This window comes from Gopherus evgoodei, chromosome 19 (assembly GCF_007399415.2).
Source record: "Gopherus evgoodei ecotype Sinaloan lineage chromosome 19, rGopEvg1_v1.p, whole genome shotgun sequence".
Lineage (NCBI taxonomy): Eukaryota > Metazoa > Chordata > Testudines > Testudinidae > Gopherus > Gopherus evgoodei.
In genome coordinates, this window is record NC_044340.1 from 13,458,204 (window position 1) to 13,602,382 (window position 144,179).

Consider the following 144,179-nt stretch of genomic DNA (forward strand, 5'->3'; position numbering starts at 1 on the left):
GCTGGACGAATGTGTATAGCGGGGGTGCTGAGAAACTATAAAACCTGTATATGATGGAAACCACTTAAAGACAGGGGGTGCACTTGTGGAGGAAGGATAGTCTGGAGATGAGGGCTCAGGAGAGCTGGTTTCAATTCCCTATTCTGCCTCAGGCTCCCTGTGTGATGTTGGGATTTAGGTCCAGATTTTGAATTCTATGTAGGTGCCGGAAGGGGAAGGTGGGTGCCTAGTGGGATTTTCAAAAGCTCTCCAATTCAAAGCTTTTTCAAAATGGTGAGCTTCTGAAAATACCAGCAGGCACCTTTCTGAATCTTCAGGTGCCTAAATAGCTTCAAAAAATCTGCCCCTTAGTGTATCTGAGTCTCAGGTCCCTATGTGTCCAATGGGGATAATAGCACTGCCCTGCCTCACAGGGCCATAGTGAGGCTAGACATATTAAAAACTATGAGGTGCCCCCAAAATGCTCCGTGAGGGTCTGATGTATTTGTCAAGTCTCAGGTGTAGCAGGGTGGCCCAAGGAAAACTTTGAGGAGCCAGAACCTAATCCTGCATATTGCTCTACATCTCTTGGGTGCTTTGGAAGCTGAGGTGCATTCTGTCCCCAGGTCAGCTACTCCTGTGGAAGGAGCCGTGTGTGAGTACCAAGTGGGGTTTGCTTTTATTGTTGGTGAATTCAACCAACAAGCTATGTCTGTTATCCAGGGAGATAGGAGCCCAAGTAAATGTCTCTGGGTGGGTTTTTCAGTTGAAAAGGGCATTGTTAATGAGGCAGCCAGTTGGATTAGAATAGAGTGCACACATTCGTAGGGAACACATTTGGATATGCAGGATGAACCAATTAATCGTAAATATGTTATGCATTTTTATCGCTCAAACTTCTGGACCAGCTAATTAAAGTTACGGCTAAGCATTCCATTTTCTGGTAAAGCAGCTTCTTTTATTAATGCAATTGATCAACCAAGGGTGTGACTGGATGTGGGTGATAAAATTAACATGGGAGGGGGGGAAATCATAGAAAGAAAGGAGATGCAGCCTGTGAAGTAAGGGATCTCCTGAGTTTAGAACTGGTAATTCCAATCCTGCACACTCAGATCTCCTCCTGAAGTAACTGTGGGTGCAAAGGGGATCCAAATCCCACTGAAATCAATGGAAGCTGGACTGCGCCCCAAATGATGGAGCCCTCCATACTGATGCAAAGCTCCCACAAAGGGTGAGATTAATTTATGTGCAGTGGGCCATCAAAACTGAACTTAAGTAAACTTTGTGCCCGTTCTCTGCACAGGGGTGAATTTCACCCCTACAGAACCCTAGCAATCAATTCCCCGTCCTCCCTGAAGTAAGCATGTAACTGTCATACTCATTGTTTCATCAATGAGTGGCAAGGCAACCAAAGAAAGAAAGGTCAAGATGAGATCACAAAAGGCATTCAGATGAGGCATGAGGGGTTGAAAAATTTATTACAATCTAAAGCAAATCAAGCCCTTTCCGTTCAAAGTTCTCTCAGTCCTTTGAAAACAAACTGGGAGTATGTGTCATTGATTTAGGCGTATCACTGTTATCACTGATACATTTTTTACTCTCCCTTTTATAGTAAATGTAAGGGGCTCAGGAATGCTTGTCTTAGAAAAAGAGATTGCCAACCTGAAAAGTCAGAGAAATGCTGATCTAAATTATTCATGCAGGGTGAAGTTGACCTATGGCAGAGGAACAGCAAATCCCACCAAAGCCCTCTGCTCTCCCCACAGGGGAATACACTTCACCCATATGCTTTACCTGAATACTTGCTTTCAGACTCACTCCTTGCTGGGTGGACTACGTATGTATTTGAGAGGAAAACTGTAAATAGGAAGGAATTGCTCTGGATGCATTTCATCCTTATTAAATCATCTGTGAGTCGCTTGGTTTAACTTTTGAGAAATCCATTTAATGTAACAAGCAAATTAAAATGGCATGGTTGTTTCAACAGTTGTTAACACTTGAAATAGAAGATTAAAAAAATAAAATAAAACAAATACAAATGTCACAGGTAATTACAGCGATTTTTTTTGGCAATACAATTTTTTTAAAACGTCAAACTTTTTCTCAAATAAATACAATCTGATCACACTGAAAACATAGTAAATGTAACAATACCACAACTTAAAAATGAAAAAAAAATGCACTCATTGATAACATCAAGTTTTTAAAACTGTCCACAGAGAGAAACTTCAGAAAGTACTTTCTTAGTGGCAACAAAACAAGTTAATAAAAGGATCTGGTCATATATTTTTTATTCTCTTACGTGTATATTTCATAAATATTCAATCAATAAACGTGTTCAGGTATTTGAGGCAGCAGTGACAACTAAGTGGCATATTAGAGTCTATGCAGTCAATTGCATTTACAGTTTGATTATTCACTTTAAATGTGCCTGCTCTTCGCATAATTTCCTATGTATTTAAGAATGAAATGATTTCCTCTACATTTAGGCTCAATTTTTGTTACCACTAGACTTTCCATTATAATCAGTAATTTTCCTACTGACTTATATGTTTTAAATATTGAAGTACTGCAAATCAATTTTCAGTCCTGTGTTTAAATGTGAAAATTATTTGGCAACTGCCTGACTCAAATATCCTACATCTCTCTTGTTAAAATGAATGTTAACTTAAGCAGATGTTAAGTTTTCCCCATACCCCACACATGAGCTACTGAGATTTTCCTCCTATCTTCTTCATCTACAGGACTGCAATTTAAATGCAAATTCTGGGTGCTATCAAAGTTCACAGTAGTGTGTATAGAGTTTGCCACTGCTCTACAGGATGCTGAAATGACCTGCAGTTCATCTATGTTTATGTTCATTATTTAGTGTAAATTCAAAGGAGCAATTCATCACTGTTTTTAAATGATATACGCATGTAGTAATGCAGGTAGGTCTCACAGCAAATGCCTCAATTCACTGCACAAGAGGTTTTCTTTTTCACAATAAAACAGACCTGAACTACTCTGACTTCATCTTCATTTGGTCCCCAATTCAGGGGTGCATCCCTGTTCAGGAATGTTCTTAAGTACCTGCTTAATGTCCATTGAAGTCAATAGGATTTAAACACATGCTTAAATGTTTTCCTGAATCAGGGCCAGAGGGCCAATCCAGATGTGTAAAGTGTCCTCAGCTTCCACTGAACTCAATGGCAGTTGAGAGCACACAGCACTTAGCAGGGGCATGTCTTGTGTCACCTGATCCCAAGCCCTGAAGTCATTAGACGTCTTTCCAGTGGCTTCAGTGAGTTTTGCATCAGGCCCTTAGCTCCTAACAGTTCTATGCAATTAAAATGAAAAATATCATTATAGTATGCTAACAGCTAGTTTAGTGGAAAGGCTGTTAATAATAATGCTATGCCCAGCTAGATCCCCAAAGCTTCTTTAAAAATAGATGCACGCAGTACACAGATTTCAACATCTAAGTCCTTCTGTTATTAAAACCTGTAGGAGCCAGGTCTGTTGATAAAAATGATATACTAGGATACTACCACTGTGGAATCATTTCTCCTTTTTTTTGTTTGTTTGTTTTGGTTTTGTTTTGCAAAGTGGTGTGGTTTTTTTTCTTCTCAGAGCTATTTTAAAATAACTCACTCTTTGGTTATAATAGATTATCAGTTTACTATTATTATTATTATTTATTTATTATTTATTATAATATAATTATATATATTATAATATAATAATAATAAAGAAAGAAAGTAACTCCACAGGAAAAAAGAAAGAAATGCTTTCTAGCCATCAGTTGGCCATTTATTCTAGATTGGCTCAGATTCCATGTAATGGAAAACATCATATTCCAGAAATAATGGGCCACATCTTTCACTGATGTAAATGGACATAGCTCCATTGATTTCAATGGAGTTAAATCCATTTACACTGGATGAGGACCCAGCCCAATAACTACTTGCAGAACTTAAGCAATCGACTGTAGCTACCAGTGCATTGATAGTGAGGGAAACTCATGAAAATGTGGCACCTGATGTCTACATCAACACATCCGATGCACAATGGACAAAGTGCTGAAATCACTGGGAACTGTGCACATCCTGTCTGGCAGAGACTAAAGTGTTCTATGCAAGGTTTAATATACTTCAGTGGGCTCTGTATAGGGCAAGGGGCATGCCTGCATGTGTGAGCTCGCAGTAGGGTGATCAGCTAGCAAGTGGGATGTTTTTTTCTGAGGGTGGGGAGGTGGTATAGTTGCATATATAAGACAAAGCTAATATCGGGACATCTGGTCACCTTAGCTTGCAAGATCAGGGTCTACGACTGTTGCAACCCAAACAGTTCCACTTAAGGGAGGAACTATAGGCAAAACATTTAGGTAAAGGCAAAGATATACTGGAGTCAGGGTCCAAGAAATCAGGGAGGCATCCATTGAGCCCTACTGAAACACTTGATCAAATCAAATAGAAAATGAAAAATGATGTAAAAATAGACTACCATTAAACACACATTAATGAGCAGAAACGTAGCAAAATATAGGCAGTGATGCTTTTTTTTTTAACATTCTAATTAAAAACATTAAAAAATATCTAGGGTTTTCCCAGTGTGATGCATTTAAATAAAATACCTAGGGTTTTCCCAGTGCAATGCATTTAAATAATGTAAGATGCATTTTTAACAAAGAACCTTATCAGCACCAGTTTCCTTAATGCAAAACCCTTATTAGACAATGAAATACTGGAAGAAAATAAGATTTTTTTTCTGCGATTCCTGACACCTGAAACTCAAATGTGAGATCAGATAACAATTGCCAAAATACTTTCCCAAACATCCAAAAATATACTTTATTAAGAAGAGAATGTTTTAACCCTTTTTTCCCTTCTCAAACAGAACACTTTTTGTTAAAATACTAACTCTATGCAAAGATCAATTACTACAATATTCAACAGTCTATGCATACAGGTTTTGTTCCATACCTATTACCAGCTACTGTCTAAACAAATTCCTGAAACGCTGCTTAACAATGGTCAAATCTGGATAGCTTCTCATCATATTGCATATGTTACCCAACCTCTTGAAAGCATGCAGCACAAAACAGTAAGTTATCAATGGAATTTAAATATACAGTGAAACCCAAATTATTTTTGGTTTGATTGTCTGTTTATTCATTCAATTAAATAAATTCCTTTGCAGGTTTGTGGTAAGTAAGCATGGAGGAAAACAAGCAAAAAACACTCTTCAGAATGTCTGTACACGCTAAAAATAGTTTAAATTATAATTAAAATAAAAAAGTGACAGCAATATAACTGCACAGATACTGATGCAGTTTAGATACTGAGGCAGTTTCTTTCTGTCATCGCATAAGTTATCTCCCTGACTTTTCAGTATACATCCCTGGTATAATAATGCATTTATTGATGTCCTACTATGTATTACATATATTGTAAATGTACAAATAATAGACTACGGTTATGGTCATATTGCACAAGTTGAGCTGTTTGTTGATTTAAATTCTGTACGGAATCTGCTGTATATTCATTGGCAAGGTCCACATCATAAACTAGTTAAAATTGTTCTAGACCATGCTGAACTTAAAACCCTTAAATTTTACTCCTGCCGTTGCCACATGGGTGAAATTCCCATTGAATTTGGTGGGCCTTTTACCTGCATCACATATGAAAGATTAGGTTCTTATTTTAGGTCACTGTGATATACTGATTGTGTGGTCAAATCCCAATCCCACGGAAGTCAATGGGAATTCTGCTGTTGACAGGCCTAACATTTAACAGGATTATTCCTCCCATACCCCGCCCAAATCTGCACGTTTATATGGATCACAAGAATATTTTGTATTATGGCCAGAAAAACAACTCTATTCAGGACAGTGCTTAACTCCCATTTTCTTCAAGATGAGCATGTGCTTTAGTGTTTTCCTGAATTGGGGCCTAAAATAGTAAATATTTTTACAAAATAGTTTTGGAACCTTCATGCTTCAGGGCGTATGCCAACATCCTTCTGTTGTGGGTCAGGAAGGCACTTTCCTGGAGGCAGGTTATCCTATAACTGCTCATTGCAGGCTTTCTTGCATCTTTCTCTGAAGCAGCTGATACTGGCCACTGTCAAAGAGAGTATGCTGGACTAAAAGGACCATTGGGTCTGATCTACTACAGCAATTCCTCATGACTTTAATGGGATTGAGATTTTAGCTCAATATGAAACAAATCACCTCATAACTAACAGCTCCTTGGGTTCACTGTGTTGCTTTTTTCATCACAGTGTATTCTTTCTCAGCTCTGGTTTCTGTATGTGATAGATGGCACTTTAAAATGTAAAAAAAAACCACAAAAAACAAAGGGGAAAAACAAACAAAAACCAAAATCCCCCACAAAAACAACACCTCCACCTTAAATCTAAATGATTAGCATATCCTTTCAACCTTGTCATTATCCTCGATGAAGGCTGATTACTGTAGAACATCACTGGGGCTGTGAGAAATATTCACAAAGGGTGAAATTCACCTCTGTGTAGAGAAATCAGCAAAAGGCCTATGTATCATATAAAACTATGTTGAAAGGTCTTAAATAGTATTTGAGTGATACACAGGGTTTTAAGCTGGTCCTCTGCATAGCTGTGAATTTCAGCCAAGAAAACCAGAAAACCTTCAAATTTGGAGTACTCTTTTCATTTCCATTTAGCAAAACTGCTCCAGTTCTTCACTGAAAAATAATCCTACTTTTCATGTGAGAACTTCACCTCTGACAGCTTTGAAGTTCAAAATCATGTTCTGATGCAGATCAATGTCATGTGCTTCAGTCTACCTTAGGCATCTGCAACGTACCCACCTGTGTAATATGTACGTATCTAATATGGTAATGAAAAGGAATAGTTTGATGCTAGTCTATAATTGGAATAGAGAACTCCCTTCCTCCTGGAGATGAGACAGGATATCATATGGAACACATTAAATGTTTCTATTTCAGGGGACCACGAAAGTGATATTTAGCAGAATTTGGGAGTAATGGGGAAGATGTCGACATAGTCCAGAACAAAATAGCAAATATTTGTTCTGCAAAAGTTTGCAAATGAAAAAGACCCAAAATTCACAATTTTCACACAGTCCTAGTTGTCACTAACATGGTGCAGAAGGCGATATTGTCTGAGTTCAGTTCAAGATGAAAAATATATCCAGGCTATGTAACCTTAGATAACATAGACATTTCCTGCAGTGCAGAAGCCTGGATGTATAGTTATATTCTTCCATCAATTAAGCCCTTTCTTATATTCGCCTAGTTTTACATATAAGAACTTTTTGCACAAATGTGACTCTATTGGTGATATGGTAGAATGTTTTTGTGAATGATTCACCTAAAATGTTATGAATATTTTTTCCACTGTCATTAAACACAAGAAATGAGACACATTCTCCAATGCTTAGAAAGGCCATTTTTTGTTTGTTTGTAAGTTTAGCTTTGCCTATTCTTGTAGTAAGGTCTCTCGCCAGTTAAAGCCTCCAGTTGGTCCATGTGTGAGCGGGAGGATGGGGGGGTCTGTTAGTTGCCAAATACCTGTCTCTCCCAATTCTTCACAGGAACAGAACCCCAAGTATGGAATCTGTCAGGAAATATTAAAATACGGAAAGGCAATGAAAAGGAATAGATCTGGAGCAAGGGTGAAGTTTTCAAAAGAGCCAAGTCAATGGGACTTGTGTTCCTAAATTATTTGAGCTCTTTTGAACTTTTCACATCAAATTCAGAAGATACTTTTAATCTGAGACACAGCAGGATTCAGGAGTAACACTCAGACTAGAGCTGGGTAAATGTTTTCAGAGGTAATAATTTATTATCTCAAAAATGCAGCAGTGGATCGCCCTAAAAATGCATGGATTTGGGTAAAATGCAGCAAATAGTCAACAAAAAAGGGTAAAAAAAAAATTCTCAAAACAAAAACAAAAAGGTATTTTGTTTCAGGCTGAACTAAATATTTTGCTTAATGTGAAAAGAAATAAAAATAAAAATTTTTGGTGTTTCATTTTAGCAACAAAAACTGATACATTTCCATGTCAAATTGATCTGACCCACCAGACTGAAAAATCAGTTATTTGTTCATCTCTAATTCAGATATGCTTTTTAAAGCATTTCACTGTGAATATAAAATATTTGAGGGCCAGACTCCAACTTTACTATCTCTGCTAAATAACATACAGCACCTAGCTCTGTATGTGTTTATGTCCAGGTCTTGTTGGCTGGCTTAACACTATAAAGAGTCAGTACCACTATGGGAGAATGATCTGAATTCTATTCTGGCTCACTTATCAACACAAGGGTCAGCTTGTGTAATAAAAGGTGATGATACGAGAAAAAGAAAGAGAGCAGATGGATTTCCAGCTGCCTGGTTGTGTTTGCAGGCTTGGCACATAGACAACACTATCTTCTGACATGAAGTCAAGGAAAGGGAATAAATCTGGATGCCGACAGTGACATTTTTCAAATCACTTTCCTGACTATAACAAGGTGCATAAGAAGGGGGACCATAAGGTGCCACCACCCCAAAAGCATAAAAGTGCAGTTGAAAAATGCAGCTCTTTTGTATGCTCACTCCCCTGTTATCTGTTGCGAAAGGGACTTGTAAGATAAGCCTCTTAAACCAATCTTCTCTACTCACATGATTTCTGAAGCTTGCAAAGCTCAAACAATGGACTGAATTATCAGACACTAGGAACAAAGTCTCCTCTGGCTTGTAAGAAGATTTTAATTTTTTTTTTTAATCTGAAGAGCTTTACCCAGAGGTAATTACCTTTCTGACCATCTGTACAAAGTCCTTGGAATTCTGAGGCGAGAGGCCCTGGAGCTGACAAGTACAGGCCTCCAGAGAAGAGGCATGAGCCACTATCAAAATGTTATTTCCTGCAATAAAATGAATAAATACTGATTGTTTAGGATTTAGGGAAAAAAGCTCTATACAGTGACAACTGTCCAAGGCAAAACCTATCAGTTTGAGCCTTTTAAAGATGGGGTTAATTTTATACAAAACAACACAGTTGATATATGTGAGAAAATATTGCTTATGAATAATACTTCTAGCACTCTTTAATCTTCAAAGTGCTTATGGCTAGAACTAGTTGAAAATTCTTTGTGCCATTTGTTGGTTTTTGGGCAACCAATAGGCAATCTGAGTTTGAAAATGTTGGCCAGAAGTAGGGCCAACATTTGAAAAATTTCAAATGAAATGAAACATTTTATTTTAATTGAAAAAAACTTTTGCTGACATTTTTTTCCCCCCACAAAGCAAATTGAAACAAATATATTTGTATCATTTGAAAAATCAAAAATTTCAAAGCAGGCAAAATCTTTTCACCAAAATTCTTGTGTTCTTCACAAAGCTTAAAGTTTATTCAATGACCTAAATAAAATCTCCCTGATTAACAGAGGTGCCAACACCCTCATTGATTTCAGTGTGAGCACTTCTGAAAACCACGCCACTTTTATTTACATGGATAGGTATGGATTTGGGAGCTAATGTTAGGCACCCAGGTTTGAATATAATGCCTGTATTCCTAATTCCAACTGGAAATAAGGCACAGGGTTTTTTTTGTAAATGAGGATAATTAATCATTGGAACAGTTTACTAAGGGATATGGTTGATTCTCTGTGACTTGAAGTTTTGAAGGTCTGGTCTATATTAGGTTGGCATAACTAAGTTGTGTGAAAAATCCATACCCTTGAGAAGCGTAATTGAATCAACCTAAGTCCCCAGATAGCCAGCGCAAGATAGATGGAAGAATTCTTCCGTTGACCTAGCTACTGCCTCTTGGGGAGGTGGATAACCTATGCCAATGGGAGAATCCCTCCCATTGGCATAGGTAGTGTGTACACTGAACTGCTACAGTGGCACAGCTGTGCCAATGTAGCATTTTAAGTGTAGACAAGCCCTCAGATGCAACTGGCTGGCTTTCTAAAAGATATGTGCCAGTTTAATCACAAGTTATTAGACTTGATGCAGGAATCAGTGAGTGAAATTCTCTCGTTTGTGTTATGTAGGAGGTCAGATGGGATGATCACAATAATGGTCCCTTACGGCTTTAAAATCTACAAATCTGAATATAATCTGGGGCTCAAATCTGCAAATCCTTATCCTGAGCATAGTGCTTGCTACACCAAGTAATAAGATTATTTTAACAGTACTGTGTTTGACTGAAAGCACCTCTAGGACCAGGCCTTTAGCATTAAGTGGGGTTTTATTGTTTCTCCTCCCTAAATTCAAATTTGGCCATGTCAGTGCTGACCATTGGTTTTTCAGTTCTTAAGTGTTAGACAGAGTGTATTTTATTTTAGAGTGATTTTTTTTAACTCAACATATGGCTAGTTGTAAAATTCTCAAAGAAATTCATGAGAATGACTGAAAAACAACAGAAATTGTTTTGTGTTCACGCATCTTTTCAGGAATTCTATTCAGTAGTAGAGCTGGTAGAAACATTTTCATGCTGCTGTTTTTCCTCACAAAATTCCAGATTTTCAAAAATGCTCAACCAGCTCTATTTGATAGAATAACTTTGCTGAATCAAACAAGGTGAAAGTAAACAATGCTATAGTAATCCAAGAATCACACTCAATTCTTTCCATCTTCTAAAAATACTTTATAAACCTTAACTCATTATGCTTCAAATATCCATGTGAGATGTGTATTACCCTCATAATGCAAGAACTAAGGGTTACCAAATGAAATTAATAGGCAGTAGGTTTAAAATAAAAGGAAGTATTTTTTCACACAATGCACAGTCAGCCTGTGAAACTGCTTGCCAGAGGATGTTGTGAAGGCCAAGACTATAACAGGGTTCAGAAAAGAACTAGATAAGTTCATAGAGTAGAGGATAGGTCCATCAATGGCTATTAGCTGGGATGGGCAGGGATGGTATCCCTAGCCTCTGTTTGCCAGAAGCTGGGAATGGGTGACGGGATGGATCACTTGATGATTACCTGTTGTATTCATTCCCTCCGAAGCGCTTGGAATTGACCATTGTTGGAAGACAGGATACTGGGCTAGATGGACCTTTGGTCTGACCCAGTATGGCCGTTCTTATATTCTTATTTAACAGATGGAGAAACAGGCAGATAGGTTAAGGACAAGATTTTCAAACGTGATTAGTGATTCTGAGTGTCTCAGTTTGTGAGTGTCCAACCTGAGGTATCTTAAAGGATCTTGATTTTCAGAAAGATCTTCAATACCTACCCTCTGAAAATCAGGTCCCTTTTAAGGAGACTCAAGTTGGGCATGCACAAATTGTCAGCTTTTTTGGAGGCCAGTGTTTTCACCCTGGGTTCTTCTACCTGCTTTTTTGGGGAAATTATTTCTAAAAAAAACTTGCGGAAGTATCCGTAAAAACAAACAAGTAAAACAGCTGGGGTTCTAGAAATATCCCATCTCAACGCTTTTAATGTTCAGTTTCTATTCACCGTAATTGATTTGAACATTTTATCTGAAAATATTTTTTTTGGTTTTGTTCAGGTGCAAAACAAGCCTGTGCAGTAGCGATGACCAGCCTAAGGCATCCATACTAAGCCAAACAAAGACTCTCCTTCTGGTCCTGGTGGTGGGGATGGGAGGGAGGAAATGGCCTGGAGTGGAGTTGTTCTGTAGCCAGAGAAGACAGGGGAAATGTGCAAAGCTTGCATAGGTTGTAGGGCCCCTAAAAGAATAGAGTCTCATGACCACTGGTTCTGGTTATGGACAAACCTGGTAATAATAGACGACAGAATATTTTACCTAGAAACGAGCCTGAACTACAGTTTCACCCAGGTCTTGAATCCCCAATGTCTGTGGGCTGAGAGGATTCAGACATGGGGTTTTGACAGAGACAGTGACAGCGACTAGCCATTGTTATTCAGTTCTAGAGTGCCTATCTGTGGTTTTGGATCACTATTGAGGCATTAGATCCCTTTGTATCATGGTGCAGAACCACTTACCTTTGCCTTTGCATTCACTTATGATTTCTTTTGTTACTTGATAGCTTCTACTTATGTATGTGTCGTAAGACTCTGAAACCACTAACTTGCTGACTGGTATATGAGGTCTACGGACAGAAAAACGAACACAATAAGTTTTCAAGAGGAGAGATTTTAAATGCAAGTTACTTAGACCCTGTACACACTGGTTGAAAACATGCACGCCAGTGCCCGTGTGTTAAACAAGAAATCTCTGTTGTTTATCTAATCCTTCTAAATAACTCAACCCCCTAGACCTTGTTGTTTGTGTAAGAAGCACTTCCATAGGTTATCAGTGGGCTTTGAACCTCGGACTTTAGGCACCCAAATACAGATCTCCATCTCTTGAGCTATAGGAGTAATTCCATTAGCTGGTACCAGTAGTAAACGATTTCCTTCTATGTACACCAGTCACTAGAGATGGAAAGCAGCATACTTATACAAGCATGTTACACTTTCAGTCACGTGTAATAGTAATAATAACAACACTTCGCACTTCGATAGGTCCTTTGATCAGAGAATCTCAAAGCAATTAATTAAACTCCCCAGCACCCACGTGAAGTTTGTGAGTGATATTGCCCCTGTTTTAGAGGTGGGTAAAATGAAACAGACTATGTTTTCACTGAGTTATTTCTTCAAATTTCCCACCAGTACAGCTCTGCTAGTGGTAGCAATGGTGGGAACTCTAGTATAGATGAGGCACTGGTGTTATTAATCACAGTGTTGTCTAGACCTGCTCAGAGCAGGATCAGATGACGTGGTGGTAAAAACACCAGGGGCTGCTGCTGCCTTAGAAAAGTACGGTACTGCACTGGTGGGAAATGTTTAAGACCAGCTCAGTGCAACAAGGCCAGAGTGGTTAAGTGACTTGCCCAGCGTGATTTTGGCCAATGAATTCAGTGGGAGTGGTATTGGAGGCAAGCCATTGGGGGAGCTTGGGGGGAGGGTAGGGGAACAGATGGCCCTATTCCTGTCCCTGGGACACAAGGAAAAGCCCTGTCTCCTAATTCCATCCCAGGATATGAGGAAACTCCCATTGGTGTCAGAGGGAATTAGTCATCTCCGACAGCAAGAGGCTAGGGCTCCAGGCATTCACCCAGTCCTCTAGTTTAACCATCAGACCACACAAGAGCAGGTTTCCTTTTTGGCTAGGAGAACATACTTTATAGTCTTCCCAGAAACTTTGTGGTTCCTGAACTGGCTATTTTCCTGTGGTCCCGCTGCTTTGCTTAGTGCTAACAATGTGATGATACCCTTTCTGGAATAAGTGCAGTGTAAGTATCTCTGTTTAGATGCAATATGCACAATGACTGTATATTTCCACAGACCTGAAAAGGTAATTTGTAGGCAGGGAGGACAAAATATAAGCAACTATATGGTATAATTAGGCATGAAAGGATTGAAAGGCTGTTTTGTTTGTTTGTTTGTTTTTCTTTGGTTGCTTATTTCTACTAGGTCATCCTAAAATAGAGTAACTCTGGTGTAATAAATGGATTCAGAGTTTCTGATGATATCACAAACCACAAAAAGCAGCTGCAAAATAAGTTGTCACCAAACCCCCATGTGTTAGAATTTCCTGTGTTACATTATTTATAAGGTGGGAATGATTTTATCTGAGACCTTTTAGTTTGTGTTTAAGATCCTTCCTTTCTCTCTAAAACAGATGGTTTACTGTTGATGAGAATTCACAATAATTCTGACATTTCACCAATGTGACTGAGAGCTGACCAGATGACCTTTCCCTAGAATCTATTGCTGTATGGAATTTTTCAGAAGTTGTTTAGGCTTCACTGGGGTTGGGAGGGGGGTCGATCTAAATTACATAACTTAGCTACGTGAATAACGTAGCTGAAGTAGACGTACTTAGATCGACTTACCATGGTGTCTTCACTGTGGTGAATTGACTGTTGCCACTCACCCATCAACTCTGCCTGCGCCTCTCATGGTGGTGGAGTACAGGAGTTCACGGGAGAGCGCTCGAGGGTCGATTTATCGCTTCTACACTAGACGCGATAAATTGATCCCTGCTGGATTGATCGCTACCTGCCGATCTGCGGGTAGTGTAGACATACCCATAGCATAAATGAATCATAGATTTGGAAGCAGGGAAAACCCAGGAGGTCATCTTGTCTATTCCTTAATTCCGTGTGCGATATGTGGGACTATTCCTACCAAGCTGTTTTATTTAGCCTCTCTGTATGCCTTCCAGCTGTTTACAACAGAGACAGGCACTGTGTATCAGTCAGCATCCTTACATTTCAAGCAGCAACTCCCTTGGTGTGAGATGGAGCTGTGGTTAGCAATTGCTGAGAACTTGATGCTAAATGCAATAGTATTTGACAGCAGAAGCTGTTGGCACCAAAGGGGTTTTAAAAGAGCTGGTTGAGGAGCTCACTGGACCGTCAATTTTTGATTTTTCAATAAGTCTTGGAGCACTGGGGAAGTTCCAGAAGACTGAAAGAAAAACTCATGTTGTGCCAATTTTTAAAAAGGGTGTGTCAGTTTCCTCTGATTAGAAATGATCAGAAACTTTCCATCAAAATGTTTATTTGAGGGGGAAATGGTTTTTCAATTAAATGAAAATTTTAATGAAAACATTTCTGGTTTCATCAGTAATTTCTGAGTTTTTGCTGAAAACTCCAATACTAAAATATTTTCAGTCTGGCAACTGAAAAATTTGAAACTGAAAATGTTCAGCTTTTGGTTGCTGAAAAGTAGAAATGATGTTGGTTTTCAGGATTTTAGATGAAAACCTCAAAAATTCTGATGAAAACAATTATTTTTAAAAAAACTTGCTGAAATGTTTTCACTGGGTGGGGAGACAAAACCCCTCATTCCACCTCTCATGGAGAATACTTCACTCAGAGGAGCATTTGCGAGGGTTCAGCAGTCAATGTCTGAGATCCTCTGATGGAAGGCGCAACGATCAGTGCTTACTATTAAGCAGTATTACCACTCAGCGATATTGTGTACACATACAGTTAAAAAAAGGAAACTGGAGTTGGCTTTAAAGCTTTGTCTCCTGCTACTTACAGGAGAGGGTCATGAGAGACAGGAGCCTTCTCCAATAAGAGTTTCATTTGCAATAATATTGAAAGTTTAAAAAAAAAAGTGTGTTCTGCATTTGTTCTAGTGACATTTAATGCTCACTTTAGGGAACATGAGCTTTTCGGAAGGGAAACTGAAGACTTATATGGGCACTTTGTACCTGGCAATGTCAAATGTGAGAATGAATAAAAAGGAGGGGGGCCACAGCAGGAGCTTCTCGTGTTGATTAACCATTAACTTACAATTCTTGTGGACTTTGGCTGTCTTCCCAGCCACAATGAAATAGTAGTCCAGGAAGGAAGGACAAATACCAGAGGAAAATTGAACATTAAGGGCCAGACCTTCGGCTAGTGTAAATTGGTTTAGCTCCTGGAGGAGCCTGGCCCTAAAATGGAGGCATCATAGGGGTGGACAAAGGCAGGAGTCTTGAGACCAGAGTCCCGTGGAGAGATGGCTAGGATGAAAGAGTGAGTGATTGGTGCTAGCTGGCTAGATAGGGCTGGGCTATCTGAGTCGGGAAAATGATGACAACACTAGAAGTGGAAAGAGGACAAGGATGCCTTGAAATTACTGGTGGATGCTAACATGTTCCTCAGCATGTTGCCAAGTGTATAATTAAGGGCCCCAACCATGCAATCAGAAACCCAAATCCATATCCAAAATATGCATCAGTAGGGTAGCTGGGTGTGACTGAGGTCACGAGTTAGCCCAGGCTATAAATGTCCACCGCAGAGAACTGACTCAGCTCAACTAGCTCTTTTATTACCTTTTGAAGCAGAGATAAGCCTGGACTGCAGAGTTCAGATCCAGAGTCCAGATCCCAAAACTTTGAAACATGGTTAAAAAAAAATGCAAGGTTACACCCTGGCCCATGAAATCCCCCATTTTGCATTGCTCAGCTGCACTAATGGGGCATATGAGGATTCCATGGGAATGGGGGAACCTTAGCTCAGGGGGCACAGTTTATCAAGAACATACCTAGAGTGCAGCAATTCTCTGGTGAGCCGTGGCTTCTAGGGCACCATTACTAGCTAATGCAAATTAGAGCAGACCTGAGCCTGCTCTAATTTAGGCTGGGAACTCAATAAGCTCCCAGCAGCCCCAGGGACAGTACAAAGGAAGCCAACAGCTCAGCCAGAGCTTAGGTTTGGGTCCCTGGTGTTTCGTTCCTTTCTCTCATATGCATTAAATTCAAATTATTCATTGCTAAGGAAACTCTGTGAGAGTGACATGCTAAGTTCTGCTACCTGTAGGTTGTATCAACACACAGATTGGCTGCAGCTAAATCCACTGCAGGTATCCAGGCAGGTAATGTGGTACCAGAGACCCATTTTGTCCACTCAAATAAGCCCGGCTCTACTCGAATCTTTAGGTTATTTTCTTGTTGCAAACCTGAAAGAGAAAAAAAAAGATGTGTGTGTGGAGGGGTGGGGGGATCCCTGGAAGCAAGGGATGGGACTGGGGACAAGGGATTTAGGATTGGGGGTTTTTCTTTTTTTATTGGTGGTATTTTGATTAGAAATCAACAAGTTCTTCTACGGGTTGAGGCTCAGGGCCAGATGTGCACAACTCCAGTATTTGCTTGTGCATGTAGCTAGTTTACCATATATATGAATGGCAGGTATGTGCATGTGTCACGTAAGTGAACAGAAGTAAAGAAGTGTCCCTCTTCTAGACATAACTCTGTATTTTGTATGGAGCCCTCTTCAGATTGTACATTCCAAATGGTCGAAGGGTGCAGAGCTGATAAGCATGCTGATGATTCTGAAGAGAAGATGATGGCAGCTCCATGCACACCTTACGCTACCATTGGCCAAGGGAGCTAACATGTTAGCCTTTGCTTCCCAGCGCAGTCTGTGCAGCAGCATCTTTCTTGATGGCATCAGCATGTTTTCCAGTGAAAGACATTAGCATTAGTTAATAGCTGCAGAACCAACAGCAGGAGCTCACATTTCCCTGCATCACAGAGTGTTTGCATTGGGATGGTGAAGTTAAAAAGGATGTACTGAACACTGAACTTATACATATAGCACACCATACAAAAGATTTAAAAATCATACGTTTTGGCACCTGGAAATGGGTAATAGCCCCTCCACTCCCAGCTCACATATAAACTACAAAGGCAGTGTTAATATTATGTAGCACCTAGAGACCAGGGCCCTGGCGTGGTAGGCATCTGTTCAAACATGTAACAAAGAGACAGAACCTGCCCTGAGGAGTTCACACTCCAAGCAATATGCCCCCAATCTCAGACTTACCCAGAGCACTCATGCACAATCTACGCCTACTAGGAGTATAATCAAGGGAAGGCAATTATTTGCTCAGGACTTTGTTTAGTTGAAAAGCATATACCCATGAATGTTGCCCATAACCCCTGTCCCTCAGGAATATGCCCTGTAATACTCTATACACTGCTATGTACTCAATAGCTCACACATGATCTAGGGCAGTGGCTCTCAACCTTTCTCGACTACTGTACCCCCTTTCAGGCGTCTGATTTGTCTTGCATACGCCCAAATTTCACCTCACTTAAAAACTACTTGCTTACAAAATCAGAGCTAAAATACAAAAGCGTCACATTGCAGTGTTACTGAAAATTTGCTGACTTTCTCATTTTTACCATATCATTATAAAATAAATCAATTTGAATATAAATATTGTACTTACATTTCAGCGTTCAGTATATAGAACTGTAAAACCAAGTACTGACTTTGCTAGTGCTTTTTATGTAGCCTGTTGTAAAACTAGGCAAATATCTAGATGAGTTGATGTATCCCCGGGAAGGTCTCTGTGTACCCCCAGGGTACATGTACCTCTGGTTGAGAACCACTGCTCTAGGGCATTGGACTCTGTTAGACTGAGAATGTAATGTAAATCAGGGAGAGGGGTGGCTCCAGGCCCCAGCACGCCAAGCGCATGCTTGGGGCGGCAAGCCGCAGGGGGTGCTCTGCCAGCACTGTGGGGGCGGCAGGCAGGCTGCCTTCGGCGGCTTGCCTATGGAGGGTCTGCTGGTCCCGCGGTTTCGGCGGACCTCTTGCAGGTTTGCCTTTGGAGAGTCCGCTGGTCCCGTGGCTTCGGCGGACCTCCCGCAGGTGTGCCTGTGGAGAGTCCGCTGATCCTGCGGCTTCCCGAAGGCAGCCTACCTGTCGTGCTTGGGGCGGCAAAATGCCTAGAGCTGCCGCTGATCAGGGTGCATGGACAGAGGAACTGCCATATGAAAACAGGCCACTGATCAATCTAGCTGGTATACTGACTTCAGCAGAAGCCTCATATTGTGCCTGACTATTGTGCAATGCTATACAATGGAGGAGAGGAAAGAAAACCCATTTCCTGCCTCAGCTGGCAGTGGCTTCATACGCCAAAGCATGACGATCCGTGTTCCTTGTAACTTAACTTGGATAGTGCAGGGAAGAGGATTGCTATTTTTGAGGCCTTCCATTAAACAAATGGGTTTTTCATTGCTGGCTTCCCCGGAAAACAGGAAAAATCCAGACTCTCCCCCTTGTCTGCTTCTTACCTTTGAGAATATTGTGTGCTGTCTGTATGCAGCGCAGCGACGGGGAACAGTAGACATGTTCAATAACAGTGTTACTTTCCAGCAAGGCTTCACCTGCAAGCAAAAGTTCAGCATCACTGATACAAACATTATAGTAGACATCACAGTAATTGCAGCATGCATGCTTCAAGGTAGTTGTAACATAGCAGGAAGCTAATGAAGTTCTCCGATTGGATTGGTTATTTTTTTGTAGACCTATTTATCCATCAGATTTTATTTCAGTAGTATACTATGCTTTGTGGCACAGACAACTGTGAAACTGTGGTACCTTTTTCTGTGCACTGTCTTTTTCAGTTTCTAAGAACTCAGTCAGTGTACAGAGAGACGGCAGCCATTTTGTGCTCAGAATGGCTGTAGCCTGTTTCAGGACAGACACACCAATACTGTGCTCTCTCCTGGAGACTTGATTCTTATTTGTTCTAGTAGATTTCTCTATTTTAGATTGCCATCTTACACTGAAAACATAGATTTTCTCTTTGTGCATGGGAAAAATATAACAGGCTTGAGTCTCATTTCATTTATACTCAACTAAATCAGGAATAACTCTACTTAACTCAGTAGCTGAGAGCCTCATCTGGTGTAAATTACCATGACTCCATGGTCTACTTTAGTTAAGCTGGTGTAAAACCAGTGGAAGTAAGAGAATCAGGCCCAACATTATGATTACCTCAGGGACCCAAATGAGATTGGGAATGCATTGTGCAAGGTGCTGTATATGTACATTCACATAGTAAGAGGTGGTCCCTGCCCTATAAAAAGCTTATAATTTAAATAGGGCAGACAAAGGGAGGGAGAATACAAGGGTTATTAATCTTGTTAAATGTTTAATTATAACTGTACATATGTTTAACTGGTTTTTGAACCTGTGAGGAAAGTGGAGTGCACAGCTGAAGGCGATGCATTTGTGAAAATCTTTCGCCTCTTGATTGAGAGCTGCTGTTTTACTAAGCAGGTCAGAGGACTGTTTGAAATGATAGCTCTGGGATTCTTTAAGGTCATGTTAGCATTTGTGCAGAACAGAGCTTTTGCCTATAGATGGCAGGCATGCTGTAACAGTGCTAACGAGCTCTTTTATGTAGGTTACTGTTGGTCATGTATACATTTCACACATACTGACCCCAGTGAACGATGCCAGTGAAGTGTTCTCATTGCTTCCGAATTAGCCATTCTGTTGTGTGTATTATGAGCCCAGGTTTTACTGACCTTCCTTGAGAACTGCCCCTGCAGTTTGACCATGCTGCTATTACATCCTGACCCGGTTTTATTTAAAAGGCCTACTTTTTTCAAAGTGTGCAGTAATCTTAAGGTTCCCAACATGAGACACTTTAAAGAGGCCTGATGTTCAGAAAATGCTCTGAAAATCAGATCCTTAAAGGTGTCTCCAGTTGGATGAACCAAAATCTGTAACGTTTTCAGGGGTTGTTTCTGAACTCAGCAAATAACTTACTCTCACTCTATAAAGTAGAGTGGTAGAAGGCTACATATTCCCCTTATGAAACAAGTCAAGAACAGAATGAGGGAGATGCCTGATTTGACTTGAACTATACTTGATAGTGTAAATATGAAACCCCACTGGGGAGATAAAACCATGTTTGTGCTGCAAACTACAGATAAAAAATTAAGCTTGTCAAAATCAAGTCAGGAACATATTTTGCATACAGCAACTGTCATGTTAACTGTAATACTTTTACTACCATCATTATCAACAATCTTCCACAGTGTGGCAAATTTACAGGGCACTTTTATGTGCAACACAGCTGCACGCCTAATTGCTTTGATTTTGTGCATTGTTCTTCCTGCCGCAGTGGCAGCTGAATGGGGCCAGGCTGACTTTAAAGGAAGTTCTTTTCTAATTAAATTGAAGAAACTTTCTGAAGGCTCTCGACGTGTCTAAATTCTTTTAGCTTCTGGCACCTGATTGAATTTTTCCATACTGCACTTGCTCTTTCTTTTCTGGTGCGTGTGGGAGGAGATATAAATGCTTCTTGCGTAAACTATTGTCTCAGCCAACGAGAGCTTACCAACAAGTCTTGCTTGTGTGCAACCAAACACGGTGATTGGTGCATCTTTTTCATAATCCCTGAAACCACCACTTCTTTGAGGTAAGCTGTGAGGCATATTCAGGTTTGTTCGCATATACCTTCCTGTTAGGGGAAAGTTTAGAAGCAGGTACTGGAATTAGTGGATGACTGAGAAAAGCATTCAGTATCATGCCCATTACAACCCTTCATCAGGGGCGACTCTATGTATTTTGCTGCCCCAAGCACGGCAGTCAGGCAGCTTTTGGCAGCATGCCTGTGGGAGGTCTGCTGGTAACATGGAATCGGCGGCATGTCTGCGGGAGATCTGCTGGTCCCGCGCCTTCAGCGTGCCTGCCGCCGAAACCACGGGACCGGCAGATCTCCTGCAGGCATGCCATCAAAGGCAGCCTGACTCACGGCGACCGGCAGGCCGCCCCAGGCACGCGCTTGGTGTGCTGGTGCCTGGAGCCATCCCTGTTCTTCATTCACAACAACTTGCACACAACAGATGTTAACCAGAACTGAGCAGGAAAGGATTTTCACATTGTGGGAAATCTTTTCAGAATTCAAAATTTTTCTTGTTCCGAATCAGGAGAACTATTTCATGAACATTTTCAGGATTTCCGTGGCAATCTGAGAACAATTTCAGTTTGGGCCAAAATGTTGGATTTTATTTTGGACCTTTTTAAATTTTAATATTTTTAACTATATTTTGTTAAATTTTCTACATGAAAAGTAATTTGAAACCAAAAAATGGAGATGATTTTTTTGTTGTTTCAAAAATGTCAGGAACGGGAGGTTTTGACATTTTCAAGTTTTTTTCCAAACTTTTTTCAAAAGGTAGAGCTGACCCTTTCCCGCAAACAGGATTGGTTTCAATGAATCGACATGTTCTGATGGAAAGAAAAAATTAATTGGAAAAAATCCCAACCACCTCAAGTACTAACTATTCCTGGAATTACTGTGGATAACTAATTACCATCAGGAATACTAAGGCTTTGTCTATATTGAGGAGTTGCCTCAATTTTAGCCATCACTCACCACCTAATGGCATTGCTGCAAATCCTAGCGTAGACAAGGCAAACCGTTCTAAGCCGTGATGTGCTCTCATGCCATTTACCCTGGTTTCAGTTAGGATTAAGAGCTACCAGTGCAAAGAGTGGCTTTGTCTATCTGCACTTAGGCCTGGTCTACACTGGTTGTGGCTGGGTGGAGCTAAATCAGTCTAAGTTACACAACTTCAGCTATGAAAATAGCATAACTGAAGTCAACATACTTAGAGCTACTTACCGCGGTGTCTCCACTGTGGTAGATCGACTGCTGACGCTCCCCTGTCGACTCGCCTATGCTTCTTGCTCCGGTGGAGTACCAGAGTTGATGGGAGAGCGCTCAGCGGTCGATTTATCGCGCATTCACTAGATGTGATAAATTGACCCCTGCTAGATTGATCGCTCCAGAGGTAAGTGTAGACATGCCCTAAGAGTTTGCACTGGGCCCCCACGGGTGGATTGCCAATGGCTAGAATCAGGGCAAATCCCTGGTGTAGGAATGGCTTTAGCTTACAAATAAGAATGATTATGGAGAGGTTTTATTGTTTCAATGAGGTCTTTTATTCAGATGATTTCCCACCCCACCTGCAGGGCAGATCAATGTGGTCAAGCATGGTATTCATCCACCACATCTCCACCCCAGCTTGGTAGTTTGCAGTGGCTGCAGCCACAGATTAATATGGATGTGGATGGGTTAGCTCTACTGTGTGCCTAACCCCACTATGATACAATGCTACTTAATCAAAGGCCTAATTCAAGACTGCAGAAAAGAAACAGATCTGTTAGTATTTCACACGGTCCCTAACCACTTCAGAGTGCTGTTAAAATAGTATCTCAGTCAGCCTTCCACTATGAGTTACGTTCCAGCGGAGTTTGCCCAGGAGACAATTCACTTAAACTTTTCTTGTGCGGTTACCCCCACTCTACCCCAAAAGCTAGGGATTAATCGATCCTGCAGCAACTGACTCACCTTTGGCATCAAAACACTGGGACAACCAGTACTTTCCAAACACAACATCCATTCTCTCCCCATGCCGGCAGACAAAAAGACATCGTTTTTGAAGCCCTGGCTGGCTGGTTACTCTCAGGGGCTGAAAGCAAAGTGACAGGAAGTTTGGCCATGGTCAGAATCCAAGTGCCTTTTTCTTAGTTCCAATTTATTTAAGAGTAAGGACCTGACTCTTGAATTAATCCTAGTATGAACAAGGGGCATTGGTCACTTCACTGAAGTAAATCATTTATATCAGTTTTCAGAGTAGCAGCCACATTAGTCTTCGTAGCCGCAAAAAGAACAGAAGTACTTGTGGCACCTTTAGAGACTAACACATTTATTTCCACATAAGCTTTTGTGGGCTACAGCCCACTTCATCAGATGCATGTAGTGGAAAATACAGTAAGAAGATATATACACAGAGAACATGAAACAATGGGTGTTACCATACACACTTTAATGAGAGTGATCAGTTGAGGTGAGCTATATTAGTGTAAATGTGGTGTACGTGAAAGAAGAAGGCCTTATGTATCCTTGTTCCATAGGTATTCTGGGGACAGATGTTATCTTCAGAGCTTGGGATCTGTAATGTCCCCTTAAAGCCAGCAGAGAATTGTAACCTGAGCTCCCCAGCACAGCACAGTCAAATCAGATGTAGAGAATGAGCTGTTGGTGTGAAACTAGCTGCTGGAGATTTGCCATTAAAACCATGCAGAACCTGTTCACCTGGGTTTACTTTAACAGTGCCTGATGTACCTAAGTGAGACTAGATTCCAGTGCCAAGTATGGGGAGTGCGTTTCACTAGCACAGTGAAAGCTTCTTAAGTTTCATTACTCTGGCAAAAAAAGAGCAGACAGGCAGAATGGGAAGATGATACAATGTTGTGTGCGGATACTACAAACCAATTGCAAAGCTGGTCAATCTAACGTTTAGGCCCCCCTGGTCTTGACAGGGTGACCCTTTAGCTACTGGGAGGGGTGAGGGATGCTTCTGAATATTTTAAAATAAACATGCTGCTTCATTGACATCTTTGGAGAGAGAGAGACATTTCATTCACAGAACACGTATAGCACAGGCAGTGGTAGTGCAAGATTCCCCCCACATTACCCCATGTGTCTCCTTCCTGACCATCTCCACAGTTCAGTTTCTGCCTCCCTCTTCCCTGCATTCAGTTCTTTGCATTTCTGTCAACACTGGTGGCAGCTTTGTGCCATGGAAAGCTGTCCACTGGGAGCAGGGCCGAAAGCAACTCATTCAATATATACCAGCAAACAGCCATCTAATTCTAAGGGCTTGTCTTGGAAGCCAGCAAGCTGGGACATATATTTATAGTGCTGCAGCATGCTGCACACTGTCTGTGGGGACCCTTCTGCTGAGCACTAAGGGTATGTCTACACTGCTGTTAGACACTGGCAGCTGGTCTGGGCCAGCTGTCTCGGGCTCAGGTAAGGGGTTGTTTAATTGTGGTGTAGACATTCAGGATTGGGCTTCAGCCTGAACTCTGGGACCCTCCCATCTCAGAGGGTCTGAGAGCCCGGGCTCCAGCCCAGGCCTGAATGTCTACACCAAAGTTAAACAGTCCCTCAGCCTGAGCCCAATATCAGCTGGCACAGGCCAGCCTTGGTTTTTAAATGCAGTGTAGACATACCCGTGTGCTAACGGCTTTCCAGCGCTAGGCTGGATTCCAACAGACAGCTTAGTAGCAAATGACTTCCTAGTCTGTTACCAGTCCTTAGGTCACAGAGTCCTTGTGGGCAAGCCCACCTATATTTTGAAATAGGCTGTGACTCCTGCCTTGCCATGTTTTCTATACAATTCACCTCCAGGACCACCCTGCTTTTATTTGATTTCCCAATCTCGGGGTGGCAAAGAAGTCTGAGGGACGTGACCACATTCCTGGTGTGTGGCTAGATCAGGGGGAGGGCACCCAGATCTGGCCTGTCAGGGCTTTCAATCCGGCTTGCGGGATTGCTAGCCCCGTGGCACAGCAGGCCCTGCACTGCTCCCAGAAATGGTCAGCACCATGTCCTTGCAGAAGACTCCGTGCGCTGCCCTCGCCAGCTGGCACCACCCCCTGCAGCTCGCATTGGTTGGGAATGGGGAACCGCGGCCAATGGAAGCTTCGAGGGTGGTACCTGCAGGTGAGGGCAGTGTGCGGCGGAGCCACCTGCCCCACTCCACCTCCAGGAGCTGCTGCCGGACATGCTGGCCACTTCTGGGAGTGGTGAAGGGCCAGGGCAGGCAAGGAGCCTGCCTTAGCCCCGCTGCACACTGCTGCCACCCTGGAGCCACTTGAAGTAAGCGGCGCCGGGCCAGAGCCCAAACCTCTCCTGCACCCCAACCCCTGCCCTGAGCCTGCTAGCCCCCTGCCTTGAGCCCCATGCTGCACCCCTTCTGAACCCCAATCCCCTGCCCTGAGACCCCTGCAGCACTCTGTACCCCAACCTCCTGCTCTGTGCCCCCTCCTGAACCCTACACTCTTCCTGCACCCCAACCCCTTGCCCTGAGACCCTTTCTGCACATTGCACCCCCTCCTACACCCCCCACTCCCTCCCGCACCCCAACCCCCTGCCCCAGCCCTACATTCATGGCCCTGCATACAATTTACCCACCCAGATGTGGCCATTGGGCCAAAAAGTTTGCCCACCCCTGGGCTACATGGAAAGTGGAAAGTCCTGAAACTATTTGCTGCTGTTAAATGGGATCACAGTATAAAACAGGTTGAGAGAACCACTGCCTTAGTCCTTAATATGCATTGAACCAGCAATTGCTCAGTTGCAAGGGATGTAAAGCTGGTATGATGGGGACATTCCCTATTTATGAATGTTAATGTAAATTTAAATAATATAAAGAGGTCTACCCAAGGCTCTAGGTGCCCTAATTAAAAATCACTAATTAATGTAACTAATTACTAATTAACTAGTAATATTAACTAGTATACTGATTGTATTACTAGTTAATATTACAACAATTTGGTTGTATTTAGCTGTGTTATTCACAGTGTCATGAATCCTTACGTGCATTGTCTGGCAGATGATCGTGAGTGGCCCTGTGTCCCCAGGGCCTTGATCTTCTTGCTGTCTTCTTTCCAGAGCTCCGTCATTGAAGGTTAGAGGGGATGGGGAAGAACTGGTACTCAGAATCGAGTAAGATCTGCCACAAATAAAGAGACGCGTGCTTAGAAAATGTTCCTATGACTTCTTGTCCTCAGAGTTGTGCAGGATGTTCCCAGAGCCTGAGACAGGGCAATAAGTGGTTTTATTATTATTTGTATTCCAGTATGTGCTTGGTGCTGTACATGTGCAGAGTAAGGACAGCCCCAAAGAAATCTACAGTTCATTAGAGACGGGGTTTCTTAACCCATAGGTCGCCGCCCCAAACTGGGTCAACAGAATGTTCCCAAGGGCTGCATGGGAGGTCCAGTGAGGAAATTGGTTTCTGTCAAAGGGTGGCTGGAGGCCCTGTGGGGGAGCTATTGCAGAGCCCATGTCACACTCCCCTAACAGCAGCATCTCCTGTGGCTCCGGTCCCGTGGATCTGGCTGGGCTCAGCTCCCTGCTCTGGGCGTTGAGACCTGGTGCATGGGATTGCGGCTCCACTCAGGTTTGACCCAGCCGACCCTCTCTCATAAAAGGGGGCTGGCCAGGCCAAACTTGAGCGAGTGGCACTGCAACCCTAGACACCACAATGTCCAGAGTGGGGAGCTATATCGAGCCACCCCATGGGACAGGAGCTGTAGCCACCACCACATGATCGGCATGCTGTACTTATTTAATGCTTGTGGCATTAATGTGGGTAACATATATCGTGGGTAAGAAATAATTAGTAACTCACATTTTTTTGTACTAAAGCTGTTTACCAGGTCGCAACAGGTCTTTCAAATGGGTCCTAAGCCCCAAACTTTGGGGCATGAGCTGTCGTTTACTATATGATTACAGAATCCCTAGCACAATGGGGCCCAACCTGGTCATGACCCTTAGGTGCTACTGCAGTGTATCATGTTAACCCATGTGGTCACATGGGTGTGGCAGTTGGGCCAAGTAATCTACCATGTGTGCAGTCTTCCTTATACAACCAATGAAATTGTTGCATGCAAATTAGCTGTAGATTAAGAGTGGTAATTGGTTGAGTTACTTCTGATATCACAATGATCTAGGCCGTGACATGGCATGGATATGTGTCTTACTGTAGCTGCACGGGTATAATTCGTAAAGTCAAAGTGGCTGAGAACTTTAACTTTGGATGGTAACAGATCACGACTCCTGGTCATGATTAAACATGGTGATATTCTAAGCAGAAAGATCTCCCAGCCACGTTTGTAGCTGTTTCCATCGCTTCACACTGACTCAATGTTCTAGGCTTCAGTGTGGCACGCAGGCAGAGTGACAATCCTGAAATCATATGATATAGACACTAATTGGCCAGTGCATCAGGCTGCTTTTAAGGGGCCATTACAGATGGATATAATGAATATCACTGGAATATCCAATTTTGATACTTGCAAGCAAAAGGATAACATGTAAACAATAACAGTAGCCGAGATCTTAGACATGATTCTCATCTGAATTATACCAGCGTAAATTGTCAGTGACTGCATTTAAGTCAATAGAGTTTACATCAGTTTTACAACTGGCATGAGAGAAAAGGGATGAATTCTGCACTCTCCTTAAGAGAGTCTATCTCCCTACTTACAAGATATGGTGCAAACTTAGATACTAGATCACTTCCTTTTTCTTTTTCATTAAATATGCTAATCAAATGAGGCACACTCAGAATAAAGCCATTGAAGCGAGATGTTCAAGGGCTTAGGCCAACATCCTCGGGAGTAAACTAAAACAGGCAATTACAAAAATTCAACCAACCCTCTATTGATTGCAGTGAATCTTGCTGCGTTGTGCATTTTCTTAGTCGTTAAGAATAACTCGTAGGCTAATGTGTGCCGTCATTTGCTTTGACACGGAAATAGCCACCTTCTCTTTGCACTTGGATTAATTGCTTTAAATATGTCAGGAGAAGACTCTTGACTTGCTCCGAGGGGTTTTTCACTAGTTTCTATCAGTGAAAGAAAATAGGCTGCCTGTGTTTGCCAGTAGGCGATCTGCCAGCGGATCATATCATTGCGGCCAACAAGCAATAAAAAGTATCATGTCCTTGGTGCTAATGCGCCCTTACCTTATGAGAAAAATAAATGGGGCAATGTATAGGGTTACAGGCAGGACACTACACTTGGGTGCCCCCAAGAAACCCCTTAACAAGAGGAGCGTGGGCTGCAATGTGGGACTGGAAGGAGCCCAGATATTAAGATGGTGAGCGTGGTGAATGATTCTATTGTCTATAGATTCTTTCTCTGTCCAGAATCACAGCATCCTCATAGCCCACCGAAAGGCCCCTCTGCACACCCTGAGCAACTGAAGCCAGGGAGCTGTTCTGGGGTGGAGTCTTGAGACTGTCATGAGACTGCCTTCTCCTTCACACACTCTTCATACTTGAAGTAAGAATAGGAGTACTTGTGGCACCTTGGAGACAAGTACTCCTATTCTTTTTGCGGATACAGACTAACACAGCTACTTCTCTGATACTTGAAGTAGAAATCCCAGCTCAGAACACTCTGGAACTTGCCAGGAGGAAGGCAGGGATTATTATTATTATTACTATAATTTACAGTAGCTCCCACCAAGTGTTGGGTACTTTCCAAATACACAAGGAATTGTCCCTGCTCTCAGGAGCTCACAGTTGAAGAGTGGAGAGATAATGAGACAGAGATTAGGGAAGATGGAAGAATAATATTCAATTTCTAAGCAGCATGGCAGAAGGGCTTTTTTTTTTTTTTTTTTTTTTTTTTTTTTTTTTTTAGAGACTTACAGATATGCAAGGCAGTGGCATACAGATAAGCTCAGGAAGGTCACACCATGCATGGGGTTGAAAGCCAGATCCAATTTTGCAACTGGCCCCTATCTTAATGATGATAATCTGAACCAAAAGTTTGGCTCTGAATTGTGACAGATAAGGCAATAATCTTGCAATATCCGTGAGAGACCTTATGAATTAAGTTTAAGTATCTTCAGGGTCAATTGTATTAAATGCAAAGTTTCTGTATTATGGTGGGCTGGGATTGTATGTAACCTCTCTGGACAGGAGAGGGGGATGTGATGTGAGTCTTGGGAGAGTTCAAAGGACTATATTGAAAATGTGCCAGACAAGAATGGACCTTGGGGACAATAAGTATGAATTGGATTTCCTCAGAAATACCTAGGGAAAGGTTAACAAAAGTTCCTTATCTCCAGTTGTGCAAAAACGCAGACTTTTGAAGCTATGCCCTGCGGAGCTGAGTCATTGTCCGCTAATGAGCTGTTTCTGGAGGTTGGAGATCAAAGGCCCCCATCACATAAAGAAATGGCTGAACTGCCCAGTCGAGGTCCTCAGAATCTGAGACCGTTATCAACTAGTAAAGAGGGGAAAAATCTAGTTGTGGGTTTTGAAAGACTGACACCTACCAGAGCCCAAGGCTCAGGAAGGCATGACCCCTGGAAAACTTTTTAGCATGTGTGTAGATTCTTATACTGGTTTTCTAAAAGTTTTCTTTGTGATGCTTTCATCTTAAAAATTAATCTGCTTGCCTAGAAAGAATTGTATTGTGACTTATAATTGCTGGCAATTATGCTGTTCATAACTTTGAGAGAGAAAGCAAAGCACAGACACTGGCCTGTTTAAGCAGTCTGGCTTGCTGGGAATATCACAATATAGGTAAGGAACTGTGCAGCCTTAACATCCTAGTCAGGAGGGAGAGAGACGCAGGTCTCTGCCTAAGAGAGGTGAAGCCTCGGTGGCATGTGTTGAGTGGACCACAGAGTGGGAATACAAGTGCAGTTGCCCTGAAACTGACATGAATATCCCTATCCCTATCCCTCCTTAAAGTTCATGCAACATAGTTGCATCCATTCATGGATGCTAGGAAAGGGGCAGAATTGCGATGAGGCAGAAGCGAACCTCTCTGCAACCTCCAATATCTTGTAGCTGGAGAAGTGCCATAAATCTGACTTTGCCACTGTCTCCCTTGCTCTGCTGGTGACTCGAAAATAGAAACCACTCAAGGCCATTCACGTTAGTTATCTTCCACATATAGCTCATTATTTGGAAGATCCTAGATAAAAATATCCATTGTGTTCTGGGTGAGGCAATTATTCTCCTTGCCTTCCCCACAACGTTGCTGCCAGCAGTGTTGAGTCTTCCATGGAGGCAAAGTGTGCCCTTTCCTATATAGCCATGGAAGGACGGTGCAGGATCTGAGGAAAGGCTGGCCAAAGGGGTGTCTACCAGTTTTGCTGAAAGTAAATCCCCTACAGGCTTTTGGAGGAGGTGGGAGGGGAAAGGGAGTGTTCCTTGAATGTCCCCACTCACTGGAGTTTAGAGGAGATCGGAGCAACAACGAGTTTATCCACCAGCCATTGCAAGCTGTAGAATGGGACTGCAGGAGTGCAAGGGGCTACTGAAGCCCAAGTGGTGACTGAGTGTGGCTTGGGAATTGAGGATTTCTTCTCTATCCTCCTGGACCTTGTGCCAAATCTGGCTTGTTGAAGGAAGTCAGGAGTGGCTTTGGCCCTATAAGCGAGAGCAGAAATAGGCAGCCGTGTATTATCTAATGCAGCAATTTGCAAGAGCTTCTGGTATGAGGCTGGGGGAGGAGAGTACTTCTGCCTCTGCAAACAAGATAAACCTCTCCAGCCAAGCAGCTCAAGCACCTACCAAAGCCTCCAGCTTCAGCAGCCTCCCCTTGAGCTGGTCTGAGTCCACAGAACGACAATGGGCGGGTTTCTACAGTCCTGTCCCTTTAAGTTCACATATGAAAGAGACCCACAGTGCTGAGTGTCTGGTTTTGTGGCTCCTGTGGGGAAGCTGCCTATAACTAGCTCTGCTGGGTTTCCCACTTCCCTTCCAGTCTCCAGACGCTGCTGCGGGCAGGGACTGCCTCTGAGTTGGCAGTGCAGTAATTCACAGAGACGGACTGGTGCTTAGGGAATAGCCTGCAGACAGCTCTCCTCCAGAAAGGATTTGGGACCAGTTATTCTTTTGGGGTGTGGCTTAAATTGGTTCCAAGTTGTTACAGCACAATAGCACTGTTAGAAGGAAAGGACCTAAGTCTTTAAATAAGTCAGGATGGGAAGCACTTTGTTATGGCAGTACTTATGGCCAGACCCTGAGCTGGTGTAAATCAGGGTAGCTTCACTGAGGTCTGTTGAGCTAGACCAATTCACAGCACATGTGGTCCTTATTTCCTATGTTGTCCTCCTCTGTGTGATTCAGACATGCTGTGGTGTCGGTAACAGAACAGCCATTAAGTTACATTTATTGCAAACTCCAAGCTTTCTTCTACATTCCTTACTCTGGGGGGCACACCAGCAAAACATGTTAAAGCAAAACCAAAGGAGCCCGATTCTGTTATTTCTTCGGTTCTTATATGGCTCCTGTTGTATCTGAGCATTGCCACCGCCTAAGTTTGAATGCATTTGCCTCCTGTAAGGTGCGGAAGTGCTATTATCTTCATTGTACAGATAAGGGAAGTGAGACACATAAAGACTAAGTGGTTTGCCCAGGGTCACACGGGATGTCGGCGGAACAAGGCATTGAGCCTGGGTTTTTTGAATCCTGGGTGAGCATCCTCATTACTTCACCATCTCCTTTATGCTAGTGTAAAATTGGCCGTCACTCCCAAAGTCGCTGGTGTGACCTTGGTGTAAAACTCGTGTGGGAGCATCGGCCCTGCCCCAAGTTCCAGGCCACCAGCTGGAGCTCAGCCCCCGTCGGCTTCAGGAGAGAGAGGGAGTGAGGGCGGGGCTCCAGGGAACAACGTGGGTCGGGCCGCAGCCTGGGTTTAAGGAGGCTTAGCCTCCCCTGACCTTCGATACCCACTGCCCGTGGACATGCCACAATTTTACAGGGCTGTGGGGGGAGAAGGGGTCCCCAACCATGGGGGAGAGAGGTCCTCAGGAATTGCTGCCCTGGCAGCTGAGAAGTGATCCCACTGTCATTCTGCAGCCTTTGGGCATGGAGAAGCTTCCATCCATGGAGCCTCCCATTACACAGCCCAGCTGGCCTGCTGTAAGCACATCCTATTGCACTTTGTTAGGCAAACTAGCCAGGCCTGCTGTCCTTAGGCAGAAGGGATGGCCTAGTGTTCTACGGAACTCTGCAGTGGACTCTATAGAAGATTGTGAGCTCTTTGGGGCAGGGGACCACCTTTTTGTTCTGTGCTTGTACAGCACCTAGGACAATGGGGTCCTGGTCTGTGACAAGGGCTCCGATGCACTACCATGATATAAATACATTAATTAATAATAATTAATAAAATGCAAGTCCTGCAGAGCTGCATCAGTCTCTTCTAGCTTTTGTCATTGACTATATTGGCAGAGTAAGGGAGGGGAGGAAAAGAGGGAAGGGTCTTTCAGAGGAGACCTTCAAAAGTCAGGTTATGCCTGGACACTAAAGATCCTATTTGCTTGCTTCGATGTCCTAGGTTAAAATTTGTCCTCTCCTGATTGCTGTGTGGTGCAGCTGGCTATCTACCAGGATGTTGGCCAACACCTTAGCAATGGCTACTTTTCACCGATGGTGTGTACAAGGAATTTGTTGAAGGTGCTTCGGCATCCATATGGGATAGTACAGGCTATATGACCACGAAGTATGTTTATTGTGATCAGCAGGAAAATATTCACTGCCATTATCACTTTTATCCAGCTCCAGGACTGCCCAGTATTCTTGGCGTGAGCCCCAATTCCATCAACATGCCACCTGTTTCAAACCCCTTGGAACCTGAGCGCCTCTGAATGCCTGACGCATGGATCATAACTCAATGAACTGGGTTGCCATTTTTTCCCAAGTATTGCCGTGAGTATTTCTATCTATGTTCACTTTCATTGGCAATGCTGAAACCCAGGGCCTGTGTGCCTGAAAAGATAGTCTGAATGCTTAGAGCCTTTCCAATTGTTATGAAAATCCAGTCTGCTGTACATTGCATTAGGCTGCAGTTTGGGAGTTGAGCTTAACTTGTCCTAAGTTTGCTTTCTTCTAAATGGCACTTTATTACCTAATATGCACTGTGGGAATCTGTTATGTAAAATCGGTCTGTTTCTGAGTAAGTAAGAATGTTTTTGATAAATGCTCCATATTGCCTGCTTTGATTCATTATTTATATTCTTTAATGGTAATCAGGGAAAGGGGCATTTCCTTTCTTCTCTTTTCTGGAGACAAAGAACTGCTGGAATTGCCAATTGTTTGCTTCCCTTTTAGTTACTGTAATATAATAATATTTTTTTTTAATGTATGGTGCCCAGGCTCAAAACTCCTCCAGGAACCTTGAGGAAAAATGTAGATTTCAGAATAAAATAGGCCAGCTTGCTATAGAATAGTGTCAGTGTGCAAACGCAGATGATAAACCCATTGCAGTCATTAGTGGAGAAAGGATGGTCTTGTTAGGGCACTAGACTGTGTGCGACATTCTCACCTCGGACACCGACTTTCTGATTAACCTTGGTCAAATCACCTCACTGCTCTGTGGCTTGATTACCAGAGATGTTTCCTCCACTCATGGGGGTGTTGTGAAGATGACTTCATAACTACTTGGGAGGTATGGTGATATTAGAGGGATGGGGGGATACCATGTAAATACCTGCACAGAGATCTAGAAAGGTTTGCCCCATCTTACTGAAATGCGGAAACCATGTGTCAGCAGCCCTTGTCTCATGGGGAGAACTTGGTAAAGTACGGATTAGAGCAACATGACAGACACTTGCAAAATATGAACCCTTCTGTTTTGCAGTTGTATGTTGGTGCCCATCTGAGAGAATGTGGCCTTTGGGTTTGGGGGAATTCAGGTCCTGTGTGCAAGGTGTAGTAGTCATTTGCATTGATATGTCAGTTCAAAGCTGCAAAATGAAACTAGCCATTGGGCATATACCTGTTTCTAACTGTACCGTATGTGACTAAAACTGAAAGGGTGAAAAAACAAACAAAAAGCATCAGGAACCTTGCTGTTGTTTTGATTCTTGCATTTCAATCAACTTGGAGATTTCTTTGGTCAGTTTCCTCTTTTGTTCCTAGTCAGTTTCTTGTTACTGGCTCTCTTGTGCTAACACCCTGGCCAGCACTGGCTTGTTAACTCTCCCACCCTACTCGTCTTTCCCCAAAAGACTTGTGTGTCCATTGAAGTTTTAAATAAGGCATGCCTACACTTGGTTTGCAACTTCCTCCCAAAAATGTTGCAACTTCCCCCATCAAAAATTTAAAGGTTGGAGGCCAGATTGTGGCTTGGATTCTGCAGGTGCAATGCCCTGCCAGGGGGATAGTGGCAGGAAGATGCTTTCCTTTTCTCCCCTCCCTCATCTTGTGTTGCCATGCAAGGACTCATCACAAAGGGCCAGATTTTCCAATGTATTTAGGCGCCTAAAGATGCAGACAGGCATTGGTTTCAATGGGAGTTAATCCCACTAGGCAGCTATCTGCCTAAATACCTTGGGAAATCTAACCCAACTCTTGGTCCTCGTACTCAGGCATCACACACGATGGTGCTAACCTTCCAAGAGAGATGGAATGCGCGCTCTGTATCATTCCATTACAAAGGGAGCTACAAGGAACACTATGGCTCATTCTCCTGGTCTTGCCACTGAGAACTTCTTTATGGGACAGCACACTTGATAATTCCCCACCCCTCTAATTGCAAGGATGTGCCTTTACGGCTGCCATCTACCTCTGGCCCTGTAATAGTTGGTGGTAACCCTTTGAATAACGTTGCTGGAACACCCTGAGTAGTTATGTTGAGTTGCTGGTCCCATGAAGAGGGAATAGAGCCTGCCTTTCCTTTTGTTCAGGTGAGTGTTTCTGTGGCTGTATGTTCCTTCCAACATCAGTGACAAAGAGAGACCTTGTCTACTGTACTATTTGCACTAGCTGAATTCCACTGTCGCTTCCTGCGGCCAGAAACCGACCTGAGCATTGCTTACCCATGAAACACCCAGGTCCCACACTCGTCTGCCTTCGTGATGTAATTCTCAGGCAACAGCCCAGAACAGCCGGTCGCTAGGGAAGTGCCATAAATCCACCCCTCGCTGGTGCTGGTTTGCTCCACCGGGGACATAAAAATGAAATCCCCTGGAACCAGCTCAAGCTCATCGTCATTCTGTGGGATGTAGGGATAGATCACTTGCAGTGTCTGGGGAGATGGAGGAGAAAGAGAAAGCATGTGAGAAGGGCATTAGAGAATCCTGGGCCATGCGAGAAGGCTGAGGGAATGAACTCGCATATGCCTCTCCCCTGCTGCCTACTACCTTTTCCCAACTAGATAATTAACCCTTCTTACACCAGTAAAAGAGAGAGCAAAGGAGAATATAGAAATAAACGATAGGCATTAAAGAGGGAAGAGCCTTGTGAGATCACCCAGTCCCACATTCCAACTGCTGCAGTCTCAGCTTTCTGCATTGTATTACCTAGTCCTAGTGCCTTATCCAGTCTAGTTTTTAACAGGAGGTCAGAAGATTACAATGGTCCCTTCTGGCCTTATAAATCTACAGAAAACATCTTTAGAATCTGCTGTCTGCCACATCCCATCGGAAAGTATTCAATCCTCATTGTTGTGAAGTTTTCAGTATTCGGTTTCCATTTGCCCCTTTCATCCCCTTGCTCCTAGTCATGGTGCTTCTTGTGCCATCCTAAATAATCCCTCCCCTTCCTTGTTCTCCAATTCAGTAAAAAATTTAAGCACGTGCTTAACTTGAAGCATCCTGTTGACTTGGGCCTGCTGAAGTGCTTAAAAGTTAAACACGTGCTTTGGTCTACAGTTGAACTGGGGACTTGGTATTTACACACACAAGGTTTCCAAGGATCTTCTTCTATGTGTTTACTTTCTGGTTAAAAAAGCATTTTTCTTCCTCACTCTTTAATGGCTTTGAAAGTGAGGCAATGACCCTTTGTCGCTGGGCTAATACATTTGAACTCATGGTATTCTGCTCTTTATGAGGACATTAAGAAAACAAAATGTAAAGACAATGAGGAGTGTACTGCCTAAACGATCTCATTTTACAATTATTTCTTAAGATGAATGGGCTCGGGTTTCAAAGTAGGCAGAGAAGTAGCGAGTAATTAGAATTCTGCTTCTGTCTGTTGCACTGTGACGTGATGAAAATATATATCCCATTTTGTGTGTTCATGCTTGTTTGTGTATTAGATGTGCACACAGGTGCATGTATTGGGGGGTGAGTGTACAAATATAACCTGTAATGTTCAAGAGAGCATGGACGGGATTTAAATGATTTTTCTTTTGTTTTGTTACATGTTTACAGAAGGGCAAAAAGCCCTGTAAAACTGAACAAAAAATGTTTTTATGGGGGGAAAAACATTACTTTGAATGCGATTGTGCTGTTCCCTTCTGCTAGCTGGGAGCTAGAATGTATTGTAGGTCATGAGATAGAATGGCAAGTAACCTTCTTCGCTAACTGAAGTGGAGTCAAATGTTGATCAGTAACTTTCCTTGTAAATTCCCACCGCCATCCTCCACTTGAACAAAAGGCTTGTTATCTGACTTTTGCACTAGCAACTTTCATCGCAGAGCAAACGTCTAATGAGCAACTCTGTCCTTTTTATGTACCTTGTTCTCTGTAAGGAAATGTGACTTGTCATGCCCAGAGCTGACTGTTGATTCTAGTATCCTGTTTCTGGCAGTGGCCAGCATCTTCAGAGGAAGATGGAAACTAGTCGCCGTCCCTTAATATCCCAAAGCCAAAACTTCCATGCTTGGGATGCCTAAAGCTGCACACCTAAAAAAAGTACCTGATGTTCAGAGTTGCTGAGCGTTTGCTACTCTTACTGCAATCGCTGTGAGTGCTGGGCATATACTTTGTTCTCTCCCTGTGGCACACAGTAATCTAGTTTTCTGTGGGTTGTGATACTTTGGTCTAATTTCAGCTGTGGGAATTAGTGTGCAGGTACTGGGTGGTGCTGGTGGTCTGTGATGTACAATAGGTCAGACTGGACAATTTGGTCCTCCCTTTTGGCCTTAAATTCCAAGAGTATATCTGGATTCTGGCTCTGCCACAGATGCCTTGGGGAACAGGCTGAATCTCTGTAAACACCTTGGGACAGGGCCGAGGATGTGCCTTTGTAGCCAAGCAGGGCCCGATCTCAGTTTGGAGCTTTGCAACAATGCTGAGATACAAATCAACAGCAGCCAACTTCAATTATATTTGATTGCTTTTTTTAAAATTATGATGAACTCCAAAAATTACCTCGTGGTTAGCAAATCTTATATCTCGAGAGAAGATCGCAGCGACCCAGTCGCATCCTAGCTTGACGTCGATATTCTGTGCTAATTTCTCCAGCGTGGGCAAGTGGCTGGTTTGGAAGTGGTAGGCCAATGTCACGTGCAGCTGTTTCTTATGGGGTTCTACATGTACATCTGAAATGAGAAAGATGTGATCAACAGCAAGCAACTGTCACACCGAACAGCAGACTTTTGCTCCATTTTCAAAGGCATTCACCCCATTAGTGCAGAAAAATTGAGCAAAACCTTTCAGTTAGCAAAGCAAAGATAAATGGCAGTCTGATCTTTGAAATCAAACCTATAGCGCCGCACACTGGTAATGCACCATTGACCTGAATCTGACCCTTAGGAACTAGATTAAAGGAGCATTTGGTACTAGGGAGGATGGGGTGCTTCATGAAATCTTGTATAACCCACTGCCTGTTGAGTCTGCGTTACGCTTCCCCAGTCTGTGTGCCTGATGTACAGAGATGACGAATCTGTGACTGCCTGTAGCTCCAGGGTTTAGCAGTCCTTTGGCTCAAACTACAGAGGCTCATGCTTTTAGCTGGGGAGGTCCCAGGTTCACACTTGAAATACTTGCCAAACTTTTAAATCTCAATTTTGAGTTCAGAAAACTAATATTTTTGATTGAGAGAGAGGAATTCCTGACATTTTAAAACCGTTTGGGTTTGCAAGGCTGTTTTGATTAGCTAGAAAATGACGTTTTTCAAAGGGCAGCCTTTCCCCCTACCTAAGGGGTTGACGATCTCTCCAAAAATAGGCTGGTCAGAGAGAGCTCCTGCATATGGTGCAGGTCTGATGCTCAAAGGTGATGAGCACTCTCAAACTCCTATTTGGCTGCCTCTGACATGGGTGCTCAATACTTCTGAAAAACAGTCAGTGGTTTGTTTTTTCTTTTTAATTTCCCCACACTAGATATCTTTCTTTCCTGGTCTCTCCACTCTGTATTTTCTGTCTGTTCTGTCTTTCATCTTATGCATCCATTACATTTCCACCCCCCACAACCACCTGCTCTGTACCTTTTTTCCTCTCACAAGTGGAGAACACAAACCTGGGGGAATGTTAGTTCACACTGAAGTTGAAATATTCAGATTAACACAGCTTGACGTCCTGGCTTCACTGAAGTCAATAGGAATTTTTGCCATAGACTTCAGTGAGGTCAGGGCTTCACCCACAGTGCTGAAGTATTTTAAAATGAGTCAAACAGAGTTTGAGGTGAGTCGACGGGTACTCCCAGGATAAGAGGTGAAGCTACTGAGAGAACCTACATAATGAAGGGATTAAAAGAGGTGAACACACAGGTGAAGAAATGAGGAAATGCCAGAAACTGGGATTGAGCGACAGAGGATGGATCACTTGATGATTACCTGGTGGTTCATTCTCTCTGGGGCACCTGGCATTGGCAACTTTTGGCAGATAGGATACTAGGCTAGATGGACCTTTGGTCTGACCCAGTCTGGCCATTCTTATGTTTTATATAAATCATAATAAACAGAACTGTTCAAACTGGAATAAATTGTAAAAATAACTTATTTTTCCTGATTAAACCACATCTAAAAAATAGGGACAGACAAAACGACAGACATTTGGAGACTTGGTTCCAAACCCAAAATATCAGGTGCTTGCCCAACCCATTTGAATCTCTCTTATTCAGCAAAAAAGGACACATTATAGGTGTGATCTCTGAAAAGGGCCTGGGACATCGAATGTGGGTATGCGACATAGCAGTGTGCTAGCAATGCACCCTTAAGAATTAGCTCAGAGGAATATTTGGTCTAAAGGGAACAAATCTTATGGGAACAGGCTGCCTTGAGATTGTTGTTGCTTGTTCCTTTTTCTAATTGGACTAGAAGCAGTGAGGGCAGCCATTCTTGTTGCGTTAGCATGCTCAAAAAAAAAAAAAAAAGCAGGTGTTTAACGCTTACAGCCATTTCCTCCATCTCCTGAAAGTGAGTGTGTCTCTAGGTCACTGTCAGGTGAAACTCCTGGGGACTCAGGACAGCCTGCATTCTACAAGGCAACTCAGAACAGCCTGCATTCTAGAAGGCCAAGAATATCTACTTTGTTGTTGTTGTTTTAATTACAGGGCTGCCCAGAAGATTCAGGGGGCCTGAGGCAGGGCCGGGTCTTCGGCAGCAATTCAGTGGCAGGTCCCTCTCGGAGGGAAGGACCTGCCGCCGAACTGCCGCCGAAGAATGAAGCGGAAGCGGCAGTGGCAAAGCAGCCTAAGTGCTGCTGATCACGTTTTGTTTTTTTTTAATCTTTCTGCCACTTGCGGCACTTGTACTCATCGGGCGGCACTCCAAGGCTTCGGCAGCACTTCAGCGTCGGGCCCTTTACTCGCTCCAAGTCTTCCGCTGCACTGAAGGACCCGCCGCCGAAGACCCAGAGTGAGTGAAGGGCCCGTGGCTGAAGTGCTGCCAAAAACCCGGAGTGGCTCGTGTGGCCCCGGGGCAAATTGCCCCACTTGCCCACTCCCCCCGGGTGACCCGGTTTAACTGTAGCACCTAAATGGCGGCTGTTCTGATTTCTGGATGGGGGCTTGCAGCTCTACTACCTGCCACTATGGGGTGCTGGACCAGCGGCAACATACTCCTGAGAGTGAGAAGTTCTAATCCCTCCCCCTACCCCATATGTACGGAACTGCTGTTCTGATATATTTTAACCCAGGTGATGTAAGCCTATGAAAATCTAGGAGCATCTTTTGCTGTGTCCAGTTTATGCTGGGTGCAGCAGGGGTGGGAGGGTGGGATGGTGGGGTGCTGGTTACAGCTCTCTAATGCTCTGCTTCAACCTTGTGGCTGTTCCCTCAGGGGCTGTATAGTGGCCTGGGATTGCCAGAGCACATTGAGCTGTGGCCACTCCCACTCTATTCCCCTGTCATGCTCCCTGCACCAGGGCAAGAAGGTCCCAGAGTCTGTTTTGCTGGTTCTGTGCCTGCTGGCCACTCCCATATGCCATGGGACACTCCAGCAGAGGATTAGGGCAGGTTTCCTCTGCCTTTGCATTAGCTAAGTGATGGTAAGCAGGCCAGAGAATCTGGTCCCCAACACGATGTGGTGAATTTCCTCTGGATGTACAAAGGCTGAAAGGGGTTTCCCTTTGGTTGTTGAGGTATTTTACACATCTTCACATACAGCTGGGCTTACTTCCGGGAAGCGGAAATGCTGTAAGAAAACTAAATGCACTTTCTGTCCTTGGTGGGGAAAAAGCTTGTGCCAGCGCAGCTTGAGGTAGTGAGCTGAGCAGGAAATTCTAGCCTCAGAGACAAAATATCTGTTTGAAAAGTTAAAGAACTGTCAAATGTCAACTTCCCTTCCAGGAGATAACACTTCAGAGCAAATGTGATGTGCTCTTTGAATTGAAAACAATAGGTTCTGTGAGGAGGCACTGAAACCCCAGAACACCTGGTGAGGTATTCCTCTCTTGTCCTCCTAGCCCTGGAGCCTTGCTTAAAAATCCAACATTACTTCCCTGAGCTTGAAAGCCCTATTTCTGAATGGCATCAAAACTTTTGCATCTGAAATGCTCTCTGGGGCACCTAAGAACATAGGAATCACTAAAGCAAAGCAGAACAATGGGCCATCTAGTGTCCTATCTCTGACAGTGACCAAGGCTGAATACTTCAAAGAAGGCAACATTCCCACCTTCCCAGACCATGCACCAAACTGGGCAATACAATTGCACAGAAGGTGCCAGGAGGGTAGATAACACAGACACTAACTAGGCTCCTGATTCAGCAAGACACTTGGGCGCCTGACTAACTTTAAGCACAAGTAGTCTTACTGATGTCACTGGACTAATTACCTTCCTGTTTTGGGGAGGGTATTCCTTACATCTCTCCCCTCAGAGTCGAGAATAGAATTCAGGAGTCCTTACTCCCAACTCATGCTCTAGCTACTAGATGTCACTGCTTTTCTATGGACAGCATTAAAAAAAACATCTTTCTCAGTGTGCCTTCTGTTAGCCTAGTGTTTTGTCATTGGCTAGTCATTATAAAATGTCAAGCCTACCAAAGACGACGGTTAGTGTGCTGCTATGAAAACGATGCCCTTTGAAACAGCCATTACAGGATAAGTGATAGGCTAAATAAAGCATATATCCTAGTCTCTGGCATCTTGGATTACACTACAGTTATTCACTGGAAAAAATCAGCTATTCGTTTTAATGATCACTTACTTAAAAGGGCATCCTTTATTATCCTGAATGAATGAAATTTCTTGACAGAAGGGGAATGCAATTGTAAGAAGAGCATGTTTTGGGGAGGGTACATTTAGTGTGAGGACCAGTCTTGGGAATCAAATGAATTTATTTAGTGTCAGATCCTCAGCTGGTGACTTGGGTGGAGTTTTACCAGTTTACACCAGCTGAGACTCTGGCCCTTTCTATTTACCACAGAAGGGATACTGTGCAGGGAGTGACACTGCCCCACTAAAAGTGCCTCAACCCTGATTTGGAAAAGACTACTTCTGAGGGAAAACAGTCCAGTCTCTCTTCTCCACTCAGTCTAGACTGCTAACAAGGAGGCCAGTTGTGGTGTGGGTATTTCTCCCTCAAGGATTGGACTCTGATTCCCAAACAGCCCATCTGAAGTTTCTATCAGAACCTTCTGGCAAGACTTTGGTAGCACAGTGGGTGCATTTTACTACGACATACCAGGAATATTTGGCACTAGTCAAGCTACAACACTTGGAGCCCCTATAGCTGCCTTTGACATTTCTTTCCTGGTACTCACCCACTTTAGATGCAGCTTCTGTAGCAAAGTCCGCCGCAAACTTCTTGAGGACCTCAGCGCTGTCCTCCTTGACGAAAAGCCCAATGAAGTTCGAAGACGTGTAGAGTTCTAAAGGCAGGGGAGCAGGGAATTTGCATTTCCATCGCATCACTGTTGCCTGCAGGGCTTCATTGAGGGCATCAATCTTGCTGTCTTCACACTGCCAATGGAAGCAGGACAAATGTTCCTTAGGGGTCAGGAATTCATTCAGCAGGACCATGTATACCCTTGGAGTGTACTCAGAGAAGAAAGGAATGGTTCAGGGTGATGGACCTGAATGGTTTTACACCTTGGACTTTCATCAAAGTAGAAGAATGTAAAGAACTAGCATACACCTCCAACAAAATGAAAGAAGCAAGAGTTGGGTGAAAACAACAAAAACTCTTCCATGGATTTGCATTCAAATGTTTTGGCTAACCAACTTCAGAGATATTCAGTCTCCTGTTGCATTTGTTGCGTGGCCTAGTTATTGGGGTTCCCCTGAGACCTTTTCCATTTGGTTCCCCAAGAACTCAGCTCATCTCTCATCTTGTCACTCAGGCTCCTTTATTTGGCATACAGCAAAGCTATGTTGAGTTGATTAGATTCAAAAATAGGGGGTTGGCGTAGGCTTACCAAACATCTAAAATTACAGGGAAAACCTCTTCCTTTACATATGTTTACCATTACATTGCATTTACTATACATTACATTACACGTTTTGGGATTGGCTTGGTCACTTTATAGGAACCAATCCCAGGACGGCATGCACTGTCCATACACAGCTTACTCTTTACCTCAGCTTAGGTTCCAGGCTTATCTTATCCATTGTTACCTTGTCCATTGTAAATGGTTCCCTGGGTGTTCCCCTTTATTTTAGACATTCTGTTTCCAGACTGCTGATCCATTTACCTCTCTAATCTTGTCTCCTAAGAAATAAAGCCTCATCCATATCTAATTACTCAGGTCAAGCCAGGCCTGCACCAGTGATTATCTTGTTTCCAACATGCCCATCAACTTAGTAGCCTTTCAAAGTTAGCGACTCTCTAGGAGGAAGACCTAATCCCCGATCTCTTTCTTATGATTTCTAGAAGAGATATGTCAGGTGTCTTGCTCTTCTATTTTATTTTTCAGAACTTTTACCATAGCCATTCTTATCTAGTCAAACACAATGACAAAGAAAACACAGCAGGAGTACAGCTTTAACATTAACACAGTATGAAATATTCATAGATAAATACTCCTGAGTGTTTATAAGATAAATAATTCCCTAACATTCCCTGCACCCTTCCCCCAAAAAAGAACCACCAGAAGCCCAATCTAGCTGGAGTCTCTCTGTAAAGCTCTGAAGAGCTCCATTCATTGTTGGCGCTTGTGCCTCTATGGGTTAGTGTTTAGGGTTTTTTTAGGTTAGCTCAGTCAGCCAGTCAAAGAATGCGTGGGTGGGGCAGGAGATAGCAGATTTCCCTTTCCATCAAATGACTCTTTTAGCCACTAAGTGCTGCAGCAATCCATTTCCTGGCATTACTCAAACAAGGTGGATCTCCAAGAATACTCAAAACACAGAGGCTTGAGATGGGGGAAACCTCTACCCTGGTTGCCTTAGAGCACCAAACACTTTTTTCCAAAACATGGCCATATTTTGACATTCAAAGACTATCCAAGACAAGTTTGCATTGAAACTGTCACAACTCCAATATTTGCTATGTGGGGCGAGTCCAGCTTTAAGCAATCACCCAGGTGTCCAACAATATCTCTTTAGAATTTTGTTCTGAACGAAATGCAAAAACAGAACTGGATGTTCTGCACATAAGATGCCAGATATTGTCCCACCTGTCAGAGCAAAAAGAAATGTTTAGCATCTTCTCCCTTTTTTCTTGCATGGTATAGTCAGTAGGATAAATCAAGGAATTCACCATTTGTATGTGTTAGCCACAAAATGTTTTTGGCTAACATATTTTTTAAGGTGCACTTCATGTGGATTGTTTGTTGTCAGCCAACAATTCTCCAACTCCTTTATAATTCTGAGTCCATGCTTATTGTAGAAAGGACCTTGCTCTATTGGGTAGCTGGTGTTTATCATGAAGATACATGAAGCAGGCTAAAGATGTTTGTTCGGTAATCTCTTTTATGGTTAATATGTCCATGGTTAGCCAGAAGGATTTGAGTTTTGAGCTATTAGCACATTTAAATAGGGGTTATTCCACACTGGTACCGAAGGAGAGCTGGGGAGATTAGAAGTGGTTATGGTTTTGATTTTCTTTGGGGAAAGACCAGCCAAGCAAAGAATAAGATTGTGATATGGCTGCCCTAAGAATCAAACACTGGACTCCAGGAGGAGCATCTGTGTATATTTTACCTAGTGATGCTGTGGTGATGAGAATGTTAGCGACGCATGTGACAATCATGAAGACCATACTGGCGCTGGTCTGTGACTGATACTGATTTAGTACAAGGGACTCATGAATTCTTTCCTGAGCTCTGCCATTCATTCACTGTGTGACCATGGGAAAGTCACGTCACCCCTCTGTGATTGTTTCCCCAGCTGTAAAATGTGTAGAGTGACACTTCTTTGCTTCAACAGGGGGAACTGCGAAGCTTAATTATGCTTAAAAAGATATCTGGATAAAACACCGTATAGAAGTGCAATGCATCATTGGTTTCCAGCAGGACACTATCTCCTAAAACCCTAATGAAAAATGAGCAAACATATTTTTCAGAGGATTTCAGTGGCCCAGTCTCCAGTGATATTATTCTTTTAAGATAGTGGTGGCTTGGAATGGACTTGTTTAACAACCATTTTGCCTCCCCGCCTGGTGTGCGTTAAGCAAACCCAGTAATAATATTCCCTGAATTCCCTCGAGCACACAGCATTTTACGATGACAGGAGAAATATATAACTCAACCTGCCTGAACCTGGTAATGGTTGCTGCCAAACAAGATGCCCAGGACAATTGAATAAGAAGCACTGGCTCACCATGAAGAACTGGCAAAGAGTAATGTGTGGGAAGATGTTGTGAGCCTTGTTCTTCCCACAGATCTGCTTTGACTGCTGCCAGAAATCAGAAAGCTTCTGAGCCAAGGGACCGGTGGGGCGCAGATAGAGAACATATTCCCGAGGCAGGGGGTCATCAAGGAATGGGTCCCCCACATGAGAGAACAACCTGAGAGAGAGGAGGGAAGAGGTGGCTATTTAAGAAACAGAAGAAACCTTGAGTAAGAGATTAAATAAAAAGACTCATATTTTTGTAGCAGAAAGAAGCAAAATTTGAGTTCTTCCCCACTCCCCATATGTTACTAGCCTGGGGGCCACTGATCTCCCAGGGACCAGGCATGGAAAGGTACAATTCTGCTGTCTATATGTCCAGTGTGGCCCAGTTATTATTACTAAGTAGGGAGGAAATGTGTTCTTTCAGTTAAGACCCTGGACTGGGACTCAATAGACTTGGGTTCACTCTTTGGTTCTGCCATAGGCTCTTTGGGTGACCTTGTGTTAAGTGCTTCATAATTAAAGGGGCCTGATTTCCAGAAGGCAGAAGTTGCAGTACTCTCTGAAAATCATAGCCTTTAACTTGTTCTCAGTGTGGACACTCAAAACCGAGGCACCCAAAAACCTTTGTTACTTTTGAAAATTAAGAGCTCAAACTTGCTCTGTTTCACAACTGTGAAGTGGGGGCGATAAAATTTCCTTTCTCTCACCTAAGTTGACCTTGCCTATTGAGATGGTCAACATTTTGGGGCGCAGACTGTCTCTGACCATGTGTCTTACGGTGCCTAGCACAATGAGACATTGATCTTGCTAGTGTCCCCTACTGCCGTGATATCAACAAACAATAACATGGAGCCTCCATAAATAACATTTCACATTACAATCTGTAAAATATGGTAAATAAATCTTATCCCCTTTTAAAAATTATTTATTACTTCATACCAACCAGTCACATGCTGCTTGGACACTTCTTCCGCCAGTGGATGCCAGTGCTTTTTGTCTGAGGAGGGGAGGAAAAGAATATTCCATTGTTAGTATTAACTGGTAGACAGAAAGTAGATAGTAACATCTGCTGCTTGAACTGGACTCTGCAGCCATCAGAAACCCTGGTAATTGTGGTTCTGGATTTGCAGACAGAGGCAATAACTAAGGGCTGGAGTCTGATGTCCTAACTCCCATTGAATAATACCTTCCTCTATGAATGCTCCAATTTAACTCAATGAGACTATTTATGGAGTAAAGCACGGGTAGATTAAGGCAGTCCAGAGCCATAGACATCTGCCCTGAACTGATGCCCCACCCACTGCACCATGCCCCTATTCAAGGTGGTAGTGGCAAGGACCATCCAAACATGGGCATCTGCTCAGCTGATGCAGGTCCAGCCAACGCTTCCAGGCTGAACTTTTGCTCCTTCCTACCCACTACTTCCTCTCGTCAGGTGAACTGGATTCCTACAAGAGAGGACTCCATTCCTCCGAGCAGTGGCACCATTGTTCGGCTTGAATGAGGGCTTGAGTGAGACTCTGGCCTTTAGTTAACCTGAGCGGTGCAGTTAATGTCAGCTGTGGCACCAAGAACAGTCAGTGGGGCAAAGAGCAGTGGAGTAGCTTTTTCTGCAAGTCAACAAGGTTAGAGCATGGGCAGAGATATGCCCTGCTGAGACCATCTAAAGCCAGTCACAGTGCTGACTGCCAGATCTTCCAATTTTATCATCAGCTTTGTGATATTTAATGTCGTACTTGAAGCCCTGGCTTCTGGAGATGCATGATTATGTGAGAATCTTAGTTTTCATTTTAAGAAACCTGTTTCTAGTGCTCATGGTTGCACAGAAAAGTTTGAAAAAGTGACCCGAGCACACCCCAAAGGCTTAAAAACTAGGAGTCACACAAAGAACTCCAAACTTGAAAAAAAAAAAACCTCATCATTGTTTTTAACCAATCTTGTGACTTTCTAGGACTGGCCCATGATTTTGGAAGGTGAACGGTTGGCAACATGGCATTCACATATTGCCTCATTGCAGGCATACCCTACTTAGAAGGTATATTCTCTCTTCAGGCTTTCATTGTGAAAGGGCTGCAGTATTTTATTTACAAACACAGGGAATATGGTTTCTCACTGCTTACAAAAATGTCTTCCTGCTCCCTGCTCAACCTCTTAGCTGGCCCATGGCACTTTACATGTCATATCAGCACCATTTGTAAGCTGAACTTATCTAAATGTGAACGTACATGGAATCTGGGTCTATTCTAAATGCACCTTATTACAGACTAAATAAAATAAAATGTTGCTTGATCAGTTTACACAAGACAGCGTGCAGTGTCTGTTTTCTTTCTCTTTCACTTGGTGTGCTTCATGATAGATAAGCCCCTTTGTTTCAGATCTATTGCTAACAAGATTTTAAAATGACCTACTTATTGGCCTTTTGATCAGCATGAAAATCAAAGTGGATGCATATGAAAATACAGCCATCTCATTCATCTTAAAGAGGAGCAGAGAAAAGCAACCACCACCAGGGGGCACAAAGCAAATATTTTCAGCCTGGAATAACCTACTGAAAAACTGCTAAATGTGTGCAGCCCCTGTTAAATTGATCACGTTTCTGTCCTGATTTTTCCCTTTTAAGTATATAAATATTCCCTGTTATTCTAAGAAAGAATAAATAAAAATGTACCGAAGTGTTCTGTTGCTGAGCAGTGAGGAAAATACAGGAGGAAATCAACACACTGCAATTTAATGCTGGGTAGCACCTGTTTATCCAAAAAATGTTTCCCCAGATATCGATATAGTGCACTGAAAAGCAGCTATACCTGGGGTGGTCAATTAGTCTACAGAATTCATTGCTACAGTACGTTGATGAGGTCAAGAACTCATTAGGATTCAAAAAAGGATTAGCTGTTTATATAGATATAATTATGTATATTAAAACATGAAGAACAACTTTGGAAAGGGTAGAAACCTCATGTTTTAGGGCATAATATGACCTTTCATAATTGGTGGTCAGGAGGAAACTTCCCTGGGGAGTAGGTTATCCCATAACTCCTACTTCAGGGTGTCTTTCTCTGAAGTAACTGGTTCCACCACACAGTTGGAGACAGGATACTAGACCTAGATACGCCATTCGTCTGATCCAGTCTGGCATGTGTTGCACAGCACACTGCCTGCTTTACAACATCATGGAGAAGGAGAAAGTTTGATGCAGGGCACTGGGACAAAACCACGGCTCTTACTAAAAGTGCCGTGTGCAGCAGAGACTGCCTCAATTTCTAAGGGCGCCTCCAAAATGCCATATCATAGGACCCTATGTAACTGTCTTATCAGGACAAAGGGGACTGAGACGTGAACCCCAGTGGTTCCAGCAGAGAGTCTACATACTTGAAATTCAGGGCTTTGAAGCCTTGAACAATCAATCATATATATACAGTGGCATCTTTCCCAGGATCAAGCAGCAGAAGCATTCAGCTACATGTACAGCTTCTGTGAAGGTAACAATTCTGCTTGCTGCCCTCACCTTTTCAACAGGTCCAGGAACAGGGGGCTGGGACCAACACAGGAAGTGGCTGGTTTATTTGCCAGCTGTTAAACTGGTCTAACGAGCTGCCTTTGTACTCTTCTATGACGGGTATAATCTGTCTCAGAACTCTACGCAGTAAAATTTTTTTGACAGGAAAAGCTCTATTCAGCTGCTAGCTGGTGGCCTCAAACTTGTTAAATATTATGTTATGGCTTATTGTAAAGTGAAGACTTCCTGACATCTTTAAGCTGACCGCTGACAGTACATGTAGGCTGAGCTGATAGAATCAATAAGATTATCCCGCATTATTATCTTCTGAGAGAATGTACAGTTGGGTTGGAGGACATACTGGTTTGAAATGAGAGCAAAGGGCCTGGAGTCAGCACTTCTGGGTTCACGGCTCTGGGAGGGAATTAGTCTAGTGTTTAGAGCAGGGAAGTGGAGTCCGTGCTCTCCAGCATTGTACTCTTAGTTCTGCCAATAGCTCCCTGTGAAGATTTGCTATGCCTCAGTTTCCCTATCTATCCTTAGTTAAAATTTTTGAAAGCACTCTGATATCTCTGCAGGAATAGCGCTGCACAAGTGCCAAGTCTTCCTAATACACTAGCATGGACGTGCCTGAATGAGAGAGACTCAAACCACTGGGTCGGCTACATTCCATCTATTCAGTTGCTTCTCCCCACAAATACGTGCCTCATTTTGAGAAATTAAGAGGAAGGCAAAAGACACTGACGCAGAAAGGGCAGTGTTGCAAATGTGTGATTATGAAAACACTTCCTACTCAATGTTTGTGCTGCCCTTATCTGCCAGCATTCCATTGCAATCAGTGGAACACTGGGACATTCCCAGCTCACGCCTCCTATTAGGACATAACGTTGCACAGCATCATCATGTCCTTGGTGTGTTCTACCTAGATGCACTTTGTCTAGCGTAGCTCTAAATGACTCAGTGAAGCTTCCATTGCTTTCTTTGGAAGACTATTCCACAGTTCTCTAAGCCCTGGGGATGCAGAGCCTGGGGGGTGCCAGTCCTCCGCTGGTGTAAACGCTATATTCCCATTAACTTCAATGACGCTTTGCCCATTTATACCACCTAAATTTCTGGCCCTAGAGTTTCCTTAGCTCTGTTTCTTCCACTCACTTCCAGTCAAACTGCCCCAGACCAACCAAACTCCTCTCCCCTTTCTCCTTGCTTGTTTACATTAGTGGTTCTCAACTAGGAGTACAAGTACCCCTGGGGGGACACAGACGTCTTCAGGGGTACATCAACTCATCTAGATATTGGCCTAGTTTTACAACAGGCTACATTAAAAGCTCTAGCGAAGTCAGTACAGACTAAAATTTCATACAGACAATGACTTGTTTGTACTGCTCTCTATACCACACACTGAAATGAAAGTACAATATGTATATTCCAGTTGATTTATTTTATAATTCTGTGGTATGAATGAGAAGGTCAGCCATTGTACAGTAACACTGTGGTGTGATGCTTTTGTATTTTTGTTTGATTTTGTAAGCAAGTCATTTTTAAGTGAGGTGAAACTTGGGGTACGCAAGACAAATCAGACTCCTGAGAGGGGTACAGTTGTCTGAAAAGGTTAACCACTGGTTTACACCCTTTAAAATGCTGTTGAAACTTCACTTTCCACACCATAGACCTGGTGCATCTAAGGCATTTAAGTTCTGTTACATCCATAGCAGCAAATCTCCATTTACATTAAAAATTTACTTCCTGCAAAGCCCCACTTGCTTTGAAATGAGAAATTTCTCCAGTGCATAGTGTGGGCTGACAAGCTGGCTCACATCTCTGATCTACTCTCTCCAGACCCCAGAGCAGATAGTTCCAGGCATCACGCATTTTGTAGCAGGACATAGGGTGCTGCCACCCACCCCCCTTGCCTCATTCTCTTCATGAACCTATGAATGTTTTCTTGGAACGAGTGGTACAATAAAGCTCTGTTAGAATAGACAGCAGCTCTCTCTCTCTCTGCTGCCTTTTGTACTCAAGAGACCCAGAAGGACGTTAGAAAAATGTTAGTCTGGGCTAAATGCGCCCTTGTGGATGAGCAACTTCAGAAGGTAAATGCCTTTTCTCCCTCCCACCTCTCCAGTTCTGTCAGGGAGCATCCCTCTGCCCCCACTTTCACCCCCACAGACCAGTTTAATTTTCAGTACAAGGAAGGAAATAATGCGTAAGGTAAATTTTTGTCATGGCATTTGAGACAGAGAAACTGTTTCTTTTCAAGTTATTTAGTGCAAGGGAAAGGTAACTGTGATTCAGACTGATGCCCTCTGTGTCACCACAAAACAGGGACAGTAAAGAATTCCCCCCAAATGCCCTGTTCGTTAGCCATCAACTCAGACATGGAAAGAACATTCCTCAGGGTGCTTAGTCTCCGCAGATCCGTTAGCACTCAGGCCGACATCTTCAAAGCTGAGTGCTGACAGTTAGATATGTACATTTATATGCAGTCACCTAAATAAATCACCTGATTTTTACATCTGCTGACCACCTGCTGTGGGAGCCGGTGGACTGTGTTCATCCCCTCTGAAAATCACTGAACTCCATAGTCAAGTCACCTTATTAGGGGCTGAAATTTCTTGTCTGATGTGGAGGCCGGTTTCAATTGAGTGGTTTTGTGAAATGGCTACTTCAGGATAGGACCTTGACTGAGCCCACCTCAATTCTGACAGGTCACCAAGCAGCCATCAGATGATAATTTCAGATCGTTACTAACTGGAGCTGGACTCAGCCTGGAGATCTACATGTGAAAAGGCTTCACAGAGCATTACCAATCCTTTGAGCCTTGTGGCTTTTAACAGACTTAACACCAGGAGTCACTTCATCCACCACCACATGCAGCCACCTCTGAGGTGAGATAGGAGCACGTGTTTAATAAGGACACAGTACAACTGTTCGGAGCAGGACGTGAGGAGGATACTGCATCCAAAGGAAATTACAGAGGGGACTAAAAGTGGGAAAGCTGGAATTTGTTAACCTCTAACATCTCGTCTGAGAGTGCCATAAGATCATCAACCATCATAAATCTTTGGACTCTCCAATCATCTGCATGCCCATTAAAACCTTGCTAAGGCAGCGATTTGGTATCAAATCAAAAGGAAGAGCACCCACTTCTAAATCACCAGTAAAACAGCACCCAAATCTTCCTAGGAAGTCTCCCAGCCAAACTCTCCACCCTGAGCTTGTGAGATGTGGCAGGGCTACAGCATAAATGGTATTGCTGCACAGGGACAGCTGAATAACACCTTCACAGTTAATAATAAACAGCACAGAATACCCATTTCAGCCAACAGCTGTTTAATGGAGAAGCATATAGCCCTGTGTACTATGCAACTTAACTCATTACTGTAAAAGGATTTTGGCTTCCTGTAATTTTCATGGTGGAGAAAACAGTAACGGGGGGATGTCAATTCAGCTTGGAGATACATGTCAATAAATATAAAGCATAATGGCCAAAACCCATTTACTTCAAGGGAAATGACTTTAAGGGAATGATGCATTAACCATAAAGAGAAACTTCAGTCTCAGTAACAGTATATTGAAATCTTTTCTCCTCTCGCTAATTGCTCTGCTTTCTTACTGGAGCCCTGTTTAAAAGAGAGCATGCATTTGCTATCAATGGGGCGGTAACTTGCAGGGTAACAAATTAGGAGCTAACGTGTACTTGTGGAAATGGCCTTTTCATCTGCAGAATGAAACTGCACAATGGAAAAGGAAAAAGGAGAAACTGCTATTTTTGGAACAGCAATGTGTCTTTCTCGATGGAGAACAAATTCTGCCTGCTTTGCGTTTTATAGAACAATAAAAGTGACTGTATTTCCTGAGCCAGAAAAGGACAAATATCCAAAACTGGGGGTGGGGACGGGATGTTCAAATCCAGAGGAAGGACGGTGTTGTGGTAAGGCACTAAACTGGAGTGCAGATCTGTGCTCAATTTCTTGCTCTGCCACAGATTCCCTCTTGTGACGTTGGCATAGTCACTTTAATTTCTGTGTCTCAGTTCCCCATCTGTGAAATGGGGATAGTAATCATCCCTATCTCCCATCTTTTGTCTCTCTTGTCTATTTAGGGGTCAGTCCTGCAAGGTGCCAGCCCTGCTCCAGCAAAGGACTTAAACACATGCTCAAACCTATTGACTTGGTTATCATTTCTCAGTTCACTTATTTAAATAAACACCCCTGTCTCCTCCACTCCACTCTAGCCCTTTAGGTACTGCAGAACAGTGAAGACTTCCTGTCTTAACCTCTCCTCCTGAACACCGCCCCTCACCCCCTATTAAAATACACAGAGCTCAGAAAGATGAAGGGCTGGGTAAACCCCAGTGGGATTTGAACCTACAGTTCCAGAGAGTTTATTGCTTATCCAAAATTGATGTTTAGGATATAATTAAACTGTCCCCACTGGATGCTATATAGAGCTTCATGAATTTCCCCATAACTATCCACTTCTAAAATTGTGAGAAGAGGGTCACATTTTGCCCTCGGTGATACTGCGAGCTGCATGTTTGTCAAAAAGAGCTTGGTTCACTGTGTATGCCTGTGGACACAAGCACAAATATGCTACCAATATTCTCTACTTCTGAGCCAGCTACAATGAAGCCATCAGCCCACGCAAGCACTGAGGGATTTGTGAATGAGCATAAGCATCAGTACAGGGGAAAAACTAAATCTCCTATTTTATGATGGTGTCTCATGCCTGCACAAACTTCTTATCTGTGAACAAAGCTCCTCAGGGGGAAGAATTAATCATTTTAAGTAGCCCCTAAATCTGTGGTCCATAAAATATTTAGCTGCCTAAATTTGTTGGAAACTGCATTAAATATGATGGAAAAATCTGGCTCTTTTCAACATGAGATTTGGTTTGAAGCTGCCTGACATGGCAGGGTAAGAATTATGGAGTCATAATTTATGCCAAATGGGGCTGTTTAAAAGAAGAGTGCTATGAAGTGGAGTGTTTTTGTTGTGATTATAAAATATTTTTCTTTTTTCTTTTAAATATATATCCATATTAAAAGTTTAACTTTCCAGCCTGCTGTGGTTTATGGTCAAAGAATAGAAAATACAACGCTGCTGGCTCAGGGGACTTATAACAGGATACAGACCTTTTCAAGATTAAGCTCAGCAGTAGAACAGATTGGAACGTGCTTGTAAACTGTATGCTGTGTCCTCCCTAGTGGTTTCTCCACCTACAGCCATAACCACCTACTACTGCTGACAGATAATAGCAGTATTCCTTTACTTTAAGTGGCAGAGGTCTTAGTTTGGTTCAGAAGTCCCTGAGTTCAAACCTGGTGATGACCAGTGAGTAAAGGAGAATCATTGTGTATCCTTTGCAAACAATTAATTTGCTGGATTTGGGCCTTTTCTTCTGTTTCAAATTGTCCTTCAAGGTTTTTTTGTTTGTTTGTTTTTTAATTAATATTCATTTTTTAGAATTGTTCACCAAATAGTTTTTACTAGCAAAGGTGGGAAAATGGACACATTTGTCTGACTAAATGGTGCATTCAGTAAATAGTTGTGCATTCAAGAGTAAGTCTGAAAGTGAAATATCTGTCCCTGATTCTTTCAGGCAGTCTAATTTCTTAATTATTTGATGGGGGAAAATGCTAAAATTCCTGAATAATTTTTCAAACACCTCCTAGTTTTTCCCCAGACATATATGGGCATGATGGGTTTTTGCAAACAGTTTGAAGAGATTGATCCTTTGACTAGTCAATATTCAGAATTCGCTGTGTGTGATTGGTCACCTAAATCACATGATGTTGTTTCTGTTGCCTGTTTGGATGATCTAACCACTGTAAATAGGCTGAGTGCACACAGAAATCACTAAGGATTCAGTTCCTATTCGGTGCTAGGGGTAGGAGAGGAACAAGTTCCTGCTAGATTTTCCTCTTCTGCATGCATTTTAAGAACTAAACTACATAGGTGTTACTGCAGGCAAGTAACTGCCATGCCGTAACATACTGTTTTGATCAGACAAGTAAATTTCACTCCCTTCAGTGGGCTTTGTGTCAGTCACTTAAATATTATCCTAGCTTATTTTGCTGCTACTTTTAACACAAAATGTGGGACCCACACTCCTCCCTGGTGTTTGGCAAAATGACTCTAGTTGCCGCTACAGCAGTCACAAGGCTGGGGTATATTTTCTGCTGCTAAATCATGAGACCCATTAAAAATACACACACAATTTGGGAAAATCTCCCAAATTTAGGTCAGCAAATACCATAAACAGGCCACAGCTCTGCAGAGATCCCCCTCTGTCTGAAATACAGGAACTTTCAAATGAACATTATTGCAGAGTGGCTGCACAGGCTGCAGATAGACTGGAAGATTTTATCCCCTAGGTCAAATAAATATTTATAGAACGTACATGACAACACAGTAAGATTGCGTTTTTTTCTCTTCCTTTTCCCTGAGCAGTGGCTGCCATATCTCAGTACTCATTAATACCAAAGGCAATTAATAGAAAAGAGAGGAAAGTGGGAAACCCAACCAGACACAGGATTGGTAAGCATGCTGTTCACGTTGTGAATTTATAGTTGCCATAACTGATGTTTTCTTGAGGGGGTGATCCAGCTGCCCGAAATGCAATCCTGCCATGTGACTATTTTTGTTTTAAGTGCAGAAGAGTTGGGGACTCTGTGTGTGTGTGTGTGTGTGCACGCGCGCGCATGCGCTCTATTTTTTTATTAGTATTTAAAAAAAAATTTTTTTAGTTACATAACATCTTGAAGGCAGAAGACATATGTGCTACAGGATGTTTTTCTTCTTTAACACATGTGCACCAAGACATCCCCTTAATTCTTTGCTTTGCCAGCTTGTTAAATCAAACCCCAAAGAGGGAAGTACAGCTTAAAAAAAAAAAGCATTCTGCAAAATTAGAGTAATCTAGCAGCCATTTTATGTTTGTAAAGAGATAGACGTTCATTAAAAAAATTATCTTGTTTAAAACAAAACGACAGTGTGGGCCTCTGGATGAGTAGAGGCCTGGACCTTAGAAGATCTGGATTCAGTTCCCAGCTCTACCACACACTCCTTGTGTGCTCTTGGACAAGTTATTTAGAGAAAATTTCTCAACTGTTGTACAATGGCATAGCTCCATCAAAATCTCCATGTACCCCTGTTCCTCTTAATGCCTCTAAAATGGAGGAAACAACCCTTCCATTCTCCCAGTCTATCTAGATTGTGCAGCAGCTAGCACACCAGGGTTCTGAGCTAGGCTAGGGCTGTGAAGGACACTGTAATGCTAACACCACAACAAGGGGCCTTTACAATGCAGCATTGTTGACTTCAAGTGTTTTGTTTTATTAAATAAGTTTTGGATTCTTTTTGTTTTCTGGGTTTTTGGTTTTTTGAGTTGACATTTTTTCCCAAGCTTTTCTTTGCAATCATGAGGCCAGCAGTAACTACCACTATTTTTTTAATGAAAGTTGAAATTCTCTGGAAATAATGTGACTTTAGGTGTTGGGCTTTAAGAAACACCTTACATATCAAGACTCATGAAAAAATCGTGCAAGTTGACAATACTTAGGCTAGTTGTGGCTGAACTGCCAAAGGTTCTCAGGCAGGCACCGAGAAAAGGAATGCTAGATATATCAATAGTTTAACATTCATAAGTGACATTAAATGTGTACTATAAGAGAAATTTGGTAATGCCTACCTCTGTTAACTCATTTACAGGAATCTGAATTTTAGTAAGACTCATCATGCGGTTATATTTGATGGTACAAGTGCTTTCAGATGTACAGGTTGTAATAATGGAGTGAATCCAATGTTATTCCTCTCTGGGCAGGGGGGTAGTCAGTAGAACTAGAACTCTTACTATACATATCGTATTTGATGGAATAGTGGCTTTAAACACCATCTAGTATTTAGCACTGCAGCTGAGACTTTAGCAAACTTTTGCTATTCAATTTTTTTCTCCACAGTGTGAGAGATCGATTTTTTTCCCCACAAATACTAATACAGTTTTAGCTAACCAGGAAGACAATGTCTTTACAAGGAGACAAATTAGAGGTTTAAATGTGCTCAAATGTACCATCTGTAGTGACAGCGATAGCCAGAAAAGGAAGTGGTTGTCATATTGATTGGAAATAAAGTTCCTTCACAGGGTTTGAAGACAAATGTGATGCTTTCTCTCTTACTCCTGTATTCCCCGTACAGAAATGAGCTGGAATGGAACAGAGATTTGCACCATCTCTGTCCCTTATAGCAAGGGCCTTTTGTTGCTAGAGCAGGATCCCATCATAGGTAGCTTTCTGACAGATCATGGATCTATTATGAAGCTTCTCAGAGTGAGGAGATGGGTGGGCTTGCTGGTTATGGCAGCTGCTACTGAACGTGCTAACCATAATTGCGTCTCTGTTACTTTGTGCTCTTGTCTCTCTTTCTCTGCGTTCATCTGCAGTTTCCCATCTGATACGCGGACTGTAGGCTCGTTGGGCCAGAGACTGACTTTTTGTTAGAGGTGTGTATCATGCCTAGTGAAATAGGGCCCCACTCTCTGATCGGGGTCATGAGATACTACAAGAACACAAATAGAACTATGATGCAGCATGCCCCACTTGTATTGCCTGAGGCAGTTATCTCCATTTTATAGATGGGGGGAGTAAGACTCAGAGAGGTAGTGACTTGTCCAGAATCGCACAGTGAGTCCTGGAAGAGTGAAAGAGAGAGATCTCCTGACCTCTGGTCCTAGGCTCAACCTAAAACCTAGAGAGAAGCAGATTTTGCTAAATACAGTGACTGAGACTGCAATCTTGCCCAGAGAGTTCCGGGAGAAAGAGACACTCTCCCCGCCCCCCCTCCGCCCCCCCAGCACCATCACCCCCATGGCCACTTCCTAGTGTAGCCCCAAGTTTCTCTTTCTGAATGGAGTTTTTGTATATCAGAGGTCTTGAAGAGAAAAAAATAAATGCAACAAGTAGCATTTTCAAGTGTTGCTGTTAACATTTTCCAGCATCTCAGGGTTTCAAAACAGGAAACTTGGGGGCGGTACAGTTGCTCAATTTGTCAGACAGATGCTGTTCTATGAAGTCGGTTGCACAGAGTTACACCAGGAACTGCAAGTTTAAAAGCTGCTGCTTTAGTAACTTCCTGGGGTGAATTCTCGATGTGATGCATCGAGGTTTTGGTGTGTTACTTCCACCAGCAGCAGTGGGAGACACTGTGGGCTAATTCCTCCTAACCTCACCCCACCATGTGTCATGCTGAGAGTTCACCTTCATTCCACAGAGACTAACAAACCAGTTATGGGGAGGGTCTTCCCAGCTCAGCTAAGAAGAAATCAATGGAGAGAAGAGATCAACAATGTGAATAGTTAGAGGCTGAAAACAACAGGGTAGTCTGAAGTTAGAAATGAGCCCAGTGACACAAAATTCTGATCCAGATCCAAACTTCCCCACAGATTGGAGTCATGGGGTTTGAATCGAGGACTTTGGCTCAAGCCATCTCAAGTGAAAACGTTTCAACGTTCGCCCTGTCTTTGCAGAAACAAAACAAAGACCAAACTTTGCCAGGAAGTTTACAAAATGTACGAGCACCAAAATATAATATTAAAGTTCCCCACTCTTTGGGATGGGCATGTTTGTCTATAATGTAGATTGAACCCAACGAGATACAAAGTAACTGGAGACTAGGGATCCCATTTACAAACAGGCCATCCTAATGTATTTGTAGATGTTTAGATGTTGTATGTGCTGTTAGACAGAAATAATGTAATGGGTGAAACATAATAGACAGATTAGTACCTTGAAAGGGAGCATAACTGAGGATCTAAATGCAGGACATTGGTAAATTAAGATGCGTACGTTTGGCCTGATCGTAAGAACACAAGCGCCGCCTTACTGGGTCAGACCATGGTCCAGCTTGCCCAGTTTTCTGTCTCCAACAGTGGCCCATACCAGAGCTCCAGGGGGAATGTACAGAACAGGGTAATTATGGATTGATCAACCCCTGTCTTCTGGCAGTCAGACATTTAGGGTTGCCCTGAACCTGGAGTTGCGTTCCTGACTATCTTGGCTAGTAGCTATAGATGGATCTAACCTCCATGAACTAATCTAGTTCTTTTTTGAACCTACTTATACTGTACTCCTTGTGCATGTGAGACTCTCCTCTCTCTTCCCCACAGACTTGTGTAAGAATGCAAAGAACCTAGGTACATGCAGATCAAGTCCTTATTTTCGTCCAAAGGGTTCCATCCCACTTCTTGTGGAAGCATCTGTTTATTATGAGGGATATGTAGGAAAGCACTTGCAACTTTGCTGAAAAGGCAAACCCACAAGATGGAAATAGGGAAGTAGATGCCCCAAAAGGAGGCTAACCACAATCTCACAGCTAAAATGACACACACAATGCAACGGGAAGGAAGTCTGAGAAATTAAGGAAGGTGGAAGGAAGAACAATGGGATGCTAATACAGTTGTTTTAGATGCCAAAGCAGAAACTCTGCTCTGGAGAACTTTGTACAGGAGCTTTTTTACTTCGTTTTTTAAGAAATACCTCCTGGGGCTGTGATCTTGTTGGGATCCTGCAAACTAAGGAGGTTCAGACCAGCCCAATACTTGAAAGGGAGACCTCTGAGAAAACCCACCGTGCTTTAGTGACTCAAAGTGTGAGGCACACTTCCCTCTGAGTCAGTACTGAATCAATGCCATGGCATAATGCTGGGGGCTGGGAGCATTTTCGTGTTAGAATGCGCATCCTTTGGCTGAGACATCAAATTGCAGTGTTGGCCTCTCGTTTTTTTTATATATGCACTTCAATAAAAAAAAGTTAAAGATCACATGGAAATTTCCATAAGAGTACGGCAGTTTGCTAGCAGGATTTGGGCCAAAGTTCATGTTAGGTAACTATATCCTGTCTCCCTAAATTCCATCTGCAGATTTAAATGGATATGGTATTGATGCTCTCCTGTCTTCAGATGTTATTACCTTTGCTTGACCCAAGATGTTAAGGAGGCACCAGTAAAACACAGATGTACCAAAACTTTGGCTGGTGCTCCCCATTGACTTAACTCCATTCCCTTTGAATACCAGCAGAAGTAGATTTATGCAATGCTGAATCCTTTTTAAAAACTTACCCTTTGACTTTGATAATGTAGAAGACCCAGTTTTGAGCAAAACATTACTATAGCAATGTTTGTCTCTTTTTTCTACCACGCCACAAGCCTTACAGTCATTTGATGGTAATGTCTATAGAACAGTCAAATAATTTGAATTCAATTGTATATGTCTGCAAACTGGAAGTTTTAAATTGTGGGCCAGATTCTAATTTCAGTTTCATCAGTGTAAATCTGGAGGGCATCTGCTGAGTTCAATGATGTTATTTCAGATTTACATCTTTGAAGACATATCTTGGTTCTAAGTTTCCTAAATGTCTGAGAGTTAACTGTGGGAGGGATTCAGACAAGGCCAATGGGGGAGGGGAGATGTATAATACATATGAAGTCTAAAAGGGAACAGGAAATAAGGAATGGTGATAAGGAGCAATACTGAGAAACACTGAGATAAAGAAGAATCCCAAAACATAGTGAGAAACTCTTGACAAATGCAGGGAACGTTTTTCTCCAAATACTTTTCTGGTTTTATCAATGCCAGAGATGAAGTAGGATGAGATCTTGATAAGTCTTATTGGTAGCGTGAGTTGTCTTTAGTCATTGATGTGATCTCATTGACCTGAACGGGATGATTCAGAAGAGGAGAGACTACATATGGAAGCAAGGGTTTGTAGGATGGAGCCCATAAATGGCAAACTAGGAGGAATAAACAGGCCTCATTTTGAAAGCCCTTAATCAGGCCTGGATTCAGAAAGCACTTTTGTTCAAGGAGAGTGCATACGTGTGCCTTTTGGGCATGAGCTTAAATCCCATTGATTTTGCTGAAATTTAAGCATGATCTCAAAATTAAGCACATGCTTAAGTGCTTTTTTTGAAAAGAGAGCCATAAGAACATGTTTCAGTGTTTTCTCAGATTCTGGCTTGAGGCCTTATTCATTCTTCACTCAGGCAAAACTTCTAGGGATTTTAAAATGAACACTTGCCAGGGTAAAAGCCATGTATAAACTGGATAAAGTACCATATCAATGTGTATTTGCTAGATTGGAATTCTCCCATTTCTTTACTGTTAATTTAAAAATTGTAGTATTACTTTTAAATAACCAACACAAGCTCTTTACTACCCCCTTCTCCTCATAAACAGTATACAGGGGCATCTTGGATGCAGTTTTTTCCTGTATGCATCTATTTCCCCATGACCCACTTCCCACCCCTAGACAAGGGCTTTACTGTGAAAGGCTGTGTGGTCCAGTCACTGGGGGGTGGACTGGTCACATGGATGCTAATCCCAGTTCTGCCACTGACCTTCTGTGTGACCTTGAGTGGGTCACTTCACCTTTCCATATTTCTATTTCTCCCTCCTTTGTTTAGACTGTAAACTCCTGAGGATAGAGGCTGTTTCTTGTATGTCTGTATAGCACAGTGAGATTCTGATCTCCGTTGGGTGTTACCATCATACTACGAATTACCAGACCATCTCACTCTCTCTTGTGAACCCTTTCAGTCTCTTCTCCATTTTTCTATGAATAAACCCAACCAAGGCCAGATTTTAACGGACTCATCTTCAACATAGCGTAAATTCAAACTGTAAGGCGAGTTTTGCCCCAAGCCAAATTCCTGTCAACACACAGCAATCTCTAAACTCTAGTGAAGTGATGCTGTAAGCTCGAGCTAGCTGTCCTGTCTGGGAGTGGATGGAAGCTGACGTGCTCCTGATGCCCAGGTAAGCAATGCAGTGGGCATGCATTAGCCTGAGCTACAATAACTCCTCAGATGCTAATCCAGTCACTGAGCTAATCCAGCCACTCTGTGCTGCTCTCAGGCTGCTGTGCGTGTCAGGTGCCATTCAGCAGCGTGGTGGCTCTCCCTACAGCAAGGCTAGCTCGAGGGCAATAATTTGAGGTAACTGTAGCAGGTTAGAGAGGCCCTGTAAATGCTCAATACCCAGCACCTCTGACTTAGAGCGATAGGAGCTACTGAGCACTACTGAAAATCTGGTCACTTCACCGAGGTGCCTAAAAGGGAGCAGAGCTCTTGTGAAAATCTGGCTATGAAGGCGCTCGGACATCGGCAGTCACATGTTACATTGGGGATTGTCCTTCAAAGTGGGAACCCGCTTGAGCTCAGATGGTGAAAGTCTCAGAAGCCAGCTCTGTTCTTTATTCTTCCAATCCCCCGGCTAATATCACTAGTGTACCCTGAACTTCTGGGAGGCCACAAGGCTGATCGAGCAAAGGATGAAGAGTCAGGAGATTTGCATTCGATTTCCAGCTCAGACTCCCTGTCCAAGTCACTCATGCTCAAACTGACCTATTCATAAAAGTATAACAACATCTATGGGCCACATCCTGCTGTCTTGATAGAAGCTGCTTGGTTGATGTCTTCGCCAGCAAGTAAAGATTGTGAGATTGAGGCCTCACTTTTGTAAAGATCTTTGCCTATAGAGAGGCTCAGATGACAGGTGTTATCTAAGTGTGAAGCATTATTATCATTTTATTCTGTACAACTGACCAAGATGGACAGAAAGCACCCCACTTTAGCATCTCTCTGGAAGAATATCACCTTCCAGACTGCTTAGCACCTCACCCCACTACCAGGGTTGGCTCTGACGCCAAGTTTGGGGTGCGAGGGTCAGAGGCCTTGCCAACTTAATCTCTTCAGTCACTCTAGCATAATCTGGTTGCCATAGCATAGTTCTCCCCCACTCTAGAGTAGAAGTAACAGATGTGGGAGAGTATTTCTAAAATTATTCATCACACAGAAGTTTCACAACTGATCCAGATCTTGCTATTTTGCATGAGTGTTCAATAGCCCGACAGCTTTCTAAGAAGTGCAAATTATTCCTTGCATGAAAATGAAATGCTAACAGTGTAACTGCATCACAGTTCAGCCTGGTGGCACAGCTGACTAGGCAATCTAGGATTTGCAATGCCCATTCCTTGCAGGCCAGCTTGCTATCTATCGTGGTTGCACTTAAACGGCTTTCTATCCAGATGGTGGCTGATGGCATGTAAGCCAGTTCAGAGTGTGTCACTAACTGCAGCATTCGCAAGTTCTGCACATCAGCCGTGCTACTCCAGAAAAGCACAATGCAGCATCACAAAACACCACCTGTGCTGCATCTAGGCCCTACCACTTTCTACCCTGATGGCTCTTGCATATAACAGGGAGCCTAAAACTCCCCTGGTTTTGGGAGACTGCTTTACTATGCATGCTGCTATGGCTACTGTACAGTGTCTAGACTGATGCTGACTTTCTTTGCAATAAATATCCAGGAGGTGTTTTTAAAAGGCATAGGGAAGAGGAGAGAATATCAATTAAAAATAAAAGCCATTGCCATAGCATTCTAAGGAGTAGATGTTAAAGAAATTTGCAGTACATCTTGAATACCAAATGTGCCTATAAAGGAAGGACAGTCCCATGCGATTTTTTTTTTTAAGCAAAATCTCTGTCAACCCCATATGTCCGAGAAGCTCTATCCAATGCATTTCTTTGGAATTGAAAGTTGCATGCCTACCCCTGAACAGCCCTATTTATTGAGTTCAGACACTGGCATGGTGTGCACTGCATGCTGAAGCTGCTGTTGACAGTCTGGAGACCAGCATAGCTGCACTATTGCCAATCCTAAGCATTCAAAAATCATGAGTCAGCCTCCACCAAAATCACCAGATTGGCTTTTAAAGAGTGTGAGATTTAAAAAATAAAATCAAATGAAGGTTGGTAATTTTTATTCGTTGTCTGGTTTTTCAGCTGGTAGGGTCACTTCTGTCCCATTTTCAAGCTTTTTCCGCAATAAGGAGAGCTAGAAATCTACTTCTATGTTTTCATGGTCTATTCTTAAAAGTTTTACTCACTACAGGTATGTCAATTAGGGATCTGATTTTTTGCAGACATATTTATACCGCTAAAAGCTGTAGTTAGTGTAATCGCAGGTGTATCAGTATAGAAGTGCATAAGCTACACTGAAGCACTTCACATCAGCAATAGTAGCAGATTCCCAGGCAGTCTCATGACTCCAGGATCTAGGGTTTTAAGAAAATCACCAAATATTGTAAGAGTTGTGATAAATCACGTGTGTTGGCAACACTGCACTTGATGGCCTCCCCAGATCTGCAGACATCAATGCACCCCAGTACAGGAAAATGAGATCATGTCACCTCAGCCTTAATCCTCCCTATTCTCTTAGAAATTCAAGTCACATCCATGGATTTCCTACTGCCTCTGTGCTTCTCTCTCTCTGAGAGCCTCAGATGACAGTGCTATATAATAAGTTAAATCATTATAAACTAACAAGAACCTTCAACTCTGCAGCTCCTGCCATCTAAAAGAGTTGTCATGTATCCCTCGGCATCCTTAGCATGCTCTCATTTCAAATCACAGCTGAAAACAACCCCCTTTTCCCTCTTTCCTAAGCCACTTTGTTTCTTCCTCTGTCACTGTTTAGAATTTAACTCTCTCATTGCATCATTTAACTCTGCAAAGCTCGGGGCGGGGGGAGGGACGGGACAGATGGACCTGGTTTCAATGCCAGATGCAATTAAAATGGTGTGAAGTGATGCTGACATGCATGGCGTAAGCAGGACGCATGCTGTTTGCAAGAGACACAACAGAATGCTGCAATAGCTCTCCCTTCTTATGCCAGGTTTTGGGGTATTTGTAAACAATGGGCCTGATCCTGTACTGACTTCTGTGCAGACAGATTGAGGTGCACACACGTAGCCACACCCCACAAGAAAAATTAGGAAATATAGCAAGATTGTTCACACAGGTAGGATGGGATTTTCAGAATGGCTCCACATGAGCCTGACTTTGCACCCATTGGCTTTGATGTGGGCAGACTGAGGCTACCGCTGAGTGTTGGAAAATCCCATGCTGTAGTCCTCTTGCTGCATTCACGTAAAAATACAAAAGTGCAATTAAATCAAGTGACAGTGTCTGGGACGTGTATCATTAATTAGTGACTCAAAGGCTGCCTTATATCTTGGATCAACATTTAGCAATCCTGCCACTGACTCTCATTGTTATCAATGAGTATTGTGTATCCCGTGATGCAATCTGATCTGATCTGGATGAGCAGACCCCTTCAATGTAAGGGTTAGGGTTCATCCACATGGATAAGATTGCAGGATGAAAGCCTTAACTTCCAAACACACCTAGCCAGGCAAGAGGTTAAAGCTTGAGAGCAAATAGCTTAGGGGTCCAAGGCTATCTACAGCAGGAGGGTGGGGGAAGCATGTTAGCCGAGTCATTGCTTTCCAGCAGGAGCCCTAGCACCAGAAGAAGCAATGTTCCTGGCCCAACCTATCAAATGTGTTTAAGGTATTTAGGTCACTGAGTAGGGGTAGAAACAAGCACACGGTGGTATCTTACTTTGTCACCTATTAGGGTTTTATTTTTTTTTCCAGTTAAAGTGACATTAAAACAGCACAGTGTGCAGAGCAGCTGGAGAAGAAGGGCCAGATTCTGCTTTCGGTTACACCACTGTAAATCCCCAGTAACTCCATCTGTGTCATGGGAAATAGAATCTGTCCCAGAGGCCAAATATTTTCTGTACTTGCAATTAGCATGAAGCAGCAGGACAACAGGGAAGGAGAAAAGGCAAACCAATTCTGGATGGCTCTTTATTGCTTTATGACAGGCTTTCCTCCTTCCCACTGTCAGATATTTCAATAACATTTCAAGCAGAGTTGGTTCCTTAGTAGCAGTCAACCTGGATGCAGTTAAGAATTGCGCATGTATCGTGCAGGCTAGACTAGTTAATGCTTTATGCCCCAAGGGGAGATAGAGGGAACTTTATTCAGTTCATATCGCATAAACAGACACTACTGGGCAGTGTCAGTGATTGGGCCAGAGAGGTGCTTTCTTGAGGTGCTTGACAGGTGGTATGAGGCAATTTTGCCCAGGCAGTTCCTATTCTGGAGATGAACTGAGAGCTTCCATCTCAAGAGCTGCAATGCCACACCTTTCACCAGCACTAAATTATCGCAGAAAGGTTTATATATATATTTTTAAAATGCCTAAAATTATCTGTCCGTTTTAGGTACTTGCATAGTTCCCATTACTGTCATATCTGAGCACATCACAGTCTTTATTGTATTTATCCTCGCAGAGTCCCTGAATGGTAGGGAAGTGTTGTTATTGCCATTTTACAGAGGGGGAACTGAGGGCACAGAGAGACTAAGTGACACAGAGTAAATCTGTGCTGGAACAGGGAACAGAACCTAGGTCTCCCAAGTAGTCAGGGCTTAGGGAGAAGGAAGAATGGTGTTATGGCTAAGGAACTGGGTTGGGACTCAGAGATCAGTATTTATGGCCTGCTTCTGCTCCCATGGGAGTCTTTGCACTGGCTTCAAAGGCAGCTGGATCAGGCCCGTAATGCGTAGCTCTGCCACAGGCTTCATATGTGACCATGGATAAGTCACTTAATGTCTCTGTGACTCAGTTCCCAATCTTTGGTGGTATGTTCTCTCCCTTTCTCCCATCCTTTGTCCTGTATGTTTAGAGGATAAAATCTTCATGGCAGAGCTGCTTTTACAGTGTGTTTGTACAGTGCTTGGCACATGAGGGCCTTTTGGCATGGCTGTAATTATGATGATGATAATAATACTTGTGCATTAATAAATACAGAAAGGAAAAAAGCAATCAGAGAGAGGTGAGTTGTACACGATGTGCTCTCCAAACTATCTACTGAGCTAAAGAGGCCAAAGTTCTGCTAGTTCAAGCCATGCAACCATCTTTTACATCTGACTCCATGATTTCTTTATACTCTGCTAAAATGTCCCCAGTAGAAAAGCTTTGTTTCTTTTCTGTTTTGAAATATGACCTGCATTTCTAGATCATTAACTTGCCAAGTCCCCTTAGATACACAATCCAATATCAATGAAAGGCACAATGTTGTAAAGCTAGCTGACCTGTGGGCAATAATCATTCCTTCTATGGTGTGCTGGAGCATTTTTTTTGAAGAATGACACCCTCAGATAGCTCCTTGAAATACATTTACTGTACCATGTGGCTCAGAACTGCATGAGACATGTTATATCCACATTGCTCAAAGCTGGGAGAAGTTGCATGCTATTGCTATGTGAGTGTGCCTTATAGTAAAAACCATAAACCTAGTAATGTTTAATGTGACACTATTAATAGGCACCTCCCTGACCCAAAGTGGTTTTATTTCTCTTAATGTGTTTCTGAAATATTCAATGACGATCCACTTTTCATGTTTATATAACTAACCCAGAGTACAGTGACATTTTCTATTTTATGTGTAACCTATTCATATCAGTGACTTTGGGGACACCGCGAGATGGGATTTAGTAGTTTAAAACTCATTTTAAAATGGTTACAATTCATTGGAAATATCTGTTCATTCTCTCTATCTCTCTCTATCACACAAATTCTCTATATACACATATATACATTCTGTTTAGGTAGATATACACACACAATACTTTTGATGATAAACTTAAAAATAAAGATTTATAACTTCTGTTTATGTAGACCTACAAAAAGAATACGTTGTACTCTTGTGCTGCCTTTGCTGAATGTGCAATAGCAATTAAAACTATTCCCACTCAGAGGCTGTTATAAAATACATGAATTTTAAGTTATTTTGAAGTGCATTATAATCCTTAAGTTATATTGCTCCTTTTTTTAATGCATTATTTAGATTTTAGGCTCTTTGCTTACAAATGACATGCTTAAAGAGGGGCTGATACTTTATGGAAAACTGTAGAGACTATTCTGATTATAAACCATATTCCTTCTCCTGTTTTATTGTTTATTGCCAGCAACGTTTGCATGACTGCAGGATCTTTGTTCAGGAATTCATTTACACATGAAATCCCCTGAATTCCCATGGCACATCCTTCCCTCTGCCTATGATATCATAGTCTCCTGTCTGTGAGATCTGAGGAAGAGAAGCAGTAGCAGGAGATAGTTGATAGTTATTCAGTGGCTGAGCTACTCAGCTGCAACCCAAGAAAGCTAAGCACAATTCAGGGAGAGAGAGGTGCAAAGATGATTCTGGGGAGGCAGTGTGGCTTATTAGATAGTGCTCTGGAAGGGGACTTGAGACCTGGGTTCTATTCCCAGCTCTTCTGCTGGGGGACTTTGGGCTACTCATGTCCCATCTTTGTTCCTCAGTTTCCCTATCTGTAAAATGGGGATAATGATATTGACCTCCTTTGTTAAAGTGCTTTGTGATCTAGGGATGAAAAGTGCTATATAAGAGAGAGGTGGATTACTATATGTCACTGAAGGCTTCTTCTGAAGAACATTGAAGCCAGTAGAAAGACACTCATTAGCTTGAAAGGCCTTTAAATCAGCTGCTTAAACTGAGGTGATCCTTCCAGGGCCAGCTTTTTAGGGTGGCTTTTTCATGAGTGGCACAGTTGAAAGTGGCCACAGTGTGGGGTCTGAGCCTTTGTGTTCACATGTATGTGGGATGATATTTTTATATCCCACCGGGCCTCCCAGAGACGCTGCCAGATTTAATTCATTAGGCTGAAATTTTCATACTTGGGTCTCTAAAGCCAGGCACCCACGTTCATTAGCAGAGCCTAATTAAAAGTGTCTTTTTTCCCTCCAAAAGGTACTGATAAGAACCCTTAACTCTCTAATGGGAGCAGCAGGTGCCCTATCTCTTTGAAAACGAGGCTACTTTTATTAAGGTACCTTTATTTGGATTTAGCTGCTTTACCTTACATATCCAAGTGTGAAAGTGTTGGGGGCCTTGAGGTTTCCAGTTGAAGATGAAATGGATCACTTGATGATTACCTGGTCTGTTCATTCCCTCTGGGGCACCTGGCACTGGCCACAATTGGAAGACAGGACACTGGGCTAGATTGGTCTGATCCAGTAGGGCCATTCTGATGTTCTTAAATCCTCTGACATCCAGAGTGCCTTTAGCCCCCATGGAGCGTGCTCAGCACTTTGCAAAATCAAGCCCCAAATGAATTCAAAGTCATAGAAAATTGTCATCTGGAATGGATGGAATCCTAGGGCCTGTCTATGCTACAAAAAACACCATGGCAAGGGAGCTGGCTGCAATATAGCAGTTCCTTGACACAATTAAAATCATGGTTAGGTTATGTCTACATTACAAGATGGAACAGTGCTGGGTCAACAGCCATGTTGTAATTAAGTTACTCCACACAAGCCCTAAGGAAACAAACAAACAAAACCCATTTGCTTGCAAATATTCTTTGATCTGAAGACTAGCAGGCGGGTAGGAATAATTCAAAATTGCTTCTGAAATGGGATGTTTTAGTTTTGCAGGTGACAAGAACAACTTTTTAAGCATATAATTTATAGGAAGATGAAATTATGGATTAAAAAAAATACCCAGCAATGTGTCAAGGATGTGAAATCCTTTATAAAAGCTCTTTTATGTGCTATTTGCCATGTTGCCAGTTTTTGTGATTTTCATCACAAATGAGATATTGGCTGTGTTTTCTTAAAGCCCCAGCTTCTGAAGTCAAGTGATTATATAAGAATCTTGGTGTTTATTGTTCAGAAAAAGTAAGTTCTCAGTCTTCATGACTGGACAGAAAATCTTAAAAACATGACCTGAGTGTACCCTGTGGGCTCAGAACCCAGAAGGGAAATTGGAAACCCCCCATTTTTTTAATCTCATGATCTTTAAGCCAGTCTCATGAGTTTCTGTCTCCTGATTCATGATATCTGAACACTTAGGCTTGGCAATACTGTCCTGGGAAGTGGATGGTCCAACTCTTCAATCCCCCCAGAATTCTATAGCAATTCTACATAGGAATGTGGGAAATATGGTAGGATTAGTGGTTGGGATGTGGTTACCCAGCATGTCCCAATATCCTGCAAATCTGTTGCTAGTTAAGCAGAAGGGGAAACATCTGAGAGAGTCTAATAATTTTTTAAAACAGGCTTGGTGCATTACAGATACCATCACTGTTCTACCTCTATTCCTGCAAATCAAGGCCACATGAATTCATATGTACATGGTGCATGTAAAGGGGTAAGGTAGGCTTGTATTTGCTGAAGATAAACATTGTTTTATATGGATGAGATTCAGTCCATCGTTGAATTTTATTATAATATAAAATATTCAACACTCCTTATCTGTAATACAGTAGTGACTAGAGGCCCCCATCTGAGATCAGGGCTCATTGTGCTGGGGCTGCACATATGCCAATTACAAGGCAGACTCTGCGCCAAAGAATTCACCATCTAAATAGACAAGTCTGGGAGAATGGAAGTATTTTTCTCTCCATTTCACAGATAGGGAACTGAGGCACAGACAGACAAAGTGACTTGCCCAGGATCACACAGGGAGTCTGCAGCAGAGCTAGAAATCATACCCAGGTCTTTTGAGTCTCAGCTCAGGCCCTTTGGGCTGCTCTACATGACAAAGTTAGGTCAACCTAGCTACCATGACTTAAGGGCATGGAAATTTTGCTCCCCTGAGAGATGTAGTTAAGCAGATCTGAGTCTCGGTGTAGACACTGCTAGGTTGTTGGAAGAATTCTTCTGTTGACCCAGCTACTGTATCTCGGAGTGGTGGATTTACTACAGGGAAAGAAGAACTCCTGTCATCACTCTAGAAAGTGTCTGCACTACGGCTGTGATGCTAACTTGCCTAGTGCAGACAAACCCTTAATCACAAGATCATCCTTCCTCTAAAGCCTCTTGTTTAAGCATTTAAAAGTGCAAATATGAAGAGCAACCCGCCTTCAGTTCATCACTTCTTATTTAGCCAAACTCCCCTCGCTATTTGGAAGTCATTCTCAGGGCAGGAACCTCTGAGGTGCAGCTCACCCATAGCTTGCATAGTTGCATTCACCTAGGTCAGGGGTCGGCAACCTTTCAGAAGTGATGTGTCGAGTCTTCATTTATTCACTCTGATTTAAGGTGTCATGTGCTAGTCATACATTTTAACATTTTTAGAAGGTCTCTTTCTATGCCTATAATATATAACAATGTTTTTTAAATGTTTAAGAAGCTTCATTTCAAATTAAATTAAAATGCAGGTGGCCCGGACCTGGGCAGTGTGAGTGCCACTGAAAATCAGCTCGCACGCCACCTTCGGCATGTGTGCCATAGGTTGCCTACCCCTGGCCTGGGTCTCCTGACTCCCAGTCCCTCTCTACAGAACCCTGCTGTCTCCCACAAACTGACCAATAGACACAAAAACTGAGCAAATACTAGCTAAACACAGAAAGCCCTCAGAGGCTTAGTGAGTTAATGGCTGTAAAACTCTTTGAAGCTGAAAACTGCTATTTAAGTGTTCGTTTTAGTACCCCTTATAATATGAAGCATTTATAGCCCTGTGCATCTTCAAAGTGCTGTGCAAACAATTAATTAATTAATTACAGTCTTGTGGTGTTTGGGGTTTGATGTAGCTCTGAATGTCAGGAGCTCAGAAGGAGGAAGAATTGCTCTGGTCTCTGTGATCTAGACTGTGGTGATTACTACTTGTATTTCAGTAGTGCCTATCACTGCCATGATCAGAGCCCAACAAGTGTGTGTGTGTGACAGGTCCCACATCTGTGCAGATCCACAGAGCAAACGGGTCTGGTGCAGGCCCAAGGGATCCTTGGCAAGCTGTAACAGCTCCTGCGTTAAGCTCTAGAAGTCCCTGGTATGTCAGCTGAGATGGCAGCTGTCATAGTAAACACAGTACCAAGGGCACAAGCTGACATAAGGCCTGCCATGAAAAGCGTACCAAGCTACCTTAAAACAAGATGTAACAAATAGATGGGGGAGGATTTGCAAAGGGGCCTGTAGGGACCCAAATCCCATTGATCTTTGTTAGAAGTTGGGTGCCAAATTCTCTAGGCTCCTTTGATAACGCCTGCCTCAAGTCCTCATCCAGAGCCTACTAAAATCAAGAGGACTCTTTCCATTGACTTCACTGGGCTTTTGATCAGACCCATATATAGTCCAGCAGTGTGCACTGCTTGACTGTCCAAAACATATGGCAATTTCTCTCTTTAAAACCTCTTCCTATTCCTCTCCCGCAACACACACACACACACCCACCAACATCTGTGCATTTTATTAAGCCTCTAAAGAAAGTTACACATGTCCCTCAAGGGGACACAGACCCTCTACACATACAGATGGGCAGCCAGACCCTGAAATGACTCCTTACACCTTTCTCTTTCCCAATTCAACTGCCACTCTCAGCCCAGTGAGGTCAGTATCTGCTCATTTGGATCTCTGTCCACAAGTGGTAGGGTTGCAGAGTATCTCGCCTACCACTTCCAGAAAAACTTTGCCCACTGAGGAGAGGCTAGAGTGTCAGTTATCAGTCTTTGCAATAAGGCTGGGCATAACTTCCCATCAGCAGCCTGGCTCCACCCATGAGGGATGGAATTATACTGGGCAATGGAGCTGTACAGATGCAGCATCATGCTGTGATCATCATGAGGTGACGTTTGTGGCTCTTGGAGACTCCATCAGATAGCTAAACGGCTCTCCCAGCCATTAAAGGTTATGTACAACATTGCTATAGAGCAGGACTGATTGAACACTTTCTTTTGAATTTTTTTTGTTTAATGGAAATTTGGGTTTTCCGCAAAACAAAAATAGGCATGGAGAGCATCCTCAAGCACATCCTTGCTGGACAAAAGCTAGTGACATGGAATAATTTCTGCCCTTCCTCTTACGCAAAGATTGCAACCCCCGCCATCTACAAAGAAGATAGGGTTTGCTTCTAAAGTCAAACAATAACCTTTCAGTGGATTTCATCACTTCCGTAATAAACAAAACATGATTCCCTTTCAAGCTAATCTATGTGCCAAGTTCTGTGGTTATAATACAATAGCTGCATTGTTCTTTTGCTCGGCGGTCTAATATGTATTTTGGTCTGATGACAATTATTTTAGTAAACTGTTAACTCTTTCAGGGCAGAGAATGCATCCCCTAAGCGGGGATCACATGCCAGTGGTACAATAAACTAATTCTTATCAGATGCTTACTTGACTATAATAGAAAGTAACAAACTTGGAACTTCTCAGTATTAGATTACATGTAAATTACTGTGACTCATAGTGGAAACTTGTAGGTAATTACACAAGCTTTATTTAACCACCATCTTGTGATTTCCCCCCCCACACCCTTTATGTGTGTGAGATAGATATTCATATGTACTACAAAAGGATAAACACCCACAGGTGTCTTGGCAGAAATGTATGAGCTTAAAAGTTACAAGTGTATTCTTATCCACCATACTTACTCCTCTTAGGGTGGAGTGAACATCAAACACTGGTTCAGTTTGGATAATAATATGCTAATTTCCATGTGCGTAATGCTGCCAAGAAACTCAAAAGCACTTTATAAAGGTGGTGAAATATTTTTAATTAGTTATTCCCATTTTACAGATGGAGGAATGGAGGCATAGGGAAGGGATGGATCCACAAAAGGACTTAGGCATCTGAAGTTAGTTGCCTAAGTCCAGCATCTAGGTGTCACAAAATTCCTGCTCATCTGCCACCTAATCCTGGAGGTGCCTGAAATCCCTTGGCACCTGACTTTCCCCCATTAATGTTCCTGATGTGTCTCACTATCTGTCAGTGAATATGTGCACAGCTGCCTAGTCTAGGTGCCCAGGCACCGAGCTCATGCCTAAACCCACTGGGATCCTCAAACTAGACCTCCCCATACAGGGCGTGATCCAGTAGGCATGCTCTGAGCATGCCTAACCCTACATAAAACAGTCAGGCTGAGAGAGGCCTTCCCATATAAACTTTAGCCTTATTATTATGGCACTCAGCTAGGAGAGTTCAGTTCAATTCTCAGGAGAGTGTTATAACCTCTGGGCTACAGAGTCATTCTCCCTCTCTCTGGCCAAATGCATATTTAATTATTTAGTTATTTATACACAGTGGAATAGTTTCAATAGTGGAGGCTGATAGAGAGCCCCCCACCAGAATATCCCATAGCCCAGTGGCTGGAGCATTCTCCTGAGAGGTGGGAAAGTCAAGTCCAAATCCTTTCTCCACATCAGCCAGAGGGGGGAACAGAATCTGGGCCTCCCACATCCCAGATGACAGCTCTAACCACTGGGTGAAACATTTTAAAGAAGGCCTCTTCCTCCCTCCCGCCCCTTCCCACCTCTGGTTTCTTGCGAGAAATGGCTTAGGCCCCTAACTCCAAGTAAGGGACCACGGCTGTGAGTCCCAAGTGGAGATAGGCACCTTCCTCTGGCTTGGATTTAGGCACTTAACTTGCTTTGAGGGGCCAGGTTTATGCCATACTCATCTCCACGGCATTTCCTATTAGCTAGTTTAGGCGGCTCCTTGCTGGCTTTTGTGCATCCCAACCCAGTCTTAGATGCCTAACTCTCCTTATGCATCTTATGGGCAGCCTCAGCGTCTAACTCAAGGCTGTGGATTTTACTGGGTGGCAAGTTAGGTACTGAAATGTCTAAATCCCATTGTGAATATAGCCTGAAGTGACTTGTTCACAGTGAATGAGCGAAAAAACTGCAAATAGAACCAAGGGGACTGCCTCCCAGTCCTGTGATTTAATCCCTACCTTCCTTAACTAAACTATGTGAAACTCTTGAATCTGCAAGAGCGTGCTGGAAATCAAGCAAGAACAGGCAAGATTTCTAGCTCTTCTTGGCTGGAAATAGTGAGAACAGCTTTTTTTTTTCCCTTTGGTACGTTGTCCTTTGGCAATTCCAGCTCTGCTCCCCGCCAAAATCGAACATGAACAAAAAATAAGAGCCCAAAATGTTAAGTTTGTTTGAAATTGGTTCCAGAAATGGCTGAAAGTTTGGGGATGGGGGAAGAGATGTTTATTTTTTCCTGAATCAATTCAACCCACCCTAACCTAATCTATACTGTAAAAACATTCCGAGGAAGAAAGGGAGAATAACTTTGCAACAAAGATTTCATTTCTCATAGACATAAGATTATAAAACAAATAGAGCCAGATAATGTGGCTGGATTTTTGGAAAATGACTGAAAAAAAGTGTATTATCTTGAGAAAAGTCTTTTCCCTATTACTCATCCTATCCCACTTCCATACCGCACAGAATTCTTCCCAACAGTATATTCTCAGTTGCTTTGTCCAGTCTAGTTTTAAAAGGTTCAAGGAATGGAGCCTTCAGCAGTTCTCACGGGAAAGTATGCCTTTGTCCAACAAACCTTCAAACATAATTTGCCTTTGTTCGTTTTCACCCCATTGCTCCTAAATAAACCTTAAACAATTGCATTTCCCTCCTTGGTGCTCATAAAGACCATCCTGCATGGAATATCAGTAGGGCCTCAGCATGGATCTTTAGAACCATAGTACAGACCTCTTAAGCTAAAGGAGCATCTCCATTCACTGGTAGCAGTAATAGATTGTTACTGTCTATGTGGACCAGCCACTGTGCAGTGTGTGTCACTGGCATCTTACAGCTAGTTGAGGATGGTTTTCATATCCCATTTAGCCAAGCTAAACTCATTCAGTTCTTTTCATTCAATCATTTTAGTTGCTCTTCTCTGAATTTTCTTGAATTTGTCAGCATCTTTCCGCTGCTTATCTTTCTGTGTTCAAAATCTTTGTCTTTCTCATGAGTGCTGAATGAAGGAGGATTTTCACTCTCCATGAGATGCCCATGCATCCCCAAGTACCATGAATTGGGATTTACAAAGGAGATCCTGGGAGCTTTTGATGCCAAAATCCCACTGAAATTTTAAGAATCCCATTGAAATTTGACTGTCTTACTACTTCAGACTCCTTTGAAAATCCCAGCTGCCAGTGATGTTTTGCAATCACATTGCACTGATTGCTCATTAAAAATGGCTGTGCAAGTTAAAATATACATACACCTGTTATCATTCATCATTTACTTAGACTGTAATCTCTTTGGGGCCAGGATCATCTTTTCCTTACATGGATGTACAGTGCACAATTAGGACTTGAGCTGTGATTGGAAACTCTAAGTTCTATCACAATATAAATAAATACAATAATAATTAGTGATATGGTATTTGCTTGTCCAGTGCTACACAGTGTTAACATCTCTGGAGAAAGATAGATACAAAAGAAAAAATGGTTGCATTTATTTTATATTTGTTGGGCCTAACGCAGAGCTGGGTAAAAAGGTTAGCATTTTCAAAATTTTGCTGAATTTTTTTTGTGAGAACACTTGGAAACATTTTCTCAATTTTTTCCTGCATTTTTGGGCCTCTTCTAGTCTAAAGTATAAAGACATTTTGTCTATGATCATGCTATATTGGGGCACAGTAACATATTTCTAAATGGACCTCAACAAGAAGAGCAACATAATATGGGTAAATACAAGCGCAGGTTGGTGGAGCTCCATACGCAAATACAGATGAAAGCAAATTAATACTAATTTAAAGAAACTATGTTCAGATTTCTGGAGAGTGTGTGTGTGTGTGTGTGTGTGTGTGTGTGTGTGTGTGTGTGCGTGTGCGTGTGCATGTGCGTGCGTGCGCGCGCAGTATATAAACCAGTTGCAACAGTGTTTAAGGTTGCCTTGTGGTCCTCTCTGATCACATCATGTCAGAAAACCATTTTCCTGGTAGTCCCAAAAGGTTAAATCTGGAATGCACTGGACTCAGTGGCAAAACTCCTAACAACTACCGTGGGACCAGAATTTGGCCTTTATTCTCTTGAAAAATAATGGGCTGAATTCTGTGTTGAGAATTTGCTCTAGCAGACAATATGGCTCCTTGTATTCAAAAGGGAGACATAAACATGACACAAGGGAAAAGTCAATAATTACGTTTTGGGAATTCACCATGGCTCCTGGAGCTGGAATTTTGTTTAGCTGCGTGATTAGCTGTGTGGTAGACGGAGAGGCAGATCAGTCATGAATCTTGGATTCATTAAGGAACCTTCACGTGACTCTGGTTAAGGCATGGAAAACCATCTTTGTGCTGTGGTTACAGGTGGGGCAAATGTTATGAAATAGCTCCAGAATCCCATGATAATTGATATTTTAATCCTTGCCCTGAAACCTGCACAGAGCAATTAACCCAGAAGTCATCTCCAGAGAAATTAGCCTTTCTCAGCCTTTTCTTCATTTTTCTGATGGAAAAGAATGAAACTGCTTTTGTGTTGTTGCAAACTGACATTTTCAAGGTGTGTGAACCAGTCCAACAATTTTCTAAATATAGAACAAGCTCTAATAAGCTGAAAAAGGCTCAGTCAAAGCTGGCTGATTAGTCTGTATCAGACAGAAGAGTTAAAAGCTAGAAAAACACGTATGTGAAAAACAGAGAAATGTAAAGGCTAAGGCTGCTCTAACCACTAAGTAACAACTTCATCTCCCACTTACCTCCCACGCACAACTGGAAATAACTTTAAATAATTAATTTAAATGTGTCTATATTGCACTTACGTGTTTAATGACTTAAAGGGGCAGTGCTCCAAATAGGAACACATTTTAATTTTCCTTAGTTTTAAATTACCCATTATAGTTTGCTTTTACATTGCACCTCTCATCTAAGAATTTCAGAATGCTTCCAAGGTATTATCCAATGATGCCTCATAGTGCCCTTCTCAGATATTTATTGTCCCTGGGGAAATGGAGGCGATGACAGGTTTAGTGACTCACCTAAGGTCACACAGTAAGTCAGTGTCAGAGCCAAAAAAATGACACACTGATTCTCAGCCCGGCATTATAACCATTAGAAAATGTTCCTCCTGCTATTACTGTTATTCCTTCCACCCTCTTCTACTTCTGCCCATGTGTTTCATTCACCTGCCACGCCCTGTCTTAAACTAATATTATGAACTTTTGGGTGGAGGAAGTTGTCTTTTAATACATGTCTGCACAATGTATAATGACACTGGTCTAGTTAGGGCCTCTAGGATTTACCACAATGTAATAAAGAATGTATCTGGGATATGATCAACATTGTTAAACAGCAGGGTTGGTGGCACAAGGGCGGTTTGGAGGAAGAGGAAGGTAACCATGGGAGCTAGTGTGTCATCTTTGGAATTATATTACAGATGGAAAAACCCAACTGGGTCATATTATCCATTCTACTGGCAATGGAGCATTGTTCTCTTCTCTCCAGTGTACTGTTTTTATGACACCTATCATCTCGTTAATAAGCAGCACTTTGTCCAGCCTAGTTCCTGCAAACTTGGATTTGAATCTGTTTTAGATCATAAGTGAATTGAATCCAGTGACATTATCTTAATCCCCACTTGAAATTCTTCCTAACACAAAACTACCATGCAGTTGAGTAACTGACGGTCTCTGCTCTGGATAGGGTAAACAGAAGTCTCTATCCATTGTGTCTGGTTATCCAGACCACATTAATGAGTAGGGAAATGATTTACAACTGTTTCCATCCAGGGACCCCTATGTTACAACAGAACCCCCCTCCCATCTATCCATAAAGGGCACTGACCCTCTGAAACCTGTTCACACCTCCCGGGATGAGATCCCATACGCTGTAGAACCCATGTACAAAGCATCTGAGTAACCACATTAATATAAATTAAGCCTGTGGTGCACTGAGACACCAAAGGACATTTGCATAGCACCTGGCTGACCTTTTATGCTTTGTTCTGGTCTTTCGCTTATGTGAGTTTCACTCCATTTGAGAGATTAGGTGAGACCGCTACCTCGGTCTTCTGGATGCTCAGCTGGAGACAGCTTAAAGGAGGACTGATTTTCAGAACTCTTGATGTAGAGTTAAGTATCAGAGGGGTAGCCGTGTTAGTCTGGATCTGTAAAAGCAGCAGAGAGTCCTGTGGCACCTTATAGACTAACAGACGTATTGGAGCATGAGCTTTTGTGGGTGAATACCCACTTCATCGGATGCATGGCGACGAAGTGGGTATTCACCTATGAAAGCTCATTCTCCAATACGTCTGTTAGTCTATAAGGTGCCACAGGACTCTTTGCTGCTTCATCTAGAGTTGTGGGTGTTCAGCATTTCTGCAAATCAGGCCCAAGCAGTGTCCCAAGCTGGGCACTCAAAATCAGTAGCCACTTGGGAAAAATTGGACTAGGTGAATTTGTGCTCACTTGGTTTGGTGCAGAAAAGCGCTCAGAAGCCTGGATGCTTTTCTGAATCATCTGATCCTTTTCACTCTTGGGCTGGAAAGCTCATGAAACCAAGTGCTGACTTAGTCTCTGTTTCTTCCTATCCTCTCACCCACTTCCCAGCTGTAAAATGGAAGTGAAAGAACTTGTTTGATCAGTGCAGAACCTGAAAGCTTTTTGGTGAGAGTTCATCTCCAGGAATGGGAAAAGGTTCAAGATATAGTTGTTATATTTTTGGAACTATTTTCCCTATCCCTACCATAGATCTCCTCTCAGAATAGCATGGGCTGGTGCAAAGCCATCATGTTACCATCTTGCATTCCAATGCCATCAGGCATCACCAAGATGCTGCAGCAAGGATGCGCAGTGAAATACCATGGTGATGCCTTTTAATCTCCTCCTGTTGCTGCTCCTTAGTGGGACAGTCCTTCAGGGAACAATGGGCAAACCCCACCGCTCTCTTTAGATCCATCCAAGAGTCCCTTGGATTATGTTCCTTTCCTTACCTGCCTGTTTGCCAACTTCTCATACATTCACCTCTGTGTCTTCTTCCACCATGCCCCCAATGCTTTGTACAACTTCCTGAGCTCACCACAAGCAAGTCCCTCTTAAAGACTCTCTTCTGCTCTGCTGCCTACAACAAATCCAGTTGACTTGTACAAAATTCCTTATTTGTTGCTGCTTTTCCCCTGACCTCAGTCTACGTGTCTGCCCTGTCCTTAGATGGTGAGCATCTTGGAGCAGGGATCATTCCTTCTTGATTGTCCACTTAGCACGTCACGAGTACAACCACAACCACATAATTTTTCCAAGCCCATTTCATTTGGAAGTTCCGGCTTGACATCTGGTGAGAATCACCTCTGTCAAAAGATGATAGGTACTTACTTGTTCTGGTTGGCTAGGAAATACTAACAGAACAACTTCCTGTGTGGTGTCTGGATTCATATGAACCATGCAGCCTGTTTCATCTTAGTCAGAACCAATACTACAGGTCGCCAAAGGGAGCCAACCAAAAGCAGACAGCATCTGCTGTAATCATTTTGTTAACAAGGAGAAAAGCATGACCTTTTAAACACTGTTTTCCCCCTTTATAAATACATGGTACAGAGAGAGTAATTATAGGCCCCAAAGCCAACAGTTTCCAATGATACAAATAAACACCCAAACAGACCCAACTTCTGCTCAGTCTCCAGAAGTTTTGTAGAGGATCTTGCATTGTAAAAATACCTAAGATATGCTTTGAACTTTGCTTCTTTCTCCTAGTGTTTCACCAGAACAAATCTCTGCTTAGTGGGAAGGCATAACCTAAGAAGCAGTCACACGCATGGAGCTTTCTGGACCTCAAGTGTTGCTTTAATTTCCAGTCTTAAGTGGCAGATGGTAGCTTAGTATGGGTTTTAAATCTGATCACATCTAATAGGATGCGATTTTTTTTTTGCTTAGAACATTTGTCTATTTCTATATGAACAAACCATAAATTCTCGCTAACACTCTGTGCAGAACAACCCTATAGTCGAGAAACCATGATCTGATTCATTATTATATAGAAATAAGGATCATGCCATCTGCAGCCTGTAAAACCTATGACCCACAGCATAATTATTTATTGGTACTATGGTAGTACCCAACTGATATCAGGGCTCCAAAGTGTTGGATGCTTCACATTCACACAATAGGAGAGAGCCCTGTCTCAAAAAGCGTACAGTGAAGACAAAGTATGGGAGTATTATTATCTCCAGTTTACAGATGGGGAACTGAGGCACAGAGACTTGTCCTGATCGACATCATACAAGGAGCATGTGGTGAAATCAGGAACTGAACCCAGATCTCCTGATTCCCAGTCCAGTGTACTAACCATAAGATTGAACAACCTTCCTCTCTAGAGCTGCTGATAGGGCTCAAGATGTAAAATTTTGGTGTGACGTCTGAACATCAAAATTTGGGCCTGAGATTTTTGCTTCAGCCCATTATAATGGTAGTGAGCTATATCAAAATTAAGATGCAGATGCAAGTCCAGGTTTCTGAGCTCCCCAAAATGCAGATCTGTGGTTTCAGGTTGGGCCTATCTCAGCCTGAGAACAAACATGGTCTGGTAGATTGCCCCATGTGGCTGTGATGGGCTGGTCAGATTTGCCAAGCGAAAAGCCAATTACCAAGGGGGAAAGAGGGGTGTGGGGAGGCACAGGTCTGAGTGCGTGGAAGAAAGGAAGAGAAAGGGGACTTGCTTCTCTCACTATGTCCCTGCTCTGCATGTGTGTATATGTGTATGGAGTTGGCAAGAGGACTTGTGCAACTCAGGCAGGCTCCTTGGGTGGGGTGGGGCATGAGTGGGGTGAGGTGTCAGTGTGTGATGGGTCTCTTAGGAGTTGGTCCCTGATGTGCACAAGTGCTTCGCTAACTGGCTGTCATTTTCCCCAGCTGGCTTATGGCTCCTTCCAAGAGCCAGTCAAAATACTTCACGAGACAAAACACTTTAAAACTGATGCAGAGATCAGGACAAGCCCTTAAAATGGGGGACATGCTTGGTTTTCAGGAACACGTGATCACCCAGGTACTCCTGGCTCAGGAGCCAGAAGGGTTGAACGGGTGACTATTAGGTCAGGATGGAGGCCCAAATATTTCTGAAAGAGATTTTCTTTCATGAATCAATGTTGTTCCTGCAGTGAGATTCAGGTTCAACTTCTTCCCCTGTCTCCCCTCCTACGTGCACTGCTTGCACAGACCTTGGCTACCTACTGGAGTTTTCAACTGCCTGCCAAGTCCGCCAGTATATAAATAATGATTTGGCATCATTTACACAGGAGATGCACAATCTGTAACTGATTGCTGCAAATAACAAGCAAGCTGAAAAGGGAGCTCAAGGCCCTAACTGATTGGGCTCTGAGTATTAGGGTGGCCAACTTTTTGGTCTGGAAGGTAACTCTTGTCCAGCGTCTTTCAACCAAGGATTTCAAAGCATTTTGCAAATACTAAGCCAGGTCATTAAGTCCCATGGAATGCAATGAGAGGGCTGCTCTGCTGTCTTGCGGTAGTGTTGCTTGCTCGGTTGGACAGTATGCTACATGGGGTTCGGCTGCAATTGTAAGCACTCACCCTGCTCCAGAGCAGAGAGAAGGTTTGGTAACAAATCTTGCTAAGAATTAGGAAAGTCCTGCCTAGATTAAATCATACAAAGCTGACTGTGTGCCTTTACCCCATGCAACCTGCTAAGGGCTAAATTACATCTCCCCGGTGCAGGTGCAGCAGAAGTAAGGAACCATTTCCCCCGTCTACACAGTGTGTCTACATTCTGCGACATTCATCCTGGAGGCCGCCTGTGAGGTGGGGGAAGGCCAGGTGGAGCTCTGATTGCAGCACTCCTGACCTCAAGAGGGGGCATGTCATGGCAGATGCAGGTATGGCCTCGGCCCCTATCTCTTATGCAAAGCCTCACATGCTGCTTTGCATTTTTATAGTCATGCCCTCTTCTATTGCTGTGAGCTCTGAGCAACATTCTTAGCCATATCCTCCATGGAATCAGTGCTGACTGGGTGAGCTGCATCCTATGAGAAAGGGCACACGCTAGAAATGAGTTTTTCTCCAGGTTAGAAGCTGTGGGTTCCATGTTTAGAGCAGGACTTAGACTTCTGGAGGCCCAACTTCAAACTGGGTCTGGGAGAGGGTGAGTTCTGGGAAGCTGCATTTCCCCCGGACCTGTCTGCACAAGCTGCCCCTCTAGTAAATGAGGAAAATACTAGGTATGTTCCTCACAGACGTGCCGTAGTTTTTCTTAATGCCTCTTTGTATGAAATGCTCTGAACATCCTCAATGAAGGATGCTATGTAAATGCAAAACATTCCTATTAACAATTCATAGATGTCTTTCTTACGGAGAGTATTGAGATTTCTCTCTCAACGTGAACATTCAACAGGGTGGAATATTTGTCTTTGATCTATCATTCTAGCAATTCAGTTCAACAGAAGCCAACAGACTACTTAATATCTTCCTTCAGTATTTTCCCAAGTTGCATTTGTAGTCTTTAAAAAACAAAAAACAACACCACCACAAAAAAAACCCATTCTAAGATGTATGCACAGGATGTGTGATTGCAAAAGGTAGAGAGAGGAGGTTGTAAAATGCCGTTATTACACCCTTGGTAGTTCACAGGATTTCCAGTTTAGCCCCGGAACTGAAAAGTGACCCATTTTTGTGAGGCTATTCAAATACCATCAGGCCTTGTCTCCTGTAGAATGTAACAGCTGCACCTGCTAAGAGAAGATTGACCCAAGATCACTTAAAAGTAGCCTTCAGGCACTGAACAGCTTTGAAGTGGCCCATGTTTAGATTCCATTCAGCCTTCCAAAGACACTTGGGGAAGGTTTTAATTTTAATCCCAGCATCTGGTGCACATTTGGTGGTAGAATAAAGATTCATTCATACTACATGCACAGATTTGCCTCTGCACTGTTATGGGGCTTGTGCCAAACCTATAAAGGGTGGTGTTTTCTCCATATTTGACCTGAAAATTCCACTCCAAACCTTTGAAGAAGTTTAAACCAATATCTCCATTTGTCCAGGGGTGGGTCAAAGAGGTGGTGTCTGGATCTAGATTAGAGGGGAGAATCAGGTTCCAGGTTGAATCATGTTTGGGGTTCCTATTTGGTTATGGATTAAGACAGTACTGAAATCTTGCATGATTTCTAAAATATCAAATAGTAGAAATATTGTGAGATCACCTGGATTTTGCCCATATCCAGAAAATATCACTCTTGTAATTTTGGAACCAAAACTGTAGAGACAGAATTGCTCCTTGGGAATCCAAATCTGAATTTTCCTCCGCTAACGCAAAACAGTTTGGATTCAAGTTCTGATTTTGCCATCTCTAGCTGAGACCAACCTTCAACAAAATCTTGGAAGCAGCCTTGTGCTAGTGCTAGGCAAAAAAAATCAGGTGTTAATCCATTATCAAATCTGCAGGAGACTGTGTATTTAATCCAACAGTCTGTAACGATTGCATGCACTCTAACCACTGGTATTAGTTTATCAGGCAAATTATGTCTCACCTCAAGCTGTGCACAGTAAGCATGCAATATGCGAATGCAAAAGGTGGGACTGGGACTCAGACATGGGGTACATTGTCAAAAGTGCTTTCATGATTTAGAAGCCTAAATCCAATTTTCAAAAGTGTCTTAGGTACTCTGCAGTATCTCATTGACTTTTTCATGGCACTTAGGTTCTTAAGTCACTTAGGAGTGAGACGTCACTTTAGTACTTAGCAGTCACTTGCATGGTACATAAAAACAGCATTTTCATATCCCTGCTAGGACTGAAAATAGCTCTGAACATAAAGGGCCAGATCCTCAGCCGGTATAAACAGAAGTAGCTCAGTTGAAATCATGGGTGTGGTTCCATTGACTTCAATGCAGTGACACCTATCAGTGCCAGCTGAGGATATGTTCAGAAGCCAAGTTGCAGCTTTTGGAACAGAAACTATTATAAAATGTCAGAGGCATGCCGAGTGCCATCTCGTGAGTTGTACAAACAAACAAGAGAACCATCCAGCAGAAGTGAATAGTTTTGCCACCCACGCTGCTGATACGATACCCTTTGTGCTTTTAAAGGCCTGCATATTCATTTATGAGGCATCTGTCCATTTTATTTTTGTAGAGATCATGGTCTTTCCATTTGGGACTGAATCATGGTCTAAAGGAAAGTAAATGGCCAAACTCTCACTGGCTGCAAGATCTGGCTCTCAAACTGTAGATGAGATCAGATTAACTCCAGGACAAACGATGAGGTCCTTCATAATTTTTACTCGTGCCCACTCCTGTTCACTGCACTGGCATTTTTCCTGACTAAGCAGTGTACAAAACTGAGGGCCAGATTCTGCACTCATTGACATGGGTGAATCCAAGGTAACGCCAATGACCATATTTTGCATTTACACTGTTGTAACTGGGAGTACTGTAGTATAAAAAAGATGTCTGGATTTTGCCCCTTGATTTTAAAAAGCTTGGCTCAGGGACCTTGTTTTATATACCTGTAAAGAACCATGTATTATGTTACCTATTAGGTTCTAACAAGCTGACGCTGGTATTTTCAGAGGCGCCCAAGGGAATTAGGTGCCTGGGATTTAATACCATCAAGTGTCCAAACTACTGAATGATTCTGTAAACTGATTTATAATCCAGTCCTTCCCTGTTGATATTGGCCACAGGAAACCGCTCTAGCAGCCTGCTGATAAGGGACCATGTTTAGACAGTTCTTGCTAACCCTGACTGGTTGTAATGTACACTGGGCCTAAGTGACATAAAAATGCTTCAGAACTTTAGGGCATTCGGGATGCAGATCATAGGTGCAGGAACTAAGGGTGCTGCCGCACCCCCTGACTTGGAGTAGTTTCCATTATATACAAGATTCACAGTTCAGTGGCTCTCAGCACCTCTGCTATACAAACTGTTCCAGCAGCTCTGATGCACATTGTCTAGTGAGGAAAGATCCCCAACCAGCACCTATCTGGCAACTTAATCTCTACATGTTGAAATCTCATGCTGAGCATTTCAGTTGTTTATCATACACATGCACATAGCATTCTAGAACATAAGGATAATTTTCTTCTACTGGTTGTTCTGTTGTTCACACAAATCAATATTTCTCCAGACTCCTACAGTAACTTCCATCCTTAAATTCCCTCTACTTCCGTTTTAGATCAATAAGATCAGACTCCTCTAAATTATGTTGGTTATGATGTGATTACAGTCCATAACTACATGCTCATTGATTTTGATGTGGCTTTTCATATTGTCTTTGTCATGTCTCTATGAACTGCCATGGGCCAGATCCATCCCTGGTGTAACACTTTTAATGGAGTTATAGCAGGAAAGCATGTGGCCCTAATGGATTAGACACATTGGTCAATGTATTTTGTGCTGGCAAAATATAGACTTAGAATAATATACAACAGTTGCTAAACACATCTAAAAGGATCAAGCCTATGCCACATACAGCAGCTTTTTTCTAATATCCATTGATTTGTAATATACATCAGCAGCACACACAGTAATGGATCAGAAGGAGACTTGGGTAGATTTGGCAAGTGGTGGGGTGTGTTAACCTTTTTATTTCAGGGCCACTCAGTGTACTTTCTTAACCCCCCCGAGGACTGTAGAAGGAAATAACTATAGTACACTGATAACAGCACTTGGAGTTCAGTATGGGTGTGTGTGTTGGAGGGGTGGCTTAGTAACACAGGGTTTGAAACATAGAAGGACTAACTGCTCTCTCTCAGATTGCTGTAGATCAGGAGAGACATCACTGAATTCAAGGGAATTACAATGGTGTAAACGTGCAACCCCACTGAGTTCAGTGGAATCACTCTTGACTTACACTGGTGTAAACGTGCGATCAGAATCAAGCCATTTCACTTCCTGAAATCGCTGGTTTGTATCCTGCCAGGGTCAGCTCAGCCCTTTGCCCTTCCAATTGTGTGCAACCATGCAGTGGTGCGACTCTTTCAGAGAAAACCACAATATCAGAGGTCCTGTGGGCAATACACAGACACTAAATGTAAAGCACTTGGCATAAGATTAGGGGCGTGCGAGTGCTTTGGTGTCCAAACCATTTCCCTCCCCCCTCTGTGCAGTGCCCTTTGCACTGATTGCTTGATAACCTTCTTCCCAGAAGTGGCTGTTGCATGCACAGTCTATAATTTGCACAGCCCTGTAAACTACAAGGCACTATATAAATGTAAAATATTATTGGGCACGCACCTGTACCTTGTAGTCTGTGATCAGGAAGACAGATTAAGGCCTAAGCAGACCTACTATGTGGTAAAGCAGGTTGTGTTTGTACAATTATAATGCCCCCACATGTTCACCCTGTGGGCTGAACGAGTTTCTCTCAACAGGCCTGCTGATAGTCAGCTAGACTGATGCGAAAAGGCTGGAGGCTAGACATAACAGCCCTGGCAGAGGGGCCTATCGGAGTGTCCCAGTGCAGCTAGCAGCCCAGAGGAGGGGGTTGGCCAGGGTGTCAAAGATATGGATGGGGTGTCCCTTATGCCCTGTGTCCGTTGTGCCCCCTGTAATAGCCCACAGAGGTTACTGAAGAAAGGTACAAGTTAGGGCTTTTTCCAGGACTGGCCTAGGTTTGTCTGGGGGCTGACCCAAATAACCAGAAAATCACTTTAAAAAAAACAAACAAAAACCACCACCCAACTTTCAGGAGGGGTTTAATCCATGATGAAGAAGGGGGAAAGAGTAAAAAAGCCCACCTTTTAACACTCCCTGTGCAGGTAACCTTTCACTATGGTGCGTATGTAAATACACCCTCAGTGCATCTGGGTCCATTGTCCGTCCCTAATTCCACTGTTAGAAGGCTAAAAATACAGCTGATGGGTTATGTAGATTTACAGCTATTCATCTGAGGGTTTGTGACCTTTGTTTAGTTCTTAGCCACTGCTCTGTGACACATTTCCTGCGCTGGGCAGACATGTTCTGAGCTCAAGGTCAGTAGCGTTGCTGTCTATCAGCCTCTTGTGATCAGATACACATGTCTGGGAGAGGGACCGGAGGAAAAGGAAGGAAGACTGCACTTCTGAACAGGATTCAACTGTTTAATTGTCTTAAGCTACCTTAGGAATACAGGGTTCAGCGAGAGGATTAAAAATACACACAGCAACACAGGCAAATCTACAGCATGTTTGTGCAACGTGCTTGGAAATTGTTAGCACTGATGAGATATGAAGTCTCCCGGTACTATTACATTTATACTGAATGGTTTCTAATGGTGGGGCAGAGGGGAAAGAATTATTTCATTGAAGAGGAAGGGCACTGATGGAACTATGCTGCAGGTTTGGGGAGTCAGGTGAAATTTTCAGAAGTGCTTCGGTGACTTAGGCATCACTGGAAAGTCAATGGGATTTAGGTGCCTAAGTCATTTAGGCACTTTCTGAACATTTTACACAGCTTCTTCACAGATTTTAAGGCACACAGCTTTGTAAAATACGTGGCCTGCTTCTTCCTGCTTAATCACTTATACCTGTGCAGAGTGGGTGGCAAACATTGCTATTCTGACTTATGGTGATCAGATGTCCCAATTTTATAGGGCCAGTCCTGATTTTAGGGGCTTTTTCTTATATAGGCACCTATTACCCCCCACCTCCTGTCCAGAGTTTTTGCACTTGCTATCTGGTCACCCTGTTCTGACTTTGTAAGGCAAAGCAAAGGTCTTAAGTCCTATCCCCCTATTCTCTGCAATCAATGGGACCTAAACACATGCCTTCAGTTAGACATGTGCTTAAAGACTTTGCTGAATGGGAAGCTGTGGGTATGTCTCCATTGCAATCAGGAAGCGCAACTGTAGCACGTGTAGGGATACCCGGTGCAGCTCCAGGCCTCAGCACGCCAAGCGCGTGCTTGTGGCAGCATGCCACTGGGGGCGCTCTGCCGGTCGCCGGGAGGGCAGCAGGCAGGGTGCCTTCGGTGGCATGCCTGCGGAGGGTCCTCTGGTTCTGCGGCTTTGGTGGACCTCCCGCAGGCGTGCCTGTGGATGGTCCGCTGGTCCCGCGGCTCCACCAAAGCCGCAGGACCAGCGGACCCTCAGCAGGCACGCCTGCAGGTGGTCCACCGGAGCCACGGGACCGGCGAGCGGCAGAGCACCTCCCGCGGCATGACGCCGTGCTTGGGGCAGCGAAATGTCTGGAGCTGCCCCTGGGGATACCCCAGCTAAAACCCCACGGATACCCCTGCTAAAAATTATGTAGGAGGAGCAGCATGCACTAGCTGGCTGTGACCTGGGGTATCTACTCAGGTAGCTAGTCCAGGCCACGGCTGTGCTGTTTCTATTGGTGAGCTAGTTCAGTCAAAGCTGGGTTTGTCTACACATGCTGCAGTCATCTCCTGATTGCCAAATGCTCTTCTCTACACTCAGGACTAACCCCAAATGGCCCAGATGCTTCAGTGCCGAACTCTAAGCAATTGGTGTAAATCCCTGCATGTTCTTGTCTATTGTTAGGGCTCAGTTACACCACTAACGGAAGTGGAGCTATTCAGCTTTACTGCACTGGCTGAAGCTAGTTTACAGATGACCTGGATAGGACTAGTGTGCAAGTGGGGGAGAAAGATCTCCGCTTAGATTCTCATTCACTTCAGTGAGCTGTGAATCAGGCCCTTAAATGAGAAGCAATAATGATGCATTACAGTAACAGCAGCTGCCAAAGCCATCATTTTGGGGCATTCCATACTTCCCTGCACATGAAAGAATGATCTGATTAAAATTAAAGACAAAAATCTGTTGGAAATTTGTGTTTCTACAGGAAACTATGGGCTGGGGAAGCCTACACTGATATATGAGAGAGAGAGAGAGAACCACCCGACCTTTTCTAACATAGTCTGAGAGTTACAATGATGGATTTAAAAAGTGCCATATTGCAAGAGATCAGAGTTAGAGCTGATAACAAGAAAGAACAGCTTCCTCTGGCTATCGCTTCTCATTTACTATAATACAATCTACTTCTTAAAAAAAAAAAAAGCTTTTTAAAATAGATTTTAGACCTCCTCCCCTTCATGAAATATGGTTAGAAAGTTGTAGGCACTAATAATACAAAAGCAAGTCTTGTTGTGGTCATTTTGTGCCACATAGAATAGAGGACGAAGCTAAATTCTGCTCTTGGTTAAAGCCGTGTGAATCCAGAGTGGCTCCAAGGCTTTCAGTGGAGTGACTCCAAGACTACAGCAGAATTTGCCCCACGATAATCTACAGTTCTGTGTGAGGGAAACTGACAAAATTTTAGGAGAATTACCAAGACCATATTAAACAGTGGTCCTGAAGAAGCCAGGAGCTTCAAGGATCCCGGCTCTAGTGAGGATTCACTGTGTGACTTTGGGCAAGGTTGGAGTCTTTCCTTAGGCACCTCAGCCATGTGACTCCAGGGGGCAGGTTCCCATTTGTGGATCGCTGAGCAGAGCTAGGCAGCTCTTTGCAGTCTGGACTTAGGCGCGAAACTGGTGTATGCTGCCATCTCCCCCTCTCCCCCTTGTCAATACACTTTATTTTGTAGATCACATTATTTGGGGCCCTTTCTCTCCCCATTCATTGTGTATGGAGCCTGGCACCTAATTCAGCTTTGTGGATCATAGGGCTGTTCCTGTGATTTGTTAATAGGTGCCATGACGCTCAGGTTTGTAACGCATAGTCCACTCACGGTGTTTTTGAAAACTTGACTCCTGGGCTTTATACCTAACTCTGCCACTTACTTACTGCCTGGCTCTGGACAGGTTACTTTGGGTCAGCTTTTCAAAAGTAGCCTTTAATTTTAAGTGCCTTAATTTTAGATACCTAAGGGGCCTGATTTTCACAGGTGATGAGCACTCACCCTCCCCAGTGCCCAGAATAAAGATTCTAGATGCTCAGCACCTCTAAAAATCAGTGTTTAAAATGGGGCACACAAACCCTCTCCCCCATGCAAAAAAGTCACTTTTGAAAATTTAGGGTTTGTCTTTCTGTACTGCAGTTTCCTCATTTGTGAAATGGGGATAATAATAATTCCATGCCTCACAGTGGTGTGAAGATTGACATTTGAAGTACTTAAATTCCAGTTGTCTATAGGGGTGCATACAATTATTATAGCATAATGTGTATGTTTGAAATTAAAACTCCAAGAAGAGTGAATCCTTGCATGTGTACGTCCATTGGGTCAGAGGCTCCAGCAACAGAATGGTCTGTGGGTAGAGTGATAGTTACAAATGCAACCAAATAACTGAATCATGCAAAATATCATCATAAACAGGACGCATAGTACATATTTTAAAAAAACAACTAGCTGATGAAAACCAGGAGGAAATGTAATTAGAGACACTAATCCAGATAACCAAATGTAGCTATTCTAATGCTGGATCAGAGCTGGCTAACTGGAACACTGACAGTGATGTGGAATCAGCAGAAATTCTGACTGTGCTATGGAATTTAAAAATAAAGGTTTTTGAAAGACCCCCATCCAGAAAGCACCTAAGCATGCGAGTAGTCCCAGTTGAAGCCAGCGGGACTACTCATGTGTTTAAGCAATGTATTTAAGTGCCTTTGCCAGACTAGCTCCTAATTAATAGCAATTTCCTCCTCTGAGTTGGATCGCAGTGGTGGATTCTGTGGAGTCCTGAGCAGTTTTTGAGAGCACTTTGCTTGTAGAAGGAAACTCACACTCTATTGAAAATCCACACCAGGCTCTAAATGTTCCACCCTTGTCACTCTTTAATCTTCAAAGCGCCAGTGAAATTTATGTGGTGCATTTGCCATGCATCAGCCCTCTGAACACAGATGACCTTCATGCAGACCTGTATAGATTTTGGAATGGGCATGGCCAGTGTTTCCTAGATGTTTTCAGAGGGCAGCCTGGTCTTAATATTCATCTCATTTAATAAAAGAAAAATAGGGTACAGTAGCAAGAATTTCCAGTGAATTTTATATTGTGATTGAAAAATTGTCTCCTGCTTTGACATTTACTTTGCAGCAAAGGGATCATTATCTAGTCACAACATTCAATCCCACTTTCATGATCCCAGATTAATTGTTCAGTTGTTTCAAATATTCATATGATTGGAAGAATGTTCAATAGAAGAGCCAGCTGCATACAACAGAAATTCAAAACTAACTTGTTATATCTAAGATCAAGAGAACTGGCTTGGAAAATATGAGATTCCTTCCTCACCACAGTTACACCCAACCTGTGAAACCATAAAAACCCTTTGTCCGTTCCTAAAATGACACTCAAACCAAACATACTTTAAAGTTCTGAAATATTCAGTTAATAAAACTTCTTTCAATTTATGCTACTGCCTCTGCACATCTGAGTTCAAAGGTTGGATTAGAATCTAAAATGTCATGGGAGAGGCCATTTTTGTGTTGTTTGCAGCGTAACAGTGATTTCAGACTCCTGAGATATAGACCCAGCTCTGCAGCTGACTTGCTGCATGGCTTTGGGCAAGTCACTTAGGCCAGAATCTTTTTACCTCAGATGCCTGAAGTAAATGCCCTGATTTCCAGAGGAGCTGAGCATCCATGGGCCAAGATTTTTACAAGTGATTAGTTGGCTTGGGTGCCCAACTTGGGACAACTGAAAAGGGCCTGGTTTTCAGAAAGTGCTGAGCAGCTGCTCTCTGGATATCAGGCCCCCGTAAGAAACCTCACACTGGTCATCCCAAATCACTAGTAATTTCTATGGGCCATATCAATTATCACTTCAAAGGTTTTTTTCCTCCTGCTGATGATAGCTCATCTCAATTGATTGGACTCTTCCAGTCGGTATGCATACTTCCACCTTTTCATGTTCTCTGTATGTATAAATATTTCCTGTCTGCGTGTTCTGTTCTATGCATCCGATGAAGTGGGCTGTAGCCCACGAAAGCTTATGCTGAGATAAATTTGTTAGTCTCTAAGGTGCCACAAGTACTCCTGTTCTTTTAAGTAACTTCTGAAAATCCTGTCCTGGATTTAATCAATTCTGACTCAAAAAACAAAACAAGCAAACAAACAAAAAAAAACACCCAAGGGGGAAATTCACCCTTGTGCTGGGACCCACTCAAGTAATGCAGGAGCCTTTGCTGGTCCTCTGTGAATTTCACCTTGGGCATGTTGATATTATGGGTGCTACAGCTGCACCGGTAGACGCTTCCTGTATTGACAGCAGGGATTTTTCCATTGATACAGGTAATCCACATCCCTAGGTGACAGTTGCTAGGTCAACAGAACAATTCTTCCATCAACCTTGCTGCATCTATGCCAGGGATTAGGTTTGTCTTAATTATAGTGCTCAGGATGTGTGAATTTGTCATCTTCCTCAGCAATGTAGCTAGGTTGATGTAAATTTTAAGTGTAGGATAGTGCCTTATCTATGGTACTTTTATGACTGCCCATTACCACAGTATCTGAACACCTCACAAGCTTTAGTATATTTATCCTCATCACTTCCCTGTGAGGTTGGGCACTGCTATTACCCCCATTTTACAGATGGTCAGCTGAGCCACAGAGAGATGAAGTGACTTGCTCAGGGTCATAAAACAAGTCTGTGGTGGAGCAGGGAATTGCCCCCAGGTCTTTTGAGGCCCAAGCTAGCACTCCAGCCACGGGACTATTCTGCCCCCCCTAAGTCTGCTCAGAAGTCTCAGTCTGCAGGGAGGATAATTTCCTTTAGTCAGTGGAGTAAAAGTTAGTCATGGTCATGAAAAACAGTAAAAGATAATTTGGGGGAGATATTTCAACTAGTGATTTCCAGCTTCAGGTGCTATTTGGTCTTAGTGTGTGTGAAAGCTTGGTGCTCAGAGACAAGGGCTTGTGGCTGTCTTGGCTGATTTTCATCCCGTGCTCAAATGCTTACATGTCAGAGTAACTTCCTGTTTTATTTGACAAGCTTTTCCACTGACCTTCTAAATGTCAGAAAGAATTAAAAACAGAAACCCCTGCTCTGACTGCATCTTCTCCACTCTCTCCGGGTTTCATGCAAATAATGAAGGGGACTGTGCAGCAAATAGCCATTGCGGCTTCATCCAACACCTCCTGAGGTTCATGGAAGTGTTTCCACTCACTTCAGTGGGCACTGGGTCGGGCCTTGTACAAGAGGGCGAGACTGTAACGTTTAAGCCATAGTATGTATTGGGCTAGCCAGTGAAGGGAGTGCACGGCAATCCTGGAAGGAATCCCATTTGATTCAGCCTGGATCCCTCTGCAGGGCGCAGGGAAGAGCCCTCCAGGGCAGCAACCATGTGCTTCTGCTGGAGAGTCTATTCCCCTCATGTTCTCCACACTGGCTCAGCCCCCCTGACCACAATGGAGGGGATGAAGCTCTGGTCCTACCATCATCCCAGGCCCTTGGGACAGCCTAGAGCTGCCAGTTGTGTTAGAATTACAAGCTGGGCCTTTTTCTCATTAAAAACCCTAGCAGCTCATCTACACTTTTGCTCCCACTGTTGCAATCACTGGTGGAGCAGTAGCAGTGGTGGGAACGTTCAACCACCATGTCTTCTAGGCCTCCTCTTAATACAGGGGGAGACCACGAGATCGTCAACACAACAACGATGGGTCTGCACTAGTGTTCCTGTTGGAGCTGGGAAATATTTAAAGATGAATCATCGACAGGGCCCTACTGAAGTCACAGTCCATTCTGGTCAATTTCACGGTCAGAGGGTTTTTAAAATAGCAAATTTCATTATTTCAGTGATTTAAAATTGAAATACTATGGTGTTGTAATTGTAGGGGTCCTGTCCTCAAAAGCACTTGTGGTGGGGAGGTTGCAGTACTACTACCTGTGTTTCTGTGCTGCTGCAGGCGGCGGTGCTGCCTTGAGAACTGGGGAGCTGGAGAGCGGCGGCTTCTGGCCGGGAGCCCAACTCTGAAGGCAGAGCTGCCGCCAGCAGCAGTGCTGAAGGAAGGATGGCCTGGTATGGTATTGCCACCCTTACTTCTGTGCTGTCTGCAGAGCTGGGCCCTCAGTCAGCAGCCGCCACTCTCCGGCCACCCAGCTCTGAAGGCAGCAGTGCAGAAGTAAGGATGGCATGGAATGGTATTGCATTTTTCATGGCTATGAATGTGATAGGGGCCTAATCATCTGGTATAGACACAGTCACACGATCCTTGTGGTAAGAGAGCTCCAGCACTCTCTCCCACCATGTGCACACAGACAGGTACGACATGGCTGCACAGTTCCGTGCAGCAAATTTCATAAACCGGTTCTTACACGTCTCTTAAAGAACTATTTATTCATCCAGTCTATTTTCCCATTTAGTTTGGCACTCTTAACTCACTTCTTTTAAAACCCAGTTAGCACCAGCAAGGCCTATCCAAGAACCAAACACAAGGCAGAGAAATCAACAGCCAGTTACAGGAGTTTGCTGAGAGAACAAGAAAAGAGTCCCAGCAGGAGTCCAACGCAGATTGACAAAGGAACTCCAATGACCCTGTTTTAAGGCTGACTTGACAAAGGAAGCCCCAGCAAGATGCAATGGTCAGGTACCCTAGCATCTACGACTAAATCACTGAAGTACTGTCCCTGCAAAAGCTCCCCCACTGTCTTGCATTTTAAATGGAGTTACAAGCCACGTCTCTATACCACAGCTTTTACGCAAAAACAACTTGCAGTGCTCTGAGACATCACTGTTCTTTTCAGATTGTTGGGAAGGATTTCAAATATATTGATCCTGGTTTCCATGCATCAGCTTTTGAGCAGGAGTCTTCAGTGAAATCAACCAGGCGCATTGATCCCAAGAGCTTTCATGAAGTTAATTCATATTTCTCTTGGGAGAAGATATCTACTAAGCCTCATTGCAAAGGATCAGTGCAACCAAGTTTGATTTTGAAACTGAACATTTCAATAAGGATTGTGTTTTCATGACAGCAGGACATTAGGGAGAAAACAGCAAATACTGCAGATTTTTTTACTTTTTTTTCTTCATAATTGGACCAATTTTGTAAAATCAAAATGAAGCACAAAAAACCCTGGAACGGCAGGTCCCACCATGGTGTGATAGGCCCTGATCCTGCAGCTGGCTCCAGATAAGAAGAGTCTTGTGCCTGAATGAGATGGATGCTGGAACAATGCGTGTAGAGGATTTGCTGTGAGCCATTGAACCAAACTGTAAACCTTGTATATGACGGAAACCACTTCAAGCCAGGGGGTACTGCTGCACCCCTAGTTCCAGCACCTCTGGAACCACCTATCAACCATCCACGGGTGGTTCACACTGGCATGGGAGTCTGCCATTGCACATGATACAGTTGGAGCATCGTGGCTATAGGTTGCATAGGTCTATAGGTGCCATCCCAATGAGAAGAAAATGTAGGTACGGTGACCAGACAGCAACTGTGAAAAATCAGGACAGGGGGTGGGGGGTAATAGGCACCTATATAAGAAAAAGTCCCCAAAAATGGAACTGTCCCTTTAAAAATAGGACCTCTGGCCACCCTAAGTGTAGGTGAACAGGATGGAAGATGAGCGGACATGGATCTGTGGGACATTAGGATGCCAGTTGCCACCCAACTTCACTGTTGCAATTGAACAGCATACCATTGCACCTTGACACCATACCAGGGGCTCTCTGCTGCAGGCCTCCGATTTGTGGAGCCATCTTGAGTCACTCTCTGCTCACAGCCCTCTGCACTTGGCTAAATTTACACTGACACATTTCAGACCAGAATGATCACACCGAGCAGGAGACCAGCTGCACAGCCACTGTCTGGGAAACAGCCCTACATTCTCCGTTACCTGCTGTGAGTCTTTAAAGTGTGCTCAAGCTCCCAAGTGCTCTAATTGAAGGCAGTAATGGGCATCTTGTAGGTGTGTGGATAATGGCCTGGGAGGCACAGAAGCAGTGAGTCACCATTTACAAAGATGCTGCATAGCTAGTGTAAAAATATATTTTGGGGGGGAGAGGAGGGGAATACTGAAGACATACCTTTTCCTCCCAAAGACTTGGGGACAGATTTTTATGTACTCTAAAACCTCTTTGCCTTGATAGACTGGTGCAAAGGAACCCACTGGCAGAGTGGCATAAAGGGGCCTTGGTGCAAATGAGAACCAGGCTAGTTCTGAGCAAACTCCTCAGCTGATATATATTAGCATTTCTCCAACAAAGTCAATGGCCCTATGCCCGTGTACACCAGCTGAGGACTTGACCCTTTGGATAGATACTCATAGTCAGGAAGGCCACTTTACACCCTTCCAGCAGCATAAAGGAGCGTTAAAGGGAGTGTGAAGGTAACACACTGGGTGTATATGTAATTGACATTTAGGCTCATTGTAAGGCTCCATATACACTGCCAACCTATATGAGAATCGCTCCCCCCCACACTCCACCCCCACCCTGTTTCAGAACAGTCTGAATACTGACTCAGAGAAATGATTGCAGTTTATCCACTGGTAACATACAGTGATCTGATGTTTACTATTAATTACCAACCACACTCATTTCAAGCATGTGATGAAGGGAAATATTTTTTTGTGGAGAATAAGCTAAAAACATCATATGTGGAGAGGAATGTGGTTCTTGCTAGAGAAATCAGAATAATACTGTGTAATTCTATAGTACCCTTTATTCAAAAAACTTGACAAACATTAATTAATTACGTCTATCTCTGTGGCTTCAACAAGTCAATGCACCTCTCTGATTTAATTTCTCCATTTGTAAAATGGAGAAAACACTCACTCAGCTTACATGGGGTCTGGGAAGCTCACTTCATTTATTTTTGACCTCCTATGAAGATGAAAAGTGCTAACTATTAGCTAGTATTACACTTACATAGGATGGAATTCAACGCTGTTCAGAGGGCCGTATGCAAGTTCCACTTTATCCTCAGAACAGTGGTGCCTAGAACTTTGCACCCTGCACATATTTCGCCAAAATATTATTAATGAGAAGAATCAGGAATAAAAGCTTGTATTGGAGAGAATGCTGAGATCAATACCTATCGTGCTGACCAACACTATCTCCTGTGCTCTCCCTGTGTCTGACAGTTTGCATCCAACTTGTCTCTTGTCATCTGTTTAGACTGCAAGCTCTTTGAGGCAGGCAACCTCTTTTTGTTTGGTGTTTGTATAGCACCTAGCTGTGTGTGTGTGTGTGTGTGTGTGTGTGTGTGTGTGTGTGTGTGTGTGTGTGTGTGTGTGTGTGTGTGTGTAAAATATATGTCCTGGTCCATGAGCAGGGCTCCTAAGTTACTAGTGCAATATAAATAAAACAATATTTTATATTAGTGCAAAACAGAAGAAATAGAATTTGGCAGCAAAAATCCTGTCCTTCCCCAAAAGATAAGGTATAGTTTAGGAAAATAAATGTACTGCTGCTTTATGCATCACAGGTGTCCCCAGTGTTACTGAAAACATCCCTTCCATAATCATGAGGAAAATACAGAGCACTTTGCTCTCAACTACTCATGTTCAAAGTTAAGGATGGGTTTAAGTGCTTTGCTGAATCAGGGTGTTAATGGGAACTGGATCAGATCCTAGTGGAGTAAGAATTGTTTATATTTCGTTGGGATGGGGGTGGAAAAGATAATAAGTCTGGTGCTTTTAAGAATCGAGAGAGGAAAAATATGTCTAATGCACTCCCTCCTCTCCAGCAGAAATTTAGCAGTCACTATCCACAAATGATTAATTCTGAACTATCATGAACCGCAATGCCTATTTAATAATATGTAAAAGAAAGAAATGACACTTGCTTTAAACTGCCTGTAATAAGGGTGACGGGAAGAGTGTAAGTGAAATACGGTTAAAACCTCTTTCAGTGTCAAGCTATTAAAGGTCTCGCTGTTTATCACAGTTACATATCTTCAACTTTGCCTCTAAGCTCCTAGGTTTGCTCAGCAGCAGAGTTAACCTTTTGTCAGTATTTCCATAATGATCCCCCCATTGACAAGCCTTGACTTGCATGACATTGGCCTGGCATGAAAGAGTGCAGTAGACACCCCCAGTCCCATTGACATTTGACAAAGTCAGGGGGAGGGCGGGGAACACAAATAAACAAACAAAATCTATTTGACCTAACAAAATTGCTCTTTTTAAAAAGTTTTGTCCTATTGGCTGGTGTGTTTGAGATAGAGCCATGGCACTTCTCCCTGACCCCCATCTACTTATCTTTTGAAGCTGCTCCAGTTTCTGGTGAAAGTCATTGGCAACAAGATCAGCCCTTTGCCCACACAACAAATCCCCAGTGAGAAGGACAAAAACAAGCAAATGTTATGTTGCTTGCATTTATTTTGCTATCAAAGTGGGCTAAGGTCCACAGGTCCCTAGCAAGTTTCTAATGTCTCCTGGGATACTGTAAAGGTTTGACAGCCCTGCAACATATAGAGTTCTGAGATGCAGGATCACGGGGATCAGTGTACTCCCACTGACTTGTCTCTAGACCGGGAACTCATCAGATAATGCTATTATTTGTATGTTTTAATGCAGGATCCCAGTAAGGGGAGCTAACCGCACAAAGGTGCAATGCAACTCTTTCCCTGCCTCCCAAACTAGGTGTGTGTATAAGAAAAACGTCCACCAGGAAGCTTTCATTCTGCACGGCTGGCACTTACACAGCAAATATCCCAATGACTCCTTGACCTTGGCATGGTTGTTATACGCAATCTTTGCATAAGGATGCACCATTCTTAAACAGTTCTCCCAGGCTCCCAGGCACAAGTGTCCTGGTTGTCAATATTGCAGAAATGTCTTTTTATTTCACCTCCCTCGGCTCCCCTCCCACCGCCTCAAGAAACAGGATTACTGGGAAGACAGGTCAAGCTGTGGTTTATGTATAAAATACCTCCAAGCAAAGATGCAGTATTGCTCCAGCCACAGCACTTTAGGTTGTGATCTTATCACAGGGACAGGCTTGGTCAGCACTTGAGTCAGATGGTCTCTTTTGCAAGCACTGCAGTTCAATGGGTGTCACTCTTCTCTCTAAGGCCTGGATACAGCCATGAGCTCTGTGCCAGAGATGTCTGTGTCTGCCCACCCAGAGCCCCAGAGTACAGGGGTGTACATTCAAGGAGCTCAATGCAGGTCTGGGGTCTAACCCAGTATAGAAATAATGTCCCAGCATGGTCTGTGGTAACACTGGGGAGTCACTGCCTTTTGAATGACACATAGAAACAGTGATCACTTGTAATTAATAAAGGTCCTCTTCAGAAATGATTAGGGATGTCACATCTAATGTCATGGCTAGAATGCAACTCAGATGACTGCAGTCATGTGTCTTCCCAAATTTTCTTGCAGTTTCAACTTCCTAAAGTCTCCTGAATTTCTTTTCCTAAAAACTGGTGTAACATTAGGGTGCACTGTTAAACAGCTGCCATGTTTGAACCCAGAGGTGGCTGCCTTTCACGGTCGTCAGAGTGGGATGAAAAGTGCTATAGAGAGTGTAAAATCACATTTTTCTCGAATGCCTCTACAATATTATGTGACTTTCTGCACTAATAGCTGTATCATTTTAGTTTTCTTTGATATGTAAAGGTTATCATGTTATCTGGCTTGGGTGACCAGATTGCAAATGTGAAAAATCGAGACAGAGAGTGGGAGGTAATAGGAGCCTATATAAGAAAAAGACCCAAAAATTGGGACTGTCCCTATAAAATTGGGACATCTGGTCATCCTAGTCAGGGCTGTATGCAGACTGTGTTGAGGTAGTTCTGGAAAACAAGATTTGCTTTGCTTGTCCATCCTTATAGCATACATTCTCTTAGCCTCCCTCAATATTCCTTGACTATCAAAATAAGACTACCTCATCAGCCCCTATCCTCAAACAACTCCCTTGGCTCCCTATTCATTTCAGGACAAACTGTCCTCCCTGGTTTCTAAAAACCCTCTCTGAATTTGACCTTGCAGACCCAGGGCAAAATTTTCAAAAATGTTTAGCTCCTAAGTCCCATTTTCAAAAATCACTTAAGGCCAGATTTTCAAGGACTAAAATCCATGGGGGTTAGACACCTGACCTGCGTTGGTGCTTTTGAAAATTCCACTAAGTGCCCATTTGCATCTTTAGACATGTAAATTCCTTTGAAAATCTGGCCCTTATGATCTTAAGTTCCTAAGGCATGTTTGAAAATGGGACTTAGGCACTTTTGAAATTTTTTACTCTGTCTTTTAATATTTCTTCTGTCTACAAACTTCTAATTTGTCCCATCATACACTCTTGTCATTCTTGGTGCAAATGCCTTCTCTGAGATGCATGGAACAATCTCCCTATAACTCTCTGCCCAGTTAATCATCCAGATTTCCAGCTCTCCTCTGAACATTTTTCTTTCCTCCCTTCTCTGATTGTTTAGTTCCTTCTGTTTATTATTTCTTGTTGTAACTACATGATTTAAATCTGTAATGCATTTCACAATACAGATTGCATTAAAAGCCCTATACAAAATAAAGATGGTGTATTACAGCCAGTCTATCTGAATGATTGCTCCATTTCTCTTTTTACTCACCTTTCTCATTTCCTCCAATCGGTTTCATTCTGGTTTTTTTTTTTTAAACAAAAAAAAAAAAAGAAAAACGACAGTAAGATATGTGAGAGACAAGGTGGGTGAGGTTGTATCAGATATGAAGAAGAGCTCTTTGTAGCTCAAAAGCTTCTCTCTCTCACCAACAGAAGACCACTAAAAATATATTGCGCCACCCTTATCCCTCATACCCTGAGACCAACACAGCTGCAACAATACTGCAAACAGTAGGAAATGCATTCAGAGACAGGGGAAGGTGCTCTTTTTCTTAAGAATGGTTTTGTGATTAAGATACTGGACTGAGCCTCGGGTACGTGAGTTTAATTCCTCATTCTGCCACGGCAAGTCACTTAATTTCTCTGTGCTTCAGTTCCTCATCTGTAAAATGGGGATAACAATACTTCTCATTTTTGTAGTCTGTAAAGATCTTTGAGACATGGTCTGTCTTTGGCTACGTGTATATTCTATGCCTAACACAATGGGGCTTTTAGGCACTACTGTAATACAAATAAAATAATAATAATCCATCAGTCCTGGGGCAGAATTTGCAGTAAAGTCAATGAAAATTCCACATGTGGAATGATAGTGGGATATGGCCCCAAATGTATGTTTGCTGAAGCCTTTTTCCAGTGTTCCTTCCCTACAGCTGCTAACTCAATTGCAGTATCTGTGTTCAATTGCACAGCCCAGCCCCATGCTTCCCTCTTGGATCCATTCCAGCACAGATGTACACAATTGTTCAGAGGCCCCAATGCTGAACCTAGGAACTTCAGCACGTGAACCAGACCATTTAATTACTCAAGATATTCCTCAAGCCAGGATGCAGAATTTCATCTGTTAAAAAAAGCCAGAGTATGCAAAAAGCCTTCTGTCTCATTACTCCCAAAAACAGTTAAATAAGTACTCAAAAGGGAAAAAATAAGCACTGCAGAGAGAAAAGCAGACCTGGATGAGTAATATGTAAGGGATTGCTTATTCAATCAGTTACGCCTTTTTCTTTAAAACTGTTCACCGAGTGAACAGATTGGGATCTTCAACAAATTTGGTATTTAAAATTGTTGACTAAATAATCCCTTGGTCTGCAGCTTGCTTCTGAGTGTCCAGAATTTGAAATGGAAGGGGTTTTGATTAGACATGTGGTACTATGTATATTTGTATTACAGGAGCACGCAGAGGCTCAAGCCAAGATCGAGATGCCATTGTCTTGAGTGCTGTACAAATGAAGTCCCTGCCCCAAGTAGCTTATGGGCATGGTACCAGTATATTCTGTTCCATGGCTGGATGCAATTGGTTCTAGCGTGATTACATACTTAAAATCCACTCTCTTCCAGTATGCCCTTAAAAATTGCTCTGTCAAGGATATTCCCATCAGTAAACATGTTCATTAGGGGTGGAATTTATTCCTGCACAGAAGGTCAACCCAAGGCTCAAAGCACTACTTGAATCCTTCTTAAGTCTCACTAAAGCCCAAAGAGCTTAAGTGATGCACAGACCTTGGGCTGTTCCTGTGGACAAGGCTGAATTTCAGCCTAGAATATTTGCAAAAAGCTAGCGCGATAGGGGCACACACATGGGGGAAGTGAATTTATTTCAGGCTCCAATTTTTTTTGTTTTTTTCAGTATTCTCCCAGCGTTAGCACAAACCCTGGAGGGATAGGAGCCTCTTTACTGAAATGCTGCGATGTTGCTCTGTCTGTTACTAGGCAAACATGTTTTAACAGCACAGAAAACACGTTTGGAACACAGGGGAGAGTTTCACTATGTAGAAATTGGACTCAGTCCCTCTAATTTGAGGCTCATCATAAAGTAATAAATACTCATATTCTAACTCCTGCTGGTACTCCATAGCTACCAAGGACCAAAACAAAACATCATCATCTTGGTTCTGCTGAGGTGGGGGACAGGAAGTGGTGTAGCTTTGTGTGTTGACTCCTCTTTGGCCCCCTGCATGATTCATTATTGAGCTCAACCCAGTGTTCTCCGTGGGAATGTGGGGTCGTGTACAGGAGGGGAAGTGGCAGAGTTATCTAGTGGGATGGAAACCTCGTGGATCCACTGTGAACTTCCTGAATACACCAGTCGCCCATGGAACTTATTCCCACGCAGTGTCCCGCTCTGTTCTCCTACAGTGATAGCTGAGCCACATACAGAGAATGTCTACACCATCAAGCTGAGTGCCCCCAGCGTGGGCCTATTGTCTCCAATGGGCACATATTCAGGGTGGCTAATCCTACCTGCCACTTGCACCACCTCAGCTGTACTCAGTAGGGTGTTAGCTCAACCAGGGCTAGCTAGTGAGGATAAGCCTCCTCGAGCTGGGAATTGCAGCTCTAGCTCGAAGTGCAGATGTACCTATACAAGTTGATAAGCCTGCTGCAGCTTTGACTAAGAGCTGGGCTTTGGCAGCAGTAGCTCACGCTTTTAGAACCAGCGGTCCCAGGTACAATCGACCTACCCTGAGCCATGCCAATTACATTAAGCCTTCTATATTTTCACTGAGTTTGTCATTTATAATGTGCTACAGAATCATAGACTTCAAGGTCAGAAGGGACCATTACGATTGTCTCGTCTGACCTCCTGCACAACGCAGGCCACAGAATCTCACCCACCCACCCCTGTATCAAACCCCTAACCTATGTCTGAGCTATTGAAGTCCTAGACACTTGAATATGTAAATCTCAGCCTTAGTCTCCTCCCTTTGCACAGAAATGTGCATTTGGATAAAAGGCTTCTTCTGGGAAGCAGCAATCTTGTGGGAATCACCCCGACAACCTGCTCTGTACTGCTTAGAAACCCTGCACTTTTGGGATCCTGACCACTGACCTGTGGATTATTCCATAATAGCCCACCATGGGCAGCAGCAACTACCAGTCTGCTTTTATTTTTATTTTGCTTCTTACTTACATTTTAATAACCAGTTAATTGCAACATTATCAGCAGACTGGGATACAGTGCCAAGAGCTATGTTACACACTGAGTCATCTAATTCCAGCACAAAGTTTATCAGTTCAATATACTATTATGGTATCCAGTTGTATGTAAAGAACTAGCTGGTTTCCCCCCTGAGTCCAAATACTTTATGATAATTAGCCTTTAAGTTTGGGGGTATTTTTGCTACCTGTTCTTTGTAACTGTTGTTTGGTTAACTCTCCCAGCTGGTCTGTCTAGGCTTTGGTTTTATTTTTATGTACTGCAACTATGCAGCAAGCCTTCGTTATGCAAGGATGTGAATTGCATGGCAACCAGGTACTCAGCCAAAGGTAAAATAGTTGGCTGTCAAACTAGACTTCACTGTCATAGAGATAATTGTTTTTATCTTTCATATCAAGCATTTCTTTCCCCCATCTAGGCTGAGTAATATGCTAGTGCATTTCCATCCAGTCTGGGTGCATTAAGTCATTGCTTCCTCAGTATGCCAATCTGCAAGCATCCTGTTTAAATGCTACATCTCACTTTCTATATATGGCTATAGATCATTGACACACATATAGAGCATAAGTAGGACAACTGGAGAACGCAACATTGGATTGTGAGTGTGTGTATGTTCTAGTGAAAGTCATGGTGGTCATATGAATCCATAGATGTCTATCCTTAAAATCATGTGCATCTGTGTAGCTATACAAAATTGTACACAAAATAGTCGGAACCCAGCTGAGTTCTGATATCTCAACTACAAAAGGCAAATCTAGGCAGATCAAGCAATCATCCAAATTCCCCTAGTTTGTTATACAGCCTGAAGTACCCCACTCAGTAGCCATCATTTTAATAAGGGGGTCGGGGAGGGTCAGTATTACATTATATTGAGGTTGCTGCCTAATGACTTCTAAGCACATCAAAGAAATGTTACAACAGATTACGGCTAAATTGTGCAAGAAAAACACAGGAGGTTGGATTCCAAAGATTTGGCGTTTTGAACACTGCTTCCATTGAGTTCATGGGCAGGTAGATTACAGAAATCAGCTCAGGTGATTGAATGAGCTAAAATAACTGCTGAGGAATAACCATTGTCAAAATAGTGGCTAAGGAATGTGGCTTCTAACTGCACATTGTTGAAGTCCAGTCTCCTGTCTAGCTGGACACCCAAAACTTCTGAACCAATTTCTCACCACGATAGGGATACAGGCCCGTGTAGCTTAGCGCATCCATTCAGCAGCCAGGCCTGGCACTGTTTTCACAGTCCTGTTAATAAGCTTATTTTTTTCGTTGCACCACAGCCCGGAATGTGTGCACTGCTACCTTGACAGGGCTGTACATCGTGACATCAAAACCATGAGCCTGGATGAATAACAGTCGCCGTAAAATAACAACCCCTCCAGCCAGGGCTGCTGCAAAGAATGCTAATTTCTTCACCTGCCTTTAAAGCCCTGGCACGTACCAGCCTTCCCGAGCCCCAGTTCACTTCTCTGGCCATGCATATGCAATACACGCGCGCCACTCCCACCTCGCTGCAAACTGACACCCCAGCCTGCAAACCACTGCAGTGGATGGGCTCTGCCTCTGCAGTTCAGCAGCTCGGAGCGGAGCCTCTCCTCGAAAGCCCCCCCGCCCCCGCCCCCGCCCCCGCCCCCGCCCGGTTCCCAAACAAACCGATCCTCCAAAAAATGAAATCGGCCAAGGCCATTTGGAGCGAGGCGCACCTGCATTACCTAGCAATAAGCACCCAGCACAGGCAGCTGCGCAGCGCATCACGTTCTCCTGCACAGCCACCGGAACGCACCAGATAGACACACGCCTTCCATCCTGGAGCACCATGCAAACCAGAAATTGCAACCCCCCCCACCGCCTTTTAACCAGCTGGCCTTTATAACAGAAAAGGGGGGGCTCAGATGGGGGAGGGGGGAAGTAAAGATGTCCCAACTTACGCCCTGGCTTTGGGAAATCCCATTGATAAAAGGATATCCAGAGACGACCCGTGTTTGATTGTCCCCGTTCGGTGTTGTCTGTTTCTTCTGGGGGTGACTTTGCTGTAGAGCTCGTCTTTGGCAGCCATGGTGTGTGGTGTGGAGTTGTTGTACTGGGCCATCATTCAGCCATCGCAAGAGACACAAAACAACACAACGGAAAGAAAAAAAAAAGAGAGAGAGAGAGACAGCTGATCCACACACCGAGAAAGGCAAGCGGCTGCTGTTGTATTGCTGTGTGTGTCTCTGTCTCAGCAGCTGAGCGTGGAAACATACAGCACAGCTTCCTGGTGTAAAGCAATCCCCCCCCCCTCACCCCCAGCGCTCACAAAGTCATCGCTGGTGCTGGACTAGCGCCCCAGTTTAAAAGTCTCTTTCCCACTCTGTGCCACACATGTGCAGCAAACGAAAGCCATGCAATCGCACTTCCTCCTCTTGAAAAGTCAGGAATTTGCAATGAGTAATTTCTGAATGGACCAGAAAGGCAAAAAGAAGCCCTTGTGGGCAGGCTTTGCCTTTTCCTCTCCTGGAAACCCTCCCCTCTCTTAAAGCTGCAGTGGATTTTATAGCAAGCAACAGACATTTAACCGGTGTGCGTTGCTGAATGCTTTGAACAAGCACTGCTGTTTTTGAGCCAAACGCAGTACGCCAGTTTTTGGGGCTGCTTTTGGGAACCTAAAAGGCCAGTTCCTCAAAATATCCCTACGTGGTTGGTTGGTTGCACTGGACAGCCACATTCAAACGTGTCAGCTCCCAGTACTAGTTCCTGCTTTTTGATCTAAGCATGAAATTGCAAAAACAAAGTTTTGTCATGGGATATTTGTTTGGAAAAACTGAACATCTTAATTACAACACTGGCTTCTTGTTATTGTAGCAAATCCGTGGCCATTTTAGGGCTTACTGTTGTCATTTTAAGGCTGCATGTTAGGAGATTCCCAGCATCAGGGACAGCCTTCAGCTCCTCCTGCTCCTGACGCACAGTCCCTACAGCCTGAACATCTCAGTCTGCTCCTAACACTGTAAGGTATATGACCCACAGTTGTGCAGTTCTGATTCCAGCCAAGAGGGGGCAGTGATCCACATGCAAACTAGCTGGTTCATCACCATATTAAACCCAGAGATTGCTGGACCTAATCAAAATGAAGATTTTAATAATTATTATATTTTGAAAAGCATGGAAAGATATCACATATGTTGCATGGCTTGGACTTGAATCATGCAGAAATGCCCATCACGTTCCACATAAATAAGTGGAATGGGCCAGGCTGGACAGGAATGTGCACTTTGTCGCCATAAGCCTCTTTGGGGCTCTGCCTAAGACTATCAGATGAGCAAGGCTTTGCTGTGGTAGCCATGACAGTAGACAACTTGTAGGCAGTGGTTAAAGCAGATTGAAACAAGAGTGGGAAGCTCTCATCACACCGGTCAATGATCAGAGGGAGCTATTGGGGGAAGTGAGATGCTTACTCAAGCCAGACCGAGCAGAGGAAACTCTCCCTTGGCTTTAGAATGGGAATGGGGGAGCTTTACTCTTCTTCTAAGTTTATCCCTGTAGGGGAGAAACATAAGAACGGCCAATGGTCCATCTAGCCTAGTATCTTGTCTTCTGTCAGTGGACAGTGCCAGATGCTTCAGGGGGAATGAACAGGACAGGGCAATTGTCAAGTGATCCATCTCCATACTTTAACTCCTGTTTGTAGCCCTTGGATCATCCTGCACAGCCCACTGTTCTTTGCTTGTCAAATATTGCCCAATGGCACGTCTGTTCTGCGTGGGTTTGCTTCTTTCCTTTAATACCTGCTTCTGTGTAGGACTCTTTCCTTCTCTTCCAGCCCCCCGCCCCCCCGCACCTTTTCTTGTCTGTAGCAAGATGGGTGTTTTTCTCTTTAGTGCAGAAGTATTTTTGAAGTTTGTATGCTATTGTATTTGAGTTCAGGGTATCACACTTAGGGTGCGTGGGAGGTGGACCAGTGAGATTATGCTCGAGATATCCTATCTATGCAAATCCTCCTTCCTCTCATCTCTCCTTTGTCTCATTTCCCTCTTATTTTTTTTTATTCCCCCCCTCAAACTTCTCTGACCCTTTCTCTTCAAACATTTGCAACCCCTTCTTTCCCACCCATAGACAACAAAGGGGCCAGTATTACCAACTCTTGTGATATGCAGCGTTTTTCTTAAAGTCCTAGCTCCTGGAGGGAATCATGTTGTTATGTAAGATTCTCAGCTTTCATTTAAAAATACGAGTAAGATTTTAGCTCTCCTGGTTGCAAAGAAAAAACCTGAAAGGTTGGCCCCTTAAAGAAGGCAAATAAAAAGAACCCCATACTTAGTATTTTTATATATTTTGTGGGGTTTTTTAAGCCAATGTCATGGGGGATTTTGAGAAGGGGAATGACTCATGATTTTTAAATGTTTTGGGGTTGGCAGGATTGTTCTGAGCATCACTAATGACATTTTCAAAAAGGAATAGAAAAGAAATGTTTTGGCTAATATCATGTTACATGTGCAGCTCTTCAAAGATACAGAATTAGTTTAGTAAGATATGGAAAATGACCCTTTAGATCCCCCTCCATCTCCTTGCCAAAGCAGAAGAGTTCCTAGCAGTGTGTTTCCCTTAGTGCTTTTGCCAAAGTCAGGGTGAGAGAAAGCAGCATTTTGTGATCAGCCCATCAGTGTTAAACTGGGGTCTGTGTTCTCACAGTGACAGCTGGGCTAACGTCCCATCAAAATTAAAGCACAAGTAGGCAATATACAAAACACCACTTGCTCAACTCAGTATTTGTTCTGAAGTCACTTTGAACCTCTGTGATGTTCCCAAAACAAGGAGGTTGGGCTGGTGTAAATCAGGAGGAACTCCATTCATGCCAATGAATGAAATCCTGGTCCTGTTGAAATCAATGGGACCTTGGCCATTGACTTCAATGGGATCAGGATTTCACCCAGCGGTGTTACTCTGCTCTAAGTGAGACAAGGATCAGGCTGCTAGTTTCAGCAGCAGTTTTAATGGCAGAATCACAGTTTAAGGATTATCATCTGTTTTACCGTAGCTCCTAGGATCCCTCCTATGGACCTGGTTCCCATTGTGCAAGGTGTTGCACAAAGATTCCATTTGTACTGGATCTGTGGCTGCAACTGATGAGATGTAAAAGCCCAAGTTAGCATCAATCCTTTCTATTACCCAAACTCCCTGACTCCCACAGCGAAATAAATACTGCAAACAGCTGTCTAGAAAAGTCTGATAAGCAAATATAACAAGTGCAAGAGTTGGCATTAGCCAGCAGAGATCTGCACAGATTATTGTATTTCTTAACTGGATCTGGATATGCTCCAGGTACTGCTTGATTTTCTTTGCTCCAGATGTATTACTTGACCTTGAAATAATAATAATTTGTTATTGCAGTAGCTCCCAGAGGCTTTAACCGGATCAGGGCCCCATTGTGCTAAACACAGCACAAACGTATAGTCAATGACAGACCCTGTACTACAGCATTTATAGTCTAAGGCCTGATCCTGCATTCACTTCCTGTAGATGGATTGCTGCACCCGCACGCATCCCCACTGAAGTCAGTAAGGGTGGTGCCAATTCAGATATTTCTTGGGGTGGGGTGGGGGAAGAGAATTCTGGTACCCATCTCCCCTTGGTACTCCCCTTGAACTGCAATCATACCCCATGATTGTAGGATAGGCATACTCTGTGGGCTGGTTGAAATTTTTCAAAAACACATTGTTTCATGTTTTCCCCAGCCACCCCCAAAATGAAAATATTTTCGATTTTCTAAATTTTTCAGATACTTTTTTTAATGAAACTTGAAAACAAAAATATTTCCAGTGGTTTGATTTTTCATGTTTTTGTTTTTTCCTTCCTTCTCCCTTCCCCTTTCTTCAGTGACAAAACAGAAGAAGGGAAAAGGTAGAAACAGCAACTGAAAAGCTGAACATTTTTTGATGCTGACACTTTTCAATATATTTTTCTTTTTTTGTTGGTGGTGAAAAATTCCTAACCTATGAGAAATCGCACCATTCCAAAACCTGTGAAATTAAAACAATTTCAAAATGTTTGAAAATTTTCACACACACCCCCCCTATTTCATTTCTCTGCTGGCTCTTTTCTCTATAAGACTTATGCAAGTGCTAACGTTATGCACTGAGAGTAATTCTATTGATTTATCTCTTACAATGACATGCGTATGCCTGTGCAGAATAGGAGCCGATGTGTGTCTCATGCTAAAATGCTTTTCTACTGCCATGTTATAGCAGTGGTCCTAAGTGAATCACAAATATTATCCGTTCACCTCCTACAGGAAAAGTGCATTAAAGGGGTCTCTTTATATCACTTCCTTCAACAGTGGAAGAAATGCTACAGAACCATTTATATTTTATTTATTTTGGGTGGAAGTCCTCTGAAATATCCACATGAAGTCAGTGGGAGTTTTGCTGTAAACTTAAGTAGGAGCAAGATCATGCTCTTAAAGAATTTAGGTCAAGACTACCCACCTTTCTGCTCTAGTGGAGTGGTTTACTGACTAACAATAGAAATATGGTGAAATAAACACCACAGGAGCAGGAGACATAAAGAGAGCGGCAGGGGGGGGGGGAGCCGGGAGGCTTTCTCTTTCACAACTTCCTCCTCCTAAAAAGGTCCCAGTACTTTCAGAAAAAGCTCATATAAGAGTCTGTTTTTGAATAATAATAATTATTATTATTAGACAGATCAGCTGGGGGAGGTAATATCTTTTATTGGGTCAACTTCTGTGGGTGAGAGAGACAAGCTTTTGCGCTTCTTGGAAGCTTGTCTCTCTCACCCACAGAAGTTGGTCCAATAAAAGATATTACCTCCCCCCATCTTGTGTCTCTAATATCCTGGGACCAACATGGCTAAAACTATCGCAGCCAATAATTATTATTATTTATTTGCATTGCTGCAGCACCTCAGAGCCCCAGTCTTGGACTAGAATCCTGTTGTGCTAAGCACTGCACGAAAACAGAACAAAAAGATGGTCCCCACCCCAAAGCTCCTGCAGTCTAAACCTGATCCAAAAAATAGTAAATAAAACAGTAAGGTGTAATAAGACGTGTGCTTTTAGGCCTTTTGGGTCCTAATCCTGTAACCACTTGCACACTGGAGTAATTTTATTGACACAAATATTCTAAGGGATAACTCTGTGTGTGTGTGTGTTATGTTAACAATTTGTTAAAGTTTTTGCAGGATCAAGCTTTTGAACACACATGCACACACAAACTGGAGCTGGTTGAAAAAATGCAAACAAAAAATAATCGTTGAAAACGACTTTTGCATTTTTTCCATCAAAATTACGTGTCAATAGAAAATTTAGTCAACATTAAAAAAATTGATTAGCTGGTTAAAAAGCATCAAAATAATTGTGAAAAATTAGTCAAAAATTGCCTTTTTTGGTTGTGTATTGTTGGGGGGGAATTGAAATTCAGCAAATTTCAGCCAGCTCTCTCTGTAATTCTGACTTTTTCTTTGCGGGTGCCATCGTATGGCGGCTCACATTGCTAGCAACTTACAGGCTCACCTAGACAAGTTCAGAGCGAGTACTGCTGTTTGGGGAATGCTGTTGAACGACATTCCAGAAGTCCATTAGCCTTAAAGCCTAAAACAACTTTGTCCAGATCTTATACCTCTCTATGTTCCGATAACTGGGCTGAAATGATAATTGAATAGGGTTCTGCTTAGTGGGGAGACTTTTCTTCCTTTTCCTGGCATCCAGCTGTCTAACTATTAATAAGCCCATCTCCCCAGTCATCATAATATTTGAATCCAGAGTATTTAAAAAAAAAAAAACTTCTAGTTTGCCATCGGAGAACAGGAATCCATATTTTGTCCAGAGGTATTAGGATTGTACCTGCTTAACCTCAGGATTTTGTCCTGAGTCTCAGGCTTCATTAGGTCCTCAGGACTCATCTTTAAAGATCAAACCATTTGGTGCCACAGAGCCCATGGCCTCAGGCCCTGCAACAGAAATACATGGCAAAGGGCCAGTTCTCTGCTAGTGTAAATTGTCATAGCTCCATTGGCTTCAATAGACACCAGCTGAAAATCTGGCCTAGATTGTCCACACAGGCCACAAAGAAGGAAGAGCTTGATTGTACTTGCCTAGGTTTACTTCAAGTTGGGGAGATATTTTCCAGTTTAAAAATAAAATCCCACAAATCCCTCCATTTGCCCCCGAAGAGAAACAGACAGACAGATCCTGGTTAGGGTTGGGGTCCAGAGCAGGCCAGTCAAAATGCAAATCATCGCTTTAACTACTTAAGTCAGTTATGAGTCAACTGCTAATATTCCCTTCAGACACGTTGACATGAGAGAAGAAAGATCAGTGAAGAGGCGTATGCAGAATATTCAGGGTAGGAGATGACCAGGATCATTTTGAACTTCCCTAACATCTAGTCCAGCTCTGAGCTTGCATAACTTTCAACTCCACCCCCTTCCCGGTTAATAAATAATCATAATCATTAATAAAATATTTTAAAAGGCTTTGGCAGGCAGGTTGAACTATTTTTGGCTTGAAGGCAATGGCGAGTTCTGTGTGAGTCAGGGCAGCTGGAGTCTTTCGTTTCTGGTGCGTCTGTGTATGAAATGATTTGCTGATTTGAGTCTTGTTCCTCTTAAACCGAATTCTCCTCAAGGTTACATGACCGCAGTTCCATTAGAATGAGTGGAATTATACCAGCATAAGTGAGAGCAGAATTAAGGCATTTGGTAACAGCTGGCAACCGTGTCTAGCAGACAGGCCCAGGACTGAATGGGTCATAAAGAATGAACAAACTTCTGGGTCAGGGTGAGAGGTCGGGTAGTGTGGGTGGGAAGCTCATACTGTGTCTGTTGAGTAAATAAACACAGCTCTGATTTTCAAAGGGGAATAAATGAGATCAATGCCCAGATGTAATGGGAGTTGCGCGCCCAAATCCCATAAGCTCCTATGGAAGTCCCAAACCAAATGATTTTGGTCTTCAGTACTGTAACTTACTCCACGGAAGCCCTAAAGACAAGCTGTAGAAATAGCATGACAAAAAAATACTGAGTTTGCACTATTTCTGGCCCATTCTGTAGCATTCATATGGAACTGAATGTTCTCCATCCATCCTCTGCAGAGTGTAATATTTTTGCTAGGAGATATACTCTTTAGCTTTCTGTGGGCCTAATATTGTTCCTATTGAAATTTTATGGCAAAACTCCTACTGAAAGCAGGATCAGGCCCTCTAAATCTTTTCCTTGAAGCCACCAGTTAGAATGTCAGGATCAAAATCCATTTATGCTGGATTGTAGGGTGACCATACAGCAAGTGTAAAGAATCGGGAGGGGGGTGGGGTGTAATAGGAGCCTATATAAGAAAAATACCCTAAAATCGGGACATCTGGTCACCCTCCTAGGTTGAGATGCATGGTTAACTAGTTCCTGTACCAAAATGACAGTCTGGCAATTGATTAAATAATTTGCACCAGAGTTCTAAAAAGAACATCTGAACTAAAAAGCATTTTGTATATGAGCTATCCCATGAGCTGTATTTTTATGTCTGTCTCTCTTACAGGTTTATGTATCTGGTTCATTATTATTACTATGTTATTATTTGCTTGGGTGTGCGCCAAGAAATAACTAGATACAATACAAAGCTGTTGGGATTTCCTCCCTCCCACACACAGCAAAATATGCTGATATGCAGAAGGTAATACAAAGTTTGCAGAATTTTTGCAAAGGCTTTTATTTTTACGGTAGCTTTCTATTTTATTATTTTTGTTTTGATGTGTTTGGCCGCATTCATATATGCTTGAAGGGATTCTTTTCAAATTGTTTAGGGGAATAATAGATTTTGCAGATTTAAAACAACAATGGTAGGGAAGATAAACAAAAAACTAAAGGTTTCAAAGTAGCAGCCGTGTTAGTCTGTATCTGCAAAAAGAACAGGAGTACTTGTGACACCTTAGAGACTAACAAATTTATTTCAGAATAAGCTTTCGTGGGCTAAAGTTCACTTCTTCGGATGCATAGAATGGAACACACAGACAGCAAATCAACAACTAACAACAACTAACTCTTACAGGATCAGAATTATTAGACATTATATGTCCCTGGTATTGACACTGTTGAAATCAGTAGGTTTGTACTAGCATCAGTGCAATTAGTAATAAACGAATCAGTGGAGTGACACCAGGGATAACTTTGGCCCATTTTCATGAGTGTCTTAAAATTTTCCTCTGCAGTTTTGGATATGATAACACTGTGTAAATGCAGGAGAAATAGACTGTGAAAGTCTGACTAGAAATGATAGCAAAAAATGACTCATCTAGTTTCACTGGACAACCTAAGTGAAATGGGAAAAAAGTAAAATAAAACAGCAATAATGGAGAAAAGTCCATGCAAATTCTATTTTTCATTTTGTTTCATTTCAGTTTTAGTATTGGAAGTGGTTAGTAACACAGGTCAGCCATTTTTAAAGATACAGTGTGATTTTTAGCTTTAAACTGCCCTATAATAGCACATATCTTGTAACACAGAAGAAGGGTTATTTAATAATGTGTATGTCTGTTGTGCATGTGTGTGCATACTTATGTGTACACAGAGACCCTTCCCTTAGGATAGAAACATAAAATTATAATTAGGGTTATTGGGGAAGAAAATATAGATATAGCTTTAAACTATTTAAATATGATCTGAATTACGTGATATAAAGAAAACTTTCACTTGAGCTGCGAAATATTGAGGATCAGACCATCTAAATCTACATTGTATTATAGGCTAAACATGATTTGATGGCTCTGTTATCCTGTCAGGGAATGACATTCTCCCATGTGAAGACAGTCACCACCAGGCCCACACAGCATTTTGGTCCCAGTTGTAATGACATTTTGTGTTCACAGTGCACAGAACCTAAATCCGCAAGATACGCAGATTTCAATTGCTACTGCTTTAATCTGACTAAGCAACACACTGGATAAAACACATTCTCTCTCTCTGGCCAGGGCATTAATCTTTAAAAATAGTAGTCAGCACAAACATAGCACTTTTCAGTGGCAAAAAGCTTTATTCAGATTCACAAACTAAGGCCCAGATTCTAGAAAAACTTACGCATGTGGGAATAAGCAGGAAGAACTCGAAATGCTAGTAAATAAACATAACTATGACATAGCTGACATCACAGAGACCTGGAGGGATAATACACATGACTGGAATATTGGTATAGAAGGTACAGCTTGCTCAGGAAGGACTGGCAGGGAAGAAAGGGAGGAGGTGTTGCCTTATATATTAAAAATGTATACACTTGGACTGAGGTTGAGATGGAAATAGGAGACAGACTTGTTGAAAGTCTCTGGGTAAGGATAAAAGGGATAAAAAACAAGGGTGATGTCATGGTCGGGTTACACTACAGACCACCTAACCAGGTAGAAGAGGTGACTGAGGCTTTTTTTAAACAGCTAACAAAATCATCCAAAGCACAGGACTTGGTGTTGATGGGGGACTTCAACAGACATCTGTTGAGAAAATAACACAGCAGGGCACAGATTATCCAATAAATTCTTGGAATGTATTGGAGACAATTTTTTATTTCAGAAGGTGGAGACAGCTACCAGGGGAGAGGCTGTTCTAGATTTGATTTTGACAAATAGGGAGGAACTGGTTGAGAATTTGAAAGTGGAAGGTAGCTTGGGTGAAAGTGATCATGAAATGATAGAGTTCATAATTCTAAGGAATGGTACCAAGCTGGGAGGGGCTGTAAGTGCTTTGGAGAATAGGATTAAAATTCAAAATGATCTAGACAAACTGGAGAAATGATCTGAAGTAAATAAGATGAAATTCAGTAAGGACAAATGCAAAGTACTCCACTTAGGAAGGAACAGTCAGTTGCACACATACAAAATGAGAAGTGACTACCTAGGAAGGAGTACTGCAGAAAGGGATCTGGGAGTCATAGTGGATCACAAGCTAAATGTGAGTCAACAGTGTAACGTTGTTGCAAAATGTACATCATTCTGGGATATATTAGCAGGAGTATTGTAAACAAGGCACAAGAAGTAATTCTTCTGCTCTACTCCACGTTGATTAGTCCTCAGCTGGAGTATTGTGTCCAGTTCTGGGTGTCACATTTCAGGAAAGACGTGGACAAATTGGAGAGAGTCCAGAGAAGAGCAACAAAAATGATTAAAGGTCTAGAAAACATGACCTGCGAGGGAAGATTGAAACAATTGGGTTTGTTTAGTCTGGAGAAGAGAAGACTGAGAGGGGACATGATAACAGTTTTCAAGCATGTAAAAGGTTGTTATGAGGTGACTAGATGTCCTAATTTTATAGGGACAGTCCTGATTTTTGGGTCTTTTCCTTATATAGGCTCCTATTACCCTCCACCCCCTGTCCTGATTTTTCACACTTGCTGTCTGGTCACCCTAAGTTATTACAAGAAGGAGGAAGAAAATCTGTTTTCCTTGACCTCTGAGGATAGGACAAGAAGCAATAGGCTTAAATTGCAGCAAAGGTGGTTTAGGTTAGACATCAGGAAAAACTTCCTAACTGTCAGGGTGGTTAAACACTGGAATAGATTACCTGCGGAGGTTGTGGAATCTCCACCATTGGAGATTTTTAAGAGCAGGTTAGACAAACACCTGTCAGGAATGGTCTAGATAATTAGTCCTGCCACGAGTGCAGGGGACTGGACTAGATGACTTCTTGAGGTCCCTTCCAGTTCTATGATGTGACGTGTTTTTCAGATCTAGGCTTAATGTAAGACTTGATGCCATGTTCCACACATAATGTAGAAATAAATGTGTGATTTTGTTAGTGCTTTGTGCCTTCATTTGCACAGTGCACTTCAGTGTAAAGTGACTTGCAGTTGTATTATTCTCCATCTGTTTCTCATTCTTTCTGACTCCAGAGAACTTTTCTGCCCTGTATACTCCTCATTTTAGAGAATACAGAGTTTGGCTTTGAGATTAATGCTTTTATTTAGTTGTCTTTGAACTGGGATCCGATCTCACTTATTCCACTGTAATTTAACCTTAATACCACTAAAGTCAACAGGGTGATGCTGATTTCATAGCAGTGGCAGGGAAATCAAAATGAGACCCCAAACATCTGTTTAATAATGAAGATGATCTTTGGAGCATGGTGTGTCAATTACTATACATTTGTACAGTGCCTGCCATAATGGGGCTCAGCCCCAGCTGAAGCCTCTAGCCACTACTTTCAGTGTATATCTAGTAATAATGAAGCATGAGAGACTTGAACCTCAAAGAAAAGCAACAAAGAACTTCTCCCAAGAGTTGCGTAAGTGCGCGTCAGTCCATGTTCTTATGGAAAAGTCCGTTGTAATTCTTGGAACAGAGAGGCAAACACGAGGGTTCTATAGAAACACAATAGGATTCTATAGAAATTACAGTAAACCCCAAAGAATTGAATAGGGAATGATAAACTTGGAATCAGAATTTTGAATCATCCTATAGCAGTTCACAGGAGGAATAAAATTTCTTATTAAATGTAAAGGGCAGTCCAACCCCTCTGTTTTTCGCCATGCAATCCTATAGAGCTTTCCCATATAAGCCACAAAACGAAACACAGGACCGATCCAGAGAGTGCTATAGACATCAAAATAAGAGGCTAGATTCTGATTCCAGTTATACTGGTGCATTAACACTGCCTTTTTAAAGCCGGTTTGTCAATAAATAGGATAAATAATATCTTCATTTAAACAAAAAAAATTGGATGACTTTTTTTTAACAATTACATATAGATTCCTGATTCAGGTCCCATGGAACTTAAATACATGCTTAAAGTTAAACATGTGGTGAAGTACTTTCCTGAATTGGGTCCATACCTGGCAGGACTTCGCGCACACAGGCTGATTCTGATATGTAACCTATTAGGATGGACCCCATCATCCATGTGGAGTCTCACTGAAGTTAATGGAACTTCTTATGGAGGTCTGTGCAAAGGAACTGAGGCAAAAGGACTACAGTGGAAGGAACAGTTTATTTTATACCATTCTATCTAGGTAAGGATTACAAATTATTTGAAAAGTCTGGTTATTAATCAGATGGTTTTCAAAAAGGCTTTAAATGTCTTGTATGCTTTTTCACCGACACCATGTTCTGGTGCTCTAGTTCCCTCTTGTGTTGGATGTTAATATTGTATTTCATCTTTGCTTTTAGAATTATGCATTCACTGTGTATCGATGAGCCTCAAGCAACTAGAGCCAAACACTCAATTTTCTGATTGATTAAAGTATGACATGTACGAAGATGATTTCCTTAATTTTTTTTTCTTGGCTGAGAGAAGTTTGCTCAATGCAGCGTGTACAGTTTCAGGTTGGGCTCTGTGTTCATTGCACTGTGCAAATGAAGAATATCCCAACAGCAAAAGCTGAATGCATGCATTTGTGGAACTACGGGAGAGAATCATAAGAAAGGTGTTGGTGTAGGGAGTGTGTGTGTGTGTGTTAGGGCAGCTGAACAAATCGGATATCTGAGGCACCTTTGAACATGCTTGAATAGCTATGGGATGCTGAGATTATGAATCAGAACAGCTTGAAAGAGGAATCATTGCTTTGTACTAGAGGTTGGGAATCATGGAGTTTCCACTGAATGGCCCCATCAGGAGTAGGGGTGTCTTCCTGGGGAAATGACAGGGATTTGTCTCCGCTGCCAACCCATGGTCTGTCTACACTGGGATGCTGGTGTTCTCCATCCCTTTTCTGCAAATTAAAATAAATCCATCCTGAATTCCTGTATCTTACTTGGGTCAAGCTGGTGTTCCTTGTTCTCCTGTTTGACAGTACTTGAAATAGACTCCTCCAGCTTGCCTGTTCTCTTCAGGATTTTGCATGTCTCTAAAACTATCCCCTCTCAGGCCTGACTTACACTTATATTAGAATGATCTAGCTGTGTCACTCAGGGCTGTGAAAAATGTCATGGCTGGAGTGCTGTCGTTAGTGTGACCTAAGCCCCAGTGTAGACACAGCTAGATCAGTGGAAGAATTGTGCTGCTGTAGTGCTTGTAGTGTAGACATAGCCTTAGTTTTCTCTTGTTTAGAGAACACAGAGCTGATTTTTCCAGCCTCTTTCAGTGACTATGATGCTTGAGTCACTCTATCCTTCTAATTTCTCCCAGCTCTACCATCCTTTAAATATGTCATATCTTTATTATGACAGTGACAAAACTGGATGTCGCATTTCAAACAGGGCTTTATCAGTTATCCAGGGCTAGAATGTAATTGACACCGACTGCACCTCTGGAAATCTCAATCTCTCTCTTTCATTATTTTACTGCTTCTAAACTTTCTGCCAAAGGCTGAAGAATTGTAACCACTGGTTTCTGCACAGTGGGATTTTGAGGATACGATCTAGGGGTGGGAGACCATGGCTCATTTTGGGGCTCAAAGATTTCAGTACATTCTCGCAAAGGATTTGGAAACTTTTTAGAAAACATTTAATAACACAAAATTGCTCAGAAAGCAGGTGTCCCCCAACCAGGTATCCCTAAAATAATTAGAATGATTCACTCTTATTGACTATTCCTAGAATCAGAAACGTATTATTAGCGCTATTAATGACCATTGAAATTAAAACTAAAAGTAAACAAAAAGGTGCTAAAGATAATGTTGTGAATTTGCCTTTTCAGTGAAAATATTTTATAGCAAAAATAAATCAGCTGTGCATGTAATAGTAGAGATGAGTGGGGAGGGGGTGTCTAGTCAAAAAGCCTGGGTCTGAATTTCAACAACCCTAAAATTGTGGTGGGTCTTTGGATCCAGGAGTTTAGATCCTGCCCATGTTTATATTGCTTTTCTTTCTTCTGGACTTTATGGGAAAACATTCCCAACTCTTTTTGTGCTGTACCATGGGACAGGAAAGGTTGCGATACCCTTTGTCTGCCAGCTTGGCTCTAAACTTCATCACCATTACTGAAAAACAGCCTCCTCTGGGGTGAAATGTAGTAGCTGTTTAACAAAGGTTAACCCCATGGCTTTAAAAATGGGCTTTCTTAAATTCTTCCTTGCCTGACGTTCTGCCTATAGAATACCAGGGATATTTGGTGCCATTTATCCAGTATTTTAGCACTCTTGCCTATTGATTTTGAACTGCGCTGAAGGAAATGTTTACAGGTCAGGTGAAGAGGGAAGAGGTGATCTGAATGCCGGACTGAAATGGCTTGTTTTCATTGACTTTCTCCTAGCTGGAAACCTGCCAATTATTTATTACAAAACAGAGAGAAGAAAAGATGAAAGAAGATACAGGACTCTCAGGCCAAGTATGAGTTTGAAGATGAGGTTTTCAGCCATGCCGTTGGACCTATAATGAGACTGCATTAGTCCATTTAGCTGGAATAGGAGTGTGAGCCAAAAACCTGCTCTTTGAATACTGTAAGGTGCTTTGTTAGTGGTGGATAATGGATCGCTGCTTATTAGCAGTGAATTTCAGTCCTTTGAGATTAAATACAACTTTCAGCATAGAAAAAATAACCTCCAAGCCAGTATGATCCACAAACAAAACAAGCCAAATGAATTAGTTTTATTTATTCATCTAAATTCCCATGCAGTTCAGGATAGGATTTAACTTTCAGCCTGTGAGTTAGTCCCATTGAAGTCAAGCACAAGAGTTCTTTAATTCCCTGCCCTAAACCTAACGACTGTTAAACAGCTACCACATTTTTGCCTAGGGCTGGCAGCATTTTAGGGTTGACAAAGTGAGATGTGCAAGTGTGATTTCAGTGGGTGTACCCCTAAGCTTAAAGTCTTGTACCTAGAATCAGGATCTTATCTGTGAAATGGCCGTTTTCAAATAGTTTCTGGGAAGCAATGCATAATTGCAACAGGGTGCGTGATCTGGATTCCGGTAGCAAAGAGTTAACTTCCTGATCAGATCTCACACAGGTGTTTAGGTGGTATAACTAGAAAGGTCCAATGAGATGTACAGAGGCAGTAAAGGAAATTCTGTAATAGTAGCTAAAAGGGTTTGACTGAAGCAGAGAGACTAGAAGACTAGGGGTAGATTCTAATTTAAGGTGAGGTTTTTTTGTTTGCTTCTGTTTTTAAGTACCAATTATTTGTTTCTTTATAACTGGATCTTAAGGCTCAAAGAAAGAAGCTTTGGGGTTTATGGGGAATTTCTCTCAGTGAAATGGCATTTCTGTGCATTGAGCGGTGGTATTTCTTTAGGTGATAACTAATGTTGGTCAAAACAGAATTTCTGTTCCATAGGAAACTCCAATTTCCAGATTTTTGTTTCTTTTGAATTGCAACAAAACTAAAAGAAATTAAAATTTCCTTTGAAACAAAATTTTCAGAAATATCTTGTTTTGTGTCTGTTGGCACATTTTGTGGTGATTTTTGATTGTCCTAAAATTGTATGATCATTTATAATATACTAAAATTTTGAGATGGAAAAATTTGTGTAGAAACAAATATTCAAAATGTTCTGAGAAGGTCATAATGGAATGTTTTTAACTTACTGAAATGCTGCTTTTTCTTTTTTTTGGTCAAAATGAAATTTTGTTAAGATCCACACACATTCAAAAAGTTGTGATTTTGACAAAACTGCACTTTTCGATGGAACATTTTTTCCATCAGAAATTTTTTGACCACCAATGAGGACAATATAGCAGTAGTAGGGAACTGATAAAATAGTGGGAGCAGTAACAAGCAACAAGATTGTTAAATATTATCTGAGTCAGTTTCTCTCATGTGCAACAGAGGCAAAAGGTATTTTGCGTTGTAGCATGAATTTATGGAAGGGAAGGGATAGGGTGAGTGTATCTGGAAACTGCAGGGACATTGATCTCTTGACTCCAAACTGAACTAATAGTCCATGCTTGTAAAATTTGGAATTTTGATAATGAGTAGTTGCATTTTATTATGCAAAACTTTTGCCTAGCTTCCATTTAGTCCTTTACTTCGCATTTTTGCAATTTAGCTCAAAGTAGTGTGACAAAGTTCCTCCTCTACCTTGGTGGGTCCTGCGCTTATTGGCAGATTTGCTCACCTCAGTGATCTTCCCCACAGTTTGGATCAACTCGTCCTGTGTCTGATCAGGAGTTGGGAGGTTTGGGGGGAACCCAGGCCTGCCCTCTACTCCGGGTTCCAGCCCAGGGCCCTGTGGATTGCCTCTTGTAACAGCTGCATGACAGCTACCACTCCCTGGGCTACTTCCCCATGGCCTCCTCCAAACACCTTCTTTATCCTCACCACAGGACCTTTCTCCTGGTGTCTGATAACGCTTGTACTCCTTAGTCCTCCAGCAGCACAGCCTCTCACTCTCAGCTCCTCACATGCCCTTCCTCTCCTCTGGCTCCCCCTCCCTGACTGGAGTGAGCTCCTTTTTAAAGCCAGGTGCCCTGATTAGCCTGCCTTGATTGGCTGCAGGTGTTCTAATCAGCCTGTCTGCCTTAATTGGTTCTAGCAGATTCCTGATTACTCTAGTGCAGCCTCTGCTCTGATCACTCAGGGAACAGAAAACTACTCACCTAGTGACCAGTATATTTGCCGGGTCCTGCGAGAGGGCACGCCCCGCCCACCCTCCACCCCAGGCCCCGTGGACATTTTTATCGGGCCCCTGCCCCGTGGACCCAATCGGCCCCCTCACCCTTTCACTGCCAGCCGGCTGCATGATCTGCAGCCGGTTTTGTTCCAGACCGCGCCACGGAAACATCTGTACTCGCTCGTGCTCCATACCCTTCACTACCTCACCCTCGCATCCCGCCCCGATACCAAATGGCGGGACCTCCTGCCGCCTCTCGAGGGTGAGGAGCCCCGGTGGGCCAGCTTGTACTCTGCCCTGGTCCCGAGGCCTGCCGGGGATATTAGTTGGAGGCTCCTTCACGGAGCCGTGAGCACGGGCGTGTACTTGGCGCGGTTCACATCTGTCCCTAGCACCTGCCCTTTCTGTGGTGAGAAGGAGACCTTGGCGCACGTTTATCTGGAGTGTGCCAGGTTGCAGCCCCTGTTCCGGCTCCTCCTGAATATTTTCCTGCGTTTTTGGTTGCACTTTTCCCCTCACCTTTTTATCTACACGCTCCCCATCCGTGGCCCCACAAAGTCGCGGGATCTCCTTCTCAACCTCGTCTTGGCCCTGGCCAAACTGACCATCTACAACACCAGGGAGAGGAGGTTGGCCGACGGGATTTCCTGCGACTGTGGGGCCGATTTCCGTTCCTCCGTCTGCTCACGCATCCGGGCAGAGTTCCTCTGGGCGGCATCCACTGGCTCCCTTGATGTCTTCGAGGAGCAGTGGGCGTTGTCCGGGGTTCTCTGCTCGGTGTCCCCATCGGGTTCCCTTCGTTTAGCCCTATGACCCCACTCCCGATCCTGTTTTTTTTTTCATTAGTTGTCCCCCGTAATTATTTGGTGTCCCAGACCTGTGGGTCCTCCCCTTAGGCTGGGGGGAGGCCCTTTAGAAGTGGGCGGGCTTCGCCCGCCCACCCCCGCTGGATGCCAATAGGACCAGTATATTTGCCCTCTACCAGACTCCTGTACCCCACTGGCCTGGGTCTGTCACAGTAGCCTTTCTGGTAAGTGGCTGTCCCATTATGTCCACAGCTAGTAGCCACATGGGGCCAGTGTAGTTAGGGGAAAGATTCCCATTCACTTCAAATGGGCTTTGGATCAGGTCCATAGTGAAGCCACATGTACTCATAGCCATGGCTTGAAAATGTGTCATTTGTCACCATCACCATTTGCTTCTCTATCCCAGTACAATCTGAGCATAAAAGGCCAAGAAATCCTGCTGGCTCAGGCAGAGTATTAACAAAATAATGTTGCATACAAGTAATTCTCAGAGCTGGTTCTTTTGCTTCTCAGCCTGGCATCATTAAAACACCCTGTCTAGTTGTAATCATGCGGATGCTGCCAATATTGTGCTTACCTTGGATCAATCTTTCAAAGCAGTGAACCTGATCTTGGCTAAATGTAGAGTATCAGTGTCAGGCAGTGCATCTATGACGCCTGCAGTGGGTAAGTGTCTCCCCATGAACAATCAGGATAGTAGACTATTTTGACATGGAGCTGTGCTTGCAATGTGTCTGACCATGATTCCATCGCCTTGAGGTATAGGTTTAGGTGCATGCGTCTGCTATTTAGGCTGTCCGAGAGGGAGCAGTAGACAGCCAGGGCCTGACACATTATTGCTCTGTTCCCCTTTGCATGATAGATCAGGTGTAAGACCCTGCCATAGAATACCTTCAGTGCAGGGGGCTTCTATGCCCAGGTGTGGGGTCAGCTCTGCCAGCTCTGCAATAGCCTTGTGAACTAAGGAAGCCTGTCCCTGGAGGTTAGTGGAGGGGAATTAGTTCAGGCTAAGAAGGCTAATGTTTTTGGATCCAGCTGCAATTCATGCTGCCACCAGGGGCATTATGTTACACTGCCGTGAGTCTGTTCCCAATAGCGCCCAGAAAGGGCTTTTGTAATTTGCCTGATATGAGTGTCCTGTTGTATTTAGGCTACAGGTGTATCTCCCTCCCTACTCTGCTTGTTTATACAACAAAGAGCCTGATGCTCCACTCCATCACATCAGTTTCGGGCTGGTGCAATTTTGTGGAGGTGTATGGACTTACCTCGGTATAAGAAAGGAGAACACAGCCTAATATCAACATTCATCTGGACAAAGGGCTCTCACATGACCAAAGGAACAGGGGCTTAAAATCAGGGGCAACTGTCCAACCCTAGCATATGGTTTGGGAAGGGCTATTCTGCCAAATGTTCATGCCTAAGGGAGAGTGTGGGCAGACAAAGGGTTAAAATTCCCACCTCTCTTTATGCCTACCATTTGTGTAGCTAACTGTTCATGACATCTGCTTGGGGTTCACATGGTGCCTAACGCCACATTGAGCTGTCAATCATGTGAATTCTGTATCATGAATACATGTTTGTTCCCCTCCTTCCTCTTTAATGCTGGGGTTTGCAGAAAAGGTGATGCCCACTCATCCCTCTAGACAGATGACGTTTGCCTAAGGAGGGGCTTTAAGTAATAGTCTGGCTTAGGTTTGGTTGGTTTTTAACTCTTGATTGCAGATGTTAATTTAATTGTGACAACTAATTGCAATGCAGCTTCGTGCTTTTTGGGGCCTTTTCAACTTTTGAGTTCTGTGCAAATGTCTTTCCTTAGAGAAACAGCATCCAGGGGCTAATTCTCCCACTGAGAGATAAGAATTAACTTCCAAACAAACAACTCCCATTGGCATCAAGGGAGGTTAGTCATAACTCGCAATGGGCATTGGTATTCCAAGGTGCTAGCTGGACACTCAGGTCTTCCACTTACCCGTGGAGTAGGCATCCTGGGGAAAGTGGCAATGCAAGTCATCGTCCCACCAATTTACCTCCACTCTGGTGACTTTTAAGGGTAAGAAAGCAATTCTGCCTTCATAACCCGTTCCATCCTGGGCCTCTTTGCTGAGACAGCCAACAATGAGGGGATGGTTTTCATAATATGGAGTTCAGAACACAGAAAACTGCTGAGACCACCAACCCACCATCAGCCTTGTAACATCTGGCCATGTAGTACATGGGCTGGATTTCAAGTAGAAACTTTTTGAGACAGATCCTCATCTCTTTTTGAAGTTTATGCTTTTATGTTGATTTACACCTACTGAGGACCTGGCCTATAGAGGTGACAAGTTGTATATAACTAAACTCCCCTCTTGCCCCTAATGAGGCTGTCTCATCCAAGTCAGGTCTGGGTCAAATAAAGAGATGGAGTTGAAGCTTGTGCTGTCTGCATTGCACCTGTTTTCTGTATTAACATGGGCTTCCGTCTCCATATCTGTCATGTTGGCACTTTTCCCCTGGCACTTAATTGATTGCATAGAATCAAACCATTGTTCCCTGTGTGACTGTGTGTGGCCTAAGGTTTAGGCTGTTCTGTGATTCTTGAGTCTGTGCTTGCTGGGAAAAATCAAAAGAACGGAGAGAAACACGTTGGCAAATGACTCCCTCTCCAGACCTTGTTTCATGATGAAAGGTACACGCAGACTGATTTTTCACTTGCTGCAGTAATTGACTAGGCTGTTTTTGGGGTCTCTCACAGGACTGCCTGTGCCAAATGAATGCTGAGACTCTACAGCCAAAAACACTCTGCTCTTCAGAGAAGCCCAGTGCAAATAGGATAGGGAAGCAGAAGTCCAGGTATTTTCTTTATAGTCGGTTGAGATTAATGATGCTTATTTTTTTTGCTGTTGCTGCTTCAAGTTATTCTTTGTCAGCAGAGGCGTATTCAACGTGAGGAGGAAAGCAGATCGCTCTGAGCAAAAGGTGTCTGATAGAAAACCAATTGATTTGCCTTGATCCTTAGCTCTGGCAAAGGAGAACTCTATGCTCTCAGGAAGGAGGTTGCAAAGATGTTTTAAAGCCACTTTTACGCTCCCACGATCCTGGGGTTGCTCAGTCTACAGGCTGCACTAACTTATGCCAGCAGCCACTGACCTCAGTGAGGCATTGTGATCATTGGGTATCACCAGGGTACAGCAAAACCCTGGACACCTCTCCCCCTGCCTCCAGTCACACCCCTCTTTTGGTTGCAGGGAGGGAGATGGCACGAGAGCTGTTATGTCAGCTCTATTTTATGCTCCGGTGATCCTCCGATAGCCAGCATCAGAGCAGCTTTGCACCCTATTGCTGGGTAGCTATAACTGGAGCTTGGATCTCAGTGAACCTCATCAGCATCTAATTTTGCTCTTTAAGAAAGTGCATGCACAGCCATTTCTATTACAGTATCAGAGGGGTAGCCGTGTTAGTCTGGATCTGTAAAAGCAGCAAAGAATCCTGTGGCACCTCATAGACTAACAGACGTTTTGGAGCATGAGCTTTCGTGGGTGAATTCACAGGATTCTTTGCTGCTATTTCTATTACAGTGATTACAATGCAACTGTGAGTAATTTGCAGTCGTGTAGCAGCTGTGTTGGTCCTAGGATGAGACACCCAAGGTGAGTGAGCGAATATCTTTTATTGGACCAACATCTGTTGGTGAAAGAGGCAAGCTTTCAAGCTCCATAGAGCTCTTCAGGTCTCGTCTTTCTCCAATAAAAGATATTTACTCACCCACCTTGTCTCTGTGAGTAATTTAGCATTCAGCACTTTTAAATGCAGTTTCAAGCCATTCACTTAGGAAATTCATTTTTCACATAGGCTATTTATGACTAATACGTGTGCATACTAAAAACATACAGAGAGAATTAGTTCTCACAGAGAAATAAGTATTTCAAGCATTAGTTATTATAAAGGAAGTAATAACTGTTTGTGTGTATTAACCTCTTTTTCTTGATTTACCCTAGCTCAGGGGTTGGCAGCCTTTCAGAAGTGGTGTGCCGAGTCTTCATTTATTCACTCTAATTTAAGGTTTCGTGTGCCAGTTATATGTTTTAACGTTTTTAGAAGGTCTCCTTCTATATGTCTATAATATATAACTAAACTATTGTTGTATGTGAAGTAAAAAAGTTTTTTTAATTGTTTAAGCAGCTTCATTTAAAATTTAATTAAAATGCAGAGCCCCTCAGACCAGTGGCCAGGACCCAGGCAATGTGAGTGCCACTGAAAATCAGCTCACGTGCTGCCTTCGGCACACATGCCATAGATTGCCTACCCATGACCTAGCTTGTAAATAGCTGGCTGGAAGAAGTCGAATATTTTGCTGCACATTTTTGAAAGAAATACTAATTCTTTTTGTGCAATTTTTTGGTAGAAATGTTCTTCTTTTAAATGAAAAACTGATTTTTAATAAAAAAGGTTTACTGTGAAAACCAGAAAATTTCAAAAGAAACAAATTTTCCACACAAGTATTTGTTTTGAGAAAAGTTAATTATTGTTGTTTAAAGTGTACTGATTTACTCTTTTGTTGATAAGATTTTTCAGATTTTACATGTGCCAGGACAGAGACTACATTTTATTTTGTATTGTGCCTAACACCTTTATATGTATCCTACATGTTGTCTGGCACCAGGAGTAGCACCAGAAGTCATCATGTCTCACAGACACCTCTGTTTTTCCCCTGATCCCCAAGAGAAGGATGATATTGCAGCCCTTAAAAGGGGACAGCTGAGGCAGTGTTTCCTATTGGGTAGAGCACTGGACTGGGATTCAGGAGACCTGGATTCTATTCCCGAATCTGCTCCTGGCCTGCTGGGTGACCTTGGGCATTTCACTGCCCATGCCTCAGTTTCCCCATCTGTAAAGTGGAGATTATACTCAATTCCTTTTTAAAGTGCTTAGAGATCTATGGGCAAAAAGCATCATATAAGATCTCAGTATTATTATTGACTATTGTATTCAAGGGGCAGAGTCAAAGCCCCATTCCCTCTCTGCCTCTTCGCTTGCAGAGGGGGCATAGCCAGAGAAGAAAGACTGTTCCAGTCTGGATTCAGATCCATGTAGGTTTTACTTTGCTGAGCAGAGAGCTGGAGGCCTTTCTCTACTCTGCTTGATTAAGTCAAGGGTACAGTCTAGCCTGCTTCTAACAGAGTAATGCTCCAACATATATATGTCCTCCTACTGTTTGTCAAGGTTTTGCCTGATATGATGATATTGTTTTTCTTACTGCCATCAGAAAGGGATGCCAGCCCTTGAAGGAGCACTAGTTAAATGCCAGGACACAATGTTACCTGACAGAAGGGAGTGAGAGACCAGCCTGTCTGCTGGCAATAGATGAATTCTGTCAGGGGAAAAATCAGAAGAGTTAGGGCTTCCCTATCTGCTAATTAGTGGGAAGCAAATCTATTGTGGCCCAAAAGGAGTTTTGCCAGTGGACCTGTCTCAGAAGCTGAGGGTCACTAGAGATGCCTGTCGATCAATAAGGGAAAAACAGCCGTTAACTTTATTTCCAAGCCATTATGGAGGAGACTCAAGGATCATGTTTATAGTGACTCTCTGGTTAGAATATTGGCCTCTAATGGGTCATTTGGTCAAATCCGAACTAGTCAATACCTGGTAAAGTCATCTCCCTAAACCACGTAGCCTAAGATGGAATCCTAGTGGTGAGGAAGCAGGGCAACCACTCCTGAGAGTAACACCTCACTGATGAAGTTAAGGGGGCTGCCATCCAGGCCACAATTTAAAATCTGAGATTGCAATACTGAAATCAAGAGATCTGGTCAAGAAATCAGTTGAAAATTGATTTTTGTTTTCTCAGCACGTTGAAGCCTTCCTTGGCATTTCTTCACCTCCAATATTTTATTTTTAATCATTTGCTTTTGAGAAAACACCACTACAGCTTGAGCTTTTCAGTCACCTGGTCTGCTTTGAGTGGGTGTCACAGGGCACTTCTTCAGCGACTCCATAAATTGTGCTGCCTCGCCTGTTTTTTTGTGGTCTCTCAGTGACAAAAACACCCAGGCTGGATCCCTTTCACCATGTGTGTATTTAACCTTCAGTTTCAACACCTAGCAGAACATACCACAAATATGCAGACAGAGACTTCCACATAGCTTCTCTCTACTCACACCCACTTACTTCCTGTTTCTGCCAAATCTGTATCTTTCCTTATTCAACGGATTACCTTATTAGTCCAATCATTGCCCCAAGTGTCAACAATCTCCATAATAGGTTAATTGCCTCCAATTAAGCCTGGCATCTTCTCTGAAACACAATTATCTAAGTGACCAGGGTGCTGCCACTAACACTGTGTGACAGTGGGCTGTACTGAATTTCTGTTTATTATTGTTTATTATTTGTGTTACTGTAATGCCTAGGAATAATGGACCAGGATGCCACTGTGCTAAGTGCTGTACAAACACAGAACCAAATACAAGTTTCCTGCCCCACAGAATTTATAATCTAATGTCAAGAGATTATTTAGGATGTGTCTTTAAAATAATATCAAGAGTGACTCAAGCATTTGATTAGGATCTGTCTTTTTGTTATTTGTATAAATTCAAATGCCCCCCACCCCCTAATTCTTGTAGTGTGTAAAATAGCAAGAAACCAGATCATCAAAATACTAAAACATCAGCACAAAATGAACCTGGCTTTCCTGGAGAAATGTGACACATACTTAAGGTGTTTGCAGGAGCTATTACTGGCTGTCTGTCTTGTCCTATCTAATGTATCTAGGTACTTATATGGACCCCATCTCCGTACTATCTCCTGCCAGAACAATTTATTGTATCATCACTTTAATAGATTGATAGACTTTTAAGGCCAGAAGGGACCATTATGATAATCTAGTCTGACCTCCTGCATAACACAAGCCAAAGAAACCCACCCAGTAATTTCTGCATTGAGACCATAATTTCTGCTTGGGTTATAGTGTATCTTAATGTAAAGACTGCAAGTGATGAATAAAACTAATATGTTTCAGGATGTCAATTATAGAGCAGCTTTGGAATCTGGTGGGGAGGGAGAGAAAGAGAAAGCAGCCTACTCAAACAATAGCATGAAAGAAAGAATAGGAGAGAAATATTTCTTGCCAGAACTTCTTTTGATACGATGAACCATAGGAATAAAGCTTGTGTCACTTCTGCTTATGGGCTTCATCCTGAAGTTTTTCTTCAAACAAAAAAGTCCCTTTGGCATCTGTGTAAGTTTTGCTAGAGTGAAAGACTTCAGTGTGCCATCTCATTTTCCCTAAACAAAAAAGTACATGAAGATGCATATGAGTGTGGTCTAATGGTTAAAACAGGAGATAGAACTTTGGAGTTCAGGGTAAAATTTTCCAATCACTTAAGTTTTAAGAGTATTTAAGAGTAGGTTAGATAAATGTCTATTAGGGATGGTCTAGAAAGTATTTGGTCCTGCCATGAGGGCAGGGGACTGGACTCGATGACCTCTCGAGGTCCCTTCCAGTCCTAGAGTCTATGAGTCTATGAGTCTACAAGTTTCATTTTTAAAAAGTGAGTTAGGAACCTAGGTTTAATTGACTTTCAATGAGACTCAGACTCCCAAGTCTAATGAAAATTGGACTTATATGCTTTTAAATTCCCTCCCCCCATCTTAGCTCTCCCAGTGACTCCATGTGAGACATTGAGGAAGTCACTTAATCATTCTGTGCCTCATTTTGTCCACATGTAAAGTGGGAATATTTCCCTATCTTGCATGGGTGTTGAGGCTGAATTAACATATGTAAAGTGCTTTGAAATCCTTCCATGAAAAAAGCTGAGGGTGAAGAATTAGTATAATTTTTCCTTTACTGTAATAAGGAAGATAAAAGGAGGTAGCACTGTTCCAGTCATGACCTTACTCCACTTGGTTATTTAACATGATGCATCACAAGGGGAACTGAAATAGGTGTATCAAGGGGGAAATGGCTAGGAAATAATGCTATGGAGTTTTAAGTGACTTGTTACTGTTAAATTCGGTAACTGTGAATTTGTTCTGATGATGGTAATTTTTCCTTGCTAATTAAGTGATTGCCTCTCTGCTTTTAGAAAGAGTAATTCAGTGTCAATTAAGGACACTGAGGGTATATATTTTAAAAAATAAATTATTAAAGGGGAATGAAATGACAATGACGGATCTTGGGGAAAATGCAAAGACTCGTGAGTATTTCAGGACACTGTACTTAGAAACGTCCAGGATTTCCCTTCACACAGGAGTTCTTAGGTTTGATTCTCAGTTACATTAAGGCCACTTTAAACAGATGTTGCTGTGTAAAGATGATGGGAAGGACCACCTGAGTAGGGGCCTCTCAAGCCCACATAAAAGTGACAGCATTTTACCTTCCAGCCGCCAGTGCTGGAAGGCAAGATAGTCATGAAACTGGGAGATCAGTGGCGCAGAAGGGTATGGCTGGAATGCACTGCACTGTGACTATTCTGTTTATCAGAGCCCTGCGAAGCAGAGCATAAGTTAGAAAAGCCCTGAGGCTGCTCTAATTTATACCATGGGCTGAACAGCTCCAGATTACAAGAAGTGCAAAATTCCCTCATTCATGCCCCAAACACTGGAATGGAGTTTCTAAGAGTCAGGCCCCTTCCATTTGACAGACTGGGGTGTTAGTTTTTGGAGCAAGGACTTCTAAGCTAGGACTCTAGTATGCTTATCTGTGGCTGTACCAGTAACCTTCTGTGTGACTTTGGGCATGTCACTTACTTTGCACCTCAGGTAACTACCTCACATGGGACAGAGAGCAATAATTAAAGTGCTTTGAGATCCTTGGGTGTAACGAGCTAGAAAATGCAATCTATTATTTTTTTCTAGGTCAGGGGAAGAAAGCAATTACTTGTAGATAGGCCAGTAATTTTCTCTTTCTTTTTGTTTCATCTTTGCAAATAAATGTGAATAGAGGACACGAGCAACTGCATTGAAGGGATTAACAAAGGCCTTTAAACTTTTCCTCCTCTTCTGGTTTTTTTGTTTTTAATTTCCACTTCAAATTTCCTTTGAGCTAGCATGGATGTTTAGCCTTTTGATTCTGGCAGGCAAATCACCCAAGTAATAACATAAGCCTGATCGAAAGGCAGGGGATGGACTAGTGGGCCTAATGGTTTTTTAACATCCGAAGTTCATCACTACAGAACCTCCTGGCATATGCTTAGAGTCCTCCTCCAAAAGAAAAGAGCCCCCTGTTTCTTCACCAAGGAAAGCAGAATATGTTTGGGTTGTGATGCTGCTGAGGGGAGCTGTTGTTATCTAGTGCACAGGTTCTCAACCAGGGGTCTGGGGACCCCTGGGAGGCCATGAGCAGGTTTCAGGGGGGTCCTCCAAAATAAATCAGAGAGCAAGACTGGCGTTAGACTCACTGGGGCCCAAGACAGAAAGCCGAAGCTCGAGCTCTGCCGTGTGGGACTGAAGCCAAAGCCTGAGCAACTTAGTTACATGGGGCCCCAGGCAACTGCCCTGCTTGCTACCCCTAACATCAGCCCTGGCCTTTAATCTACTGAATATGCAGAAAAACAGTTGCTGTGGCACAGGTGGGCCATGGAGTTTTTATAGCATGTGGGGGAGGGGGGGGGCGCGGCGCGGGGGAAGGGCTCAGAAGAGGCTTAGAAAGAAAAAGATTGAGAACCCCTGATCTAGTGGAATGTTTGCATTGCAAAGGCCCTGTAAATCCCAATCAATTTTTCCCCATCCTTTCAGTGCTATCACTACTATAAGGCTACACAGAATAGACCAAGACTGCAGGCTGCAGAATTTGTAAGCTCAGCAAGTCAAAGAGCTGCAGCTTCTTGCAGTGATTAAAAGGCTCTAAAAGCCCTGGGAATTCCCTCAGTGCAGGAGCAGGGTAGGGCTGCAGTGTGCCTGGGTTGGGCCGAAGGTGGGTTGGTGCTAGGGAGGGGAATGGATTGAGTACTTGGTGCTCTGGTTATTCTTGGCCGCATAGCAAAGCTGTACAATTGGGGCTATTCTAGCTTGTGTTGAGGGCATATCAGCCCCTGGAGAATCCCCGACTCTGGTAGGCACGAAGGTGGCTTAAAGTTACCTTCACCTTCTGTGTTGCATCTTGCAAGAGTCGGCATGGAATCCAGCCCCTGGTGCTTGCATTGAAATGTCCTTGATTCTGGAATTTGCTTCCTACAGTATGAGAGCCGAAATGCATGTGTGTAAACCCCATCTATTTCCCCTGGCTTTCCCTGTTCTGGAAACGAGAAGAGGCAGGAAGGAGAATTTTCTATCGGTAAATCAAGATAGTTTAAAACTGTATGGTAGGCCGCGTTCATTGTTTCATATTTAGAAAATTAAGTAAGCATAGCTCCTGCACTGAGGGGACAGGCCTGTTGCAATGGTGATTCTGGTAATGGGGATATGGCTATTAGCAGCAGATCTCCTATACATGCAGAATGCGTCTCATATGCTCTCCATACTTAAGAAATAATCAAACCCTTATGGAAAAATCTTATAGACTTCAATGGAAAATTCCATCCTTCCTAAAGGGAGGCTCTACTTCCCCCCTCCCCCCCGAAACTATAGAAATAATACCATTATCTCTCAGATTATACACTAGTTTTTATGGAACCATATTACATTTTCATAGATTAAGGCCAGATGGGACCATTATGATCATCTAGTCTGACCTCTTGCATAGCACAGGTCAAAGATCCTGACCCACTGGTTCCTGCATTTCTGTAGATGCTTTCATTGGTTTCATCCCTGTTAAATCTTATAGAGCTTGTTCCATAAAGGTAGCGTCCTCGCTTTCTCATATATAAATGGACGAGAGTCCTGCAATCTGATGCATGCATCTGATGAAGTGGGTATTCACCCACGAAAGCTCATGCTCCAAAACGTCTGTTAGTCTATAAGGTGCCACAGGACCCTTTGCTGCTTTTACAGATCCAGACTAACACGGCTACCCCTCTGATACCTGACAAAAAGCTGAAGCTTAATAACCATTTAGACACAAACTGTCAATATTATATGTCAACATTTTAGCCTGAAATCAAACTCAGATAAGTTTGCAAGCAGCACCCCTCTGACTTTGCCTTCTGTACATTTTGAATATTATCAGTGGAAATATTTTTTTCATCAGTTGATGTGTTGCACGATGAAATCAATATATACATTGGTATTACCTGGTTAAAATATAATCCTTCCAAGCCTATGTGTATATTCTCCAGAGTCAGAGAATAATACGAGGCTAACCTCCTGGCAGCCAGCTTTACTGCAGAACGGTCGGCCATCTTATCTGAATAAACAGAAACATGAGGATGCTAGGAAGGCAAATGGATTCTAGCTCATAAACTTTCTTCAGACCGGGAGGTGGCAATGGAGCAAGCAGTGATCTCCCAACCCCAGTTGCTTGTGCCTGCATTAATTACATGTATCCATGGTGCTCTGAATCCTAGGAGCCCACGCCTGACACAGAAAACATAAGACCAGTCTGATAAAGGGCCCATTGTAAGTGCTGAGCCCTTCTGCCCCAATGAAAAGAAACAAGATGTTTCTGACACCCCCTGAGGAGTGTGAGAGTGTGATGGAATGATGGCCATACAGTCATCTCCCGGAGGGGTGGTGGAAAGGTGTCGTCTGTATATGTTAGGCCAGTAAATCCTTCCATCTGCCAAGTTCATTTCCGCGTGCTTGTTCTGAACTGATATGTTATTGGTTTTATAAAACTTTGTTTGTTTTAATTTGTCCGGATAAATTTATGGTGCCTGAAAGTGGAGAACTGATAGCACTGGCTGGAGTCATGTACCAGGTACAGTAGGTGAGAGCTGTGCAGAAATGGTCTCCTGGCTTAAGACGTACGGCATCTGGGTTCTAGTCCCTTCTCTGCCACTGACTCACTCTGTGGTAAGTTTCATCCCCTGTTTGTGCCTCAGTTTCCTCATCTGAAAAACTGGGAAATGATAGTTTATAGAGATGCTAAATCCATTCACATTGGTAAAGGGCTTTGAGAGCCTTGTATGAAACATGCATGAGGTTGGGTTCTATTGTTATCATCCCTATATTGCACATGGAGTACTGAAGCACAGAAAGCGGGCTGTGACTTGCCCAAGGCCATACAGAGAATCTGTGGCAGAGCTTGACATCGAACCAGATCCCCTGAGTTCTAGTGCAATGCATTAACAAGCCTATCCTTTGTCCCTCTGTCCAACCACTATTAACCTCCCCCAAAATTCCAACTTAACCTAAACTCAGTCCTTCTGTGGGTTTGTTAATGTTTGTACAACTTAATTCATTCCTGAGTTTTTAAGAGATGAGCCTTTTATCCTTTTTGTCACAATTTTGAAAAAATATAAACATCCTCCATAGTTGGTAGAAAAGCCAGCTGGAAAATAAAATTAGTGAAAGTCCTGCCGATGTTTCCCTCAACATTTTAAATCCAAAAGCAAATTTGTGATGAAAATTTTTGTCGGAAATGGAAAAGTTTCAACCAGCTCTAGCTTAAACTAAAGAGGGATCTGAACCCAAACACATGACCCAGTTACCACTGAACCATGGAGATGTTTGGACCTGGACCAGAACTTTGCCTCTGCTCCCTCTCTATAATAGGCTGAACCAAAACCTCAGAGCTGAAGGTTTCAGTGGGGTTTGTGGGTGCTCAGCACTTCTCAGCATCTGGTTTTTAATTACCTAGTGGCTGTAACAGAAGGACATTCCTTTCTCTGTGCACACAGATTCCAAGGACAGAAGGGACCATTGTGGTCATCTAGTCTGACCTCCTGTATCACAAATATAGCCTTGAAGCTGAGAGAGGAAGGGTAGTCTTGTAATGGAGAGACTGGGGTAGGAGATTTCTTGTGTGACCTTGAGCAAATCATGTCATCTCTCTCTGCCTTGTTTTCCGAAGTAGATAATGGGAAATATATGTGAATTTAACCCAAATCCCAATATTTGAAATGCCTTCCATGAGCCAACTATTCTTTACTCCTTCAAATCCCTCCTCCAGACCCACTTTCTGCTGACTGCATTTATGGTATCAGCCAAACAACGATGGGTAGGTTGAGAAGCAGCTGAATTTGTAGACATGGGGAGAGGATAGATGTGCTTGTGGCTAAGGCACTGCAGTGAGACTCAGTACAAGGTTCATTAGCTGCCTCTGCCCCATATTTCCTCTGTGATCTTGTGCAGTTCATTTAGACTGGCATTTTCAAAGGGACTAAAATGGTTAGGTGCCCAAATCCCATAGAACATCAAGAAGAGTTGGGTGTTTAATTGCCTTGGGGTCTTGGGGAAAATCCCAGCCTTAATCAATCTTTCCCCTCTGTAAAATGGGTACAATAAAATTCCTTTCTCTGTCTTTCCTACTTAGATTCTAAGCTTCTCAGACACGGACACTGTCTTAAAGTGTGCCTGCACTACAAGCTGTGCTGCTGTAGCACCATAGTGTAGACACCTCCTACACTGACAGAAGGGGTTTTCCTGTCAATGTAGTTAATCCATCTGTGAGAGGCAGTGGCTAGAATTCTTCCATCGACCTATCTGTGTCCACTACTTCACACAGGACATTCAATTAATTCACATCCCTAATCAACGTAGCTTTGTCAACCTAGGTTTTAGGTGGAAACCAGGCCTTACTATTGATGCGTGTGCACGTACAGCACCAAGCACAGTGGGGCTCTGATCTCAGTCAGAACCTCTAGACACTACCCTAATAGTAGTAATCATTACTTAGCCCCATATATCAGGATCGTGCAGCTCTGAAGATCTTTATCAAGTCGACTTATAGCAAAGGATATGGGTGTTGTATGGGGAGGTTGAATTCATTCAAGCCGTCAAAATACTCTTCCTTCTGTTCATCTAGTTAACGTGCCCTCCTTTCCTTTTTGTCTGAGAAGGTGTTTGACATGGTGTTTTAGAACATGGCCTGTCTTCAAGACATTAGTGACAGCTGTTGTGGGAATATAGGAAGGAAATTATGATTCCTTAATGATAGTGTGTCACGGCATGTCTCTTCACTTTTATGTGTCTTTAGACATACGTTCCTGTTGCTAGTGTCTCTGTCACAGCACATGCACAATTAATCATATATTGATGATGACATGTATACATTGCATAAAAATATTTTTTTCTTTGAAAAAGGCATAGTCTACCTTTGTTTTTTTTTAAAGTCTGGAATTAGCAGAGGAGGTGCCCAGGTGGTAACCCTATCTCCTGTACTCTGTGAGAGCTTGAATCCAAATCTGACTGTTGACATTGGGATCTTCCACTATCAGTGATGACTGACCCACAAAATGTTCAGTTACACATCAGGCATTTTGGAGATGGTGACTTCTTGCCTAAGATCAGGTGCAGTTCCAGTTTAATATCTGATCTGACCTCTGGTGCTTTGTTCCTACAAATCCAGGAATGAGAGCAAGACTGTTAACCAGACAAACTAACAAAAGCATATCACCACTGAGAGTCATAGTTGTTCTCATACCCCCAGCCATCGCAGAATGGCTTGTCAAAAGACTCATCTGAAAAGTGACCACAAAGTCTGGCATCTGCTTTAAGGGACATAGTGGAATGATAAGGCTGTTTAAATGAATATATTTCTTAATTGCCCCTACTGCGTATGGGTAAAATTCACCCCATGCTGCTGGCCAACACAAGGTTTATGCACTGCTTACCTCACACTTAATCCCTGTTTAGAGGGTTTAAATGATACATAACCTGCTCCCCACGGGTGAATTTCACACTATGTGAATTGCTGTATATGGACAGAAGATTTGTATCCCTCCAGTAGGGTTACACTTACTCATGCAGTCTCCACAAATTCCCAACTATTTGAAACAAAGCAAGAATAACAATAACAAAAAAGCACATTGGATTATGTATGGTGTGATGCACTGGAGCTCCACCAACCACAAACAAGACTCACCAGAATAAAACCTACAGATAAAACCAGACAATATTATATAGAATGTGTCTCGAGGGTTTCTAAGTGTAGCTGGCATTTAGGAAACCACCACTGTGGTGACCAACTAAAAGTTCTTGCATTTGCCTTGGAATTCTTTGCTGCAAGGAATGATGAGTTGCAGTGCAGGTTGGCTTGATGGAAAATCATGGAGAATTTGCAAATGTCTCCCCGAAGGAAACTTCTTCTCTTGGTGCTCACCTCTGGTGGAAGGGAGTTGCTTGTAGGAAGAGAAGAAACAAGGAGGCTGAAGCTGTTTAACTGTTTTAATACTTGATACCTATTACCACAGAAATACCCAGCAAGCTGACTTTCCACTCTTCTGCTCAGAGCACCATACCAGGGAGGATTGTCTCCAGCAAGCAGCATCCATGGGAATGACTCAATAGTCCCAGTTTCTTCCAGAGTACCTTCTTCTGAAGAAACCTCCGTGATCTCAATCCCTTAGAGTGACACATCTCCAGTACTCCATCAGGTGAAAGTCACTCCTTTGCAGGTAATCTGCATAAGACCCATGTACCTTTAAACCCTATTTTGTAGATATGAGTGATGCTTAGAGGTTAATTTAATCTCGTAAGGGTAGGTTTTCTTTTATGAATGATATAGGATGGGGAGACAGGAGAAGGAAAGGTTTGACTTTGATGAAATATACATGGGAGACAAGGTGGAGAGGATCTATCTATAGGTATTTCTGCAGCACCTTTTGCCATCTCTCTTAAACAGCGCTCTACTTTTGAAATAAGAAACAAGACTCACGTTCTTTCCTGTAGGTCACATGTATGGAACAGCAGCCACAGGAGGTCACTATTGCACCATGTATATGGCTGCAAAGAACCAGGTTGGCCTGGTAATACAACTTGACTGAAAAGAAGGTTAATCCCTCCAGGATAGTTCTGGACAGTTTACCACACCATTTTACCTGAAGGACATGGGTTGCTAAACATGCTACAAATGATACATATTTGCCCAGTGGAACCCAGAGCTCATGAGGTGGAGCAAATTCCCGGAGGCAACTCAGATTCTAGCAGGAGTGCTGTAAATCCTGGAAAATCAGTGCCGTCTGGCTTTCATTAATATGCTGGGTTTTTTTTTCTGGGGACACTGGCTGGCTCAGAAGTGAATTGATAATGGGATATGAATCCTTTTGTGTCTAGATCCCTGGGTTTGTAATTGGCCCAAGTTCACACTTAGAGCATCTGACAGCTGTTTGGTTTCGTAGTTGAAATGGTCTGGCAGACTCAGTCCAGTTCTAGTGGATACCTGTGTCCACACCCTCAAATGCACTGTTGCAGCTCACGTGGCCCACTTACTGGCAACCTCACTGGAGAGACCACAGACTGAACTGGCCACTCTTAGCAAACCCTCCTCTCAGCCCCAAAAGGGGATTCCTCCTGGGTAGTGTTGAGATCCATTGGGTATGTCTGCTCTACAGTGAGAGCTGGCACTCAAGTACAGACCCAGGGCCCTGAGTGGGCTTGTACAACCCATGCTGTCATCTGTGCTTCATTGCTATTGTTACTCAGGCTAGCGAGATCAAAGTTAGTTCAGGTGTGTCACACCTCAGACTGCACCATAGACTTACCCATTGGTAGGGAGATGCAGTGAAACTGGCCTGGCTGCTGTTAGGGCTGTAACTGGACACAGAGAAACTGTGATTCTCCAGCCTTTCCCCAGCACTCAATGCACTGAAATATATCTGAAGTCCTACCCTATCACAGGGAAGATAAGGATGTTTATTTTATGCAATCAGAGAATGTATAGGTATTGATGGGACCGTGGCAGAAGAGAATCCACTTAATCACCAGTAAGGCTTGAGGGCTGTTGGGTGAAAGAAAGTTCACCTGGTTATGGGCAGAATAATCTTGTTTTTCTGCACCTCTCCAAACACATGCTCTACCCTCTTCTAACCAAATATGTAAGGCCACACCCCTCCTGAACCTTTTCCACAAAAGTGTTGGGTTTGGTCTTTCTAGCATTGTGCCATTCTTCATAACGGTATCAGGTGAACTTTTCATTAGATTGTTCCTCCTGACCTTTGTAATGCCAAGTCCCTGCTCTCATTGTACCCTAATCACCATCTTTGATGTTAGGCCATGAACAGTCTACCCTTCCTCCTAAATTCTCTGCTGAACCTTAAAAATATAGGGCTCACTTACTTGGCTTATGCATAAGGTTGGGAGGATGGGAAAGCTCAGACAATTCATTCTCTCCTCCCACACGTGTGCAAAGGGTTCCGATACCACGGTAACGGGCAAGTATAAGAATCTGAAAGAATGGAATGGCGGCTGGGCATAATTGTCCTTGCATTCCCCTGATCTGCAAGTCTCTCGACTCCCCAGAAGAGGTATGGCTAAGTGTGGGACATGACCACAGCCCCTTTGGACTATCTAGTGAAGCTCAGCTCACCCAGGGTGGGAGCACACTCTGTCCTTTCTTTAAGAGTGGGTCAGTGGCTAAGCTCCTTCGGAACTGTGCCTCTACATTGCCACCAATTGTGGACTTTGTGGTAACCCCTGGATCTTAGAAGTGCTGAGCACCCACAACTCCCAAATTAAGTCAATGTGAGCTGGCTGGTGGTAAGCGCCTGTGAGAATCTGGCCCTAAATAGCCTCCTTCAGAAGTAGATTAATACCCCCACTGCAACTCACATTTGGCATGTAATGACTTTGCTGAAGTTGAGGCCTTAATGTCTGATCCCTACCCATGTTGTGCATGTAGTTCTAATTGCTCAGTCTTCTAACGCCTCCAGCATTTGCACTCAGACACCTTAGCTGCTTGCAATGCATAGCTTTCTGATTTGTGAGGGAGGGGAGAAAGGGGATGTCTTCATCAGAGATTACAGCAGGATAATGGGAGTCTGAACTTTTGAGTTTTATTCCCAGCACTGTCTACTGAAGTTTTGATCTCGAGCTGAACTTCCTCTAAAGTTTGTTTGGATCAGGCATGTTGGTTCAGGCCCTTGTTTGTACTTAGAACTAAGAGCAGGTGCCATCAGTGTGGTATGCAAAGCCCCCAGCTTGATCAAAAGGCTTTGTTAGAAGTGTGGTTTTGGAGGGAAGAAACCTATGCACTGACCCCTTTCAGTATCATCTGATGCATGCACCATGATTAGAAAGAGCATGGGAGTTAAAAATAACCCGTGGAGGAGGCACTTTAATGAGCAATTATCATTCCATTCCATTGACTTCTGCAGCAAGAATCTCCATGTGTTTAGTCTTCTCGAAAGAATATGCCAGATGTTAGAGTGAGTGACTTGTTAAGTCCCTGAATACTGTTCTCATTGGTGTGCTGAACCATTGTTAGTTCTTTTTTTATGACTATTAATATAATTGGACTCTGAACATTGTGACCTGATAATGCACAAGAATCTTGGCTGGCTTTCTGACGGGGGCCCAGTTTGTGAATAAAAGGTGTGGACAGCATGTGACAGAACAAAGAAATGTTTCTGCATGCAAAAGATCTCTTGTAACTTAGTCTTAGATGGAATCATTTGCCTTCAGAAATTATGCCTCCTAGCAAAATCTGAATCTTGCATTTCAACAACCTGAACTGTAGTCTTCAAGGAAGCTTTTGTGCTCACAGGCACTGTTATGCTCCCAAAAGAGAATGTTCTTCAGAAATGATTGACTACAAGGCCAATTCTACCTTCACCGCATTTTAACATGGAGAAAGCAACAAGTGAAGAAGGCTTCCTGTTGCAAAATGATTGAGGCACATTGCCGTTCAGGCCTACACAGAGGAGCTGTAACTGGATTAAAATATAAATCTATGTATTGGGATTTTACATGCTATGGAACCCACCCTCTGTTTTTTTTAGCCAGATTGACCAAAGTCAATGAAGTGCATCATTGCTGGTTTAGCCGTGCCTTTGGTGTCCATCAGAAGATGCACATTAAGATCAGGGAGCAGCATATTTGGAGAATAATAATTCTTGGACTTGAATCTTTGATCTGAAGAATCTGGGAAGAGAAGGACAGAAATTGCAGCAGCCTGTGTGGAGCAGCCTGATTAGCTACCCCAGGTTGATCAACTTTTCTGCCAGATGTAGACAGAGTCTGAAAAACAATGGAGAGTGCCGTCTTTGCAGTCTTGTCTCTATACTACTGTCATGTTTCATTGCTGCCTCTGTTGCAGGCTTGAACCACTTCATATAAGCCTAAAGCTGAGCTGAATCTTTGCCCAAAACCTTGGCAGAATGTACTTTGGGGTTAAAATTAACATTTATTTGCTAATATTTCAAATTTTCACAAGTCTTTGAGCCATATTGTTTATTCCAGGACTAAAAGCATCAAAACACCACTAGGGAGACACTTGTGGCTCAGCCAAACAGTGGAGAGAGACGTAATCTTGTAAGTGACCCTGATCTTGCAGGATTTCCAGAGTAACAAGTTTTGATTAAAGATGTATGAATTTTGGATGGACCTTTTGGGCCAGATTTTTATACTTGCCTTGAGTAGTACCTTATTCCATCAGGAGGAACTTTAAAGCTGTGGAGTAAAGTGTTGATGACCACAGTGATGCAGTGTTGGTCCTACATTTTGGATTTTTGGAAGTATAATGAAAAACCCAGCATATGTTGTGGCAACTTGGGAGCTAAATTCTGTGATAAGATCCCTTGGTGTCTTTAGAACATCTGTGTGGCAGATTGGAAATTCTGTGACTAAATAAATTCAAAATTGGATGGTTTTGCTGAATGAAATATGAAATAAGGTTGGGACTTTCAAAGCCACGTACGGGATTTAGATACATATATTCCATTCAAATTGATGAAAGATGTATCTAAAGGAGGGTAAATATCCACAGGCAGCTGCTGCATGGTGATACCGTATTTTTCATAGGCTCACCAGGTGCCTCAAGAAGAAAAGAATGTGGAACCTTCCCACTAAAGCTGGTCAGAATTATCCCGCAGGGAAAATGTAAACTCCAAAATATTTGTTTTCCAAAATGCTGCTGTAGTGCCTCATGAGAGTTGTACTGTAGGTGTCTCATGCACCCATTCTCATGTATAGACTGTGCTTCCTGGTCAAATACATCCCTCAGGATGCACCATGGTCTTCCCTCTTGGTGAGGGAAGATGGTGCATCAATGGAATCTCATGATTGCAGTGCATAATAGGAGATGTAGTTCAGGTGTGGGGGGCATAGAGGAGAATGGGGACGTGAAGAAACTGAACATCCAGGAGGCACTGCAGTGGTATATCTGAACTGAAATATTTCAGGCTTAGGGCATTCAGATTTTTTACAAAAAAATAAATTGTTTTCTACAGTATGCACACACTTCTAACAAAAAATCTTTTCATTAAGTCAAAAACCCTAATTTTCCTCTGAAAAAACAATTTTGACAGAAAAATTTCATCCATCCCTACATTCAACATACTCTAGGTTGTTTGTTTGTATGACCCAGAATGATGGCAATCAGGAACATTGCCATCTGTTTTCCCATGTACTGTGTCAAATGAGTCTCTAGTCTATGGCTGTCTGCACAGAGAGGTGTCTGTCTTCGCAGAAACATCCAAGGTTGTATCAGACCAGAGAATACAGCTACCTTCTCTACTTCAGAGCCCGTTCTTTCAGGATGAGGCATGAGGCACGCTGATGGGGAAGCTGACAGTGTCACTACACATTGTACCTATTCTGAAGTCTTTCAGTCTTCAGATGCTGCCGATGTGACCCCTTTTAAACGAATGCATTAGCCGTGGTGTGAAATATATTGAGCATGAAGAATCAAATAATCAATTACACTTGGGATTTTTGTCAGAGGTGCTGCATTAGGTGCTTTCAACTTTGTCCTTGTTTTTTATTCTTTTATTGTCAAATCTGTTCCTAGAATATCCGCTATTGTTGCTAGAAAAAGTGGCTTCCTGTGATATGAAGTAATTTTTGAAATAGGAAACATATGGCTGGTCCCTAAAACAAAGCAATATTCAGGTGCTGATGGGTTACGTCTCCAGTCACGTTACAGGAAGCTGTGTGTGTGTGTGTGTGTGTGTGTACATGCACTGGAAACATTGCCGCAGAGGCTATAGCACTAATGTTTGGGGAAAAACTGAATATTATTTAAGCATAGAAATATATTTACACTTTTAACTGTATTAAAATCCTCTGCTGTTACTACTTTAAACAAATGCCACTGAGCATTACTTATATAACACTTTACATTACTTATAATTAATTAGTAATATTAAGCTACATCCACTGCTAGCGTAAATCAGTGTAGCTCCATTGACTTTAATATGCATCCAAGTTAAAATGATCTAAGAACACAGTGATTTTGTGTTGGGATGGGACATCAGGAGAACTGGGTTCTGTTCCTGTCGTTGACACTGGCTTACTATGGGGTTGTATGCAAGTGATGTCACCTTTTGGTCCCAAATTTTCCCTCTTCTGTAAAATGGGGATGTGATCGCCATCATCATCATGGAAAATCCCAAAGGGACGTAGCCTCCTTGCAGATCAGATGCCATGCAGATCAGTCTCTAGCTAGGTCCTTAACACAGTCTGGCTGGTTGTTCAGCCTTTGTCCATCTCTGGCTTATTGTGACACCAAAGGCTTTGGCATCCAGGTGGTCGCCAATTGGGTAATGGCTGGTATTGCTTGGTAGATGCTTTTTGAAATACATTGGTTTTCCATCCTGGAACTAGAAAACCACCAAAGCTCCTTAAATCCCTCAGTTTCCTACCTATCACATAGGTGTTCTTGGGTGGAGCTAAAAAACAAAGGAAAAGCTGCTGTAGTGGTGGCTAATGGGATTGATGGGGTGTTCTCTCGTCTCCCAAACTTGCTGGAAGGTAGAAAAGTCTCCAGTGGTTGTTGTCGTCAGATGTTCAGCTGTGTGTGGTCCCAGCTCTGCACAGGTAGCTGGCACAGCAGACCTCTAGCGAACTGCCCAATAA

General features: G+C 42.8%; 1 protein-coding gene across 1 annotated transcript; it reads right to left on the reverse strand.

The window, feature by feature from the left end:
• Positions 1-3,702: 3,702 nt before the first annotated feature.
• UBASH3B (ubiquitin associated and SH3 domain containing B) lies at positions 3,703-105,534 on the reverse strand. Its single transcript, XM_030538426.1, has 14 exons — positions 105,046-105,534; positions 45,608-45,661; positions 44,650-44,836; positions 41,655-41,853; positions 36,882-37,051; positions 34,605-34,813; positions 25,629-25,764; positions 22,590-22,710; positions 20,571-20,693; positions 18,511-18,603; positions 16,241-16,385; positions 11,928-12,034; positions 8,761-8,870; positions 3,703-7,578 (listed from the first exon to the last, which is right to left on the reverse strand). Exons 1-14 carry the CDS (start codon positions 105,207-105,209, stop codon positions 7,441-7,443), a joined length of 1,956 nt encoding a protein of 651 aa, XP_030394286.1. The 5' UTR covers positions 105,210-105,534; the 3' UTR covers positions 3,703-7,440.
• Between the last annotated feature and the right edge of the window lie 38,645 nt (positions 105,535-144,179).

Coding starts and splice junctions, on each gene's coding strand:
- UBASH3B (XM_030538426.1), bottom strand. CDS start 105,209: ATGATGGCCCAGTACAACAACTCCACACCACACACCATGGCTGCCAAA. Junction 20,694..22,589: donor CCAGTGTTTTGATGCCAAAG/GTGAGTCAGTTG, acceptor TTCCCCTAACAG/GAAGGTATATGCGAACAAAC. Junction 8,871..11,927: donor AAGTGAATGCAAAGGCAAAG/GTAAGTGGTTCT, acceptor ATTTTATTGCAG/GAAATAACATTTTGATAGTG.